Source organism: Lagenorhynchus albirostris, chromosome 14, assembly GCF_949774975.1.
Source record: "Lagenorhynchus albirostris chromosome 14, mLagAlb1.1, whole genome shotgun sequence".
Classification (NCBI taxonomy): domain Eukaryota; kingdom Metazoa; phylum Chordata; class Mammalia; order Artiodactyla; family Delphinidae; genus Lagenorhynchus; species Lagenorhynchus albirostris.
The window spans coordinates 10,151,601-10,295,779 of record NC_083108.1 but is presented as its reverse complement, the minus strand read 5'-3'; the positions used below and the strand labels follow the sequence as shown (position 1 = coordinate 10,295,779).

The following is a 144,179-nucleotide window of genomic DNA, read 5'->3' as shown; positions in this document are numbered from 1 at the left end:
CCCAGTACTGTCATTTTAGGGGGATTCTCTGAGACAAGGGAGGTAAATCCATATACTTAGTTCAGTGATTCTATATGAAAAGAACATGTTTATAGTATTATCTATCTTTCTGCCTACATCCTTGAGGTGTTCAACACTAAAAGAGAAAAACATAAAAGGGAAATCATGAAAGTGGATAGAAAAGCAGAAAACTGCTAGAAAATATAGGGTGACATTTCAAACACAACCTGGATGATACTACCTGCCTGAAGAAGAGGTTTCTTTCAAAACTATTTGTTTCTCCAGTCATATTCTATTACTCACACATACAAATGTCATAATGTAAATTTTAGCTCAATCCAAACACATTATCAAAGCAAAAAAAATAGCAGAGCAAAACAAAGCCTAAAATATTTATGCTACACTAATCACCTGCTACTCCCAATATTGTCAATTTTCTCTGCACCATATGCAGACTGTTCAAAGAAACATTGGTATGGTGTTCTGGACATATACTAAATAAATAAACCTAATGTAATTGCCTGGCAGTTCTCAAATACATTGAAAATGACTTGCCTTGTTTTAAGATAATATTTTAAAGGGTTTTTTTCCAGTCATTTTATGAGAAGAGGTGTAAAAGCTGAATCTTCAAGAGGCAAAATATGCTTTTTCCGTAATTAATATTATAATTTGAGGGAATGTAAAACTGTGTAAGTCAATGTAGATCATATCATTTGAAGCAGTTATTCTGCTGAATAATGTTAAACTTTGCTTCCAAACAATAAACTCCGTGACTAAAAATTATACAATTTTTTATTAATATATAAACATTTCTTCAGCTTTCCATTTGTTTAGTGTGTGGGATGCAAGCAAGTAGGTGTCCTGAGGAACTTGTATTAGTAATTGTCTGGTAATTTTCTTGCAATTAGCCAAAGATTTTTGCTAATTTGGAGGAGAGAAGATAATATGAGAGAAAACAGAGGGATATATATATTGAACTAAGAGTCAGAGAAACTGGCATTAGAATTTTGGGTGAAAGAAATTAACCAAGCGTACATAAAGTACTGTTATTTCACCTTTGTATACCATAAGCTAATACATTGAAATGTCTGTTTCATGACCTGTAGAAATCAGGAAGCCTTTTTGTCACTACCAAAGGCAAACATAGACTTTGTTTAGGCTATTGGAATGCAATCACCCTGCTTGAGAAGAAAAGTAAAACTTCATAAATGTTTTCCCTTATATAGATGATCAGAAAATAGCAACACACACACACACAAAAACAAAACACAGAATGAGCTTAATTCTGAGGAAGATAAAAAGTTGAAGTACGAAGTCAGGAAGATGAAGAATGAAGAAATATGAAACAGAGAGAGAAAAGGAAAACTCAAATTTCCTCAGTGTACACTGCATATCAATGAAACTAAAGGGATATCAAAACATGGAGAAAAATGTGGTCCTTATGCAGATTTTAAAAATTGGAAGTACATTTACTGTGGCAAGCCCAAATCAAGTGTGATCCACACGTACACAGTTTCATTTATACTATTTTACCAAGTTAGATGGTGTTCAGGAACCCAAGGGACCGACTTATTGAACCAAAATCCCAAGATATCAATTTATTTCAAAGAAGATTAATTTATTAATTTAGAATGAGAGATTTTTCTGGTTTAAACTCCTTGTACTATTTCCTGGAAGCAAGTCCATCATGGAGATGAAAGTATAGACAAGAATTATGTTTAATGAGAAAAAAACTTAGAACAAAAAAAATGAGACCCCCCCAAAGGATATTTTCACGTGACAGTGATATTACGGATTGTCTTTCTAAACTAAGGCTTAATTATGCATTTAGAATACAAGCAACGACAACAACAAACATGAAGGAACTATTTCCTTTTATTATTTCCTAATAATTTTTGGACGCTACCCAAAATGACACCAACCTTTTTAAAAACATCATAATTTCTGAAAGGTTATGATTTAAAGGAATTATTATGTTCATTTAAATGCTCATTTATAATCAATTTTAGCCATAAACATAATTGGAATATTGATAACTGTCCCTCCAAATGCTAAATTCTGCAGATGGCTAATCCCATTTCTCACGTGATGATCTCTATTTGTAACATTTCAGAGGAAAAAGATGTTCTATTTGGAGTATGTCACCACCTACTCCCTGGCTATCAGTATACAGTGCACTTCCTTAGTACTGTTTAAGAAGATTTTTCTTTAAAGGCTTTAACAATATGAATGAACCACAGACAAACACAAATCATGGTGTTACTCTTCCAGGAGGAAGAGTAACATTTTTTTCAAAGAGAGAGAAAGTTGTATACAATATTAGGAAGGAAGGATAAAGGAAGGAAGGGAGGGAGGGAGGGAGGAAGGAGGGAGGGAGAGAGGAGGGAGGAGGGAGAAGGGAAGGAGGAGGGAAGAAAGGAAGGAAACACCATGTCAAATTGAAAATATATTCTCTTCTTAGATTATGTAATAATATGAGATCAAGCCTTTCAAGATTTACCAAACATACTAATACCTAAAAATTCATCATCGTCATCAAGTCAAGAAATAATGGACCATGAAGGCACAAAACAACAGTTGATGCAATAAACTTGTCTTCAAAGTATAGAATTCCAAATTCTATTGATGTTTTTTAAAAATTTTGGTAGCCACACATTTTTATATCCCTAGCTTGTATCAAAATTAAAATTAATTAAAATTTTATTTTATTAATATATTTATATTGTATTTTATTAGTAAATAATGGAAAGATAATTTGGCTCCTGGATACAAGATCGAAAACATGGTATACATTGCCAGTTGATATCGACTAAATGTTTGTGTCCCCCCAGAATTCATGCATTGAAATTCTAATCCCCAGTGCAGAAGTACATGGAAGTGGGGCCTTTGAGGGGTGATGAGGTCATGAGGGTGGAGCCCTCATGACTGGAGTTATTGCTTATATAAAAGTGGCCCCAGGAAGCTAGTCTCAGTAAGAAGATGGCTATCTAAGAAAGGTGGCTTTCACCAGACATCGAATCTGCTGGCCCCTTTATCTTGGGCTTCCTAGCCTCCAGGAAATGTGAAAAATACTGTGAAAAATACATCTCTGTCCTTTGTAAGCCACACAATGTATAGCATTTTGTTACAGAAGCCTGAACAGATCAAGATACCATTGTATATCTAATTTTAATTGTTCTATACATGACAATATTATTGATCTTTTGACCCATTAACAAGGTATATCTCTTTAAATTATACAGGTCATCTTTAATTTTTCTCAGCACTATTTGTACTTTTCAGTGTGCAAGTGTTCACTCTTGTCAGAATTCTTCCTGTTTTATGTTTTTTATAATATTATACATCACTTTATTTTAATATCAATTTCTGTTTTTTATTCCTATATATATATAGAATATAGTTGATTTTTGCATATTGATCTCATATTCAGTCTTTATCAAACTTATTAGTTCCAGTAGCTTTTTTGTAGATTTCATGGAATTTTCTACATAAACTATTATGCTATTTGCAAATAAAGACAGTTTTACACTGACTGTCCTCCATTTTAACTTTAATGTAAAATCTACTTGAAAAAAGGAAACTGTACATTTCCAGAGGATAAGATATCTGGAGGGATTAAAAAATATATTGATCAAAATGATAAGAAAAGTTTATGTTTAATAAATTAAGAACATTAATAGGAATGGCTCAAACACCCTCTAATTATCCCCCTGTGTGGCATGTTTCTTAGGTGTGCTGCCAATAATAATAGAATATAGTGTTTTTACTTGATGTAATGCTCAAAGGAAATTGATAATAAGATCTCACTCACAGAAACTAAAATAATCTTTGTCTTCATTCACATCTTTGTATTGGAACGAAGCTGTTGCTAATTTTCTTTCCACACATGTGAGATTACACATGTGTTATATGTTTAGCTTTGTACAATACACCTTAGAAAAAGAGGACTGTAGTTCATTTATGGAGAGTCAGAGAGGGCTACCTAACACCAGTTTGTGAAAAATTATTGGAGAGTGAGAATTGCTTATTTTGCAGAAGAGAAAGCTTGATATGAGAAAACTTACACATGCTAGCTGATAATGGCTCCTAATATCTGAAGGGCCTACACATGAAAAAATTGTATTTCCATCCCACCTACTTGGCTTTATGTTCCTTTCAGCAAATCATGTGGTATTGGGTTTTATAAATTCACTTGCCTTCAAAGTTTTAACATGATGGTATTTGGCCCATTACTACCCCACTACTGAAAAATTCTAAATTCAAACTTCACACATTGGTTCTGGTGACAATGTTTTGGCTCTGTTTTTCACAGTTAGAAGAGAGATGATTATTAATATTGTTGTTTCTTGAATTTATTTTTGGTACAGTTAAAACTTTTCAAAATTTCAGCATCTTGGTAAATAAATTTGAGAAAAAGAACAATTATTACAAGTTGGCAGTGTTTGTACCATGAATTATTTACTAGTTTTCATTAGAAATACTTGAATAACACTACCAAAATTTATCACAATCAGAGGAATGGGATTTGTGCTTATCTAGACATTATTTTCATTTCAACTTTTTTAAAAAAGTTGATCTTTGTTGTCTTTATTTGATGACTTTTCTGTAAGCCTAAGTTCTTAAGAAAGTTTTACATTGCATATTCTATATAACTGAAAGAAATACCTTTAGGATCTAAAAAATGAAATACTAATATTTTATCTCCTGTTTATTTGCACATCTCTCACTCAATATTATTTTAAGTAGAAAAGTGACCATTAGTTTTAGTGGGGGGTTTACGTATTTTGGTAAGTATTACAGATGATTAAAACTGAGTATTCTTTCAATGAAATTCTGCCATTCGCAGCAATGTGGATGTACCTAGAGAATATTATGCTTAGTAAGATAAATCGAAGAAAGACAGACACTGTATGATATCACTTCTTTGTGGAATCTAAAAAATAAAACAAACAAATGTATATAGCAAAATGGAAACACACTCACAGAGAGATAAAACAAACTAGTGGCTAAGAGTGGGGAGAGGGAAGCAGGAGGGGGCAAGTTAGGGGTATGGGATTAAGAGATACAAACTACTATGTATAAAATAGGTAAGCAACAAGGATAAATTGTTAGCACAGGGAACTATAGCCATTATCTTGCAATAACTTTGAATGCCGTATAATCTGTAAAAATACTGAATTACTATGCTATACAACTGAAACTAATATGATATAGTAAATCAACTATATTTCAAATAAAAAAATTAAAAATAAAAAGGGGAAAACAGTGTGCTTTCAAGTTCTTACTCTCCATTTTTATTTAGACTAAATTAATCTGATCAGGTTTATGAAATAAACACCACCATTGAATAAATCTGTGGTGTATAGTTTCTTACGCACAGCAATCAAATAACATATACAGATAAGGTAATAATATAGGTGCATTTAAGCATAATTCATTTTCAAAACTACATCAAATAACTAATGCTCATAAAACACTATTTTTCCCAGGAACTGTTTGAATTGCTTAACATACGTTAAGTCACTAAATGGTTGTAGGTTTATTATTAGCTCCATTCTACCTATGAGAAAACAAGCCACAGAGAGGCTCAGACCTGCTGAAGCTGGAAACAGCTCAGCTGGTTTCATACTCAGCCTATGAGGCGCGAGAGTGTTCCCTAGAAAGTAATTTTAATTTCCATCGTGTTATAATGCTTCTTATTGGAATTAAGAAATATGTTTGTTCACTTTGTATTTTACGGAATTCATTTTATATGATTAAAATTGCGATTCGCATGCATAAAGGGTCTGAATGTGAGACATTTTAAACATCAACTCCATGTTTTAACTGCGGCATTTTTCCATTTCGCTGCAAGCGTGAGCAACTATTTGCTATTGTAAATCATTTGAGTATCCACACTATATCAGGGTATGAAGGATCCTTGAACCCTGCTAAATAATTCAGGAAATTTTCATTAATCTTCCTTTCATGCTTGTGATAAAATTCGAACTTCAAATTGAAATCCCAATTTAAATATGAATATCCAATATTGCTGCTGTACGAACTGGGTACCACTTTTAGAGGGTTTCCAGAGTCAGAGTGTTTCCAAATGCTTTCAGTTATGTGTACAACAGTAATGCTTAATAAAATATAGAAGGAATTTTCAAGTATCATTGAGACCACTTCATGAAATTTTAGATTAAAAGGAATAAATCTAAATTATTAGAGTAAAAGAGATAAATGTGTGGAATAAGTTCATGCGTTTATTCATTTACCCAACATTTATTCAGAGCCAATTTCAAAATTCACATCCATGTTATCCATGATGATGACCCAAGATGTGGAATATTTGAAACATCAATAGAGTCCACAGTCTCCTTTTAATCTCTGTTTCATAGAAGAATCAACTGTGTTATCAAAGTGTTAAGAAATGCTTTCCTCTCCCTTCCTATCTGACTTCTGCCTAAGTGTCTCCTATAAAGTAGGCTACTTATTATCTCTCACGTTGCCCTTACACCAGGTTCATTGGTAGAGTAGAAATTTGCTTTATGTACCTCTCACTCTTTCTGTCAGTGTTGTATACCAATTTTCTGTTCATTATCCCCTATTTATCCATCTTTCTCTCTACCCAAATCTTATCTTCATTATTGATATCTAAAATCTTAATACAGATGATTCATCCTCTCCCCTTTACCTACCCACTCAGGATCATACCCTGAATCCTATCACCATAAATACTTGTTTCTTAAGTAAAAAAAAAGGGTATTTAGACATCTTGTTTTCTGAAACCACCATACAGCCTTCCTGTGATGAACACCATCAACTTTTTCCTAAGAGATTCTCAAACTAACTCATTTCCAGATATCTACCTATAAAAAGGCAGCACCTTTTCTATATTACAGTTGAAATGATAGTTCTAAAAGCTAAATATAATGATGAAAATTCTTTCATCGTACCTTACTGCAACTGTAGAGAAACTGCCCCAAAGTTTTCAATATAACATAAATCTTTCATGAGCTAGCTCTGCTTTTATTCCATAATTTTTCATCATGCCCCACCTCAAGGAACTAAGAAGTACATTTGAAATTACAAAGAACATTGTATTAGTCAAGGTTCACCAGAGAAATAGAACCAATAGAAGATGATAGTTAGAATGATAGATAGATAGATAGATAGATAGATAGATAGATAGATAGACAGACAGACAAATATATACTTTAAGGAACTTGGGTTTTGACAAGTCCAAAATCTGTAGGACAGTCTGGCAGGCTAGAAATTCAGGTCACAGTTGATGTTACAAACTTGAGTCCAGATCCCTTCTCTGGGTAACCTCAATTTTTGTCCTTAAGACCTTCAACTGATTGGATGAGTTTGACCCATGTCACTGAAGGTAATCTGCTTTACTCAGACTCTACTGATTTAAATGTTAATCACATCTGGAAAATATCTTCACAGCAACATCTTAGTCTAGTCTTTGACAAAACTATTGATCAACATAGCACAGTCAAGGTCATACACAAAATTAATCATCAGGGACAGCAAGGAAAAACAAAAGATATAAGATGTAATGTTGAATAAAAAATTGCACATCCATACTGTGCATATTTTAATGAGTATGTATTGACTGTGATGAATGTGTGTAGTGGAAAAAATAATGACAAGTTACACAGTCGTACAGTGTCATACCACATAGGTAGAATGGAGAATATAGCAATGCATAAAATCTGGAAATAATCTCAACATATATCCTTTATATACATTCATATCTTTTTATACTGTACATTTACCTCTTTCAGATAAAGCCCCAGAAATGTGCTTCTAGTGCGAACGAGTAAATACATTTTTATTTTTAAAATTTAGAAAAAAATATTTATCTAAAAATTACCAAGAAATAGAAAGGTAGTAGTTACAAAATCTGGTTTAAAAGAATAATAATAATTAAAATATATGTTCTGAGTGCAGAACATATATTTATATCCCTTATTGACATGGAATGAATATAATACACTTTGACATCAAGTTATTTTTGACCGTGAGACTTTAGTTGATTGGAGGTAGTTAACCTTTGATGTGAAAACATACCAACACACTCTCTAGAAAAATTAAATTAAAAAAAAAGAAAAGAAAAACTAGTTTTTGAGTCCCTCTACAGACTCCTTAGAATCACAGGTTAGACTGGGCTGTGGACCACTGGGAAAACCACCTCCAGCAAATGTCTGAACTTAGGAGAATTGAATGCAAAGCAAGAACCTAACTGAACTAACATTTCTGGGGACACGTTGGTCCAGCACTTGCCAGTAGAAGTACATTGCAAGTAAGAAATGAAGGGTAAACATGTAAACTTAATTTTCTAGTAGCTACATTTTAAAAAGTAAAAATAAGGTTGTTATGTTGATTTTAATACCATATTTCACTTAAACCAACACATTCACTATAGTATTTCAACATGAAATCAATATAATATTATTAATGATATTATATATTCTTTGTGTTCACATTGCCTTTGAAAAGCTATGTGTATTTTACACTTATATGACATCTCAGTCCAAACTAGCCTTATTTCTCATGCTCAAAAATACATCTGGGGCTTCCCTGGTGGTGCAGTGGTTAAGAATCCACCTGCCAATTCAGGGGACACGGATTCGAGCCCTGGTCCGGGAAGATCCCACACACCGTGGAGCAACTAAGCCCGTGCACCACAACTACTGAGGCTGCGCTCTAGAGCCTGCACACCACAACTACAGAAGCCCGCGTGCCTAGAGCCCCGGCTCCTCAGCAAGAGAAGCCACCGCAATGAGAAGCCCGCGCACCCCAACGAAGAATAACCCCAGCTCTCCCCAACTAGAGAAAGCCTGCGTGCAGCAAGGAAGACCTAATGCAGCCAAAAATTAAATAAATAAATTTATTTTTAAAAATTGTTAAAAAAACCAATACATCTGTCTTGTCACTATCACATAGCAAATATGGCATGTGGTAAATATATAACAAATGTTAGTTATTATTACTGGCACTATTTTAAGGAGTTTGATTTTATTTTATATGCAAAGTAAGACATGAACTAGTTTAAGTAGTGGTGTGACATAATGCAATGAACATTTTAGAACAATGACTCTGCCAGCTGAGCACATTTGAGGTAGATGAATTCTTATTAGAAGTATTTACAGACCAGTTAAGAACTGTTGCAATAGTCCAGGTGAGAAAGAATGATGGCATGTAACAGGAGGATAAGAATAAACATGGAGATAAGTGAATACATTTGAGATCTGTATAACAAGTATTCAATAGAATCAACAGAACTTGATGAGGGTTTGGATATGGGTGAGTAAGAAATGGGGAAATCAACATATTTCAACTAACAATCATCCCCATCATCTTCTGGTCCTTGCTGAATTATGGACAGGAAACATTGCGAGCAAATTTCTGGTTGAGGTTACCAATGAGAAACTTTGAAAAGAAAAAAATCAAAGCCAGTTTGGAAGGCAGAAAAGAAGCAGAAACCACTGTTTCTCCTGCAGTGGTTTCAGGCATAAGCCTGTGTTTTGGCAGACATGAACTTATGTGGCTCTGCGGGTGCTCCCCTGAAAATTTCCCTGTCTGCTGTTATAGGCAGTTCCTATTATTGTCTAAAGTTTCCTTGTATTTCTGCAAAACTGATTTTCTAAAATCTAAGACTGAAATTAAGAGTTAGTAATAACTCTCCAGGCCCTGACTTCTCCAGTATTCTAACAGAATTTTAAGGATATCATTTATTGTATTAAATACCTATCTGCGGGAAAGAGAGGTTTCTATTTTTCTGTCTGATTCTGGCCAAACTGTGCCTGATGTGAGAAATGGGCTGAACCTCTCTCCCAGTCTGCTTTATTTTGGTTTTAACTCTACTGATAAGATGTAGTTTGTGAGATCTGGAAAGTGAAAGAGAAAACTAAAGGCAATTATTCCAGGCGTGGTGGGCAGGAGGGCAGGACACATGGGCTTCTGAGGGAGTAATATATTGCAACTCCTCAGGCTTTAATATTTTTTTCCTACAAATTTCCTGTCCTGTGCTATAGGCATCTGTGATCATTGGCATTTTCCTGCTAGTTTGATTACTCTTTGATTTCCTAAAACCTTTCCTAGGAAAGGTTCTCCTAGACTTTTGTAAATCAAATCTTCCAATAATTCTTATGCATTTAATTCCTTCAATTACTTTTTGACTTACCTAGAGTGATAATAATCAAGCTTCAATAGGTACATACTCAGTCCTATAAATTATGCTTTGCAATTACAAGATTAGGATATAGAGTCAGAAAATAATGCATCTGTATTTTAACAACAAACTTGAAAGTGTTTCTTATGATATTTTACTGATACCTCTGAATAATGCAAAATCTGTAATAGTGTTTTTAGAAGACATACACATGTTAGTGAGAGTATCTCACCAGAATTGATACCTTAAGGTACAATACTAATAATCTTTTGTAGATCGACGCTGAAATTTAAGCTTTCAAAATGTTTGTCCAAGACTTCAATTAAAAAATAGAAGACATTTTATCATATTATCAGATTCAGTAAAGCTGAGAGATTAAAAGAATAAATTGTATACTGTTGAAAATTCTCCTTCCTTTGTGATTTTAGCCAGTCTACTACCTAAGTTTATTTTGACATTTATCAAATCCAAATATTTAACTTTTAAGAAGTCACAGGAGATCTTTCACCTGCTTGGTACTTTTTCCCATGTTTGACATAAGAATATAGAGAAATAAAGTTGGTGTAAATTCATGCAATATAGATGCACAGCAGCATGCAGGCTGTGGCATTTCATTTAATTCTTATTAACTTGAAATAGGAAGCACCTGTGACCCCAAAAAGCCATCATCTCTCCCAGCCCAGCTTTAACTATTTGCCTTTCTGGATAAGTCAATTTTGTAAGGAAGGATAATTTATACCTTTCTTAAGAGCCTAATTTATTATTTCATTGATGACCTATTAAGCCATCAGTTCTGTACTATGCCCTGTGATTATTAAAGAGATCACTTTTTGGCATGATAAATTAGGATCAATTCAGAAAGAAGTATCAGACAAGAATTTTTAAATCTAAGCTAACTAGAGATAAAAAGATAAGTGATCACTCCATCTTCCTATGTCCTATAAAGTGTCACTCTGGGACTTTGCAAATAAAGTGACTTGCATTTAATTCCTCTTCTAAATGTACTTCTCTATGCATTTACAAGTTTCTCAAAAAGTGAATGTGGATGGAGAGAGTGCTTTAAAACTATTTCAGAATATGCTCCACTTATATTAATTTTGAAATCAAGAAGGCTGATCCACATTGGACTATATTTCAGAATAAAATGCCCATAAAGATACTGTAGTTCCATTCTGATACATTCATGTTTTAGAGGAGTTTCCATAATTCTTAAGTAAAACATTAAACCCACTTCTCTGTTAAATTATATAAGAAAAAAATAATCTACAGGCTTTTGCTTTAAAGAAATGACAGGGATGGCCACTACTTAAACAAGATCTGTATCTTATAAGAAGTACTGTATACGATAATCACCTTGGGAAAAGTGTCCATTCAAAGAAATGGCTGCACTGGGAGAAGTTATGGATGAATTGTAGAGTCATATGCTGAAAATCTAGGTTATTTCAAAGTCATACAATCTTCTTTGAACCATGCAGGTTAAAGCAGAGCCAAACGAAAAAACCTGTGCTACAGAAGCATATCCTTTAAGGGGTCAAAGAACCAGATAAAAAAGTAATTGCTGTTCAATTGGTTCATTGATTGGATAGTGTATCAATCACTGGAATATGTCCAATTAGAAGCTTAGATAATATTTACCTGGCTATAAAGAACAGAATATGTTTACTATTCGTAATTACAATAACCTTTAAGTATCAAGTATCATATCATTTACTATAGATTTTCAAATACATTTTCTAATTTGACCTTCAAAAACAGGCCAGGTAAATAAAGCAGGTGTGTTTAGTGAATTCCTACAAAGAACTGTAATAGGCATAGGGAAGTTATGACCATTTAATTTGTTTCCCTCAATTCTAGCCTCCTCTCTCATAGAGATATTACTATATTTGACTTTTCACATGAATAAACTGAAGTAGGAAATTTTAACTGCTTGCTGACATCTGACAGAATCTACATAAAGCCTGTTTTTCATAATCCAGGCAAATTCCACACCAGGTTGTTTAACTTTTAGGACATTGAAAAAACAATCATTATTTAAAGCACTGAAGTACTAACATACAGCTATAAGTGTATTGGATTTCCAAAGAATACCTTAAAACAAGGGTTAGAAAACTATGGCCTGTGAGCCTGCTGCCTGATATTACAAATAATGTTTTATTGGAACTTAGCCGTGCCATTAATTTATGTATCGTCTGTGGCTGCTTTATACTATAAAATCAAACACTGAAAAGTTGCAATAAAGACTATATGCACGGCAAGGCTAAATTATTTACTACCTGAGCTTTTAAAGAAAGACTTGCTGACCACTACCTGGGATTCACAAGGGCCACAAACAATTTCAAATTACAACAAAACAGTAGGAAGAACGCAACCCACAACAAAGAGAGAATTCAAAACCGTAGCTTCTCCCAGAGAAGCGAATGGTTCTAACTCCACACTGAGCACCCGACCTGCTCATCTGGCTGGGCACCCACTGAGACACCTGAAAGATGAACCCCCAAAACATCCAACTTTGAAAAGCAACATGGCTCGAGGCTCGCGACCACAATACCCGGCAGCGAACTGAGAAACCGCTCCTAAAAGGCTTACCCCAAGGCCCAGCACAGAAGCAGCACTTTGAAAAGCACCAAAACTTTATATGAAGGAAGCCAGTTTGCTAACCTTAAGGCGTTGGTCTGAGCGTCAGCGGCTGCTGAGATAAACTCCAGGGACAGAGACTGGTGGGCGTAGTCTTTTTTTAATGTTTGTTTTGTTTGTTTTGCGGTACGCGGTCCTCTCACTGTTGCGGCCTCTCCCATTGCGCAGCACAGGCTCCGGACGCGCATGCTCCCATTGCGGAGCAAGGCTCCGGAAGCGCATGCTCCGGACGCGCATGCTCACGGGCCCAGCCACTCCGCGGCACGTGGGATCTTCCCGGACTGAGGTACGAACCCGCGTCCCCTGCATCGGCAGGCGGACTGTCAACCACTGCGCCACCAGGGAAGCCCGGCGTAGTCTTTTTTTTTTTCTTCTTTCCAGATAGTGTCACCTTTGTGCTCCCCTCTGCGTTGCCCCAGCTGGTGGGCTCCATCTTCATGTTTTCCTTCTGCCTTGCTTAAATTTTGACGAGAGATTTCTGGCACAAGCAACGACAGATAAAGAGCTTGGAAGACGTCACCCCCATTCTTACAATAATAACAGCAAAAGCTGAACAAACTGAAATTCACTGACTTTTCTTAAACCCGTCAGATAACTGATATTGCAGCTTATTATTGGAAGACTGCCAGGCTGAACTTTGGAAAGACAGGTGAATCCAGTCAGTCTCAGCTCCTGGACCCATTAACTGGTAGTTTGAACAAATTGCTGGGGACTGAGTGTGGTCTAGCGTGAGTGTGAGAAACTCCTAAAAGCTGCAGTCTTTGGTGGATTTCCCCTCTGGAATTCCAGCAGCTTTTATGAAAAAGAGCCCCAGGTCCCCCAAAACAAACAGGAAAGAAAATGGAGAAGGGAGAAAGGAGAGAAGAAGAAAAGAAAGAAGGAAGGAAAGAGAAGGTAACAAAGAAAGTTTCCTTGTGTTTCTGGCAGCGGGGAAAGAAAAATAATCTTTGTGAAAATACGCCCCGAATATTCTTGGTAGACCTGTAGAACAGGGTTATTGCCGTGGCCTACCCTCCAGGGAAACAGACCTTTCCAGAGACAAACCCACCTAGGGACAAGGGCATTTATCTAAGTCTAGCTCCCACTACCGTTCTGCCTTACGTAAGCGGTGGGGGGGAAGAAAGAAATACTTGTGAAGATCACAGCATTGGGACAGAGGGCCACTAAGAGAACTAATCATAAGCTGAGATTTAATCATAATGTTATAGAATGCTTCCCCTCCCCCCCACATTATTACCGCCTCATCAGAGCTCCAGTAAATAAGAATGGATTATAAATGAAATAACCGCAACCCAAGGACTCCATGTAAGGAGACAAACAGAAGGACGAATTTGAAGATATATACATGTAATCACTTTAAATATGAATGGTATAATCATTAAAAAAAAGAGATTGTAAGAGTGGATATAAAAATAACCCACTATGAGCTGGGTATATGAAATGTACTTTAAATGTAAAAAGTCAAATAAAAGTAAAGGGATGAGAAAAATGTACCATGTAAATATTAATTTTTAAAAAACCTCGAATCTGTATATAAATTTCAGAAAAAGTAGACTTCAGGACAGAGAAAAGTATCAGGTATAAAGAGGGATATTATATAGATTATAGACATAGACATAGGAATAGATATAGTCAATTGTCCGTGGAAATATAACAGATAACGGTCCTTAATGTGTATGCATCTAACAAAAGAGCACGAACATGAGGCAAAAACTTAAAGAACTAAAGGATACATAAACAAATCCATTCTTTGACACTTCAACACCCTCTTTTAGTAACTGACAGTTCAAGCACGCAGAAAATCAGTAATAATATAATTACCTGACCAACATTGTCATTCAATCGAATTGACATTTATAGAATACTCCATCTAAACACAGCTGAATAAACACATACAAAGTTTCATCCCAAAGGGGTACTTGTTAACAATTCTGATACTGCTAAAGATGTATATTAGAATTGAATAATTAAGTAAATGGATGGCAGATATTAGAAACCACGTTTCTCACTGTTGGAGCATAGTCTAGATAATAGCAAGTGTAGAAGGCTAGAATGACCCATTAGCTAATGGATTAGTGTTGGAAACATAAGTATAAGCTCAGGTTTTGCTTAATACAGATGCAGATGGTTGCATATGGAAATATTTATGATATGATTAAGATATGTGTATCTACACATGACAGTAAACACATGTATATTTCCCTGCTCTTACGGCTGAGAGCCTAAAAGGAGGAAGAATAAAAAAAAAAGAAAAACCAGTACCCGAGTAGCAGTAAACACTCTTATTGCCCAAATCTTGGTTTCTAACATCATTCACCAGTAGAAGGTCCCAGAGCTCATTGGAGAAATGGCTGCTTCTGGGAGTGAAGCAGGAAATATACAAAATAAACCTAGAACATCTTATTGTGTCAGAAAGTAAGAAAGTGCTACGCACAGACATATACACATACACAGAGTCGGGGGGGGTCAAAATGACACAAAATCCAAGTATAAGGATTCCTAATGGCCAAAGCTGGAACAATCTGAGCAACAAAATAAAGTAATATTGGATAATAACCCAAAATATAAAGTAAATATCCATGAGTATATACTGATATAAATAACTGAGTGAATACATAATCAGGAGACCTGTCTCCCATGCATAAGAATCTCTAAAAGTATGCACTTACTCTGCCCTCAATGAGGGGAAGCATAATTCCCCATGTCCTAGATGTGGGCTGTACATAGGCACTTGCTTCCAAAAATATAGTTTGAAAAGGGAGAAAAAAAGAGTAACTTAACTGTGGAGAAAAGTGACAGATGCTACCCCAACCAGGCAAAGCCAACAACGGCAACAACAAATCATGTGGAAAGTGTGTCCTTGATCTGGTACGATTAAAATGGCACCTCAGTGATCTGCCCCCCAAAACACACAACCCCAGTTGAAACACTAGGAAGTCATTAGTCAAATTAAATTAGAGGGACGTTCAACAAAATTCCTGACCAGAGATATTCAAAACAGTCAGGTTCATCAGAAACAGTGAAAGCCTGAGAAACTGTCACAGCCAAGAGGGGCCTAAGGAGCAGTGAAAACAAAGTGTGTTGTATCCTGAATAGGACCCTGGAACAAAGGAGACATTAGTTAATAGCTAAGGAAATTTTAATAAATTGTGGACTTTATTTAATAATAATATATCATTCTTGGTTCATTAATTGTAATAAGTGTACTATACTCATGTAGAGTGTTGATACTGGGGAGACTGGGTATGTGGTATACAAGTAGTCTGTACTATCAACACAAATGTAAATGTAAAATGCAACATAACAAACGTAAATCTAGAATTGTTTGAAAAATAAAGTATATTCACAATTTTCTTGGGAGAGAGACATTTGTGGCCAGAGTTGCCTCATGAGTCAAATCCTATTGCAACACTGATTGTAAATGAATGGTGCCCCTAAGAGTTTCTCTATGCATGGTTATGCCCTCTACCTAGCTGTCTGCATTTGCACAAAAACTGGCATTCACTACTTGTATATTTGGGGCAAGCCTAGCTTTGAGGTAATTCTTATGTACCTGCAAGCTAAACGGTGTCACCGGAAGGTTCTGTCTAACATCTAAAGAAATTCCACTGTGTGGTAGGTAAATGTGTATGAGGTACAGTATTGTATCCACAAAAATCACGTGAACAACCATCTCCTTATCAAACTTCTTCAAACCCAGCTCAAATATCACCAGCTTATGGAGTGTTTTCTCACCACACCTCTCTGCCCTATCCCCTACTGGGCACTGCTAGCTTTGGGATTATGAGAAATGTATCGTTGCACACCTGTCTCTCATTTAGAGTATATTTTGGGTATTAAGAGACCTTGTAGTATTCTCTTTGATTTTCTCAGCATCTACTAAAGTGCTTGCCATGTAATCGGTGCTCAGTAAGTATTTATTGATTGGGGTTTTAAAGGGAAAATTGAATAAATAGTAAATATGCTACATGTCCTTAGAAAGAACCAGGGATGAGAACATAGCAGAATAGATTCTCACTATCTTATGATGTGACTTCTGCCTCTTACGATATATGTTACTATGAGTTGTTATATATACATAATGGTATTTTTCATTGCACACCTCTATAGGTACTTAGTATAACTAGAACCAAATCATCTTAAAAAATGCAACAATATAGGATCACATAGCTATCACATTTTAAAGATATTTAATAGTATTATTCAAATGGATCTTTTGAAGAAAATAATTGCTTAAGTAACAAAATATCGTCTAAAATTTGCATTTTCAACTTTTCTTGCTACTTTTAGTAGGTGAAGGACACTTTAAGGACATTGTGTCTTACAAGTAGTTTAACAGTGGTTTAACTGTATGAAATTTAACTTTTGAAAAGATTAACAATGTTTACTCACATTATATTTCCTCAAAGAATATCTACTAAATACTTGAGTGTTCCAAACCAAATTGCTTGACTCTTTTATTACCAATGCGAAGCAGTATGGGTATGATATTTAAAAATTCATTGTTATTCTGATCCTCTCTCATCTGGGGCAATGTGTTAAGTCAAAAGCTAGTTGTAAAAGCCACATCTCAGATAATTTCTGCTTGAATAAAGGAACTGTCTGGAAGAAGAGAGGCATCTTGAATTGCTTTATAAAGGTGTGATGTTGTTGAGATTCCCAGTCTCTCAGTGGGAAAGTTGCCATGTTTAACATATTTAATACATTTAACTATCCTACCTTTCAGAAAAGCAATTAGAGGTCATAATGGAATACTCTGATTAACTTAATGTTATATACAGTATGAAAATCAATGGAAGTGATTAGGGAAGGGAAAATACGGGCTGAAACCTTCCTCAAAGATTAGCTAACATGCCACAAAAAAGTAGCATTTGGCTTTTGGAAGTGTAAGCCGTGTGGCAAAGCAAGAGTCAGCTTGGAAATGAATAGCTCTGACCCCACAAGGCATTTGAGTTCAAATCCCAAGGTTCCATAAGCTTTGTGCAACCAATTTAATTAGAAAAAAGAATACGTTATAAGGTAGCAAATGATTTACAAGGGCAGAAACCCTTCTGCAATCTGGAATGTTAAATACAATACGATGACGCATTCCTAAAAGCTTCAGCTATGACTTTCAGTTCTAGTTATCTATACATTTTAATAAATCTAGTAGTTTTTATTAATGTTGCAAACCAAAATTTTTTTAAATGATGAAAACCATAAGAAATTCAGGATTTTAATGTAATATAAAATTCTGTGTGGGTTGGTGCTACTTCCTCATACATATTCAGTTATATTCTCTTACTCTGAGCTGATAATGGTAATGTTTGCTTTGACACAAAATACAGAAGGGCCCATAGTCTTCTCTCTAAGTAAAAATGGGTAGAATGCACCCCCTGCAGGGGCAGATTATATGGGTGTCTTGTCTACCTTGCCTTTCCCAGATCAGAGTCAAGCTTCATTTCATCAGTAGTAACAAGGCATTTTAATTACTTGTTTAGGAACACAGTAATGATTCAATGCTAATAACTGCCCACCATGTTTTAATATTCACTCTACAAATATTAAGAGGAAGGATTTTAGGTTACATTCTTTCCACATGGAGAGTAGAAAGAGAGCATGGAGAATAGTCACTTGAATATATTTCCTTTGCAAATGGCTCTAGGTATGTGGCTCCTGAGTTATTCTCTTTCTTGTTTTCATCCTTTCCAGGTTTATTATATTAAAGATTTGCATGGTTTTTGGCCCGAAAGTTTAATTTTAAACAAAGAATTTCAAGTTAAAAACTTGAAATTTTTAAAGTCAAATTAAATTGACTTGTATCATTCTATGTTGACCACCTTAAAAATTAAGACCAGAGGGCTTCCCTGGTGGCGCAGTGGTTAAGAATCTGCCTGCTAATCCAGGGGACACGGGTTTGAGCCCTGGTCTGGGAAGATCCCACATGCCGCAGAGCAACTAAGCCCGCGAGCCAAAACTACTGAGCCCACGTGCCACAATTACTGAGCCCATGTGCCACAACTACTGAAGCCCGCACACCTAGAGCCCGTGCTCCACAACAACAGAAGCCACTGCAATGAGAAGCCCGTGCACCACAACGAAGAGTAGACCCCGCTCGCCACGACTAGAGAAAGCCTGCGCACAGCAACAAAGACCCAGCGCAGCCAAAAATAAATAGATAGATAGATAAATAGATAAATGAATAAAGACCATATTTGAGTATGTATGTAGAAAGATCAAAAATAAAAACAATTACAATTCAGATGTGCAAAAAATCAGTTGATTGATATGCTTCCCAGTGTGTTAATTTTATATGATGACCATATATCCCAATATACAATCACACATTACTGTGGACGAAATAGAAACTTCTATTTTGTTTTCATCCTGAGTGAAGAAGATGTGTGCTGGCGAAACCAATAGATGACCTGGTGCTCAGTAGTGATGGTGGCTATTATCTTGGTATTTCAGGTGGTTTCTTGGTCAATTGCTGTCTCCCTTATTCAAAGAGTACTACATTCTTTAATATGATTCAGACCATGAACTCTGATATCAGTAGAGGAAAGCTAAAGGAACATGTCAGGCTTATTATCATGCTTTTATTCCTAAGGCACAGATCATTGCTGAAAAATACATCATGGAATCATCTGTGTTTATTTACGAAAGCTTACTTTGTGCTACCCAACCACATCAGAATAATTCAACAATCCTGCGAGTCTTGATGTTCAGTTCTCTGTTTCTATGAATCTCAAAAGTCATTGCTTTAAAATAGCTAATCCTTGTCTCTGATTGAGGATTAAATTATGAAAAATAAATCAAGCGCATTCTAAGATACAGAAAATGCTCAAATAGAAAAAAAAAACCAGCAAAGAAAGAAGCAGAGGGACGTGACAAAAGCAATGTAAATGAATGGTAGTTGCTCTGAATTCCCAATGTGAATTTAGTATTTTTTTCATATTCTTGCCTAATCTTCTTTCTTTCTTTTGCTCATTATTTATTTGCTATTCATGACAACATATACACCAATATTTATTTTATTCCCTTTATGGGGGGATTATTACTAAGGAGAGGGAAAAATATAAGTCATATTAAGTAAATTAATATACTGGATTTTTATGCCATTATCTAATATAACAATAATTTGAGTATCCTTAAATAATCAATCTTTCTGTTCTCAAATATGTTTTGAGGGTGTCATTTCTATGGTTGATTAGTAGCAATAAGGAATGGTATGTAATAATAATGGGAAAAGTAAAATGTTCAGCACTTCATTTTGATAGAAACAGTTTCAGTAATAATAATATAAAAATAGCTCAGTATGTTTTGAAAAAAGAATACTAATCAACTCTTTATCCTATCTATATGTATATATAATTTATATGCTACCATAACAACTAAAGTAACAAAAAAAATCACTGGTAACCAAATGAATAAAGCCCCTACATTAATAACATAAGGAGGTGATGCAAATTAGAAGCCGGTATGGTATGATGGGTGAAAGCCTGGAATCTAGAACTAACTTGCCTGGGTTTACATTATCATCACGTATTACATGTATGACTTCAGGCAAATTGCTCAGTCCTTCTTTGTCCCAGTTTCCTTATTAGTATGCTAGGAGTAACATCAGATTTAAATAACACTTAGAACAACACTTAGAATAACACCTGGAAATGCAACTGCATTAAAAAAAAAAAGAAAAAATAAGTGAGAGAGATTTAAAGGAACAGCTTTATTTATTTTCTTTTTTCACATCTTTATTGGAGTATAATTGCTTTACAATGGTGTGTTAGTTTCTGCTTTCTAACAAAGTGAATCAGCTATACATATACATATATCCCCATATCTCCTCCCTCTTGCGTCTCCCTCCCTCCCACCCTCCCTATCCCACCCCTCTAGGTGGTCACAAAGCACCCAGCTGATCTCCCTGTGCTATGCGGCTGCTTCCCACTAGCTATCTATTTTACGTTTGGTAGTGCATATATGTCCATGCCACTCTCTCACTTCATCCCAGCTTACCCTTGCCCTCCCTGTGTCCTCAAGTCCATTCTCTATGTCTGTGTAAAGGAACAGCTTTGACATATTCAGAAACATCTGAAAGAATACAAATCTCATCATTAATACTTTCCTGTTTGGGGCCAGTAGCGTAATTGAATGAAGAGCAGTAAGAGGCAGTGACTCCTTTGCAAAGCACAGAGGGGAGCTGAACTCAACACCAAATCTCACCTTAGCGCCAGCTGTCACCCTGGTCACAGTCTCTCACTCCACCTCCACTTGTTCCTCACCATAATTTTTCCAGCGAGAATGCAGATATAGCATTTGTTAGGATTCCAATCAGGGTTCATTATGCAGTACTCAACTTAGAGATGCTCAGTAGATGATTCTAGTGGATAAAATCTTTGATGTTTGTTATTTACTTATGGCGAATGGGTGAACACAAGTGTGAGAAATACGTAGGATTTTCACAGTTCACACTTTTTGCTAGTATGTCCTTTGGTACAGATTTCATTTTCAAGCATTTATGTAAAAAAATAAAGTAACATGACTGTAGACTATTTTATAAAGTGGGAGAAATTTTTGCTCTTAAAAACTATGTTATTGGGACAAATTATTTTAATAATGTGTGATAATGGTAAGGTAGTATGAATAAATATACCATATGATTTATCAACTTCTAATTTTATTTATATAATCGCTAAAACTTAAAACATTTTCAATTGATCAGATGAAATTCTATGTAATTGAACTTGTCATGTGCAGGTATGTTTTAAGTTTTAAAGAGAGTTAAAATTAGTTAATTAGCTCCATAGAGGAATAATACGGAGGTCATCTGGGATAAGAAAGGAGTTTCTGAAAATTGAGGTGGCAGTAGGAGCTGGATAATTGCCTAGAAGTTGCCTGAGTCCTAAGATTGGATAGAAGAAAAGGAGATGATAAAAATGTACTCATCAGAGAACATATGGCAACAGGTCCTTAATTTTTTGTTTTTAAAATGAGAAAGGACAGGGGAATGTAGATAGAAGCCAAAGTGCAGCTTTTCATTTTGTATCTTCAGAGTTGCTGAGAACAATCTGCTTTGTAATTTAATTTTAAATTCTTAACATAAAATTAGAACTGTGGGTATCAGACCTTAGATATTACAACTGGTATGAAAGCTTTCTCTTGGAGCCATTAGCATGTGAACTTCACGTTTTCCATGTAGTTCTAATAAAGCATAGAAATAACTTCATTTCTCCATTAGTTACAAAAGTGAGCAAAACCAACCCTTTCTTTTTTGATAGTTTTTGTTTGTTTCTAAAATATTTATACCTAGAAAAAGTTGCCAGCAAATGTTGTTACTACTTAACTTAGCAGGTCTTTTTCCAAATAAATGTCACAGAGGAGTGACTTTCAATCAGAACATCTCATACATAATGTATAACTTGAGCAATTAATTTTTTCCTTTGGTAATAATGGCACATTACCCTGGAAGGGTGAAGGTGTGCAGGCAGGAAGTAACAGCAAGTTAATTATTGTCCTGAATTAATTCATTTTCTTCTCTCCATTTTTTTTTGTATTATTAACCACAGTCAGCACGCTGTACATTACATCCCCAGGATTTATTTATTTTATAACTGGAAGTTTGTACCTTTTAGCCATCTTTGCCCATTTCCACTTCATTTTCTTTCTGGCCATAATATTTCAAGAGTAAGGAGATAAGTCTATGAGCATTCCTAAAGTTAAACTTAATATAATTATAATAATTATTATTTTAAGAATCACAACAGGTAAAAATGTCATGTTTGCTATACATTAAGCCCAGTTAATTATTTATATGTATTATTTCAGTTAATTCCTCCAATGATATGATGAGTTATATATCCTTAATATCCCTATTGTACAGATGAATCCCATATATTATCTCTATTCCCTTTCCTAGGACAAAATATTCTATAGATTTGTACCTCTATGTAATCATGAATATATGGTCATTTCCATGTCCAGCCTTATTTCTAGCTGAGATAAACCACTTAGCACTGCAGAAGCCAAAAGAACATATCACATTTTAACTATTAAAATGAATAAGCACAAAGAAATAGCATGAAATAAAGTTGTATAAACTATTGTAACAGGCTTTCAAATGTCCTAAGAACACTATAAATTATATTTACTTTTTTTGTATTTTGCTAATGTTTTCTACTAGTAAGGTGAAATTTAAATTATTCAAACTATATGAAATGCCAAATTGATTTGATATGTTAATGTATCCACTTTATCGATTAGTTTGTAACTTGGAAGAAACATCATGAAAATGTTTCATTTTATTCCGTTTTTAAGAAACACTTGCCTTGATCTTTCTTATGCCCACTTTGGCCAAGGTGGTTGTCTCTCTCCCTGTTCCACTTACTCTGCTGCATCTGGACCTCTGGTTTCTGGGTGGGGATGGAGAGATGAGAGATAAAGGGCATGTAAACAAGGCTGGCTCTATCATAATTTCACAGCCAATGTTCTGTGTGATGACAGGCATCTGACTGCTGGCACTCTATTCTGGAGCTCGTGCATTGGGTATTTGGAGACATTTTAAGGACCAGAGGTCCCTGTTTTTCCTTAGCCTGTGTGACACAGTCTTTGGATGACTGATTTAAGCTCCCTTTCAGCTTCTACATTCTGTGCAAAATTTCTACACCTGGAACCACTTAACCTATGGGAAATGCATGCAGTTTTGCCTTGCCAAAGGCCAGGAACTGCATTTTTCCCAGTTTTAGCCCTCTCTGTTTCCCTGCCATTTCATATCAGGCAGCTTCCCATCCTTGGAGCTCTCTAGGAAAAAAAGACAGCAAGAAATACTAACGTGTCTCAAGGATCTAATCTGTGATTGAGATGCTAGTCTCTAATGTAATTGTGAAATTATAGTTTCCTGGAAGAGGGGATAGATAGTAGAAAGGAGATAGTTGATAGATGGATATGTGGATGGGAGGATGGTTGGAGGGGTACATAGATATATAAGACAGAAGTAATTGGATATGTAAAAGCCACATAATCCTTTTCTACATTTATTTCCAGCTTTTAATGTACTTGATGTCTAATGCCTATTTATATCATATAAAAGAACATGAAGCTACCTTGTAGGTTTTGTGTAGCCCTGTGAGCTTAACAATGCATTTGTTACCAAATTGTATTCTAAAACATGAAGCATAGAATTCTCATGCATCGCAAATGTTTTCCTATTCATCACACTTCATGGGAACTTATTCATATGAGAACTTCTACAGCAATCATCAAAGGATGTGTTTTGACTAAACAGTATAACATTATTACCTTTCCTCACAGCAGGAAATGATATCAGTAAGTACAAACAAGTTAAAATACCAAATTCATATAATTTCTAGAAAGATTTTGAAAAATCTTATTGTAACCCAGAACTACCCAGTGCTAACCTGGTTAGAAAAATACATTAATTTCACATTAATATTCAACAATGTCAATACGGCTTCTATACAGGACCAAGTAAAATAGATTGGGATTCATTATTACATTCATTTAAGAAATATTTATTGGTCACATACCATGTGCTAGAAACAATTTTAGACAAGAACAAATGAAAAAGTCCGACAACCCCTTGCCCAATTAGAGTTTACATTCTAATAAAGGATAAAGGCAATAACAAGTAACATATATATAATGTACTTGCTACAAAGTAGCTGAGTGATTTGATGCAAAGAAAGGCAGAGCAAGGGACACAGTGGGAGAGAGTGGTCCGGTAGGCCTTTCTGAGGAAGTTGCAATTGATCACGGACTTGAATGAAGTGAGGGAATGAAAAATAGAAATGTTTGGAGGAAGATTGCTTCAGGCCTAGAGCATGGCATTAGAAGAGGTCAGATCACACAGAGATAAGCAGACACAGGATAATATATGACCTTGTATGTCAGGTCAGAAAACTGATTTATATTTCAAATGCGCTGTGAAGCCCTTGAGATCACTCAGTGCTAGAAAAGAAAGGGATCTGTGCATTCCAGCAGAATAAGGTCAGCTGTTACGATGCTGGGCTGATATTTATTGAACTCTTGTGCTTTGTCTGGTACTACGTGTGCTTCCTGTTTTACTTATTCTTCACAACAATCGTGTGAAATACATACATTGGACCTCGTTTTACCGATCACAACCTCAGATACGGAAAGATTAGACAGTTCGATAAAGTTCACGCAATTATTTAAATAAAAGTGAACTAATTCAAACTCAGATCTGATAGGCTCAAGCTATGTGCTTAGTGAACAACTATTATTGCTAACATTTTCTGATCCCTATAAAGGATTTTAATATTTTCCTGCTTCAACCACTAGTAACTTAAGACTTACACATAAACCTGTAAGTTAATGAAGGGTGCTGTTTAAGTAGTGCAGGTATTAATGCAAAGCTGTGCTATTTCATAAATATCCTCGCATTGATTTACCTTTATTAAAATTTACAAAAATGAGACCTTAATGTCATGTCTTTAGCTTAGGATACAGCTGTGTTCTTGCAACAGCTGTGTGACTAGAAGAAAAGGTTAAAATAGTTATTGAAATATTACCAAGTATAACTTCTAGAAAATTGCAACTTCTCTACTAGAATCAGAGAGTATTTTCTTGATATAGTTTAAAAGGACACTTTCTAGACTAGCAAATAGGTATCCAGCCCTGAATCTCTTTTCCTATGTACCCTATGATTGACAATCCTATCATTAACTAAACCAGAATTTATTTTAACACATCTTCTTAGTGCCACTGGACTCAAACACTAAACTTAGTGATGCAGATACTGCATTTTTATAAGGTGTTCATCCAAGTTGATAAGTTGTTTATAAGGCTTTCATTCATGACTGAACTAACTGCAAGCCTCCGAAGACCCTATTTCTTTTTTTCTAATCTATTTTCCATGGATTGCTTCATCTGCTGTTTATCATACATTCCAGTTCAACCAAGATTATATAGCACTATTTTCTAAATACAGGGTACAGCCATTCATGGAATAATTCATGAAAATTGCCCTAACTATACTCTTTCAATTTTTATGTCCATATGATAGGAATATAAATGTTCTCTCAACCCATACATTTTTTTACCTGCAAGTTTTTACTTTATTTTTGAATTTTCTTTTGTTTACTGTTCTTACTTTTCCCTAAGTAAATAACGATGTGAATATACCAGGAGTTACTACAGCTTATGTCCTCTCTACTACATTTAATATCTTCCTAAATTGTTGTATTTCAAGTCTGATTTTCTCAGGCTTTTGTAAAATGGTGATATCTGTGTTGCTGACATAATGGTACCTGATTGATACTGATGAAAAAATTCTCTTCTATTACATGGTATGGATGGTATTGTCTTAAAGTACAGAGAAAAAATATATTGTAGCTATTGAACTACTCCAACTTTAGCTCAAAATTATTTGAAGTACTTGATTAGAACATATATGATCAATTTGGTTCAGCTCAGTTTCACATGCTATTAATAAAAAATGAACACATAAAGCTATTTTGAGGACACAGTATTCACTACTTTCTTTCTGTTCAACCTGTGAATTTTGAATTCCACTTTGATTTGGATAGAATAATTGAGAATTATTCTTACAAGGTTGATTAAAATTAAAGTGTTTTATTATCTTACTATCTAATGTTACCTTAAAGCTTTATGTCCAGCAGCTTAGCATACTTCCTTCATAGTTACCATAAAAGTAACTATTGTACCTAATTTTATATTCCATAATAAAAAAAATGACACAGAAGAATCAGTTATAGTCTAATCTCTTAATAAAAAAGGAAATGCTGAGAATTTTATCATGTTTTATTTTATGCATGGTAAGAGCAGGGCAGCTGATCGTAACATTTAGGATGAATAATAACTCCAGTTTGAATCCAGTACTCCTTTCATTTATATTATTTTTAGTAGCAATAAAATTAGAAATCAAAAACTAAAATTAAAAAAATTTCACACTTTCTACCATTTTCTTAAAGTTCAAATTTAATGTTCAGTAAATGTTGATATGTTTTTTATCATAGTATTGTGACATGATAAAGATGTATTTTGGATACATAAGAAAATAACATATGAAAATCTCCTAAACAAAGTCTATGTCCCTTTTTTTATATAAAGCTGTAATATCAAAGAGAATACAAATTTACACTATATCTTTGAGTAATTAACAGATACAAAGCATCTGTCTAAATTTGAAATCAGTTTTAAAATGTGGTCTTGATGACATTTTTAAAATATCAAACTAGAATGAATCATAGACTCTCAGTCAGAAGCTTGCTTATTCATAGAAAAGAAACAGTTTTTAAAAGATGTATATAACCACTGAGATTCTCCTAGGTGTTTATCTCTGTAGAGTATCGGGAGCTTAACACACATAAACTCTTCACTCTTACTTTATAAGATTTTAAAAATGGATAAATGAAATAATATTAAGACAATCTAGATCAGGGCCCTTTTCACATTAAACTTTCAAAAATTTTGAGAATTTGTATTGGATGGTATTGGAAAAATGTCAGAGGAGTATTTCAGGGGCACACTAGAGGTGGCCTGCCTTGGCACCCGAGAGCTGACTGTTAGCTTCACTTCCCCATACCTGCAGTCAGTGACAATGGATGGGTAGCTTGAAATAACCATGGGATACTTACCCCAAGAATATCAGAAAACATTATAAATTGGGTCTTTTCCTTTTTCCCAAGAACCGGAGTATACAACTCTTTACCAAGAGACTACCAGTTTGCCCAAATACACATTAGCATTTAAAAAAATTTATTAATAAAAAAGCCCTAATTATTTGGCTGCATAGCCGAACCAAACATGCATGCTAATCTTTTAAAGCGAGGTCCCAATTCATTAAGGTAATCATAGTTTTCATCCTGATCACAGACTGCTGACCCTAAAGAGCTCAGGGATCCAGCTAAGGACCCTGTCCCCTCAAAAGCATAGGTCTGGAGGGAGTCAAAAGGAGGGGCACAGGGATCAGTGTTAGCCTCTTCGAGCTTTTCTAGAATGAATTTCCTAAATACGGCACTATCTGGGCCAACCTGCAAAGACTGCCTGTACAGGCTCCGAATCTCTACCCTGCTGGCTCTCCGAGTCTTGCGTTCCCGCATGACTGTGCCACCCTGCAGCTCCACTATGTCAAATGCCTCTGTATCCTCCTCTCCGCCACCTTCATCATCATATCTGAATATATTCTCTCTGAAATCTTCACCTTTCTCAGGAAATAGAGTCTGTTTCCTTCGTTGTTTCAGACCTAGGTTCAAAAAAATAAACCCTGTCAAAGAGAGCATACAAGAACATTAATTAACACAAATATAATACAATATTATATATTATAAATACATATGCTTCATATTACCCATAATATTACTATTATATTATAAATATATAAATATCATATATTAGTACGTTATCATATATTTATACTAAACACATTATTAAATATTTTATGTTACAATATTTTATATTATATATTATACATAAATATATAATGTACTATTTAATAAATATTATGTCATAATATATTATATAAGATATTGTTAAATATTGTTATTTATAATAAACTATATAATTCTTGCTTCTGTTACAAGCTCAAGACATAAGCTCCGATTTTCTGATTATAAGACAAAAAGATATATTTGCTATTGAAAATTTACTGAAGGGACTTGCAGAATGACAAGGAAGTGTAACAATCTTTCTGGCTGATGGTTTAAAGTAGAAAAACATCATAAAAATATAGTGAGTTGGGTTTCCCTGGTGGCGCAGTGGTTGAGAGTCCACCTGACGGTGCAGGGGGTGCGGGTTCGTGCCCCGGTCCGGGAGGATCCCGCGTGCCGCGGAGCCGCTGGGCCCGTGAGCCGTGGCCGCTGGGCCTGCGCGTCCAGAGCCTGTGCTCCGCGACGGGAGAGGCCGCGGCGGTGAGAGGCCCGTGTACCGCAAAAAAAAAAAAATATATATATATATATATATATATATAGTGAATTGTTTATGATGATCAATTTAAGATTAAAAATTTTATATTTTTCTTATATATTGAAAATGGAACAAAGTAGAATCTATATGCATCTGCCAATCTCAGTAACCAATGATCCATGTTAGTGGAAGTTAAGCACACAGAACTGATTTGTTTTTTGCCATTGAGACAAATTCTGTGGCATAATTATTTTCTAAGTTAATATTTATTGACTACAAAGTATGTACCAGTCATTTTTCTGAAAGCTTTACATTTATTTATTGATTAGTTATGATACCCGTATTTTATTATAATTCTCTATTAAAGATAAGGAAACTGAAGTGCAGAGAGATTAAGTCACATACCCAGAGTCACACAGCTAGGAAACAAAAAGCTGGCATTCAAAACCAGAAAGTTGGTTCAGAATCCGTGCTTTGTTATACCATATTAATTTCAGAAATTCCAAACCTATCAGGTTTCTGAATCATAACACTGGTATGTCCACATCGATCAATTATATAAGATAATTTTAGCATTGTGTAGAAATAGAACAATTTCAGAATGCTTTTTTAAATTTTAAGGAAAAGTGCGTGTGTATATGTGTGTGTTTGTGTGTGTTTCATGGATAGCCAATCCTTACACAATCTTGGATCTTATGTAGCTGTTCAGCATTTCATCTATAAGAATTGAAACAGGAAGTAATGTTATTAATATTATCACAAAGAGAAATACATTAGGCCATATTTTATATAAATTTTACATTTAAAGAAATTGAAATAGTGTTCTTGAAATAAGGCCATCGTGTTTGAATCCTGGCACTGTACTTTAATACAGCAGAGGTATATGGTTGAAATAGAAAGGGATCTAATAAATAATTTTTCAATCTATGAAAATTGAAGAGCGTATTCTTGAAACTTTCACAGTAAACTGCTGACTACTGGTTTACCCTGATTTCCTACCTTCTCAGTATTACTCGTGCCCTTGACTGTGAGGCTGCCCTTGGTATTTACTTGCAGGGTTTCGGAACTGGGTTTAGTTCTGTACCAGTGAGCAACTTAGTACTTGCATCCTGCAAACGTTATACTGCTTTTACTTCTTCTTGCTTCTGATATCTAGCTATGTAGCTCTAAATTCAGTTTTATGATCAAAGATCATGAAAAATAATTTTGAAAAACTGAAGCTAGGTAGAAATGAAGGGTAACTTTGAATGGTAAAAGAGGAAAGCTTTGAGACAGACGAGAAGAGTGAAGGCAAAGCAAATCCTGAAACATTTTGTATGTCCCTTTGAGCAGTGAGTTTGGGATTCCAGAACCCATGGCTGATACCATTGCTGTCAACACTCTGTAAAGTTGTGTTGGCTTTTATATGAAGCTATGAGGGAAAGCAAGAGAAGGGTTTAGATTATATACACTGGTATGTTAAAGAAAGGGAAAATGTTTTGCTAGATGCATGTAGTTTTGAAAGCCTGGCTAAAACATTTGGGGCCTCATTTGCCTCATCCGTAAAATGAGAATAACTTATCTCCTTGTGAAAACAACAGCAGCAACAAAAACAAACAAAAACAGGTGGAGCTATTTTACTATTTCTTTTGTGTTTAGCACTTTAAGTAAGACCCTCTCTTTTACATTTTTTCATCTTAACATTTACTTCCTCAATGCTCCTAGGCTTCAGTGAGCTGCAGTATCAGGTTGGATAGAGGTGTGTTATGGAATATTAGCACTTCATTTACTAGCTGCATGACCCTTTGTAAACCATATAACTCTTGGAATTTCACTTTCTTCATCTACACAATGAAGGTGATAATAGTCGCCACTTCTTAAGGTTATCTTGAGGATCAAACTGCATAATTTCTGTAAAGCACTTAGGACAGTCTCCTGGAGTATAATAAGCACTCAATGGAATCTCACCATTATTATTACTAATTTTTATATTGCTACATATGTTACAATGTGTGTGTCCAAAACACTCTTAAAAGGATGGGCACAGGTATACTCATATACTCATAGAATTCAAGGACCAACTATTTTCAACCTGAAGTGCATATTCACTCTATTTTTCATTCACTCCACTTGATTTTAGAATTGTAACACATTAAGAAGGGCAATTAAATGCAGACACACACACAAGCCCACACATACCATTATAATGGAATTAATTCTTTTCTATATTTATCATGTTACTGTCAATAAATGAAGATATGCTCCGTTCACACAACTTACCACATATTATCATAATGCATATCAGAATAGCAATTATGACTTCTGTCCTGAATCCCATGGAAAGCATAAGATCCTTATTACTGCAGGTCTGCGTGCTACCAGTGTCATCACAGGCACAGACGTGTATGGTAAGGGTGTTTGTGCTTGTAAGTGATGGGATTCCATTGTCAGCAATTAGGATGGATATGTAGAAGACAGGCTCTTCTTGAAGGCTGAAACCAGTTCTATTAGTCAAAATTACAGCTGTGTTATCTAAAACAAAAATCCATGTGCATGATTTTTTCAATAATACAAAAGAAATTCATACCAGTTAAATGTACTAGAGGCAGCAGTGTAGAGCTCAAATAAGTTCAAATAGGGAAGAGCAAATTTCTGATAAAAAAGACAAGAGATCAACTCAAAAAGTCATTATTGATTTTGACATTGCCTAAATCCCAATTTAAAAATTAGATAAAGTATATGAATCAGTTCCAAAATGTTTTTTGATAAATATATGAAATGTACATGTGGAACACAGAAAAGAAAACAGCATTTTAATTAGATATCAATTAAATTTATAATGACAGTATCAGTTTCATTTGGGTTAAATACTCATGACAGTGCTTTTTCTAGTAGAAACTCATTATTTTCACAAATACTATAAATACACAAGATTTTCAAGTCAACTCCCTATCACAGCAAGTGATCTCAAATAATGTATTTACTAATAAGACAAAAGAATTCATTTTACTTGGTGTAAAAGATTCTATTAGAATGTTTCATTTCACTTTGACATTATTAACCCATTTTCTACTTAAATTTCAGAGAATCGTTAAACCTTGGTAGTACTGATTAATTCACCTAGACAGGAGATTCAAAAAATTAACAAAAATAAACAATATATACTTCAACACATTTGAAATTGCTTTTCCCTCAATCCCAAATTATTCTAAATAGTCTTTTCCAGGGCAGTTTATTGTGTCTCAGTACTAGTGTTTCCCCCCGACTTGACTTTGATTTTTTTTTTTTTTTTTTTTTTCCGGTACGTGGGCCTCTCACTGTTCTGGCCTCTCCCGTTGCGGAGCACAGGCTCCGGACGCGCAGGCTCAGTGGCCACGGCTCACGGGCCCAGCTGCTCCGCGGCATGTGGGATCTTCCCGGACCGGGGCACGAACCCGTGTCCCCTGCATCGGCAGGCGGACTCTCAACCACTGCGCCACCAGGGAAGCCCTTGACTTTGATTTTTGGTATTGGCATTCCCTGAAATATTTTCTGTGGCAATCAAACAAATTTTAGAAGACACAAACAAATAAATGGAAATATATAAATGGAAGAATTTGAAATAGGCAAATGCAAATAAATGGAAGTCTTTTGAAATGTATGCCTACTTATGACTTTTCCCAAATCACCTTTTAAAAACTAATTCTCCATCATGCTCTTGAAGTCTATAAAACTCTTGTGATTTTATTCACTACGCAGATTGAAGAGGTGAGAGAGTTTATATATTTTTGGTATGTATTTCATTAAATTCCTTGTAATCGCAAACATTAAACCAAATCAATTATTCTCTTTATGTTTCAATATATTTATTTTGTCCCACTAACTTATTTTATATTTACATAAACAAAACTAACCCACAGCTTATTTCTTATATTGATATTTGCATTTTTTTAAATCCTACATCTATTTGAGTTTCCTTCACTGGGGAATTTGACAAAGGCAAAAGGAAAAGAACGTGTCTGCATTTATTCTCCCATAACAGATCTCCCCTCATATGGAGCTTAAACTCAGTTGTAAGGAAGGACAGCTGCAGGTGTTTGGTTATAGATGCTTGAGTAATGAATCCTACGGTGTTTCATATCTTTGAGATATGAAGCAAAATTAGAATAGAAATCCATGTAGTGACAAAAAAATATTTTACTGAAGTGAAGGAAAAAAGAACAGAGTGGCTTTGTAAAAAGTTATTTCCCTTCTATATGGAAGGAAAAGGAATTCTGTCCCTCTGTACAAAATCCTTTAGAACATTTTGTTCTCAGGCTGATATAATCACTTCGTTTTGAAGGAAAAAGCATAGTCTTAAGCCAATTCCAAATACTTATAGCTCCTAATTAATGACTCCAAATATCTTTCAATCAATCAAGCTAACATGATTATATATCATTTTCTTCCCCAGACATGGGTTGTAGTTTGAGTTATGTGAAGGCGTGAAAGGAACCATGGTGTCAGAACTGCAATTATATTTGCAAGGTCATTCAGACTTTACAGGGGCCTATAGCCAATAATGACTTGAAAAAGTGCTTCTAATTTAAAGAAATCCAGTGGGAAATGGGGAAATGATATTCCTAGGACACTACTTTGAGTTTTGTTTCCAATTTCCATTGCCACTCCTTGCTTTATTTCTCAACATTATCATATTTCAGGTATAGTATAAAAAGTAATGTTACAAATTTCCTTAAAATTAAACAAGATTCTTGAAGAAGAATGGATAGAAAGTTATTATGAGTGAATGGCATTACCTTGATTATCTATGATTGTAAAACTTGAATTATTTTCTACCACAGATACATTAAAGTAAAAGTGGTGATCTTCTATGGATTCATCTCTATCCACTGCACTGATCGTCTGAATCACCTAGAAAAAAACAGGGATGAGTTTTTTATATTATTATTCAGAAAAATGATCATTATCATTATTATATTCTTCTTATTATTAGCTTTTATTAAAATTGCTTTACCAAAATCTTTATGGATATTGCAGAGGATATCTCAAACTGGTGGAGAATATGAAAATATTTTTTCAGGTTAAAAATATGTTTACTTGGGGCTTCCCTGGTGGCGCAGTGATTGAGAGTCCGCCTGCCGATGCAGGGGACACGGGTTCGTGCCCCGGTCCGGGAAGACCCCACATGCCGCGGAGCGGCTAGGCCCGTAAGCCATGGCGGCTGAGCCTGTGCGTCAACGTGAGAGGCCACAGCAGTGAGAGGCCCGCGTACAGAAAAAAAAAAAAAAATATATATATATATATATATATATGTTTACTTGCTCCTTTCAAAAGAACATTTTAATATTACATAATAAATAAACTCTTGTTAACAGAGGAGAAGATTTCCATAAGCTAAGTTCGTTAGAAAACATCCTCCCATCCTTCCTGCCTGGATTTCTCCCTTCCTTCTTTTTTTCCTTCTCCCTTTCTTATCTGAATACCAACCATTATGATTTGCTGAAGTTATATATTTCCTGCTTATATTGACAGCATAGCTGTGGTAAGCTTATTGTCTTACTAGAGTATTTGCTAAAGTAATGAGCTTTTAAATTGATTTGAGGAAGTAACGCATTTAAAGCTTAGGGGCAATGTACATGATTTCCTTGACCCACAAAGATTATAGGAAAAGTGTTCCACGTCAAATAAATCCCTCTCTCTATCTCAGATCATAAAAAAGTGAAATAATGCAACTATGAACAAACGACAATTAGTTCTTTGCTTTCAAGACATGAAAGTGTCAGTCAAGTAGTTAATTATTGTCAAAAAAGAGATGTGCTGTCAAGATCAAATAATGAGATTGTGATTAATTCTGGAAATTAAAGTAAATTGACTATAGAAGTTATTGTTTTGAATTTTCTAGAATGAAAGTGCTTTTAACAATGTGTCAAACAAAAATATCCTTAGTTACAAGATGACAGACCCATAATTTATAATGTTACACTTCAAAGGGTATCTCCCCACATGCGTAAAGAACCTTGTGAAACTAATGCAATTTGTACATTATTTCTCTACATTGATTTATCTTTTCCCTCATAACACGTTCTTAATTAAATCATAATCATGTAATGTTAATTAAATAATCTAATAAAAGAAAACATTTTTATTCAATTCATGCCTACAATAATAAATGTTCATCGTATGAGGATAATTATTTTATTCTGGGTTATTATAAGATTTTGTATAGCCAGGGCAAAGGGCAAGGACTTGGAAGTCTGATACTCTGAATTCTACCTTTACAACTTAATTTTCTAAGCTTAAAAACTGGAGATACTTTTTTTTTTTTAACTTTTTAATTTTTTTGTCCGCATTGCACGGCTTGCATGTGGGATCTTAGATCGCTAACCAGGGATCGAACCTGTGCCCCCTCCACTGGAAGCAGAAATTCTTAACCACTGGACCGCCAGACAATTCACTTTGCTGTACACCTGAAACTAACACAACATTGTAAATCAACTATGCTCCAATAACATTTTTTTTTAAATGGAGATACTAATACTTAACTTTTAGGATTCATTTTTAGGATTCAATGTCTTAGCTTGTCAAAGTGCTTGTCATATAAGCAGTACACATTTTTATGTGTTTTCTTCGGGAAAACATTGTCTTGGGATTTGCATAGGATGGTGTCCTGAATACTGTGAGTAATCTTGTTATATATATATTTGCTCAATTAAGATGGATAGCAAATTGTAAAAAAAATCATGTTTATCTTGTTGGCATATGCAGCCTTGATGTTTAGACAAGGAATAATTTATCTTACTACCTGACTTTCTGTTTTAGCCACATGCCTCTGACTAAATGTTGAAAATGTTTTCCTTTCCTGTATGAAGGTAGATAGCTAGTGGGAAGCAGCCGCATAGCACAAGGAGATCAGCTTGGTGCTTTGTGACCGCCTGGAGGGGTAGGATAGGGAGGGTGGGAGGGAGGGAGACGCAAGAGGGAAGAGATATGGGAACATATGTATATGTATAACTGATTCACTTTCTTATAAAGCAGAAACTAACACACCATTGTAAAGCAATTATACTCCAATAAAGATGTTAAAAAAAAAACCAAACTACCCTATACATATGTATAAGTAAATGGAATATGTACAGGCTTCTCCTGCCTTTTTCAATGAACATACCTCCACTTATAAATTGCTTTGTAAACTGGGTTTCCATATGTTTTATTGGGTTCCACCACTTTACAAAAATAGGAACCCACTAACATAATAGAATCAGTCACATAGTGGGTATCATTAATTCTATTGAACCAACCTCGAACATGTATATTTTTCTTGAAAAAGCAAATCTCTAAAAAGGGGTCAACATTAATATACCTTCAAGGCCTTTTTTTTTTTTTTTTTTTGTGGTACATGGGCCTCTCACTGCTGTGGCCTCTCCCGTTGTGGAGCACAGGCTCCGGATGCACAGGCTTAGCAGCCATGGCTCACGGGCCCAGCCACTCCGTGGCATGTGGGATCTTCCCGGACCGGGGCATGAACCCATGTCCCCTGCATCGGCAGGCAGACTCTCAACCACTGCGCCATCAGGGAAGCCCTACCTTCAAGCCTTGAGTGAGGATATTGATTTTTTATTTTAATATAACAATGGAAAGTTTTTCATTTTAATTTTCAAATAAAATTCTAAGAAAAATCCCTATTTGTTGCATTGGTTAGATTTCTAAACTATATACTTATATCTACTTACCTGGAGCCTATCTCTGGCCTTATACATTTATGAGAGAAGCAAAGAAATCAAAATGCAAAGCTCATACAAAGAACAGCTGCGTTTGACAAATTCTGAAACTGTAGCTTTTTCATTTCTCTTTGCTCTCTGGGCAGAATTTTGTCCAATTTCCCTCTGACACAGTACATGTGATTTCCTGTCTATACTACTTTGAAGTCTACAATGGAAATATATTTTGTAAGCGAGAACCTAACAATAACCACCTTTCACTGAGAACTTACCTATTGGCCGGGGTTTGTTCTATATATTACCATAGCTGATCTTTGCAACAATCTTGTGGAATAAACCTTATCATTGTCCCAACTTTATATTTTCTTATATTAAGCTTCAAGTCAGTTATATATCTTAGGTAGGTAAAATTGCAGCATCAGAATTTGAATGTAAGCTGATGCAACAGCTGGTGTGAAATATGAGTAGTATATGTGCCCCCCAGAGCCTTTTTTCAACTTTATTTAGATATAATTGACAAATAAAATTGTAAGATATTTAAAGATAATCAAGGAAGACATATAATTATTTTCCTTCTATTAATTACCTTTCATTATGGCTTTTTTTTTTTAAAGAGGCACCCATGGACCAGCTTACTAAAATGTCATTCCCAGATTAAATAGCCTGATTTTAAATCAGTCCAATACTCATTTCTCCACAAACTATAGGTATAGCCTTTGTTAAACATGCAATTTTTTGAAAGCTAGTCAATAAGCAAGTGTTATATACTGTGATTTGGAGCAAACAACTCAGTTGAGTCTGTTTCCTTACCTCTAATGGCAGATATCAGTGAAATCTACTTCCAAGGTTAGTTGAGGAACACATTTTTGAATTATTATGAACTATAAATTGAATTATAAACTATAAATCAATACACAGGTACTGAGTATCAATTGATGTAAATTATTAATTCCCTGAAATGTGCTTAATAAATAATTTCTCTCAATGCAAGCTATATTAATTAACCAAAAAGTAGGAGTTGCAGTAAACGAATATGTGGAAGGATTTTTAAAAATCTTATCAAAATTGCTTATCTAGTTAAGACCGTCACTTCTTATAGTACTTCCAAATCAGATTCCAAATCAGATCTGTTTGACAAAATAAATCTATGGAATTCAAAAAGGTTGTTGAACACCTGTTCAAAAGGTCAAAGTGCTAATTAATAAAATAATAGAGCCACAAGATAACTGAGTCTGTAGTCTGTTTTCTTTCTTTGTTTAGAATGTTTTTAGGGGAAAAATGTTGAGATGCTCATGATATTCTAATATTTTGGTCCTAGACAGAGGCAGAGCTACTCTGTTTTAAAAAAATAAGTTTTCACAAAATTTTATTAGATGTATTTAAAAGCCATAGATATTGCAATGTTTTGCCATTAACTTGTAGAAATCTACCCATATTCTGTTACAAATTATACATTATTAGATTTTTATCTCAATATATTTATTTTTTATTTTCCTTTGACAAATTAAATTTTAATCATTCTTTATAAGTTCACATAACATCATATATAAATTTAAAATTAAATTATGAAAATATCTAATTAATATCCCAAATGTATCCATTTAACAAATATTTCATTGACACTTGGAACATGCCATGTCATCTCAGGTCTGGGTGTCCCATGGTGGCTGGGGTCAAGAGTGTCTCTCTCACCACTGTTTACATTCTAGTGGAATAGAGGTAGAAGCAGGACTGCAAACTTAGAGTGTTGAGTAAGGACCTAATACCTAAAGTACAGAATAAAAGCATATAATAAAACACCTAAAGTACATATTACTTAAACTTTTGGGGTCAGAGGACCTGGCATCTAAACTGAAATTAGATTTTACTTCAGAGTTGATTGGTGGCCACACAAACATTTATTTAAGGAGGGCATTTTACAGAGTTTGGACTTCACACCAATGGCCACTCACAAGTTTTAAACTGGGAAAGACAAAAGTATTTTTATTTAGAATCCCAAATTATTGGGGGAAGTTTTGCATTTTAAAAGGCTCATTCTATGGACATCCTTAGTGTGGGTATGAAAATAGAAGACCTAGTTAGCAAGCTTGGGAGCAACCGGTTGGTAAACAAAACTCCTGGATGTGCTATACAAAAAGACAGCAACAATCAGTGATAGGATGTAAGTTATTTTAAATGAGAAAGTACATATAAATTACTGAAGTGTTTGCATAAACTGAAGATGGTACAACATGCTTCCAGATGGAGATACAGTTTCCCAGGTCCCCAATTTTCTCTAAGGGTAGGTCGATATCACCAAAGTAAGGTCTTTTTATCATTTCTAAGAAGGCACACAATATATTCTTCTGACCATTGCCGCAAAACTTAAAACTGACTGTCATAGAAGCGGTTTACGTGCCTACAGGCTTACCTAACGATAACTAATGAACAACCGTAGTATATCTCTGCATGTCGGCTGTGAGATCGGGTAATTCAACATTTGATTTTACAGGAACGTCCCTCAGCAGAACTAAGGTTCACTGCGCAAGTGTTGCTGGCCCTTGTGAGCTTAGTAAGAGTGGGGATAGGGTACGATGACAGATGACAGAAAAATTTAGGAGATGGAATCAACTGAACTTAATGATTGATTGGATATAAAGAATAAAAGCCTAGAAAGAATTAACGATAATATCCATTTGTCTTTCTTGCACGACTTGGTGAACTGTAGTAATTTTGCTGGGGACACTGTAAAAAAAAGGCGGGCTTGGGAACAAATCTGGTGTGACCATAGGACACCCGAGTAAGTATTTTATCTAATTAGTTGGACCTATAGCTTAAAATACAAGAGAAAGAACTGGCATAAAGATCTAGAAGTCACTTGAATATGAACTGTATTTAAGACATATTTGTGGAGGATAGCAGGAAGAGTGAGTCTGAAAAAAAATGAAAAGTATAGGACACAAGAGAGAAAGGAAGATGAAGAGAAACCAGGGATCACACTGTGAGATCACAGAAATTTAGTCAAAAGAATACTTTTACATGGAGACAATGTAAATGTCTTTACATTAGACAGTGTATTGGTATGAAAGAATCTAAAAATCACTGCTATTACACTTTACTTCTGGAAAAGAGATTTGGTATAAGTCAAGATAATGGGAATCATTAATTTGAAAAATAACTATTTACACTAAACAGAAAAGACAAATTGCCCTAACGTCAGCTCATTTATTATATTCACATTTTGCAAACCAATGAAAAATTTTCTCCTTCCTCTCCTCCCCATTCTGGCCATTTACACACTAAGAAGAGAAATAAAACTTCTGTTTACCCACATAGGTCGTTAAGGAAATGTCTGATTTCCTCCAGAATACAGTGCAGCTATTCTGGTATTTTGATTTTCTATAATGAATGTTATTATCTACCCAAAGCAGATAGATAAGGAGACCTTTTAACTTGTCATCTTGTCCAGCTGTTTGAGCCCGTGGGAAATGGGATGGGAGTGATTTTCATAGTATGAGAAAACATATAAAATATATCCCTTTTGATTTTTAATTCATTACATGTGAAAATCACAATATTCTGTATATATTGTGTCAAATAAATATTAAAATTAATTTCATCAGTTTCTCTTTGACATACTAAAAACTTTAATTGTGATAAGAGCACTTGACATGAGATCGACCCTCTTAACACATTTTTAAGTATCGTTAACTATAGAGACAATGTCGCATGCAGATTTCTAGAGCTTATTCACCCAGCTTAATGGAAACCTTATGCCTGTTGGATAGCAACTTCTCCTCTTTTAAAAATATTTTTAAATGTGCCTTTAAGAAAATTTAAAATTCTGTCATATTTATTTGTCAGTATTTTACTAGATAATCTTATCTTCTCAAATAAATTTTCTTTTTTCCAGTAACTCTGTTTTGTATGTATTTTATATATTATTGTATGGACCTAAGCTTCAGAACACTATGCATTGATAGTGTGGAAAGCAGGGATTCCTTTCTCATTACTGTTTTAAATTATGCTACCATATGTGTTTCAGTATTAAGTGAGATTTTGATTATTGATTTGAGTACACTATTTCCTTCTTACTATTTATATTATGGGTGCATTTTGACTCATTTTATTTGTAATCCAAAATTTAAGTTTTTCTCAAAGGACTTCTTAGCATCAAATGAAAAGTTTACACATATTTTTACATTATATGTATACTATATCACTATATCTAAGGAAAATATTAATAGGTTTTAAAATATTGTTTTGTTATTCTCCTAAAAATACTGAATATGTTTTCTCTTATGGATTGGGCTTTTGGTGACATATTTAAGAACTCTTTGCCTAGCCATAGAAGAGAATTTCTTCTCCTCTGCTTCTAAAAGTTTTGTTGCTTTAGGTTGACATTTAAATATATGACAAATAATCTTTGTATAAGGTGTGAGGTTAAGGTAGAGTTTTCCATTTCCTCCCTATGAATACCCATTTGCAACAGTAAAATTTGTTGAAAAGACTTGAGAATTTAAATGTATTTGTGTATCTTCTCCCCAGTACTGCTGATATCATCCAGATTTTCAAATTATTAGAACACACAAATATCATATTATAAAACAGGGATTTAATTTTTACTCCTGTTTATCTAATTATTCTTTCTTTTTCTTGATTTGCATTCTCAAAGGTATCATTTCATTGTCCTTCAAACAATAGTTTTGAAATAAAATAATTTGGTAAACAAATATTAACTTAAAGAAAGAAAATGATAAATGCAATTTATTGAATTATTACTCCAGAGATTTAAAAAAAGCTTAATGTTTCAAACCAATCAAAATAAATCAAGAATCTGACCAAAAAAACTCCAAAAAAAAACACACCCAACATCAATAATATGTTTATATTGGTTTTTGTAACTTTCAATTTTTATTTTATAAGTAATGGTTTCCTTTAAGCATTGAATGAGAGACATTAACCTGCTTCCACCCTCATCTGCATACACAGTGACAGTGTTGTTTCTATGCACTATCCAGTGTACACAGACGACTCATAGCTCATCAGAATCTCTTTAGAAGGGTATGGGCCCCATGTTAAGAACTTGTAATGTATGACACTACTCTTAAATGGTTGCTGCTGTTATTATTTACAAAATTACTTTGAATAAAGTTCAATTCTACCAATTTTCTCATTTAATAGTATTTTTAAAGTATTTTATCTTTACTAACCCTTTTGTAGAGCAAAAGTTGTATCATTCTTTTTCATATGAGGAGACCAGTATTCAGCATGGTTAGATTATCACTGAATTCAGTTAGTGTGGATGAGTTTAGTCAAGTTCTCTTGCTATTATGCCAGGCAATCTTTCTATTATTGCTGCTTAACTGTCCTTATTGATGTTTCATTCCCACAGGAGGGGAAACATATTTGAATTACACAACTGATTTTTAGACAATAAAAAATACCAATCAGTCCATACCATGCCCCAAATTAACACTAGAAAACAAACGTTCATTGCAATCCTCTCTAAAGGACCACTTTGTCTCTCAAAAACATGAAACAAAACAAGACACAACAAATAAAAAACAAATAAAAAACAAGACAACAGGTAGAGAATAAAGGGAAGAAAAATTAGTTTGCTATCCTTTTCATTTTTTCTCAAATGCTAAGAGAAGCAAATCCATCAAACTTACACAAATACACACAGTTATCATTGGAAAGCTGTGTACATGTATTGCTTAAGACTAAATTAAAAGTGTAGTAGAGGGCTTCCCTGGTGGTGCAGTGGTTGGGAGTCCGCCAGCCGGTGCGGGGAATGTGGGTTTGTGCCCCGGTCCGGGAGGATCCCACATGCCGCGGAGCGGCTGGGCCCGTGGGCCATGGCCTCTGGGCCTGCGTGTCCGGAGCCTGTGCTCTGCAACAGGAGAGGCCGCAGCGGTGGGAGGCCCGTGTACCGAAAAAAAAAAAAAAGTGTAGTAGACAATGCCACTCAAAAAAGAGAAAAAAAACCTAGAGAAGTCTGAGTTAGTAAATACTTCTTTTTTTGACTCTGTGGTCACTTTGATGCCAAGAATGATAATTAGCTGGAAAGAAAATGGCTTGTTGTTTAGTTTTCTGAAGTTCTAGCACAGTTAAGCAATCTTCAGTATCTCAAAATAAATTCATTAACAAATTACCAATGTTTGTAAAACAATCAAATCCCGATTTGAGATAATCAAGAAAATATTGTATATATAATAGAACATGGTTTTAAGATATAGATATATTTGTTGAAATTTGTTTGGAAAATTTTTAATAATTTTAAAATGCGATACTTTTGCCCTTCCTACTTATTCATAGATCTGCACTATAAAAAACGAACCAGCAAAGCTCATGGAAAAATCTCATGAATTCTTATACACATAGTCACATTATAAGCTTTAAAAAACAAGTTTCACAATTCAAAGCATTTTTCCCTAATTGTTTTTGAACCCAAGTTTTAAAAATTTGATAATCTTGATATCAAAATAAAGATAAGGGAAAATGTTGCTTTTACAGGATGACACTGATTGTTCTGGAATCTAATTGTTTCAAATTGTGCTACTTCAAGACTCATTAGTCTGGTTGTTCTAATAATCTAGGAGCTAATTAGAAAGAATGCTTTTCTTTTATTGGTTTTAAGGTGATTTATTAGGTAATTGGTATTCCAAAACATCTTTCATTTTGTTTGTTTTTCCTAAATTAAGTAAAATTATCTATATGCTTAAATTATATTTTATACTCATTTTTATATACTCACTTGGTATTTCTATAGTCATAAGTAATTTACAAATATGTTTTCTATAAATCAATTTATTAAAAATGTTCACTTCCTATGAATATTAGTAGTAGATTCTATTATAAAAGACTATACAGTAAAATGTGGTTTTGATAAAAATGAAAAATAGATTAATTTATAGTAATACATATTATAGAAAATGATTTGGATAAACTTCAATAGGACCACTATATTCTAGAGAAAACATTCACATTGACAAATCATTAACATGTCATCTGTAATGGATACAAAGTACCTGGATATTTATTTATTGACAAATTTATTCATAGTATTTCCAAAAGACAGTTACTACATCAGTATCAAGGAACCAGCTTTTAATAAGATGATTTCTTATCAATCAGCATGCTCTCTTATATGTTAATAACAGAAGCACTTTTTTTTTCAGTTTTTGCAAATAATTATTTTCCCTCTATTTTTTGCCTTTATTTTTAATTAAAATTTATTGATATACCAAAAATGTATAGGATTTGTGAATATATTTACTTGTAATGGAAAACATTTACTAAATTTGACACTGTTTTCAATCATTTTATTTTTTAAATAGAATTTGCTTCTTCATCCTTTGTCTTTTAAGTTTCTGAGAGTGTGTGATATGTAAAATTGATTTTTTTATCTTTTGGATATCATCACCTTATAATATTTTTCATATTAATTCTATTACATTTAAGAATAGAGAGTCTTGTACTAGTCCTAGGATTCAAGTCTCTATTAGACATTTAGATGAAGTATTTTGGTCAAAAAGCCCACGTTATTTGCCATAGCTGTATACGAATATATTGTACACACATTTATGGCAGAACTATCCTAACTAGTGCTGAAATATAAGTGGGATTATCTTTTGCAATTTGAGAAAAAATTATTTACCTCTAAATATTTATAAGTGTTCTAATTAAAGAGGACCTCTGAAAATTATCATAACTATCTTTCTCTAAAATATATTAATTGTACATAACTGAAGAAAATAAAGAAACTTGCAAAGAAATAACAAAATGAGATGGAGTTTTCCTTACAGTGGTCTTCAATACTATTAAAAATATGAGAGAGAGAGAAGAAGAGAGCTAAGATAGTAGGGTAAGAGAAAGAGAGAGCAGGGTTTTCCTTGGTTTACATGGACAGATATCCCAATTTTATTTAGATATTGCATCTACATTTTCTATAATTCTCCACTAAAAATATCACAGAATCTTGGAAAAATAACTGATTTGAGATCTTGAACAGGAAATATAAAATGATCCTAGGTATCAGTCTATTTCCAATTGAGAGAGACAGTAATTTAAATGAAGGAAGTTTACTATAAAGAATTATTAAGCTATAATAGGGGAGTAACTATAAAGATGTAATGAGAACTCCAAAGGGTACTCTGGGGTTCAGTGAGATCATCTAAGGACAGACAAATGTGGAAGGGAGACAAGCTTCAGATGTCCTTGGAGGAGGTGTGGTTGCGGCATCTTGCACGCAGCGCAAAGGAATTTACTGGGCTAGAACCAGTCCACATTCTCCAGGCAAAGATGGATAATCCTCCAGGGTACAAGTGGGCTGGTGTTTGGAAATGTGGAGGGAATTGGGAGACCACTGCAGGTGCAAGGCCTGGAGCACACAGTGACAACACTGGCAGGGCTGTAAGACCTCCTCTGGCCTGGGCTGGAGTCCTACGGTTGCCAAGGGAATGTACATTTGGGACTTTGGGAACTGTGCTTGTGGCTAGGCAAAGCAATACATATATTTCCACACATCCAGTTAGCTGGTCAACCGTTCAGCATGAGAAAGGGAAAAGCAAAAATGCTACACACATAGAACCAGGAAGAGGAGCCCTTTTCCTCCTGCAATGTGCATTCAGTGCCCTTTATTGACAAGACTCAACCTTGCACTCACAATAAAAGATGCTCTAATGGGCCAATCCATTATCATAGTTTCACAGTGCCAGTTCTTTTTAAGCAGGTAGTGAAGGATGAATGTGCAGCTAGGAAGCAATAAATTGGTAAGTGGCAGAGCCTAGAACATATTGCTGTACCAAAAACGATGAAAGCAATCAAAGACTAATAGGTCATGTCTAAAGTACACAGAAACGGATACAAATTCTGAAGATATATTTTTCTTAACATTGCCCATTTATAAATCTGTGATGTAGATTGGTTACATTCTTTTCTTTTGTTTTCACTTGAGTGTATGTATGTGTACCCATGCAAACGCACATGTATTTATTTTTTAAACTAGCATGGCTCTGGGTTTTTTGAACATCAAAGAGGACTTTTCTTTGTGTGTGTGGTGTGGGGAAGGAGAGTGTGTGGGAGAAAAAAGAGTGAACTTCACTTTGGGATTCTTAGTATAAACAAATTCACACCAAGTCTATTTTGTCCTTGGCACAAAGTCTCCCCTCAGATTTTACTGTTAAGAAGTTTTATGTTTCTTACTCCAATATTTTCTAAATTACATATTCTCTATATTTTATTCTTAGCAATTAACTTTGGGGAACCTCAGGCTGAGAGGTGTATTGCAAAAGGTTCCTCTTTCTCATTACATTCCCTTTCTCAACTGCAATCAAAAGGTGAGATTCTTTCCTCTCTGCTTTCACCACCCAAATTTCCTGTTTGCCATCTGGGCAAGTATATGCTGTTTCTTCATCTTCTCTCGGCTTAAGCCAGAATTTACACTATGTGACATGTATAGTTCTCATTTTATGTTTTGATGGTGTAGCCACTTCCTTATTTTATTGATTATTTATTCTTTATTTTTAATAAAAAAAAATTCCCTCTGAAAAATTTTAAACAGAATGCTCTTAACAGTATTTCACTTATCAGCACCATTTGGTTTTGTTGTCAAGATTATGATAAACAAGTAACTTTTACTACCCTTTGTAATATTTTTATGAAACTTATTTATATAGATATAAAACTTAAACTAATTATGGTTTCTACATAAAAACAATTCAGTTACACAAGATATGCTTTACTATCTTTTAAAGCAAATATTTTCTGAGAGCTTAATCCATTAAGTTTTAACGTTCACACATTACTATCAAACTTTTAGGAATGAGTAAGAAATTAACAGCACTTTTGAAAGTTTGTATTGGTACACTGGGAGGTATGTATTAATATTTGGTGCTTTGTTTTAGTTGTACTTGAAGGAAGCCTACCCAGTAAATTTCAGACCAGAAATATGAGTGTAAGTTAGTCTGATTCCACATGTAACATCTAAGAAAACATGGGGGAAACCGTGACAATCCAGGAGCCATGATAGCCCTAATGCCCATATTATTTTTTCTTTTTCCATGTTATTAAAATAAGGTCATTGCCATGTGCTAGGAAGAAAGTACGTATGGTAATGTTGCACATATTGGCAGAACTCAAATTGTCCGTCCATTGAACTGATTTCAATTCATAAATCATAGTGTATGTAGCAGTGCCAGTGGGAATTTTTGGAGTCCATTTGAATTTGAGTGGAAGAACATTATAGGTACCCATGCTATGTACCATTCTTTCAGGTACATATAGACCTGGGAAAAACTCCTAGGTTTGACAGTGACATCTATGAGCCCTCTAAGAACTATTAGATGATTTCTGGCCTTCCTCCTTAAAGGAAACTGATTGTAATATAGGGCTGATCAATGTGACTTATTCTGAATTTGAGCAGTACACATTCCGGGAAGGAGGTGAGGATCAGCTGTATTGACCTTATTTTAATTTTTGTCCTTAAACTTGTAAATGTAATTACTTATGAGTACAGAAAGAGAAAAACGTTTTTCCTATTTCTCTTTGGATTGAGCAAGTAATCTAAGGATAGCTAGTCTTTATGATTAGAAGGGCATAGTTAAAATGAGCATCATTCTTGGAGATTGACACAAATAATTCCTGCTTAACCACTTATAAGCTATATGATGCTGAAAGAGTTACCTAAATTTTTGAAGCATAATATACACATCTCTAAAATTATAAAAATATAGAATTTCATAGATCTTCAATGTTGGTTTACATGTAAACTCTTAGCAAGTCACAAGAGAACTCTATGCCACTGCATCCAATGGACATTTTTCTTCCACAGCAGAGTTTAACTCTCAGTATAGTTTTAGAGTTCATTGAACCAAAAATTAGTATTTGTGTTACTTTTTGAGCAGTTTTACTTATTTCTAAACATTGGTATTTCATTTTTTTAATTCTTAGAAGTGTCCAAATAATAAAGAAATATCAATTTATCTTTAAATAAATAAATTAACCCTATCTTCAATTACTGAATGGTCACACTGGATACTTTTATAGATCTAGGATACATTATAAGAACTTAGTGATATGATTCTTTTTATGCCTATTTCATCATCCTACAAATTTCACCATTACTCATAAAGTTTTCCCAATGTGCTTTTCAAAACTTATATAAAACTTGTATGATGAATGGTCTAGAAGGTTGATGCAACAATAAAATAAATTTTCCCATTGCACCATTCTCTTCTTTGTAAATGTATTGCTCAAAGTATTGCATCATCTTTCAAAAAAGATATAAAAGCAATGATACACTAACTTTTTAGTCTGATATTGTTCTTCATTAAAAACAGTAGAAAATTCAAATTTAAAATTTTACATCCATAATGACAAAGAAAATAAAATTGCCAGAGGAAGATATTTCACAGTTCTTAGGTGAATTAGAAGATGAATACCAAAAGCAGAAGCCAGCACTATAGACTCAAGAAGATGGTGAAACTGATCATGTAAACAAAGCTTTAGACTGTGAGTCCTCAGATGAAGACAGAACACATGAATATTTTCAAAATCAAGAATCAATGAGTGAACAATATGATTCTAAGGATAAAGTAATCATCCTTTTAGTCATTCAATAGGAAGGACTTCCTTACAGAATATTTTTTAATGAGAATCTGGGCTGTTCTGTTTTGCTAAAATTAAATGTGACAGTGATTTTTCATCTATATAAAAATTTTGCAGCAAAATCTATTTGATTTATCCTGAAAATTGGTGAAGACAGAATGTATCCAAATGTAACTGGAAGGAAAACGATGCAATAGAATATTTCTTTTTAAGTAGATTGATTATGCTATTTGCTTTCTATAAATCTAAAGATTAAATGCTCTGCAATCATGGAACAAAGAAGATAGCCATTCTCCAGCAAAAATATGAGCTGTAAAAGATTTTGTAAAACTTCTCAAAGTATTATATATTGACAAATATGTATTTGCCACGTTTGCATTTTATTAACATTTGATCAGGAGGGTCATAACATTCCCCTCAGCTTGACTCAGTTTCAGACAAATTTCTTCCTGACTAGAGACTCCTGATGTACATTTTCTTAGAACAATTACACTAGAAAACTTCTAATCACAAAATCTTTCTCTGTCCCTTTGGAATAGAGATAAATCTTCTCCCAGCCTTTTCTCACTTTATAATGCCAGATGGTCTTTCTCAAGGACCTGGAAACCATTCCTCTGAAATGTAATCATCAAGAAAGACAGGGCCCCTATCTCCCGGTCTCTATGGGAGATCGGGAGCCTAACTTCTGCAAGAGTCAATCAGCAAACGTAGATGGTCTAATCACATTGACCAACCTCTCTGCTGACGTGCCCTCCAGGACGTTTTCACTAGCTCACACCAGTGTTTAAAAACTCTCCTGCTTTTGGTTTCAATAGATTTAAGTTCTCTCTCCCCTACTGCAATAGTCTCAACCTTTTGTAATAATCTTGAATAACATCTTCCTTGGCATCCTTAACAAGCGTCCGGTGCAATTTTGGTTTGCCACATTTTAATAAAGTTGTTTGGCACTGTCTCTTTATATAGCTGTGAATTGTTTATAAAATACATTTTTTTAAGTAAATGACCAAATGGTGAACTGTGAGAGCTGTTTTTTCCCCTGAAATAGTGGGAATGGAGGCTATTGATACTTATTCCTTCAAAAACTATCACCTCTATGCATGTCCACATCAAAAATCTTTTTGTTTCCTTTTTACCTCACTGGTCACACCTACTTAGTATCTTTTGCAGGCTTCTCTTCCTTTAGCAAATCCTTAAATATTGCTGTTCCCAAAGGCTCTGCCCTATGTTCTTTCATATTCTCACTTTATATTTTCTTCCTGGGTGACATCATATACTTTCTTACCTACAAATATTCTAGTAAGTCCCAAATTGTTGAATTCGAATGGACCTTTTCTTTTCTGCTTTTACCTGACTGTAAGCAGTAAATAAAAAAGGTAATAACTCCCTCCCCCTTGGAACACTTTCTTTATTTGGTTTCTAGGCTCCCATACTCTCCTGGTTTGCTCCTTACAACTCCCAGTACTTACTACGGAGTATCTGGGTCTCAGTCTTTAGACTTAGTCTTTTCTCTGTCTACCCTCTCTCCTTAAGGGATCTTAACACACTAAAAGTTTTAAATATCACATATAGGCTAATAAATTCAAATGTATATCTACAGAGAATTGTAGAGAAAAATACCGTATCATTGTTTCAAGAAACATAGTCTTCATGCTCTGTTCATATATTCAGCTAATTATTATTATCAAGAATATCAAAATAAACTTGCTCATTTATCACAAATATCTTATAATCTAGAAAACATGCAAAACTAGAGACAACTTGTTTGACAAATGTATAAGATCTATTCAAACTAGGTATAGATAAGGAGCAAAAACATGATGGTGAAATGCATGGATTCTGATGCCAGCACTTGTTATAAAATATCTCTCTGTTTTTTCTTAGGAAGTAACTTCTCTGGGCCTCAGTTTCTTCACCTGGAAAATGAGGCATGTAATATATTTTCCTCATATATTTCTTGAGAATTAAATGGGTTAATGCTATAGTGTTTGCTAGAATCATGTGTGGGACATTGTCAACATTATTTATTTGTTTAAAATTGGTTAGATTACTTATGGTAAATTTGAGTTCAGTTTGCAATATAGTTAAAATTTAAACAGAATTAGATAAAGACATTTCAGAAAGGAGAGTTGATATGAACAAAACTACAAATTAGAAAGTGTTATCTATGCTTTAAAAAACAAGCAGTTCAGAGTATGAACAAGATTTTTTTTTTAAATCAAGGTAGATCAAATTGTGACCAAATCAAAGACAGTGATAAATATGAGGCCAGGGAGTTTTGCACTTTTATGTGCTAGTTTTTTTTAACACTGAAGTCAGAAAACTGTGCTGTAGGAAATTTCAACTGCTCTGCCTTCTGCTATTATTTCCTCTGTACCTAATGTCCAAAGATTCTTATGATCATGCTTTCACTGTCAGTGAGCAATGAGTAGAAAAAACAAACACTCATTTCTCAAAAAAGGTGATTATTCTGCTATATTATAAATGTACTGACTTCTGAGTTCTTGCCTAAGAGTCAGGGTCTGTGAAAAGAATGAAAGGTCCACTGAGTCAGTAAATACATGAATGGATTCTAATGCAATAGTGAAGGGAGCTAGCTCCTACTAGGAATGTATATCTCCATCTTGCCACATGATGCAAAAGTTGCAAAAGGTTTTTATAAACATTTTAAATTATGATTGTTATTATAAATGACAATTGAGGAGTTAGGATAAAAGTTCCAGTGTAGTCATTGGACATAGGTAGCATTATTCTAGAAGCATTTATCACCATGAGCTAGAGCTCTGGTCTAAGTCTTTTACTGTGTAAATCATGTTGCATTCCCAAATCTTCTGCCCAACTCAGCCTGGTCAAGACCGCTGAACATGCAATTTTGTTGGGTAAGTGGACTTACCACCAAGGACATTTACAGAAAGAAATGTATAGCGTATGAAGTAAATTAAGCCTATTTTTTTTTAAGTTTGAGTCTACATTGTCCCATCAATGGGATACTCTGAATATATTCATATTTACGTAAAGTATGTAAAACAACAAACCACACTAGTTTTATACTTTAAATTTGACATATATAACTATAAAATATAGTACTACTTATAATAATTGTAAAAATATAATTTACCTGACATATGTAAATATGTATAGGTTAGAAAATTGTAAGATAAATTGATTATTCCCCAAATTATGTGACTTTTAAGGCAACTGAGTTACTACATTTAAAGTATCATTTATTAGATTTACATGAATTATTTACGTGATTTTTTAAAAAGTTGCCTATTTGTTGATGTGTCCAGGTAACCAGGTATGTTTGAAATGCTTGAGAAATTTAGATATATCAAATTTTTAAGCATAGATCTATTTGTAACACCAAGTTTAAAGAGATGTCTAAGCCCAGTGTCTATAGAAGCGATGGGTCCCAGTTCACTTGCATTCTGTTTTTGAATCTTTCTATCCTATGTTGTATGTTCACAGGTTTCTAAATCAGTTTGCTTTTGGATCTAGAGGACAGTGTGCTGCATTGTGGAGAGTCTCTGAAAGTTTTATGTTAACCTTTCACTTTATCAAAAACTTTATCAAAAACCCTGGGTACAAATCCATTTAAAATAGATATTTTAAGTTTAAATTCATTTGTATATTTATAATCATTTTTTATTATTTTTAAAAATATTTAGGAAATACTTATAGGCAAGATTTGAAAATTTGAATAAAACGTATTCTAGCATAAACTTAGCTGAATAAATTTCACAAGACATTTTAAGACCCATGTAAAATCCAAATTGTCTTCAGCTAGCTTTATTGATAAATTCAAGCCTACTTAGAATAATTGATTTTATAGTATATATACTTATTCGGTATTTTGAAAAGTAGTTTATAAGTTTTTAAAATGTTTTATGACATTTAATAGGATACCTAAAAAAATGTAAAGTTATTGTGTACTGGAACTGAGACACTCAAAGAAGAATCTAATTTAAACTCTACATTTTACAAATGAAAAAAGGTAAGCTCCACATGAGACAATGTGTGAAAAAAATTGTGAAGTAATGATAATTTATTTCAAAATGAGTATGCTTTCATAAGTCTTTACATACTTAGTAATTCATTTGAAATTGAGCTTCATTTGTGTTGATGTCTGATATATTTTATATATCATTTTATCTTTATCTTCATGATGAATGGAAAAATAAAAGTTAATTAAAATTATTTATTCTATGGAATCACAAAAAATAATTTTTCTTTATTGAACTGACAAAGTACAAAGGATTTACTCTTGAATCCTGACTGTTAGCAGATTTTTCAAACATTTGAGGAATTTGGAAGTAGAAAATGTGAAGTTTATATATTTTTTTAAAAGAAAGAAATTTAAATTATACAGAATTTACAGCATTAAAGCATGAAATTAATATAGCTAAATAACGCTTATTTTTATCATTTCAAAGTGGGAGGAATACATAGCAAAAGTTATTCTATATAACACAAGGCAATGTTTCGACGTCGGCAATTTATTATGGATTCTTACCTGACCAGAGACTGCATTTTCACAAACGTAAGTCTCATAGTATTCGGAGAACTCAGGAGCATGATCATTGATATCGAGAACTTGCACATACACAGGGACTGCAGAACTCTGTTCTATACTGTCTGCAAATTGAATAAATGGAATGAAAATAAAGAATGCTAATGCTGTCTTTAGGGGAAAAATGGTCATGAAAACTGCATTAGAGGCTACGTGGTATATTTTTATTTTACTTGAATAAAAGCTGAGGACAGGATAGGTATATAATTCATCTATTTATCAACAATACAGCCTAGAAAAAATGTTCTCAACACATTCAGCTCAACCAGTGTTAATCCAGTGCCTTGTATCTGCCATGGACTGTAGGAGCTGTTGAGGAAAAGTAGTAAAAGTAAAGGAGATAGTCAGGTACATGAGCACCGTCCACTCTAGTTGTGATGATCTAAATTGTCTTCAGACATGGTCAAATGTACTAGGAGGTAAAAGTGCCTGCAGTTGAGATGTGTTGCTCTATCATAACTTTCACAAAGGCGCTTGCTCACCAGAAATGAGGAGAATGATAATTTAGTCCTTGTGTTAAATATGAAACACAGAGCCAGTGATGGTGGAAGGATTAAAAATAGTGGGATGTTAGTCCTTTCTAGAACCTAATCTGGCAATGGATAGTAAAAGTTAAACTACACATATCTTTGACCCAGTCATTAGTTTGGGAAACCTATGCTACAGTCCAAGGCACCAATATATAAGCGTCTGTAATCCAATTTATTTATTCCAGAATTGTTTGCATCCCAACCAAACAACTGGAAGTAACCCAAAAGGGATTGGGGAAATAAATTACCACCAAACTATGAAATTGTGTATGCTTATTAAAAATGAATGCATCAATGTAACACATGTAGTAATATCATGAACTTTAAAAATGTATTTTAATCTTGGTTCTCAATTTGAGAAAAATGCTTACCACTGTTTGTCTCAGTTGGTTTTCTGTAAAATGGAAATGATACTAGTAACAAGCTTATAGAGCTGTTATAAAGATTAAATGAATTAATACATATGAAACATTTAGAAGATCACTTATATAAATAAGCAATAAACACTAAATACTATTATTTTATTTATCTACTAACTAGAAGTAATATACATGATGTTTTGTGAAGTGCTAAAAAACAATTTGCAGCATAAGGTATTGTATATTTGTATATCATTATTTTAAATCTTTCTTTTTTATTTTAAAAAGCCATGGGAAGGTACATACATTGAAGAGTGGGGAGAGGGAGTTTCTTTTGTTGGTCTCAGTGTTTTTATTTATAATCTTACATGCTCTTTCTTTTAAAATCACAAAGCATTATATTTGCAATTGTAATTCATAAGGGCAAATACAAACTTAAAAAAAAAAAGAGGCTTAACTCTACCTGTTGAAAATTAGGGAAAAGTCTTTCCTTCCTTCCTCTTAGAGAAGAGGACACAATATTTATGTCTAACAATACAAATAACACATTTTAAAGACTCTGCTTTTTAATAACTTAAATTGTAGTACTTCTCATTTAACAGAAGTTAATGATATAGTCTTACAAAAAATTCCCCTTATATATAAAATAAGATTACAGTGGCTAATTATTTACATAAATTCATTAAAACATGCTCTTTCAATAGTTGAAGGCTACTTTACATAGAAACACATTTTTCAAAGATGTCCAGTCCTCCTTTGAACTGATTTGAATTCTTTTCTCAGCAGTCTTGTAAGTAATGATATAAATAATTTGTTCTCAGAAATATGCAATGAATAAAAGTTTCTTGCTTTTAGACAAACATCTTTGTGTTTTCTGACACCAAAAGCCTTGGCGTTTCTTCTGTGCAGCAGGCATTTACTCCCCTGCAACATTTGCTCCCCATCATTTATCGTTTAGTTAAACAGAAAATTCAAAACCCAGACCCAGTCTTTCTGCAGTTTCCAAAGAGCTATTCAATGTATGACAAAAAGTATGCAAGAGATGCTTTGTACTCCACCGTCTCATCAGCCTACTGCTCAATAAGGTGAGTAGTAAGATATATGTTCAAAGACTTTCAAAGAACAAGCCAAGAAAGTAAACACGATTACTAAAATTCTATGCAAAATCAGTTTTGAAAGGATGCAATCTAAAATATTGAAAACTCACAAATTGAATCCTTTACTGTACTATATTAAAACCATTGACTAAGTAATAGGGAAGATTTTGATAATCCTTTCCATTGTGTTCTATCTATTCTTTTGAGCCTGAATGAATATGGTTGATCTAATTCTGATTGAGAATTCTGAAGACACAATCTAAGTGTTAAACTGGGATGATTTTATCTATGTTTTGCAACCTGAAAATGGAATCATCTGCTTCTCTGTGGAAAAAAACTGGTCACTACTGATTATTAAAGATGTGACTGTCAGCACTGCTGACACAATGAGTTTAATTTGAACACATTTTACTGGGCAATATTTTATATATCCAGTTTGAAAAAACTTACAAAATTTATATTCAATTTTTAAAAATTGATTTAAAAATGCATTCATGAAAAATATGGTAAGAACATATAATTATATAATTAAAAGTTCTTAGAATTTCAAGGGATTTTTTGTTTATTTCTTGTGTTTTTCTGAATTTTCCATGATTTATTTCTTGCATTAAACATTATTTATTGCCATAATAAAAATGAAGATATTTAGTGGTAAGTATATAAATAAGATGTAGTAAGAATGTGCAGACATTTTGAATTTAAAATAATAAATTAAATACACATGTATGAATTGACATATAAAATACCATTTAATTCTAATTTCAGCAACACTTTAGCTTTTGTCTCTATGTTTAGAGATTACTGAATGGTTTAAAAAATATGGGGAACCAATATATGGTTCCCAAATGAGTACTTACATTTTTCTGTGGCTGTAACACTTAGGTTATACCAAGCACTAATCTCTCGATCAAGAGGGTTAGTTGTGAAGACTGTACCATTGTCATCAATACTGAACACTTTGCTTCTGGTAATAGAATACCTGCACACAGAAAAATAACTCCTTAATTTAATTATTTTCCCCATATAATACTCTTTAAAGAGTGTATAACACTCTTTTTAAGCAATAAAATATTATCAGGTCCACACTCTACACAGCTAATGCAATGCTGAACAATTTTCAGAAAGGTGCATTCTACATTTAAGATTCAACTCAATGGAGACAGAAACAAAAAACACCAAAAACCTAAAACAGTTCTAGATTTCAATTGACATGTGTGAAATCTAGACACATGTCACTCATTCTTATTCCCAGAAGAGAATTTTCATAAGTGAATGACTTGGTTAAAAAGAAATGGCAAATGTCTTTTGCAAAATGAAGAGAAGTACAAATAAACGGGGGTAAAAATGAAAGCTTGTGAACCTATTTTTTCCTTTGAAGCAATGTAAAACAAATTCTCAGTTTAGGCTGCTGAGTCTCCTTGTTACACCACATAGTTACTTTCTAAATCTGTGCATCATATTATATTTACTTGATTGCTGACATATGAGAAATGTTTGTTTTTATTTAAGGAAATAATTAGATAATATCTAATAAAAATAAAGTATGTATTTATTACATATATTTATATACATATATGTGTGTGTATACACATATAAACATATCTATATATATACATATATAAACATATATACATATATAAACATATCTCCTGAAAGTGAGGAAGTAAGGATAGTAGGTGTGATGTGCTATTATTAGATCATGCATGGAAAGAAGCCAGATAATAGAATTCTCTCATGCAAAAGCCCGGAAAATAATCTCAAATTCCACAATGAAAGAAGACTTTGAAGTACTCAACATGTCTTATCTGCTTGCAAATGATCAATAATTAAAATTAAAGAAGAGTAATAACTAGGGTTCAGTGATGCCTTCTCATTGCATATATATTCCTAAAGATTTTGATAAGACATCAATGAGATTTACCATAATTATGTGGCAAAAGATGAGAATATTTTAATCTTGAATTGACAGTTCTCTAAAAATATCACACTAATTTGTAGGTTGGTGTTGAGGGGAAAATTAAAACAGAAACTACAAAGAATTAAGCTTTAAAAGAATTCGGTTTTAGCTCTACTCATTTTTAAACCTTTATAAGCAATTTGCTTACATATCCACAAGTGGTCACATTTCCTACTTAGATTTGTTGACAAAACGAAACAGTAGTTTAATATTTTGTAGTAAGGGTACAGAGTATCCTGTTTCTATAATACACCATTCCAAATAAAACCAACCAAAAGTTTGAGATTATTTCCTTATAAAAGTTTTAAAAAATTATGACCCTGAGTCATCAGTAACATTTAAAATAATAGTGAATACACACCATTTAAGAAAGGAAAGAAGTGTGTAATACATATTAGAAAGAGCTTGAACTAAAAGCTTAAAAAATAAAGTTTTAATCTTTGGTTTGCTTCACAGTTCCTTTTTTAAAGACTCTTCATTCCTCTAAAAATGCTGAGTGAATAGAATGTGGCTATGTAATGTTTTCTCATTGCTAAGAGCTCTTGACAGAATGATAGAAACAAAAGATTCTTCCATACATATAAGGATGTCTTTATATCAGGTTCTTAATCTTTGTACGCCTCTACTATTCCCACTTCCCAGAAGAAAAACTGAGGCACATAATAGCCAAGCCCATATACAAAGCCTAGAGATTCCCAAGTAGGTGCAACTCCACCAGATCTTTCAAGAATTTTAAAGTACTTTTATAATGCACAGGTGAAAGATGTTTAAAGACAGCCTCTTCCACTTGTGAAAGATGCCATGATACTATACATAGAGAATCCTAAAGATGTCACCAGAAAACTACTAGAGCTAGTCAATGAATTTGGTAAAGTTGCAGGATACAAAATTATTTGGTAAAGTTGCAGGATACAAAATTGGCATTCCTATACACTAATGATGAAAATTCTGAGAGAGAAATTAAGGAAACACTCCCATTTACTATTGTAACAAAAAGAATCAAATACCTAGGAATAAACCTACCTAGGGAGACAAAAGACCTGTATGCAGAAAACTATAAGACACTGATGAAAGAAATTAAAGAGGATACCAACAGATGGAGAGCTATATCATGTTCTTGGATTGGAAGAATCAATATTGTGAAAATGACTATACTACCCAGAGCAATCTACAGATTCAATGCTATCCCTATCAAATTATCAATGGCATTTTTTACAGAACTAGAACAAAAAATCTTAAAATCTGTATGTAGACACAAAAGACCCTGTATAGCCAAAGCAATCTTGAGAACGAAAAATGGAGCCGGAGGAATCAGGCTCCCTGACTTCAGACTATACTACAAAGCTACAGTAATCAAGACAATATGGTACTGGCACAAAAACAGAAACATAGATCAATGGAACAAGATAGAAAGCCAAGAGGTAAACCCACGCACCTATGGTCAACTAATCTATGACAAAGGAGGCAAGGATATACAGTGGAGAAAAGACAGTCTGTTCAGTAAGTGGTGCTGGGAAAACTGGACAGCTACATGTAAAAGAATGAAATTGGAACAGTCACTAACACCATATATAAAAATAAACTCAAAATGGATTAGAGACCTAAATGTGAGATCAGGCACTATAAAACTCTTAGAGGAAAACATAGGAAGAACACTCTGACATAAATCACAGCAAGATCTTTTTTGATCCACCTCCTAGAGTAATGGAAATAAAAACAAAAATAAACAAATGGGACCTAAAGAAACTTCAAAGCTTTTGCACAGCAAAGGAAACCGTAAATAAAACAAAAAGACAACCCTCAGAATTGGAGAAAATATTTGCAAATGAATCAACAGACAAAGGATTAATCTCCAAAATATATAAATAACTCATGCTGTTCAATATTAAAAAAACAAACAACCCATTCCATAAATGGGCAGAAGACCTAAATAGAAATTTCTCCAAAGAAGACATACAGATGGCCAAGAAGCACATGAAAAGCTGCTCAACATCACTAATTATTAGAGAAATGCAAATCAAAACTACAATGAGGTATCACCTCACACCAGTTAGAATGGGCATCATCAGAAAATCTACAAACAACAAATGCTGGAGAGGGTGTGGAGAAAAGGGAACCCTCTTGCACTGTTGGTGGGAATGTAAATTGATATAGCCAGTATGGAGAACAGTAAGGAGGTTCCTTAAAAAACTGAAAATAGAATTACCGTATGACCCAGCAATCCCACTACTGGGCATATACCCAGAGAAAACCATAATTTAAAAAGACACATGCACCCCAATGTTCATTGCAGCACTATTTACAATAGCCAGGTCATGGAAGCAACCTAAATGCCCATCAACAGACGAATGGATAAAGAATATGTGGTACATGTATACAATGGAATATTACTCAGCCATAAAAAGGAATGAAACTGGGTCATTTGTAGAGACGCGGATGGACCTAGAGACTGTCATACAGAGTGAAGTAAGTCAGAAAGAGAAAAACAAATATCGTATATTAACGCATGTATGTGGAACCTAGAAAAATGGTACAGATGAACCAGTTTGTAGGGCAGAAATTGAGACACAGATGTAGAGAACAAACATATGGACACCAAGGAGGGAAAGTGGCGGGCAGGTGGGTGTGGTGGTGTGATGAATTGGGAGATTGGGATTGACATGTATACACTGATGTGTATAAAATTGATGATTAATAAGAACCTGCTGTATAAAAAATAAATTAAATTAAATTAAAAAAACAAAACCAAAAAAACACAACCTCTGTTAATATTTGGGTGTGCTCACTTATTTTTCTCATTTATTTTACATAATATTTTACTTGTAGTAAACATACGACTCTAATGATTTTTTATTATTATTATTATTTTTGATTTTGTATTATTTTTAAAGAATCATGCCATGTCTTTATGTTCATAAGCATCATTAGAAAGCATTCATCATTCATTGCCTTATTTACACCACTGAGATTAGATATTTAAATTGTTTCTACAATTTTATTATTATAAAGAATAATATAATGAAAGATTCAATCATGAAAGCATTTTTTAAAATTATGTATTCTTTAGTATTGTCAGAAAAACAAACAGGTTAATATACTCTTTAAAATCTAAACAATTAATTTACTGACTTGTATATACACACACATATATACTTATATTCATTATTAAAGTTCCTGCTAATAAATAGGAACTGTATCTACATATTAGAAGGCAGCATTTTATGATTAGGAATTACAGTGGAAAAGTGGGAGCATCGTCTCTCTCAGAAATTTAAAGAAGCTCTTCTTTGTGTCAGTAGCTCTTCCAAAGAGCAAAGCAGTACCCAGCACCTTAATAAATATATGGAAGTTTGTGTAAGTCCCTGGACTGTAAAGTATGGAAAATGGATGAGCAAGGGAAGGTGGTGGAAGGAAACATGTAAAGGTTTTGCTTTTATTTTTAACCAGAACTATGATGCAAATACAAAAAAAAACAGAAAGAAAATATACTACCTGAATATAACAGACTAATTTAATAGATGGTAAATATTGTTTAATTGCAACACAGAAATTTATTTCTAATTGATTGGACTTACTTCACTTTTACTCCTTTAGCAGTACCCTATAAAAGCTTAGTTTATTTTTGAATATCATTTTAATTAAACAGTGTTTAGATGAACCACATTGTGATCAGCTTTGTTTCTGCTCTGATTTGGCATAATCAAGGGTTTCTTTTCCCTCACCTTCTTACCCCAATTAATAGAGAGTTGACTGTATCTAATTTTAGTTGGTGATTGCCTCTTTTTTGCACGTTTTCAAGTTCTTATTTCACTGCATCTTAACCAATAGTGAGGCTTCCTGTTTCAACTTGTTTAAACTGTTGCAAATTTTATAAGTACCTTAGAGAGAAATACAGATCTAGATATATCCTTGTTACATTAATATGAAATTTTATTTTCAAGCTAATCTGTGTTCCCTCATTTACTAATGCAAAGCTGGCCTTCCAGACATACCTGATAGGAGATTTCCTCTGATCTGGATCTGTGGCAGAGACGGTGCCTACAAATGATCCGTACGGGCTTCCTTCAAAGATTTCAAATAAGTAATACGGGAGGAGGAAAACAGGAGGTTCATCAACATCTTCCACCTGGATCTTGATGAAAGTGGTGGAAGCTTCAGTATGGTATTTCCTGAGCTGCTCATCAACTCGGCGGTTTTTAACTTTTGCTCTAATACGATAGTGGTTCTGGTGCTCAAAGTCTACTCTCTGCAAAGAAATGCAGTGTACACAGAAAACTGGTATCAGTGACCCGAGGAATTACTTAAGAAAAAAAAGTTTTTGTTGTTAAATTAAGTCTCAGTTGCTTTCCAGTTAGGTTTTACTATTTATGTTCTTGGATCCCTCTGATATTTTCATTAAGTAGTTGTGTAGCAAATCCCTATGTGTATTTTGTTATTTATGTCTATTATAAAATGTTTTGGGTTAATAATTATATTTTTTATCTAGGATTAAAAGTATACTTTTCTGAGTATAAATATGGAGTTGAGAATTAATTTCCTGTTATTTAAGATAATTTCAAAAAGTTTCCCCTGTGTATTAAAATCTTTTAAAAAAAACTACTCTACAATATAATTCAAAAGATCTCGGTAACAATTAACTCTCTCATCAATTATATTTGAAATATATAGATATAAAATATAAATAACTGAGCTTTTTTCTTTATGTTTTCAGAAGTATCTTGCATAAAACTGATAATTAGCTATTTGTATATTATTATTTGTAATTAATACTAAGATGTAGGTAATAATCATATATGTTAATATTCTAAAAAATGAAATATCTTAGAATTTTTTATAAAAGCACATATAATATATCTTTTCTTTTGCTCCCTAAACTAAATCACAGGGTCTTATTTTAATTACGTAACAAAGCAAAAACTGGTTACACAAAATATATATGCATTTCTGATTTGATTTTGCATTATTATGCAAAACAAATAATTTTAATGCATCTACCTTTTTTAATATAATTATTCCTTCTTGGGTCTCATTATTAGTAATGACATCGAACGTTTTTGAATCATCTTCTATGCTGTAATCCATTTCTGCATTCTCTCCTATGTCATTATCATATGCCATGATTTTTCCAATCGACATCCCAACAGATGCAGATTCAGAGACAGTCAAGCGAAATAAACCTTTAAAAACAAAATTCAGGATATTTTGCACAGATAATTAACATAAAAAACTCCTAAATATAACACCCTCCCTTTATTATGGACTGTCAGGAAAATCATACCCACCCTTTTCACCAATTACTTGTTCTAAATACCTCTCTCTGTTGCTCTCTCTCTCCCTTTATTATTTTGCAATCTGAACATTTCCCTCATATCTTTTTGAGTATCTATTATTTTCTCTTAAATATATCTTAGGAAGTCCCTTCACCAGTACATATAATTTCCAAATTTCTATTCATATGTATACCTTCTCAATATTCTTAGGTTTATTTTTATTGTATCCTTCCACCATGCCAAATTAAATTTAATTAAAAGAGTTTTTCAATTTCACTCAAGAATTCTCTGATACCTAAAATAACCAATAAATATTGAGTTGGCCAAAAGGTTCGTTTGGGTTTTTCCATAAGATGTTACAAAAAAGCCTGAACGAACTTTTTGGCCAACCCAATATAAGTATGAATTAAAGACGGTAGAGTCCAAAAACAAATAGTTGAGTTCTAAGGGTAACAGTTTGACTTTGAGAATCTGAGCCTGGATTGCATTAATTCCATTCCATTAGTGGAAATGGAAAAGAAAGATATGGAATATTATGCAACCATAAAAAAGAATGAAATAATGCCATTTGCAGCAACATGGATGAACCTAGAGATTATCATACTAACTGAAGTAACTCAGAAAGAGAAAGACAAATACCATAAGATATCAGTTATATGTGGAATTTAAAATGTGACACAAATGAACTTACCTATGAAACAGAAACAGATTCAGAGACATAGAGAACAGACTTGTGGTTGTCAGGAGGATGGGGGTGGGGGAGGGATGGATTGGGAGTTTGAGGCTAGCTGATGCAAACTATTGTATATAGAATGGATAAACAACAATGTCCTACTGAATAGTACAGGGAACTATATTCAATATCCTCTGATAAACCATAAAGGAAAAGAATATCAAAAAGAATTATATATATGTATAACTCAATCACTTTTCTGTACAGTAGAAATTAACACAACATTGTAAATCGACTATGTCTCAATAAAATAAATTTTAAAAAGAGAGAGAAAGATGAAGTCAGATGACCCCATTGTTTTGGTCACAAGAAAATACTGGCAGTTATATTTGAAATACATAGATATAAATATAAATAAGGTTTTTTCTCTTTACTTTTCAAAAGTAACTTGCATAAAACTTACAAAGAACTAGTCATTCATATATCATTTGTAATTTATGCTAAAATGTACAAAATAATCACAGGTGTTAATATCCTAAAGAATAAATCTTTTTAGAATTAAAAAAAGGAGCATGTTCAGTATAATTTTTCTTTAAAGGGATTCTTGACTTCCTTAGTAGCATATAGCAGGTCATTCCACAGACTGCTTTGTGAGATTTTCCTTTTTTAAGTGGGAGAAATGTTACTTTAAAGTTGGTAATATTTTGCTGTTTTCAGGAAGTAATAGTGTAACTGTGCTACTGTGTCTCTTTCATTGTGGGAAAATTAAAAGAACCGTTCATTTGATTGTACAAATTAAAAATTGCCAACAAGTTAATCTGGAGGAAAGAGTGACACTACCCTAAATCTGAAAGCAGATGCTTTAAACACTTTGCTAAATCAAGACTTAGTTTGTGCTATTTCCCATACTTTCAAAAATTATTTATTAGAATCCTTTTTACTTACTGTCTTTAAATATAGGCTTATTGTCATTAACATCAGAAAGTTTGATTAATACACTTGTTGTTCCCGACAGTGCTCCAGGCAGACCAATCATGTCTTTGGCTTGAATAATCACCCAATACTCATCTTGCAGTTCTCTATCCATTTTAGAAGATATTCTTATGACTCCTTTAAAGACATAATAAACTATAATTATTATTTCATTATTAACCATGGCATCTTCCTAGTTAATTTCTTAAGAATTCAAACATAAAATCATTCTTTTGACACATTTTGAACGACTACAATGTGCTAGATGCTGCCCTGGAGAAAAAAATACAACAATAATAAGTCAATCACCACCTCTGCCTGAAGTTTAGAGTGGCCATCACAATACTAATAGTAGTGGAATCTTAATAAAATACTGTGTTAGGATAAACCACAGGGAGAGAAGAAGAATGTCTTATCTTTACCTCAACTTATTTTCTGCTTTCTTCTCTAACATAATATTAGGGCTCTACAATTAACTTTTCCCCTAAACTTAGAAGAAGTTAGTTTATTATGGATACATGTAAAACTATAATACCAAATTTATGCAAAAATATTGTGCACCTGTGATGTTAAGTTTATTTTGAGTCACAATATATGAAGAAGAGCTGATTTTTGACTCACAGTTATTCATAATCCACCAATAGAGATATTCATATACATATTGGACCATGGAAATGTGGTAATAAGTGTCCACTTTCTATAAAATTATTTAGTAAAAAGTTAATCATCACTGAAAACAACCTAGGAAAAATTTAAGGTGGTGAATAGAATGGTTGTAATCCTAAAGATTTGGGGAACACATAATACAAATATAAGAAAGAGAATGGCTAATCTTCAAATATGTCTGGGGAAAAAGTGTTAATTAAAAAATTGTGATACCTGTAAAAAAATAAAAGAAGGACAAATTGGACCACATTATGATGAGATTTTAATTGTGGACTGAAGTGTTTCACAACTATATTATATGAATCAGTATGGAAACCATGGAATATATGAAACACATGCTCCTAATATCTCCCTGTGTGTGACTCAACAGAGGATTGTGTTTCCTATTAGCAAAGGAGAATAGTATTAGAGTATTAGGTGTAGAGATTAGTCAGCGAGTGAGACGAACACAGAGGCCTTCACTTCCCATGTATGGAGGCTTCAATTAACTTTGCTGACTTTATTTTCAACCTGTCTTCTTACCTTCAGAATGGATAAAGGACATATATTCCTAGATCCTCTTACACACTCGAAAACTTACCACTTCTGTGCTTTGGCTTCCAATTGTCTTGCTGTCTTGCTGTCGGCTCTACTGCTCCTCCATTAATACAATTAATTGCTTTAGCTAATTTGCTCAATATGTTTAGCTAATTTGCTCAGCCCTCCAGTGAGGGCTGGAGGAACAGACAGTGATCAAAATGGTTGTGAAGATCCAGTGTCACCCAGCACACATCTACTACACAGATAGCCCATTTTCTAGTCTCCTCCTCGGTGCTTTTTCACATTGGTGTCTAGTTAGTCTAAGAGCTTAAACACTCTCCTTTCTCAGGAATTTCCTATGCATTCTTCCCATAACCTAGAATGCCTTCCATGCTCTCCTCACGTTGGTCACGTCACAGCTCAGCATTCTGGTTTCAGTGTATTCTGCCTTGGCCACACAATATGAAGGAGTTCTTACTTTCTTCTATTGAACCTTGTTTATTTCACTTCATAATATTCACAAACTTAGTGCATGTATTTATTAATACACAAATGTTTAATATTTATTTGTAAGTTCCAAGAGAAAAGAGTCCCTGTTGCTTTCCTTTTATTATTATTATTATTTGTTTTTGTTTTTTGCGGTACGCGGGCCTCTCACTGTTGTGGCCTCTCCCATTGCGGAGCACAGGCTCTGGACGCGCAGGCTCAGCGGCCATGGCCCACGGGCCCAGCCGCTCCGTGGCATGTGGGATCTTCTCGGACCGGAGCACGAACCCGTGTCCCCTGCATCGGCAGGCGGACTCTCAACCACTGCGCCACCAGGGAAGCCCTATTATTATTTTTTTAATGTTGCAATGGTGTCCTGCTGTAAACCTAGTATACTGTACAATGCTTGTTGCATATTCAACCCTTCTCAACCAAAATTGTGTAAGGGAATGTCTTAAGGCATCCATTGCATGTATTAAAATAACTTTAATCTGTACTTTCAGAATAATAGAAACTAGGTATTATCCTGGGGAGAATTAAGAATATAGTCACTCAAATCATATTTTTCAGAATCTGATTCTCAAAAGAAACTTGACTGATAAAGGCTGACCTATTTAATACTTGCTAAATGAATGAATCAATAACAAATGCTTAAAGACCCAACACATGCTTTAATTTTTTAAAGCTTTTCATGTCATCAAGATGGAAATAATATTTGTCTCATTAACAATCACAGAATTTTATTGCTTTTGGAACTTGCCACATTCTTTGTTGGTTAGTCAGGTATTTTTTTTTTCTCATCTTTAGAGACTATAAATAAGCTCATTTATATGGGTTTAATCTTTGTAGTGACCAAAGCAATCAATATTTGTCCATCAATCAATGGCACATAATTCTTAACTGTTTAATAGATGTAAATAAATAAGAGCAATTTTTAAATTTATTTTATAAAGTATTCTATTGATTAACAGAAATTGGAGAAGGACAGAAAAAGCAAATGTTGTATTCATGTGAATCAAAAAGACATACAATACAGAACTTTTTTTTTAAGTTCCTACACCCAGCCATAAACTCAGCTTAATCTCATTCTGGCTGGGTGTACAGGTGGAACTCTGTGATTTTAATTTGCATTTCCATGATGACTAATGAGGTTGAGCAATTTTAATATGCTTGCAGGCTTTTTGTTTGTCGATTTTTTGCCAATTGTTTGTAAATGTCTTTTCCCCATATATTTAAATTGGGTTGTCTGTAGTTCTGTAATTAATTTGTAATAATCCTTAAGTATGTTTTATATCCCATACACAAATCATTTGTGGTATGGGTGAGAAAAATCCAATCTCCCAACCTTAGAAAAACCAGCTAAAAGATTAAAAATAATTAAATGCTTAACATTACAACCCATTTATTTATTGAAACATCACGTCTACTTTACAACATGTTTGTAGGCAGAGAACTTTTGCTCTGACTTTGCCTTAGAATCATGTTGAATTGCACTTCGTTTCTTCCAGGAATACCTGTTGTTGGTTCAATGGAGAAATATGGTTGGCCTTGTCGTAAGCTGTACAGGAGACGAGCATTATTGCCACTTGAAGGATCATCAGCATCACTTGCTGTCACCTGGATGACAAATGTTCCTGAAGAGAAAATACATAGTTACAAGAAATTAAGTCTATGGTCTTTTTGAAAAATGGATTCCAGTTCTGTAAGGTATTCTTTCTTTAGCAAGGAGGATGATGATATGCAATAAAAGACTAGTCCTCCCTGTTCTGAATTATAAAACAAGTATCTTTCTGTATAGACAAGAAAATAAAACCTTATACAAAATAACCCTAATTTCCATACACCATATAGAGTTTTAAATATGTGAATCCATGATCTAATGAAATATAACTATTAACCCGTTACAATACGTAATTAAGGATCATTTAAAGATGTGTTATTAGCAGAGGAATCAAAGGGAAATTAGAAACAGTTTTCTTCAAAAAACTATGTTGTGACCTGTACCTCAAAAAATTACAGAATATTAGTAAAATATTAATAAAGATTATTGAAATGATCTCGACATAGTGTGAAGATAAGCATAATTATTTGGCTTGCTTCATCCCCTTCTGTAAAATGCCTACTTTCTTTAAAGATTTTTTTTTAAGTGCAAAACAAAATCTACCAGATTGATAAGGTAAGTATTCTCATTAAAATTCAGTAACAATCAATAAAACTCATGGGAAATAAGTATTTGTATGTTTAAAATTAATGGTCAAATTAAAAATATTTCTTTAATGAGCTTTTAAATTATTTTTATGTAAACATGGAATCTAGCATTATGGGTCTTGCTGGAAATCCACATCTTTTGAAACACTATGTTCTATGTCAATAAGAATGGCAACACAAATGGCACTAAATCAAATAGGCTTGTGATTTTATATGAAATTAGCATTATGAAGTTTTTCATTACAATCTAATTTTATAAACTGACACATTCTAACATGAAGCCATTCTATGCTTCAGTAATAAAAATGTTGAAACTTTTACTGTGGTCCTCAATTGCATGTATTGATAGTATTTGCTGTTTTGTTTTAGAATTGTTATGTTAGTTATTTAACGCTTGTTTTATACTGTCCTCCACTCAACATGTAGACACTCATTAGTTTCAGGTGTTTTAAATACATTCCTGCCATTTGAGACAACATGGTTGGACCTTGAGGGCATTATGCTAAGTCAAAGGCAGAGTATGCAATGAATTATATGAGGAATCTTAAAAAAAAAAAAAAAAAAAGCAGAACTTACAGAGACAGTGGATTACTGGTTACCAGGGTCTTGGTTGTAGGGGAATTGGGATGTTTGTCAAAGGGTACAAACTTACAGTTAGAATATGAATAAGCTCTGGGGAGATTATGTACCTTATAGTGATTATAGTCAGCAATACTGTATTATATACTTCAAAGTTGCTAAGAGACTAGATCTGAAATGTTTTCACCACGGAAATGATAATCATGTGACATGATGGAAATGATAGCTAAGGCTATAGTGGTAACCACATTGCAATATATAAATGTATGAAATCAGCACATTGTATGCCTTAAACTTACACAATATTATCAATTATATCACAATAATACAAATACTAAATAAATTAATAGATAGATATATCCCTGTAGGAATCGTAAAGAATTATTTCAACAAAAGGCTTCTTAGAGACCATTTCTATCAGTTTGTAATAGGGAAGTCTTGTTCTTTTAACTATGCTTCTATGCACTCATCCATTTCCTTCCCCTACATTTCCTCATGATGTCTCCATTTCATTAATTTCTATCAGGGTTTCCTGTCTCTAGTTTGCAGAACTAGACCGCCTGTATTTGGCTTCAGTAACAATAGTCAAAATCATTGTACTGTTAGCTGTTGACCAAGAGAAATTCTTAATTAAGACTTTAGATTTCTTAGTACCGTACAAATAAGAATCAGGAAGACCAAGAAAATGCACTGACTCATAGACCACCCATACTTCATTTCTAGAGACAAGAGCTATGGAGTTAGGTTGTTCTTCCCAGTTCAGTTTATTTTAAAGCCCATTTTAATCAACGCTTCATTTACTTCTAACCAAAACATACCTCTTCAATGTCCTAATATGTCATGACCTTTTTCTCTACTAAATGGAAAACTTAATGTAATATATTAATGTCACAAAAAATAATTTCTTTGCGTGTGGGGTAAGTCCAAAAAAGTCAAACTCAGAAAATTTAGTGGATAAAAATATGATATTATAAATATTCAGAATAACTCTCTCATGTGAATTTGTTAGGGAGTTCAATTTCTAGGAAAATAATTATTGTTCTCCCATATAAGACTCACTGCACTTTTAAATTAAAAGTAGCAATCCTACAGAACTGGCATAATTCTACAATGTTTCAATGTTTCAAACAGTGCTTGATAATGAACCATTGATGACTAACCAGTGATTCACTTTTTATGTTTGTGAGTGAGTGTGTGTGTGCGTGCGTGTGTGTGTGAAATCATGTGTCTGTGAATCTTACTATAAACTTACCATGGAAAAAAGAAATGTAAAATAAATTAAGATGATACAAATATGCAGCAGAATTTCCAAAAGTTCATTGCATAAAGTCTTGCTTTATTTTTACGCATAATTTGTAAATGTCGCCTATTAAGTTCAGAAGGACTTTAGCAATGTTCAACTCTTACATCACTCTGATGATCTGATTTTATTTTCTTCAGTTGTTTCAGTCTTTCCTTTTTTCCTGTTTCAGTTTTATTGACATTACAATTCATTAAATACAGATTAAGCAACTTTAAACCCTCTAAATATTTTCTAAATGTTTTTTCTAAAAAAGTCAATAGAGAGAAGTAAGCCTGTATACTTTCTTAATCAGTAATTTAAATACTGTAGAAATCTTCAAAAAATAGTCAAACGTAAATAAATAGTAATAATAAATAAACATCAAAGCAATTAAGAAATACAAAAATATTTGATAATATTTTGTATATTTATGTTTTCCATGAGGACTTGTCATGTGTAAGAGGAATTGTGCATTCACTCGCAGTTAGGTATGCTATACTATAGTGCATACAAAGTTGAAAAAATCACTATGAGGCCAATAATGTGTCTTTCATGGAAATAATCAATAATTGTTTCACAGTACCCCCTTCCTTGTGTCACCAGTTAAATATAGGCAACAGACACTTAGTTGTTGCGTATCATCTTTAATGTGCATTACTGACTCAATCAATGTATGAAGCATGGTACATGTCACATATATAATCTCACCTGTTTAGTCTCTCTTTATTCATTTTACTGTGCTCTCACTAAAAGTGACAAAGTTGGGTTTATTACATTAATGGATCAAAAATTAAATTCTCTCTAAATTATATTAGAAATAAATGTATTTCTAAAGGATAAATGGTCTATATGTACATTAATGAAAGATATCTTATGCAGACTATTTTAACCTGAAATATATCATCAGAAGGATATTCTTCATACATATTTACATTATTTAATAGGTTTCTTAGCTTAACTGTGTTTTATCATATAGTGTACTGGGTTATAACTAGCCCTCTTTCAGATTTAACCATGTCTTAAAACAACTTTATTCACTGCCCACATGTCTCACACACTTTTTCTCACACACCATGAAAGAAACTGCAAGTAAAAAAAGTAGATGTCTACCAAATTAACTCTGGCTTGTTGTAATGCAGATACTAATAAAATTTTAAAAAAATTAAAAATCAGGGACAAATGCTTCTAGGACAAGATGCCAGAAAAAAGAAAAATAGGGTTTAGTAGGGCTGTCATAGGTAGAACTGGAAATCTGATCGCCCTACTTTAGAACACCGGTGACAATGCAAAATGATCACAATGATTATGTGTAAAGGGAAGGGCCAATAACCCAGAACGAATATGTGTATACTGAATCCTCTCACCCTTAACTCCTATTATTCCACCTTAAGACACCATCCTGTAATTAGAATTGAATAACTAACGGCAACTCCTAAAAATTTAAATTGACTAGATTCATGAAATTGAATTAGCAAGGAATGTAGACCAGAGAGTGGGAAAAGCCTTCTCTTGGTGACTGAAGGATCCAAAGGTCATTGTGAGCCTCTGAGTTGAGTCAGCATAGCTTGATCACAGATGGCCTAACTATTTGGAAATGCAAAGAGCCAATGATGGACTCTTGCAGCCTGAAGATCTCTTAAATCAGTTGGTATGTACCCTGTTAAGTGAACAAAAGTTTAATTCTAAAAAATTATTGTCTCAGAATCAGATTTTAATAAAAGTAGTTTCTCAGTTTACTTGTTCCTATAATAAACTTCAACATAATATGTTGTAATATATCAATTCTGCATTCTATCCATTACATTGATAGTTGATATTGTTTGCCTATATTACCCTTGAGAGATTTTCTTCAAACATGCAAAATTTAAATCAGTTGTGTCTTTATAGATAGCTTTCTAGAATCTTAAATCTAGTTTTTGCAAAGGACTTTATAAAAATAAATTTAAGACGATATTTGACTATGCCCACTTTATCAGACATATCATATTGCAAAAACTTATTTTACATAGGTGATGCAGCATGTAAACTTGTACCAAGTGCTTGAGAAATAATAACGTTGATTTTATTCAACCTCAAAGCAGCTTCCACAGAGTTGGAGGATCTCTTCTTGTGCAACGTCTCTCCTCGTGTCTTTCTTTTCTTACATGACTGACCAATCTCATTGATTCTAATTCAGCATTCAACTAAGTTCTAACAGTTCGGTCACCCTGTATGTTTGCCTTTTCTCTACCTAAATTCTCTACTAAGGGGATCTCATCCTTTGTCATGCCCTCCATGCCAGCAATATGCCAATAACTCCAATGCTGATATATGCAATTCTCCTCACCCTGCAATGGAATTTTTTTTTTCCCAGAACATGGCATGGCTGGCCCCTTTGTATCATTTCCTTCAAATGTCACCTCCTAAATGTCCCCATTTCCTCCAGTCAATTAATCATCATCATACTTTACCCATACTTAACACTTTAATAACATACAATGTCAAATATTACCTGGCTTATTTAAAAGAGTTATTTACTGTTCGTGTGCTATAACTAAAATATAAGTTCCATACTAGCCGTTACTTCATATATTTCCTTTACAACTGAATCCTCAGTCTTACAAAAAGTTCCTAGAACATGTGAGGCCCATAACATATGCTAGTTGAAGAAGAAGGAGGCAGAGGAGGAGAGAAAGGAGGAGGAGGAGAAGAATGGAAAGGGGAAAAAGAAATATCACTGCAGGACTTCCCTGTGGCTCAGTGGTTAAGAACCCGCCTGCCAATGCATGGGACACGGGTTCAAGCCCTGGTCCGGGAAGATCCCACATGCCGCGGAGCAACTAAGCACGTGTGCCACAACTACTGAGCCTGTGCTCTAGAAACCGCAAGCCACAACTACTGAGGCTGCGTGCCACAACTACTGAAGCCCATGCACCTAGAGCCTGTGCTCCGCAACAAGAGAAGCCACCGCAATGAGAAACCTGCACACCCCAATGAAGAACGGTCCCCGCTTGCCACAGCTAGAGAAATCCTGCGCACAGCAAAGAAGACCCAGTGCAGCCAAAAATAAATAAATAAATAAATAAATAAATTTATTTTTAAAAAGAAGAACTATATCACTGCCTAGCTATCAAATAGGACAATATTAATGTGTCAATTATATCTAAGGACAGTTTGTCTTGATACATGCTACACAGCTAAATTTGTTTAGGCTGTTGTTAAAAACCTATGTTCTGAATACATGTAGAAATAGGTCTTTAAATTGTTACCTGGAATGTTAAAAAAAATGAAGAATCAGGAAAATATATAATGGAATATACATTTTTAGACTTCCTGGCTAATGAATCAAATGTTTAGGTGAGGCAGTTTTAAAGCACATTAGCATAATTTAAAAATGACAATTATTAAATCACATTGAAGTTTATCATACTTAAGTAAATTTTGTGAATTAAATTTTACTATCTGTTGTATTATTAAACTTTTCTGACAAAGAATGAGTGGACAAATTTTGTATAACCATACCATGATTTTCCCCCTATTGGAAAGACATGTCTGATTTACATCTCATGGAAAGCATTGTCTTCTACAAGCATTATATTTAAAATATTGATTAAAGTGACATTGGGTTTGAAAAAGAACTTAAAAATGGATATGGCTAAACAGAGGTCTTCAACCATTTTGTTTTGTTTTTAGTTTTCATGTTCCGTTGTTTGGATGCATCTAGGATTCTAGTCTTATAAATTGGTTTCTCCTGTTTTTATGTGTGACTCTTTCAGGATGATCTTATGTATTTTTTGAGATACAAAAGAATAGTTTGTTTTGGAAAGTAAATTATTTTATTGAAGAAACCAATAAGTGAACAAGCTAAAGAATTTTATGTATACTCAAATAAACGTTTCTTTCTATTGAAGACTGAAATTATATTTTAACAAGACAAATTACTTATTAATATATAGTATGATTATTTACAAGATTTTAATCATTAGTCTAATTTTTCAAATATTTTACTTAACACATTTGCAGAAGGAAGTATCCGTGTAGAACGGTAAATAATTCACTTCCAAAACATATGCTCGAAATTTTAAATCTGCTTTCATTGTTAATAGGTACATCTTTGACGTAAATTAATATGCAATACCTTCTGGAGACATCTCTGGTACAATGGCCTCATAAGGTTCATCTAGGAATTTTGGTTCATTGTCATTGATATCCGACACTCTGATGACAAACTCAGACTCAGGTTCCATAGCCCTTCCAGTAGTGGTGTCTATTACCTGGGCTCTTAGAGTGTAGAGGGACCGTTCCTCTCTATCAAGCTTCTGTACAGCATATATGTCACCTGTTCTTTCATCAATGACAAAAATACTTCCAGCTCCAGCTCCCAAAAGCTTGTACTGGAAAGAGTTGTTTCCATTGTCTAAATCAGATCTTAGCTGCAAGTGCAAAGAGAGATAATTTACTTTCCAAACATGTTAAGACAAATTTTAATCATTGCATCTTCATGTCTGTTAATTATTCCCTAAGTTAAAAATTCCATATAATTCCCATATTATATTAAGTGAGGTAAAATGTTAAGTTTAAGATTAAAATCTATCACCAGGCAGAGAAGTCTTTGAATTTTCAACGTAAAGTGCTATACAAATTTCATTACTCTAAACAGATGATTCTAATTAGAAACTATAATGATTGAAAAACAAAGCCCATTTATACATTATGCACAAAAAAGTTGGTTCGTGTTTACTCTATATGATTACATTTTTAGTCACTAAAACCATACTCTCAAATATTTATATTAGATGGGGGCCTAGAGACAGAGAGATAATGATCTAAAATAGATTTAAACAGTGATGTTCTATCTCTAGGCTAAAAACACATAGAAAACATGGAAATACTAGAAACAAAATTAGGGAGCATGTTGAGAAGATGATAATAATCTCAATCATCCATAAAATCTACAAATTGCTTTATATTTTTAGCTTTCTCAATTAATCCTCATGCATTCATTGTAAAATACACATAATTGAGATAATAAATTCTTTCAATAGAGAAGGAAAATGAGACTGAAAATTTAAAAAACTTTCACAGCCTCATGTGGTTTTGGGGTAGAATTATGGTTTACACCAAAAAGCCTGTTTGATCTCAGATCCTCCCCTGCAAACCAGTACCTAACATGGTCTTTTAGTCCTTGAGTTTTAGCCAAATTAATTCTAACTCTTCATTTCCAACATAGGTCACTCAGTTCTCAAATGTACTTCTTTTGTCCTCACTATTTTATTTATTTAAGAGCAAAGTAAATTTGTTCATTATTCAGTGTGAATGGAATTTTGAATTTTATATATAAAAAAGATGTTATGATATAGGTAACATTGTATGATTTTTCATATCCAACTTATTTTTACATAAAGAAAGGAAGCATTAGAGAATAATCTCTTAATTATTGTGAATCCATGGTTTTCTTGATTCACCATTTATGAATGGTGAATCTTCTGCAAAGTAAGAGCTTCTCTGAAAATTTACAAAGTTAGCCAAAAAATACAACTTTAATTTCATAATTTTTCTGATAGCTTGAAGTACAATATATTATTCTGGACTAATTAATAATTTTTTCTATGTGATTGTGGAGAATATCTAAAGATATCTAAAACAACTAATTTTAATAATGTGTTGAACATCACTGCTCTACAATGAAAGAACCAAATTGGAGATAATAAAAAGATAATAAAAAAGAGTTACAGCTTTTAAAATTTGAAAGTCCTTCATTACTCACAAAAGTGAAATCCCCATGCCCCAGTGATAAGAAATTGTGGAAAACAAATGTATTCTCCAATAAGTATACCAAATGAAAGCAATGCATAGCCCCTGGTTTCCAAATATTATTTCAATGTAGTTTGAAAATTTGAATGTTAGAATGAAGACAAGTCAAATTCAGTCATGAATAAATGTATTTCAAGTACATTCATGTTAATTTTCATAGATCAGTGAGCTTGATCTTTTTAAGGACCCATATTTAATTAAAAAAAAATTGAACATCTTCCTCTTGTTGTCACAAAATGCATAAGTTAAACACATTTCAATTTTGTGGACTCTAGTATTATAAAATTTTCTGTATTTCCATTCAAAAATATTTTTTTCAATTACATAGTTACTATCAATTTGGCAAATCAATATGACTAAATTTTTACCTAATTGTGCTTTCCAAATTTAATCTCTTTTAACAAACAGATCAAAAAGAAAGTTATTTTGGACACATCAACTACATTTTATTTTTACCAGCTCTATTATTATAAGCATGTACGAATTCATTATTACTCTATTTTAAACCAGTTACCTGCATGTGGTTTAAGCTTAATGAGGCTGTTTAGAGGAAAAGATATCTGTTAGAATATTTTCATAAATATTTTTACAGAATGAAAAAGAAGAAAAATAAACCGCTATATGAAAGGAGGTAATGGGAGATATGTGTAGGGAGCAGAAAAACAAAACCCAGAAAATGTGAGTTATTCAGTGACTAGTCCCTGTTCTGACTGCATTGATGCACTTCCCTGTAGAGCCTTACCACTAACATTCGCCTGCCAATAGTAGCATGTCTCCTTATTCAGTGGTGGGAGAGCCTATGGGGGTCTGTGGAGTCCACTGTAAATATGGCTAGAGACTCAGGTAACTAGCAGACACTTAACAACGGACCTCACACTGTTCTGCCTGTGCTTTACCTGGAGTTATCTTAGAAAATAAAAAGGGATGAGAAATATTACTTATAGCAGGCAGGCACACGTGCATGCGGGTGCATACGCGCGCGCGCGCAATTGAAATTTGTTTGCCTAAAACCCTAATCTAGGCCTTTGGATGAATGTACTCATATATTTGGCTGATGGGACAGATGAACCCATATGGAATCCAGACAACACACTAACACTGCAGCTCTCCTAAAAGGGCTAGAAAAAGAGAGTTAATAAATTTTGAGTGTTTCACACTTTGGGCCCAATTAAATTTTAGTGTCAGTTAATTAGTGGTTAAACTTATTTCAGTACATTCATCCAGAGAAAGAGCCTTACAGAGAAGGACATGATATTACAACTACCTCTGTTTGAAGAAAATCAAATAATAGTAAAACCCAAAAACATAAATAGGAAATGTTTTGTCTCATTAAGGAAATTTTCTTAAAATGTATTCTTATAAGAAAATGAAATAATTATTTGTTTTACTTCAACTTCACTAATCAAATGAAGTGTGTAGGCTCTTGAAGCTACATAACTGTAAAAGGACTTGGTATTAATCTGCTTCATTAAAAATTAATGAGGGGTAAATCAACACCTACTTAGCATAATGGAAAATCAGGCTAAATACCGTTGATAAACATTACTGTTCTCCGTGTGGTGGATTTGATCCATTACCAAAAATAACACCATCACATTTCCAGATGTTGATAAATGCTGCAATTTTGTATGAGGTTAAAGTGAAATTTAAAAACCAGAGCTTTCCCTCTTCTTCAAGTTTTTGCGATTATTTTAGGTGCTTGCAAATATAACAATCAATTATGCTGGTGTCTGAAGCTTTCTAATGGTTCCACTAAGAAAAACGGAGAATTCATCAAATACCAAAGCCTCCTCCACTCTTTCGATCAGATTTACAAGGTTATTTCCTGTAGCACTTTCAGAAAATCAGTACCTGGCCAATGTGATGTCTAGTCTTATTCATTTCTTCTGGTACAAAAAACTGGTTCCACATCCAGCCCCGCCTCACTCTCAAATGAGATCCCACTGGGTGCTTAACTTCCTCTGTTTTAGAGTTTTCTGTTGCTATAAGGCAAGGCAATAGGAGAGGAATTCCCAACATAAAAGGCAGCAATAAGCAGCAATTCATTCTGATCTTGATTCCAACTGGTACTCTTCAGAGAAACAGTATGTTGCAAACAAAAATCTTATGTTCCCTTGTAATATTTTTAACTCTTAGGTATCTTTCATATTCCTAGAGAACAAAAAACAAAACAAAATTCTCGACATTTAAAAAATAACATTTTCTCCCATAATTGTTAAAGACATGATACAACTTTTGCATCTGTAAAAATGGAACAGAAATACACACTCATCTTCCAGTTAAGCTACTTAATTATGTTTTGTAACTCAGCAATAATTTGAATGGTACAATTACAAATTTCTGCTCAGTCATTGTAGTCATAAATTTGCCTGAAGGTTGAAAAGTTGCTCTAGCAATCTCCTTGATTGATAACTGACACTGAGATATTTTTAAAAATTTAACCTGCTTACTTCTTCCTTTCTATCTCAGTAAAATTCAAACTGTCCAATTAAATCAACCATCAAGCCAGGGAAAAATGTGACATTTTTCCTCTTTTTCAATAGATACGCTTTGGCATCCAGTTTCCCATGTTATGGTATTTTACATAGCTAATTAAATAGACAAAATGGCAATTCAACTTAAAACCTGGGGGATTTAAACATTTACACGGATTTATACTGATGTTATAAAACATCATGTGAATAGAAATCCTGTTAAGATATTTTTATATTGCAAAAGATATGAAAGAAATGTTTTTCATCTTAACAAAGAAATAAAGCCATTTTTAAAAAAATAAATGAAAAATTACAGTGCTTGGGTAAAATGGCTGAATGTTTATAATACATAAAATGGAGATGAAAGGTATCTTTTAGTATGTAAATATCAAGACAAAAACTCAAGCTACTGACTTTTCCATTTAAAATTTTCCATTAACCTGAGACTGATCATACCAGCTCTCCATGATATGATTGGTAATTCTCACCCTTATATGAAACTGAATAACTTTGCAATTTCCACATCTATATAGAGCCTCCGTATAACCAAATTGGATTTGTTTGTTTGGGATTAATGAAGAAAAATAATTTTGTCCAATCTACAATGCCATAATCAGCAGAAAAGTCATAGAATCTCTTTCTGCTAGTTTTTCGTATGACCTTGTTTTGAATTTTCTCCACATATTTTTGATTGTCCCTGACAGGTTTTTTAGGTCTTTGGCTCATTAGGAAGAGTTGTTAAAAACACCTAATTAAGAAAGAACACATTGTCATAAATGGGGATCCTGTGGTCCCGCTGTAATTCTTTCAAGCAGATGTATTCTTTGTTATAAGTTTACTTAATGAAAGTCATGAAGAAATTCAGCTGAGGTGAAAATTAAAGATGAATTTCACCCTGTTAAATATTTGAAATTCTTATGTCTGTTGCTTAGAAATAGCTAAAATATATATTTTGATAGCTAGTGAATAATGAAGACATTTGGAACAAGTACAGTTTTCTTTATGAGAAGATATTTTGTATACATTTGTAAAACTATCACTAACAGTGATATGAATTATGCTTAAAATGTTGGGTAAATAACATCTATGTTAACTTTATATTATGGTATCTTCATACATCTAAACAGAGTATAATGAACACCTATATACCATTACTTAGGTTCAAAATTATCAAAACACGGTCAGTCTTGTTTAATCTATATACATATCCACTTCCTGATATTAAAACAAATTTTAAATGTCGTTATCATTTTAACCATTCATTACACACACACACAAACACACTTGGGCACAAATGCTATATGACCTTTTTAAAGATCAAAATTGAATACTAAAAATTGAGTAAGTCTTCAATATAATCAAATATCCAACCAATACTCAAATTAAAATTCTTTAGACATCTTTGAGTCAGGATTCAGCTATGTCCACACAATGCAGTTTGTTGAGACATTCGTTAAGTCTCAGTTAATCCACAAGATTCATGACTCTAAATTTAATTTTTCTTTCCATTTATGTCTTGAACAAACAAGGTCATTGATCCTATAGAGTTTCCCACATTATGGACTTTTCTGACTGCATGCCCATAGTGTGGTTTAATATAGTTCTTTATTCCCTTTAAATTAGTAGAGTCTTGATTAGATGCAATTTTAAATATTTGTCAACAATACTCATAGCTGATGCTGTATATTTCATATTCCATGATATCTGGAGGCACAAAATACTTAGTTTTGTCACATTTTGTTTCCTGTCCTGAAGTTGTTGTTCTTGTTCGTAAGATTCATTAGGAATTCATTCATTCATCACTGTCATTTGAATCATTTATTATGAATTTCTTAGTCACCCTTTCTTTTAAAGTTTTACCAGTTATTGATGACAATTGTCTAAATCAAATATTTCAGTGACCATGTGATGAAACACAGCAAAAAAAGAAAAACTCAAAAAATGAAACTCCTAGAACTGAATGATATAATATCTGAAATCCAAAATTGTTTTATCAAAAGATTGAACATTACAGAAGAAAATGTCATTGGCTTAAAGATTGCTTTATGGAAATGATTCAAATTAAAGTAGAAAGATAACATCGACAGTAGAAAAAATAATTTTTTAAAATAGAGAGAATTTCAATAATTATGGGACAATCTCAAATAGTATAACATATATATATAACTGGAACCCCAAAAAGAAAGAAGAGAAAATAATAGTGGCCAATGGTTTTTCAAACGTGCAGAACAATATCCCACCCAAAAAGACACTCAACAAACACTAAGCAAGAATAAAACAAAACAAACAAAAATCATGTTATTGTAAAATTACTAAAAATAAAATATAAAGAGAAAATATTAAACACTAACCAGAGGAAAAAGGGAAATAATAAGAATATCCATTAAATGTTCATCAGAAATAATGTAAGACTGATGGCAATAGAATGACATGCATAAAGTTCTGAGACAAAAACTTTTAACATGTAATTACATATCCTTCAAAACAAGAGTAATATAAAGCAAATTAGAAGAATTAATCAATAGCACAATTGCACTATAAAAATATTAAGTAGAAACTCTTCAGAATGAAGGACATATGAACCAACATAAAGTAATGAAATTAGAAGGCAATATTAAATATATAGATAAATATAAAAGGCTTTTTATTAATATTTTAAAAATACTTTACTATTTTTAAATTAATAACAATATTATGGGATATATAACATGCAGAATATAATGGCACAAATAATGGGATGTGGGAAATTAAACTATCTGGTGGTCAGCTTCTTACATTATAGATAAAGTGATATAGCAATTATTCAAGTAGACTGCTGTGAGAAGTGAAGGATGCACATCAAAATCACTAGAGCACTCACTGAAAACAAACAAAAGGCCATATTAAGTGACTAAGAAAGGGAAAAAAGATTCCAAAAGTTACCTTCTATTAGTACAATAATAAACAGGAGAATAAGGGGAAAGAAGTAAACTCAAGAGTGTATAGCAAATTTAACCAAATGAATCATTGCATTAAAAAGAGATTACTAAAACACAACAACTAATATGCACTGTTTGTCAGTTTGGGATTTAAAAACTTAACCCAACTATGTACTAAAGAAATCATTTAATTATAAATACACAGATAGGTTGTAAGGACAAGGATGAGAAAATATATACCATAAAATAATAATCATAAGTTAGCTGAAATGCTGTATTAATATCTCAGAAACAAGACCTCAAGACAAGAAGTATTACCTGCCATAACAAGTACATTTATAAAGATAAAAAAGTAAATTGATCAAAAAGGCCTAACAGTCCTATGTGACTGAAGTTAATATCAGAGCTTTAGAATACATGAAATAAATATCAACAGCGCTAAGGAGAAGTAGACAGTTATAATCGTGGAGTGGGTAACACTGGTCTCCTCTATTGAAATGCCAATAGGACAAAAAAAAAATCACTGACGTATAAAAAATGTTAAAAGTACCATCAATCAACATAAAATAATTAAGACTATAGATTGCTGCACCAAATGGAATATAGTTTCTTTTCATGCACTGCTGGTGGGAATGGAACCCGGCACAACCATTGTAGAAAACAGATGTGGAGTTTGTTAAAAACTTAAACATACGCTGACCATATGATCCAGCCATTCTGTTCTCGGATATTTGCCCCAGAGAAATAAAATTATTTGCCCATACAAAGACATTTACAAGAATGTTTAAAGCAACTTTATTTATAATAGTCCAAACTGGATACAAATCAAATACCCACCAACAAGTTAATGTATTAACAAAGTGTGGTATGTCCATGTGGTGTAATAATGCTCAGTAGTAAAAAGAAATGAACTATTGATGCACAAAGTGACATCTCCAATAGTTATGCTGAGTGAAAGAAGCTTGACAAAAAGTAGTTCAGATTGCATGTTTCCATTTATATATAATTCTAGAAAATTCAAAGCTATTACAGTGACAGAAAACAGATAAGTTCTTGAGAAAGAATAGAGATGGAGAGGAATAGGAAGAAGGTATTACCAAGGGTCACACGAGAAAATTTGGGGGTGATGGCTATGTTCATTATCTTGATTGTGATGATGGTCTTACAGAAGTATAAATATGTCCAAAAAATGAAACCAAAATAACCAAAGAAGTCCAAATTGTTAATCTTTCTATGGATTTTCTACCCACCTTGTGATCTGTGGAACAGCAGCATCTTATTAAAAATGCTGAATCTTGAGCTACTCCAGATATACTGACACTGAGTCTGCATTTATCACACTATGTGTGAGATCGTATACACAATGAATTTTAAATAGCATTTGTCTATCAAAAAACTGATATAGTTTCTTCATGTCAGTAGTTTGAGAAAAAAAGTGAGGAGTTTTAAAGAAGATAATATACTAGATTAAAAGATGTTTAAGACACAAAACAAGTGTAAAATGGAGATATTATCTAGATCTTGATATGTATAAGCCTATTTTTATCTTTACATTTTTATGAATCTGTAATATTTAATATAAGTTGATTATTAGATGATAAAGAGAAAATATTGTTAATTTTGTTAGTTATAAAAGTTTCTTTGTGGTCATACTGGTAATTAATATCCATGAAATTGGTTAATAAGTATTTGCAGAGCTATTTTTTTATTCTTCACTTGTGTTTAAAACATATATATTCAACAACAACAAAAATACAAATGATTTATTTTTCATTTTTAAAATCACTATGATGGACCAAAATTATTAAATATTTTAGTACCAGCCATTGATGAAAATATACAGAAAATAGAACTCCTATACAATGTTAATGAAGCTGAAAATTTGGACAATCATTGTGGCGATAACTTGTCCAAATTTAGTATATTTAAAAGTGAGCTTAATCTATAAACTAAGAGCTTCTTTTTTACTGCTCTACACCTAGAAAAATTTATCCACTTAGAGGCAAATGTCAATTGGATTAACTAGAAAAAATGTATATAAAAAAAGTTCAAATTAGGGTACCACGTGATACCAGATAAAAATGTTTTAAAGTTGTAAGATGATGCCATATGAGACTATTCTCATAAGTTGATTTTGTAAAATAAGCTTAAGAAAAGAAAAACAAAACACAAAATTTATTATGGTAATTAACATGATAGGAGAAAGAGAAACTGGTTTAAAGTTTGAAGTTTAGAAGTATCTGTCACATTTTCCTCCCTCTAAAATAATCTAAAGGTCTCAAATCATAATATTCATTAAACCTGGGTAATTTTTCTACCATATGTTATTTTTTTTCAGTTTAAGTATATGATTGAAATATTTAAAAATTAAACTATCAGTATTTCATATTCCTATATCATAACAAAACAGATATGAATACCCTTTCATTTGAACCTCAATATAAAAATAGAGGAATGAAACGGTGGCAGTAAGCATGCCCAAATGATGATCTATTGTGACTTCGTTTACACTCTTGCATATTCCAAATATTCTATAATGGTCATACATTTCAGGGGAAGGGAAAAACGTTTCAAATAATAGTCCACTTCTGACTGAAGAGTGTTGACAGCTGTCAGCAGTGCCAGACTGAGAAATATTCAGGGCTGAGTTCAGGCTAATAAGGAAAACTGTTATCAGTTAGTATGTCTGAAATGGGCCCTAGAGAAACTATTCAGAAATTTTAAGTGACCTGCATAGTACCAAATAGAGGTAGGACTGGAAATCTAATTTTAAGGGCATGGAGTGTACAATATATATTGTGCTTTACTGAATGGAAGAAAGAAAATGCATATATATCTAACACTGTGTATGACATCTTTTGCTGATAGTTCATGTTATTGAAGTTGAATGAAGATCTATAAATTGCATTTTAACATTTGGACCAGTCTTGAACTAGATATAATAAAATGTTTTCTATTATCTCCTTTTGGACCGTCATTTTCTCTCTTACTCTAAAGATTCTTGGGGTCACAAAAAAAACAAAGGGAAAGAATAAGTCAGAATGATGGATTTGGTGGCTGTGTGTGGGGAGATAAAAGTTGGAGCTGGAGAAATGTGGATGGGATAAATATAGAAACTTAATCCTATTTGTGATCTCAAAAATCAAGGGAAACTTGGCAGTCTCTTAGAGTGACATTATAAATAAAGGCTTTTACATGGCTTTCTTAGAACTACTAATAAGAATATAACAAGAAATGAGTGGATATAGCTTGCAGATATAAGTGAGAAGGAAGAAAGACAATTTTTGAACCAAAAATTATAATTAACCATGTGCTAGTTCTTTATTAATAAATCTAGAATGTTAAAGACCTTTTCTTTGTCCCATTTATAAACTCTCGTTAGACTTACATTTTGAGTATTTACTGTGGAATTAAAAGTGTATGCCACACATGAAGCAATATAGTGTCAGAACACCTGTATGAGAATCTCCTAAGCCCTCTTTGAACTTACAGCCTTCCCCATTCACTATGTGTGTAGTGTCCTAAAATATGGAGTCGTTCCATTCCTGGTCTGGCTGTTGTGAACTCTGTTCTGGAGTAGTGGGGAGGGCTGTGGATTAATGAGCCCCATATTTGGAGTGCTATGTGTTGACAAGATTGAACCTGACCATGCAAAATATTCTAGAATGAGAAGAGACAGATTCCAGTTGATGAAATACACACTGGCAAAATCTCATTTTTAAAAGTCTCATATTCTACCTTTTATTCCCCTTCCACAAGCTACCAAAATATGATTTATTCTTATAATTTCAAGGCTAAATCTTGGTATGCTTCTGAGCTGAAGATTGTCCTAAACTACTTTTGGACTATATTCCTCACTACATGTTGCCAATGCAATTAATATGTAAAGAACTTAATTATGTCTTTACTATTTTTGTAATCTAATTTTAATTTAGCCATTGCATGTCCATAGGCTATTTCTCACACTTATTTTCTTGTGTGACTGCTGTGAAAATACTTTCTTTTTTTGAAATCTTTTAATGTTCTTGTGAAAGTATATAACATGGACAAATAAAACAGTGCTTTATTTCTAACACCTAAAAAGGTATTCTAATATATTATTTCTGGAGGTAAACCCATATGTATTTGTCTACATTTTTCTATCATTGTATAATTTTAAAACACTGGAAAATCACTGAGTACCCTATATATCATTTGGAGAAGATATACAAAATTGCTCTCAGAGTTGACAAAGAAACAACTGAATAAAAACAAATTTCAAAATTCATGTTAACATAATGTTATTCAGTTATTATGTTGCTGTAAATGTTGTGCTGTAAAGTCATTTAATGAAACAGAAATATGCTGCTTCACTTTTTTAGGTGAAAGAAATAAATTAAATACACAGAAAATGATTCCATTAATTTGACAATAAATGTAGACAAATTCAGAGAAGAAAGCCTGGAAGACTATGCCCTGAAATGCAGATAGAAATTATCTGTGAATTGAGGAATTATAAATGGAGTAAAATTAATATGTATTTCTATTTTTTAGTTTTAATATTTATTTCATTAATACATATATACACAGAGCTTTATAATGAATTATATAACTATTTTACATAGATTAAGGTTATATAGCACCATAATGAAGATCAAGAGTTTACTATTTACTGACTGAAGTTATTCTGTTCTAAAGGCTGCTTGATGGAGTGAAGAGTGCCACCTGTGGGGCCCTACCAACCAATAGCTGTGTGACTTTGGGCAACTGGCTTAACCTCTGGGTGCCTCAGTTTTGTCACATGAAAAATGAGGATGATAATAGGGCCTATCCCTTTAGGTTGTTATCTTGATTATATGAGTTGATGTACCCAGAATATTATCTGACACATTGTATGTGCTATGTATTTTATTTATTTTTAAAAAATTTTTCCATGACATTAAAATTTTATTTTTTTAACTTTTTATTTTATATTGGAGTATAGTTGATTAACAATGTTGTGATAATTTCAGGTGTACAGTAAAGTGATTCAGTTATACATATATATATATATTTCAAATTATTTTCCCATTTAGGTTGTTACATAATATTGAGCAGAGTTCCCTATGCTATATGTGTTATGTAAGTATTTTAAACTAGCTCTATAAGAATAGCTACCTATACATGGGTAATAAAGATCTAATGATTTCTTTATTTCTAAACTTTGAAGTAGTCAGCTAGTGTGATTTCTGCAAACTTCATGCACATATAAAAATTTTATATATGACTATTGCAAACATAGTGTAGGATACATTGTCCCTAATGTATATGTTCTGCATGTATTTTCAAAGGATTTGAATGTCATTATATTTTTTCCAAGCATGCTAAGTGACTATGACAAATAAACATTGTCATGCTTGAAGAAATATGTGATATAGCATGGACATATATAGGCTGAAAATGATCCCAGTGTGACTCAAAACAATTATGTTTTCAAAGAAGACTAATTATGACTTAAGGGATGAAAAATATTATAATCTATGCACTTACACAGTTTGTAACTGAATCTAATTAGAAATTGTCTTTTCTATGACCTCTTCTTGGTTACATAAAGATAATTATTCCATCTGTGAAAACTTATAAAAATACAATGTATTCTGAAAGGCTTGTGGAAGGCTGAAACTAAGCTCAACTAAGCCAGCTTCTCATAGAGAAAAGCAGATGGCAATTAATATAATGTCTCTGTCTTCAGAAAACCATTGAGTAGGCTTGGCAAAATAATATATCAAAAGACACATTTTGCAATGATCAGGAAGTTCCAAAGCTCAAAAAAATCTGAAAATCATGGTTTCTAAAATACTACTTCAAAAATAAGATAAAATGTTTCTCTTTATCAGTTTAAGGAAGCATGTCTAACTTCTTATACTGGGATCTAAATGTTTGAAGAAAGTAAATTTTATAAAACCTCAGTGTGAAACTAATAGCAAAATGAGGCTCTTGGGGCTGTGAGTGGTAATATTACCAGAGAAGAAGTAGTTAGAGATTATTTTCCTTTTTCTATTTTAATTTGACTGATTATTTGTGAAAGAAAAGAAAATGAATGCCTCTTCACAGTCCCCCTTATTCCATAAGCATCTTTATAATTCTTTATAGAGTAGTAACATAGGTGGTTGGGGGAAGGTTATGGACTGCATCTTGAAGTTTACTTTTTTTATGTTGTATACACTGCCTCAACATTCATTTCAAAAAAGATACTCTATATTTGTGTGAATCTATTTAAAACCTTATCTACTTACTTAAATGCAGAAGCAAGGATATTAATAATAGAAAAATGTTAAGTTCTTGAACAGTTCTAGCTGAAATATCTTGGGGCCTCTGTATCATTACATTTCCCATCTCAATGTCTACCTTCATATTTCATTTATATTTATTTTTATTTTAAACATTAGTTAATATGATGTTAGTTTTCAATGAAATAATTTGAATTTTCTAATCAGTGCTAAAAAAGCATCTGCAATTCCAGGACTTTGAAATGGTTGTTCTGTTTCTCCCATCTATTGTAACAGTTTATTGCCCACTTGAAGGTTCCAGTGCATCCCAGCTCTCAGATTAATCACGGTGCCCAGAAAGGGATAATATGAGTAACAGCAGCAATGTATAATATGGAAACAGAATTGACAAAACTTGATGGCTAATTGGATTTCAAGAGAGATTTCCTGTGTAGGGGATGTCAAAGGTAGGTTTGGAAATACTGAGGTTGAGATACCTGCAAAAATTACAGGCGAAGATTCCAAGTGGGCACTTGGTGATTCCAGACGCAGCAAAACCTGTAATTGTTATCATGGTATCTTCCCTTCCACCCAACTGCTCTAAGAAAAGCCTAGCTTTAATTCTGTAGGATTTCATTAACTATCTCTAACTTCTGGATAATTAGTAAGCTGAAATGACTGTGACTGGGATATGACATAAGAGAGTAAAAAAGGAACTAAAATCTTTTGACCACTGTGGTAGACATATCATGGTTTACCAATAACCCTACTACAACTGGGAAGGGTTATGACATTAATTTTTTTAATGAAATATAAGTAAAAGTTATATGCCTATTTTTTCAGACCAGAAGCAGTAAAAGACCTGTGAATAATTCTTTTATCTTTCTTTTTTTAGGCAACTAGATGCTGTAGTTATGAGATGGTGGAGTCTCAATCAAGCTTGAGTCACTGAGGGACTGCATCCCCACTGACTCTTAAGTATTTGTGGTATGAGATTGCTGAGAACTTGGTTCATAGATTAGCACCCTGATAAAATCACCAAATTTATTCTTGACACTATAGTAGGTCGTCCATGTATTTTCCTGTTAATCTTCCTTGTAATTCAAGGAGATACTAATTATTAACTTCCATTTAAAAAAAGAAGAAAGATCAAAGTGAGCTTATATAAACTAATGAGAGAAAGGGGATCACAAAGCCCAGCTATAGATAATAGCTGAAATAAAGACTTGTCAGAGTAATAGAAGAGATAAAAATGCCTAACCTGAAAGAATACAAGAAGTCGAATAGGGTCAGAGTTGGGGAGAAATATGATGTGCCCAAGGACAAGTACATTTGCATATTAATTTCAAAAACATTGTTTCAAACAGCTGCCCAAGTTAAGTATTTTCAAGTTAAGATATGAAGCATGGTTTAATAGGCTACAAATCTCTGTAGCTTGTATAATTCAGTTAACTTTTTCTTGTGTATATGTCAAGTCTTGGTTTCTCTAGTTCAATTCAGTCCTGATTTTTCTGGGATATTTTCTCCACAATATTAGGTACTGAATTATTTCTTCTGCCATTTCTGCAGTATTTTTAAAGCAAATGGTTAAAATCTTTTATCTTGAGTTTTATTTTTCTTTGTGATTTCCCCATTTGTTGGGTACATTCAATTTTGGGTACATTTCTCAAGCATTTAATACCAGGATATTTTACATGCATGTCAACAATCTATGAAATACAAAAATCAGTTTTGGATACGACACTAAAAATAAAAACTTGAAAGAAATCTTCATTTCATCAGAGTTATAATGAATAACTTTTATTTATTTTTAAAACTATAATAGAGATCTATTTAAAGTAATACATTTACAGCCCAGATAGTTCTACATTGTACATTTCAGGTTTAACCAACTTCATAAAAATACTTTACGATAGCTGCATCCAGATTTAGACTACATGATTTTTTTTTGCCCATTCTTCTCTCTCTTTTCTTTCCCGAATAACCTCCTTCAGATGTGGTTCAAGGTAGAATTTATCCTCCTCATATTTTGTCCACTGCTCTTGAGGCAAGATCTGCTGCCTCACGGTCAGGTCCAGGGCTCTCTTAATGCGAAACACCCTGTCATTATAAAGGTTCTCAGGAAGCCTTCTTACGGCTTCTTTTACATCGTCATTCTCATATATTGTATCATCTCGCATTAAGCCCAGTTTATTGAACCCGGCAGCATTGTAATACCATTTTCGAATACCCTGCAGCCATTTGCTTGATGCTGCAACGGCAGGCCTACCCGCCATTTTAACCCGAGACAGAAGCGTTGCCTGCTGGGTAAGTCCTAGAGGTCACGCAAGGCACAGTGCGCAGGCGTGTTAAGTCAACGTCGCGAGGAGGGGCGGGGGTTGGAGAGAGAGAGAGAGAGAGAGAGAGAGAGAGAGCGAGAGAGCAGGCGCAATTCTGGCGGCCGGCATGAACAACTTTTAAAATTAAGGTTAGTTGGGATAATGAATTTCCTGGAAAATAACCGATTTTAATCCTTCCCCCCCCCCCCGCCCCAAGGTGTATAACCTATTTCTTTTCTTTCTCAGGTAATTAGTTAAGGTATTAATTTTTTTGTTTGGAGTTATGCTTCAACATAGATAGATAGACCTTCAATCTGGTAGCATTCCCATGACTTGAGGTGGCAAGCATAAAATATTTTTATGTTAGCTGTTTTTAGTCTGTGGTGTTATTTAAAATTTAAAACAACAGCACTTAATAGTTCGAAAAAAGAAAAGTAGATGTTAAATTTTTACTGTAAATAAAGAAATGCTTTACTATTCTTTTATACAAATTATTTATTTTTTTAACATCTTTATTGGAGTATAACAGCTTTACAATGGTGTGTTGGTTTCTGCTTTATAACAAAGTGAATCAGTTATACATATACATATGTTACCATATCTCTTCCCTCTTGCGTCTCCCTCCCTCCCACCCTCCCTATACCACCCCTCTAGGTGGTCACAAATCACCGAGCTGATCTCTGTGTGCTATGCGGCTGCTTCCCACTAGCTATCTATTTTACGTTTGGTAGTGTATATATGTCCAAGCCACCCTCTCACTTTGTCACAGCTTACCCTTTACCCTCCCCATATCCTCAAGTCCATTCTGTAGTAGGTCTGTGTCTTTATTCCCGTCTTACCCCTAGGTTCTTCATGACATTTTATTTTGCTTAGATTCCATATATATGTGTTAGCATACGGTATTTGTCTTTCTCATTCTGACTTACTTCACTCTGTATGACATACTCTAGATCCATCCACCTCACTACAAATAACTCAATTTCGTTTCTTTATATGGCTGAGTAATATTCCATTGTATATATGTGCCACATCTTCTTTATCCATTCTTCCGATGATGGGCACTTAGGTTGTTTCCATTTTCGGGCTATTATAAATAGAGCTGCAATGAACATTTTGGTACATGACTCTTTTTGAATTATGGTTTGCTCAGGGTATATGCCCAGTAGTGGGATTGCTGGGTCATATGGTAGTTCCATTTGTAGTTTTTTAAGGAACCTTCATACTGTTCTCCACAGTGTCTGTATCAATTTACATTCCCACCAACAGTGCAAGAGGGTTCCCTTTTCTCCACACCCTCTCCAGCATTTATTATTTCTAGCTTTTTTGATGATGGCCATTCTGACTGGTAGATGATATCTCATTGTAGTTTTGATTTGCATTTCTCTAATGATTAATGATGTTGAGCATCCTTTCATGTGTTTGTTGGCAATCTGTATTTCTTCTTTGGAGAAATGTCTATTTAGGTCTTCTGCCCATTTTTGGATTGGGTTGTTTGATTTTTTGTTATTGAGCTGCATGAGCAGCACGTAAATTTTGGAGATTAACCTTTGTCAGTTGCTTCATTTACAAATATTTTCTCCCATTCTGAGGGTTGTCTTTTGGTCTTGTTTATGGTTTCCTTCGCTGTGCAAAAGCTTTGAAGCTTCATTAAGTCCCATTTGTTTATTTTTGTTTTTATTTCCATTTCTCTAGGAGGTGGGTCAAAAAGGATCTTGCTGTGATTTATGTCATAGAGTGTTCTGCCTATGTTTTCCTCTAAGAGTTTGATAGTTTCTGGACTTACATTTAGGTTTTAATCCATTTTGAGCTTATTTTTGTGTATGGTGTTAGGGAATGTTCTAATCTCATACTTTTACATGTACTTGTCCAGTTTTCCCAGTACCACTTATTGAAGAGGCTGTCTTTTCTCCACTGTGTATTCTTGCCTCCTTTATCAAAGATTAGGTGACCATATGTGCGTGAGTTTACCTCTGGGCTTTCTATCCTGTTCCATTGATCTATCTTTCTGTTTTTGTGCCAGTACCATACTGTCTTGATTACTGTAGCTTTCTAGTATAGTCTGAAGTCAGGGAGCCTGAGTCCTCCAGCTCCGTTTTTCGTTCTCAAGATTGCTTTGACTCTTCGGGGTCTTTTGTGTTTCCATACAAATTGTGAAATTTTTTGTTCTAGTCCTGTGAAAAATGCCAGTGGTAGTTTGATAGGAATTGCATTGAATCTGTAGATTGCTTTTGGTAGTAGAGTCATTTTCACAATGTTGATTCTTCCAATCCAAGAACATGGTATATCTCTCCATCTATTTGTATCATTTTGAATTTCTTTCATCAGTGTCTTATAATTTTCTGCATACAGGTCTTTTGTATCCTTAGGTAGATTTATTCCTAGATATTTTATTCTTTTTGTTGCAATGGTAAATGGGAGTGTTTTCTTGATTTCACTTTCAGATTTTTCATCATTAGAGTATAGGAATGCCAGAGATTTCTGTGCATTGGTTTTGTATCCTGCTACTTTACCAACTTCATTGATTAGCTCTAGTAGTTTTCTGGTAGCATCCTTAGGATTCTCTATGTATAGTATCATGTCATCTGCAAACAGTGACAGCTTTACTTCTCCTTTTCTGATTTGGATTCCTTTAATTTCCTTTTCTTCTCTCATTGCTGTGGCTAAAATTTCCAAAACTATGTTGAATAAGAGTGGTGAGAGTGGGCAACCTTGTCTTGTTCCTGACCTTAGTGGAAATGGTTTCAGTTTTTCACCGGACGATGTTGGCTGTGGGTTTGTCATATATGGCCTTTATTATGTTGAGGAAAGTTCCCTCTATACCTACTTTCTGAAGGGTTTTTATCATAAATGGGTGTTGAATTTTGTCAAAAGTTTCTCTGCATCTACTGAGATGATCATATGGTTTTTCTCCTTCAATTTGTTAATATGGTTTATCACGTTGATTGATTTTCGTATGTTGAAGAATCCTTGGATTCCTGGAATAAACCTCACTTGATCATGGTGTATGATTCTTTTAATGTGCTGTTGGATTCTGTTTGCTAGTATTTTGTTGAGGATTTCTGCATCTATGTTCATCAGTGATACTGGCCTATAGTTTTCTTTCTTTGTGACACCTTTGTCTGGTTTTGGTATCAGGGTGGCAGTGGCCTCGCAGAATGAATTTGGGAATGTTCCTTCCCTGCTATATTTTGGAAGAGTTTGAAAAGGATATCTGTTAGCCCTTCTCTAAATGTTTGATAGAATTTGCCTGTGAAGCCATCTAGTCCTGGGCTTTTGTTTGTTGGAAGAATTTTAATCACACTTTCAATTTCAGTGCTGGTGATTGCTCTGTTCATATTTTCTATTTCTTCCTGATTCAGTCTTGGCAGGTTGTGCCTTTCTAAGAATTTGTCCATTTCTTCCAGGTTGTCCATTATATTGGCATAGAGTTGCTTATAGTAATCCCTCATGATCGTTTGTATTTCTCCAGCGTCAGTTGTTACTTCTCCTTTTTCATTTCTAATTCTATTGATTTGAGTCTTCTTCCTTTTTTTCTTGATGTGTCTGGCTAATGGTTTATCAATTTTGCTTATCTTCTCAAAGAATCAGCTTTTAGTTTTATTGATCTTTGCTATCCTTTCCTTCATTTCTTTTTCATTTATTTCTGATCTGATCTTTATGATTTCTTTCCTTCTGCTAACTTTGGGATTTTTTTGTTCTTCTTTCTCTAATTTCTTGAGGTGCAAGTTTAGGTTGTTTATTCGAGATGTTTCCTGTTTCTTAAGGTAGGATTGTATTGCTATAAACTTCCCTCTTAGAACTGCTTTTGCTGCATCCCATAGGTTTTGGGTCATCGTGTCTCCATTGTCATTTGTTTCTAGGTATTTTTTGATTTCCTCTTTGATTTCTTCAGTGATCACTTCATTATTAAGTAGTGTATTGTTTAGCCTCCATGTGTTTGTATTTTTTACAGATCTTTTCCTGTAATTGATATCTAGTCTCATGGTGTTGTAGTCAGAAAAGATACTTGATACAATTTCAATTTTCTTAAATTTACCAAGGGTTGATTTGTGACCCAAGGTATGATCTATCCTGGAGAATGTTCCATGAGCACTTGAGAAAAATGTGTGTTCTGTTGTTTTTGGATGGAATGTCTTATAAATATCAATTAAGTCCATCTTGTTTAGTGTATCATTTAAAGCTTGTGTTTCCTTATTTATTTTCATTTCGGATGATCTGTCCATTGGTGAAAGTGGGATGTTAAAATCCCTTACTATGAATGTGTTACTTTTTTTGCTTTACGCGGGCCACTCACACCTGTGGCCTCTCCCGTTGTGGAGCACAGGCTCTGGACGCACAGGATCAGGGGCCATGGCTCACGGGCCCAGCCACTCTGCGGCATGTGGGATCTTCCCAGACTGGGGCACGAACCCGTGTCCCCTGCATCGGCAGGTGGACTCTCAACCACTGCGCCACCAGGGAAGTCCTGTGTTACACTTTTTTGGTCTATTTCCCCTTTTATGGCTGTTATTTCCCTTTTTATGGCTGTTAGTATTTGCTATATATATATATACATATATATATATATATATATATATACACACATATATATATATATATATTTTTTTTTTTTTTTTTGCGGTACGCAGGCCTCTCACTGTTGTGGCCTCTCCCATTGCAGAGCACAGGCTCTGGACGCGCAGGCTCAGCGGCCATGGCTCACAGGCCCAGCTGCTTCGTGGCATGTGGGATCCTCCCGGACCGGGGCACAAACCCGTGTCCCCGGCATCGGCAGGCGTACTCTCAACCACTGCACCACCAGGGAAGCCCCTGCCTTATATATTGAGGTGTTCCTATGTTGGGTGCATAAATATTTACAATTATTATATCTTCTTCTTGGATCGATCCCTTGATCATTATGTAGTGTCCTTCTTTGTCTCTTGTAATAGTCTATTTTAAAGTCTATTTCATCTGATATAAGAATTACTATTCCAGCTTCCTTTTGATTTCCATTTGCATGGAATATCTTTTTCCATCCCGTCACTTCAGTCTGTATGTGTCCCTAGGTCTGAAGTGGGTGTCTTGTGCACAGCATATATATGGGTCTTGTTTTTGTATCCATTCAGACAGTCTGTGTCTTTTATGGGAGCATTTAATCCATTTACATTTAAGGTAGTTTTTGATATGTATGTTCCTATTCCCATTTTCTTAATTGTTTTGGTTCGTTATTGTAGGTCTTTTCCTTCTCTTGTGTTTCTTGCCTTGAGAAGTTCCTTTAGCAGTTGTTGTAAAGCTGGTTTGGTGGTGCTGAACTCTCTCAGCTTTTGCTTGTCTGTAAAGCTTTTAATTTATCCATCAAATCTGAATGAGATCCTGCTGGGTAGAATAATCTTGGTTGTAGGTTTTCTCCTTCATCACTTTAAATATGTCCTGTCAGTCCCTTCTAGCTTGCAGAGTTTCTGCTGAAAGATCAGCTGTTAACCTTATGGGGATTCCCTTGTGTGTTATTTGTTGTCTTTCCCTTGCTGCTTTTAATATGTTTTCTTTGTATTTATCTTTTGATAGTTGGATTAATATGTGTCTTGGCGTATTTCTCCTTGGATTTATCCTGTATGGGACTCTCTGTGCTTCCTGGACTTGATTAACTATTTCCTTTCCCATATTAGGAAAGTTTTCAACTATAATGTCTTCAAATATTTTCTCAGTCCCATTCTTTTTCTCTTCTTCTTCTTCTTCTGGGACCCCTATAATTCTAATGTTGGTGTGTTTAATGTTGTCTCAGAGGTCTCTGAGACTGTCCTCAGTTCTTTTCATTCTTTTTTCTTTATTCTGCCCTACAGTAGTTATTTCCACTATTTTATCTTCCAGGTAACTTATCTGTTCTTCTGCCTTAGTTATTCTGCTATTGATCCCTTCTAGAGTATTTTTAATTTCATTTATTGTGTTGCTCATAGTTGCTTGTTTCCTCTTTAGTTCTTCTAGGTCCTTGTTAAATGTTTCTTGCATTTTGTCTATTCTATTTCCAAGATTTTGGATCATCTTTACTATCATTCTTCTGAATTCTTTGTGGCTCTCAGGCTGTAGAGCGCAGGCTCAGTAGTTGTGGCGCAAGGGCTTAGTTGCTCTGCAGCATGTAGGATCTTCCCAGACCAGGCCTTGAGCCTGTGTTCCCTGCTTTGGCAGGTGGATTCTTAACCACTGCACAAGCAGGGAAGTCCCAACCTCATTTATTTTTGCTAAATTTTAATTGCTTGTCTTTTTCTAACTGATTTTTAAGCATTATTTACAGAAGCTAAAAAAAATTTAAAAATTGCTGGTTAGGCACATACATTTAAAATTTCTTCCAATTTAGGGATGTTTTTCACTTTCTTTATGGTGCTTTTTCTCATGCAGAAAATTTTTGAATTTTTACAAGAGTCGAAATTGTCAGGTTTTTCCTTATCAGTTGCCATTTCTATGTTATTTTAAAGAAATCCTTTCCTACTCAAACATTTTAAACATTTTCTACTCTATGTTTCTGAAAAAATTTCCTGTTTTGTGTCTCACACTTAGTACTTTTCATTAATTCACATGGAAATTTTTATTTTTGTTTTATTTGAGTTAAGGAATCAGCTTTAACTTTGATCATATAAATGGTAATTCTCAGAACATTATTTTTGTTTACCCATAATTGCCTAATAAATTTATAATGTCACATTTGTTATGGACTAAGTTAAAGGCTCTCTTTTCTTTGTAGACTAATGACACTTTTAAATATTATATTTATATGTATTACTATATTGTATCTATCTAGATCTACTGGTACTAATATTTTTTTTTCTTCAAATGGTTCTTTAGCATTTTGTATACACTTTAAAATTAGCTTCTAAAGTTATATGAAAAAATCTGAATATGTGGTTGAAATTTTCTTGATTTTATAGATTCATTAAGGAAAAGTTTGTCTCTATCTTTAATATTTTCTCCATTTTTAAGCATCTCATCATTTATTCAGGTTTTAAAAAAATATTTCAATACGGTTTTTCTTTTATAATTTTCCATTAAGACTTTGACCATTTATATGATAGTCATTCCTTAATACTTTAGAGTTTCTTTTGCCATTTAGGTTACACCAATTTAACAATTAACCTTTTTGGCCTGATGATAATATTTTTCTTCTTTTGAATCTAGCATATTTTTTGAACTCTCCTATTAGTTTTAATTGTTCTTTTATTCTGTATGAGTAATAGTAATTCTATTTCTTCCTTTCTAACCACACTTCCTCTGAGCACTAACCCAACTCCTAAATCATAACCTCCTAATGATTACCTTACTGATGGATTCAATTCAGCTTATTTGGTTCAAACAGAATGAGTAGAATTATTATGAATGGACACTTGTATGTTCAGTCCTATAGATTTCCACTTCCAATTTCAATCCCAGAGCCTGTAACCACATGCTTAAGTTGAGTGCAGGAGAGGAAAATTTAAAAAATTAGGGCCACACAGGATGTAGTGGGCAGCAAAGGCTCACCTATTTCAACAATGCCAAATAACAAATAATTTAAAAGTATGTAACATGGATGCATACACACAGACACAAAATTATCACTTTTTTCCCTGTGTTCACATGGGAAAGCTGTTAGTGTTTAAACATTAAGTGGTTATATATTGTCGAGTTTGTTGTATATATCTTAGTAGGCTAAATAAGTTACTTTCCATTTCTACTTTTCAAATAAATTTTGTTATGAATATGCATCTTTTTAAAATTGAGATTATGAATTGAGATTAACACATGGTTTCTTTCTTTTAGTCTGATCTGATAATTCACAGAATAAATAGATTCAGTAACATTGAGGCACTCTTGTATCGCTAATATATACAAACAACTTTGTATATATATGTGTATATTTACAATATATATAGAAAGCAATATGTAATGTAACTTTGTATTGTATAAAATATTATACATGACAATATGATGTAGTGTAGCTAGTATAAATATTTTATATAGAATATACATTAAAAGGTGGATAGGATATATAGCATATGATATTTTCCAGGTAATATCATATGCAAAATTATTCTGTTTCTTCTCTAGACAGTTCTGGTTTGGTATTGGAATATCTTATCTATATAAATTGAGGAACTCTTATGATTTGGATGACTATCTTAGGTTGTTTGAGAGTGGACTTGTTAATTGGTCCCAAGTAGACACTCTCTTTACAATTCATTGGATTTAATTGATTTTTCATTTTTATGACTAGAACTAATCAAAGTTGCATTACGCACACACACACACACAAATTGTATCTAAACAAATAGAACGTTGTGTTTATTGCCAGGCTCCAGCTGTGTGTGTGTGTGTGTGTGTGTGTGTGTGTGTGTCTGCAGGTGTGTATGGAATTTATACAGGGTGAAAACTAAAGTGTAATTCATGCAGATAAACCACTGAAATATTGATTAGAAAATATAACATATATTCCAGGGTTCCTTTATTATCTAATCCTAATGAATTCACAGCTTTCAGATAGTATATAACTAACAAAGAGTGATTTTCAATGCTAAGAAAAACTAAAAGACAAATTTAGAAAAGTAAAAATTTTAAACAACAATTGATGAATAAGGTACACTTTTGAAGATTTCATGAACCAGGAAATAAATCATAGCAGTTTTACAAAACCATCAGCTAACATATATTTTGAGTCAAAAATTCCACAATCTTAGAATGACGCAAAGTTATTGTTTTAGGCATTTTTCACCTAAAACATTGTTTTGCATGATTATAAAACATTATCAGTTAATTATTTTCATCACATAAATAATATCTGTTGAATTGAACATATATGTCACTATAAAGACAAGACAAAGGAAAAAAATATTTTTCTTCTTACGAACAATATATTCTACTCTCCGAAGAATTTGTTACAGTTATTTATTTTGTCCTCAATTTCCATTATAAAGATATTATTTTGGTTTTCACTTGTTGAAAATCTTTTTAGCCACTTCTTATTATAGTATTGTAAATAAAGACACAGTTGTACTCTATTTGACAATTTTTGCTGATGTTGTATTAGTAGTTCAATAAAGCCTAGTCAAATATATCCAAAAAATGTTCCTTTCTCCAATTATCAATTGTTTTCAGTACATCTTTACAACTACAATATCTATAAATTTATTCTACCATCAAAAGCAATACTTCGTAAGCACCACTTCTAAATGGTGTGGAAAATATGATTCTGTTATTGAAAAAGGCATAATATAAACATGATTCTTTTAAAGGCCCAAATCATAGTGAATGAAAAAAAGAGTTTAAAGTCATATACCCTGTATTTTGCTTGGGTGAGTGTGTCTGTGTGTGTCTGTGTGTGTATAGGATCAATGCAAAATTTTGAAATTCATAAAATAGTATCACAGAATCATATAGTATCAGATTCAGAGGAACCAGGTGAAATATTAAAAGCATTTCAGCAAAAACACTTTTTTGACAATAGTAGTAGTAATGATTAGTTTAAACTCTGAACACATGACAATACTGTTATTATTTTATGTTGGAGCTGATTACATTTTTTCTACTTTAAAATTTTTACTATGCATGAAGAGAATCCCTTGATCCTTAAATGTATAAAGTAAACAGTAACTTGGTTAGTTCCATCCCTCTATTTGTGGGAAATGATTTACACATCTTATTCTACTCTGGATAAAATGTAGATTTTCCACTCCATAGCTTCTGATTCACCAGTTAGGTATTTTTAACAAGCACTATAGGTGATTCTAAGGCAAATAGTCTGAGGACACTACCATCATCATTATCATTATCATCATCACCATCATCATCATCATCATCATCTTGTCTAACAAGTATTGAGGACTTACTCCATGATTATAACTATACAAAGAGTATGCCATTCTTTAATTAATTTGTCTTACAACAATTCTATGGTATATTTTCTTTTAATGTTGCTATTTTATAAATGCAGACAATGAACATATGTAGGTTAACTAGCTTTGCTTAGCCATGTAATAATTGGTGGGATTGGAGTTAAATCCAGAGAGCTTGTTTCTTTCTGAGTGGGTACATTTAACCAATGTGGTTGCAGGGTTCTGGAATATGGATGCTATTTTGGAAATGAAATATGTGTGCAGATATTGGCCAAGGTTTATTTTTAGAGCAGTGGTTTCTGAACTTTCATATTTTATACTCCTATCAGAAAAAAATTGCTGAAGGTGGACTCCAATATTTGTTGTATATTTATATACTAATCATTTACTTCTACAACTTTTACCACTATATAAATATCTTATAAATCACACTGAAAATTGAAATGCAAAAGAATGAGATAAAACATCAATACAAATAAAATTTCTTATATTTTCCCACAGCTCAGTTGACGGTCTTGTGTATGCCCTATGTTACATAAACACCTATTTGGAGACTGTTCTGCAAGGTAGAGGAGCACCAAATGGCCATGTTGGATGTTCCAAATCCACATCCCCCACTTTATCCTGCTTCCCTTCTCTTCAAGAGAATAGTCTGCTCTGGTTCTCAGACTGACTTTTACCGTAAAGCCCTGATCATGTAGTAGTAACTTTCTGGTTGCCAAATTATATCAAGAATGGATGGTTATTATAAATAATAAAGGTTGAGAATACATAATAGTAGATAAAGGTATGACATGAAGTAAAGAATTAAATCAAATAAACCATATAATATCCATCTGGTTCTTTTTCTTAATTATATTACTTATTTAAGTCTTCATTTAATATTAAATTAATGCTAACTATTAAGGAAAATCTGTATAAAATGTAAAGATTTGTACATATATAGACACAAGAGTTGCATGGTACTAATCAGGGTGCTTAAACACTCTCAGATTGAGTTTCTCCAATTGTAAAATGAGATAACATACCTGACTTCTATGTATGTTGTGATGTCATTTAAAAAGAACTGGAACTGCACCTGGAACATATTAAATGTGCACTAAAATTAGTTATTATTATGCCATAAACATGACATTTATTTAAATGTTTATAATCACAGATTTCTTCGTAACCCTCTAATTAATCCATCCTTAGGGTGCATAAGAGAATCACTAGTAAGTCCCCATTACCACAGGAATAAAAAATCAAAGGAGTAACTGTCAACATTAATGTTGTTTAAATCATAGAGGAAAGAACTCCTTTCAAGACAGGGCAACAAAAAATAGGAAATATTTGCTGCAGACTGTATACAAATGATTTCAGGTTTATACACCCAAAGCTAACGTATGCAGTTTCTATTATGTGAAAAGTCAGGTTTTGAAGTAGAAACTTACTATAAATAGTGACAAGACCTAACACACTTTAGAGATAGAATCAGAAGGCTAAAACCATCACCTTATAGTGCCATTGTCACATCTAAATATAGATTTAGAAAAGTTGATTCCATGAACTCGTAAACTGAAATCTATCTACTTGCCTATCAACTTTCTTTAATAAAGAAACATATATCCTCAAGTACAAAGCTGTAATGATAGTTGGGGATATCTAAATCAATCACCTGAGTCATTGCCCAAAAAATCTAGTGAAATCTAATTTCATGACTAGTTTTTTAAAAGGTGGAGGGTGGTTAAAAGATAAATTTGAGAAAATCTCTTAGGAAGTAGAATAACAAGGCATAGATCTAGAAACTTGGATAGAAAAGATCAGGAAATTAGAGGGTTAATTCAAAAGGCACAGCATCCACAAGTAAATCTCAAAGAAAATGGAGGGGAAATACTATTACAGGATAAATGTCCATTTACTGTCTTCATGGTCTCTCATTCAGTCTACAGAAAAATGCAGTCTGTTTTTTTCCGCCAATCCTACTGTACAATGCAACCAATCCATTGAGGTCAAAAGGGATCCCCTTTATTTCTTTCTATAAATTTAATAAATACTTTTATTTATTTATTTTTAATTAACTTCACAGTGGCATGGTACATTGTTGCCTGCACCATAACCACACATCCTTTTCAAAAATCTCCCGTTTTTGGTTTGCAAAACTCCATACACGTTTGTGGTTCTCTTTTGTCTGAGGAATCTCTATTTCATTTTACTGTCCTATTTCTTAAATTATGGAGTTGCATTCTTAAGGAATTTTTTGTTCATTCGATTCATGTTTATCTCCTGGTTTTACAGCTTCAATTAATATTTATGTCCTGAAGCATCACAAAGCAATCTCAATAGTCCATATATATCACTTTCCTGATCTACAAACCTATTTTCCAAGAGGCATTTCAATGTCCATGTCTCACACAGAAGTAATTATCTTTTATCCCCCATTCCACATCATCACTATGTTGTTTCTTTCACTGAATGAAACCAGGTTCCACTCAGAAACTCTCAGTTGAATAAAAATTCCCCTTTAATATTTTCCTCACTTTACCTCTCATATATATTCAGGCTTCATCTATGGTCAATTCTACCTCTTAAGTCTTTCAAAGATATGCACTAATCTCCTACAACCTCTAAATTCCTAAACCACAATTTCTTGTTATTAGTTGCTTCTCATACCAGCAAAATAAATTGGAATGATATTTTGAAATTAGAAAATATCTTTCAGGAGTGTTAAAGATTTCAGACCATTTAATCTACTAAACTCAGGTCTGAAACTCTATCCTACAGAAAGAAACTGACATTTAGAAAATTCTGGTGCAATGCATTTGTTTATTGTGTGAAGAATTTGGAAACTTAATTGTTGAAGCTAGTTGAGTAATTTTTGACATCTACACTCAGTCAAATGTTTAAAGAGGTTGGACAGAATTATGACAATGACAGTGCATAGTTTTGTAGTAGAAAAACTATATGCTATCAGGAAAGTAGAGTTTGATAGTGAGTTGTATTTAATTAGAAAAATCAGTATTAACAAATGAGCATGAAAAATAGATATCTTTCCTAAAGTGCCACTAAAAGAGACCATTACAATATCAGCAAAAATTTACCTATTACCAGCATTAATATGCACCCTAAGTGTCCAGATTTTGTTTCTTATACCATTCATTAATTAAAAACAAAAACTGGTGCATCTTGATGAATAGCTCAAGAGAAGTTTTACAAGTGATTCTCAACAGTTAGAAAAGAGTGGATTGAAGAGTGACTAAAGGTCAAGAATTGAGTCCCAAGAGTAGATGTGTCTCTCAGAGTAGTTGCAAATAGATGGAAAACAGAGATATGTCTCTGCCCTAGGGGGCTTAGAGTTAATGAAGAATTTTTTAAGATAGAAATTACAGTGTTTGAGACCCCATTTGTAGGACAATTAAATGAGCAATAATAAGCAAAGATGCTGCAAAGAAAAAAATAAACCAAGCACCAAAGTAACCACTCAATAAATTCTGTTTATTATTAAGAATGATAATATATAAGTAAATAATAATAATGAATTACCACTGTTTATGCTTCGCTATGACTTTAGAGTTAAACAATAAATTCAGGAACTTCAAATAATCTCTCAGAATATTCCATGTGTTAAGATAACACTTACTCAAATCAACTTCAAAACTGAAATAAAAAAGTTTATAAAGAGTTTACTATTACGATATTTACTCACAAAAAGTTGGATTAAAATTATTAGAAATTCTGGGTCCTAATATGGAATGTACATTTCAAAGGACATGTTTTTAAAGGAAGTGAGAATATATCTCTATTTTAGTACAAAATATTTTTAAACAAACACTCCTTCGAGATAAGTAATAGATGTTTTAAAATATATAAAACAGTAAATGTACCTCCAAGAGATGGGATGGGTTAAAAATACATAGACTTAAGGAAGGAAAATCATCATGAATATAGTTCATTTGAGACGTAGAATTGATTTAAAAAGTAAAATAGGATATCTTACTTAAATTTTTTATTCCTTTGTAATTGATACCAGGGAAGATAAAGATGCTTTTTTTTAGTGCTTAATGTAGAAGCATTCAGTATAACTTTTTTTTTACGATTTTTTTATGTGGACGATTTTTAAAGTCTTTATTGAATTTGTTACAATATTGCTTCTGTTTTGGTTTCTTGGCTGCAAGACATGTGGGATCTTAGCTCCCCAGCCAGGGATTGAACCCACAACCCCTGCATTGGAAGGCAAAGTCTTAACCACTGGACTGCCAGGGAATTCCCTCATTCAGTATAATATTAATGTAGAAGCTGAATGACTGAATTATTGAGGGAATAAGTGTCTCTGTTTTTCGTAAAAATTTAAGTTATGGGCACTATGAGACACTCCAACCTGTCAACGGGTAGGGAGAGTTCATATATTCTGTGGAAAGGGATGATGTTCTTACATGAAATAATTCCTTACCTAATTTTTTAAAAACTTTGGCAACCCTTATAATTGTTTTGTAATATGTAGAAAGGAGCTAATTAATATCTTACTAAGATTTGTAATATTTAACTCATATACATATAGCCTTAAACATGTATTGCTTGTCCTTTTTTCCCTACAAAACAAAAGCTTAGTGGTATCATTATAATACAATGTCACATACCTCATGAAAATTATTCTTATGAGTTAAGAACTGTGTGTTTTAGACGTTGGTTTAAAAAAATCCTATGTATATATGGAATATACATATATGCACACGTGTATACACACACAATGACAGCACTGTTTCACACCTTTAAAATAATTTAAATTTGCAGCAACATGGATGGACTTGGAGGACATTATGCTAAGTGAAATAAGTCAGGCAGAGAAAGACAATTACTCTATGATATCATTTATATGTGAAATCTAAAAATTATACACAACTAGTGAAATTAACAAAAAAGAAGCAGACTCACAGATATAGAGAACAAACTAGTAGTTACCACTGGGGAGAGGGAAGGGGGGAGGGAAAATATAGGGGCAGGAGATTAAATGGTACAAACTATTAGGCATAAAATAAGCTCTAAGGATATATTGTACAAAATGGGGAATATAGCCAATATTTTATAATAACTATAAATGGAGTATAACCTTTAAAAGTTGTGAATCGCTATATTGTACACCTGTAACTTATGTAATATTGCACAGAAACTATACTTTAATTTAAAAAGCCAGTTTAAATTTCATATAAGTGACTTTATTAAATCTGCACTCTAACATGGCACAGTATTTTAACAAATAATTTGTGTGGGCTTAAAATTATTAAATGAGTATATATGTAAATTTGAAATTTGACCATAGCTAAATATATATGTGTATGCATGTATAGAAACACATATGCTTATTTATTATTAACCAATAAATTTGGAGTCAAATTTTGATATGCCTGTAGAATTGGCATAGTTAGTAGACATTGGTTAAGGACAGAAAATGACCAAAGAGCAACCAATGTTTTAAAAAGCCCCAAGATAAAAGTCCAAATTAGAAGAAGGGGACTTACATCCAATTAAAAAATTACAGCGTGGCCCTTTTATTTTTCATCTAACACTTTGGGGAAAGAGTTATATTTTGCTTCACTAATTCAAGAGCAACTCCAAGAACTGTCAAGAAGTATTTGCTTAATGACAAAAAATACCATTAAAATTTCAAACAGAAGATTCATCCCTATCTTTTTCTTTTCTATCTTTTTTAGTGTTCTAGTTATAGTTTATATCTATGTCTGAATTTGGTGGTATTATCTCTTTATCAAAGGAGGTCATACAAATACCATATGATATCACTTACATGTGGCATCTAAAATATGACACAAATGAACTTATCTACAAAACAGAAACAGACTCAAAGATACAGAGAGCAGACTTGTTGCCAAGGGGGAGGATTGGTCCGGGAGGGATGGTTTGGCAATTTGGGATTAGCAGATGCAAACTATTATATAGAGAATAGCTAAACAACAAGGTCCTACTGTATAGCACAGAGAACTATATTCAATATCCTGTGATAAACCATAAAGGAAAATAATATGAAAAAGAGTGAATCACTTTGCTGTACAGTACTTCAATAAAAAAATTTTTTTTATAAAAGGAGGTCATAGATACTCCACTTGAGATTTTTAAAAATAAAATAGATGGCAAACTCTCGAAAACAATTTAGCTTTAATCCAACTTAAAGGCAGAAAAATGGTGGCATTTTCCGTTCCCATGGTTTATGCATAATTTTCTCATTTCCACAGGAACATTTCTAAATTTTGCACTTAGAGAAAATTACCTAGGTTATTTTTAGCCATAACTAATGTGTCAAAATTACTCCCACTTTAATATATTGCCCTGCTAATTTACAAAATTCATTTATCATGTAAGTTCTTAGAAGGAAGGAACAGATAAAATGTAAATGTACTGATCTTGTATGTTGATAAGTCACTGTTCTATAATAACATCTCAAACTTGACTTCATATGCCAAAGCAGAGTCCCTGAAAAATTATGTTTTGCTTTAAGACATTTTTTGATGATTCTGAATGTCTTTTATTGAGTACTAATTAATGTGACAAATTTCTGACAAAAACATTTCTACTTTACTAATTCTAGAGGCGTTTTTAATGTGAGACAAGAGTTGTCTTACTGAATCACATCAGAATATTCAAGAGGACATGCAACATTTCAAAAAGAAATTGATTTGCTATAAGTTGTGAAAAGGTGGGTTTTAGAGCATTTTAGCTGAATTCTTTTAATTGAGTGGTGGCAACAAAACTCTCTAGTGGTATAGGTCTTTAAAAAAAGGGTCAAACATGTTTCTTGTCACTATGGAAAAAGTAACTCATTCATTTGTCAAATTTGCGAGCTGTCACCAGCACGGCAAGAAAGAAAGGATTCATATGCTTTATTAAGTTCCATATTTGTTTATGTTTCATCCTTCATCTGTTATGCCAAAGCAAAGATACAGGCATTCGAAGATCATGGTTATTAAAGAAAGTCATCATGACAACAAATTATAAAAGTTCCATTTTCCCATGTTCATCAGCATGGTTCTCAAATATTAGGTCAGTAGCAATAAATCCCAATCTAAATAAAGATATATGAAAAGCTCAATATGTTCTTTTAAACTGTGTAATACATTTATTCCTATTGCATTAGTATTCAATAACATGTTAAATACTATACTATAAGACTTTAAATATAACATACTATTTAAAGGGTACATGTTAAGAGCATGACTGGCAAAAAATTTACTACCAATTTATATTTAGCTACTGATTATTATTTATCAAATTATATGTACTACATTATGACAAATTTCTGAAAGATGGGTCAGGTTTCTTAAGAATGCATGGGAGGAATTTGTGCACATCATTTTAAAACATCTTCAACTTATGATAATTTAATTGAATTATTTTTTAAAATTTCCTGGAGATAAGTACCTTAGAAATATTTCAAAGGGGGAAACAAAATAAAACAAAAAATATACTTACGTAATATATGCTTTAAGACTTCTACAAATTGTGTGAAAGTGTGTGTGTGGGTTTAAGCATAAAAGGGCACAAGTAAAGAAAATACTAAAATTGAAACCATAGTACTTCCCTGGAGGTCCAGTAGTTAAGACTCTGTGCTTCCACTGCAGGGGATATGGGTTCAGTCCCTGGTGGGGGAACTAAGATCCCACAGGCCATGCAGTGCAGCCAAAAAAAAAAAAAAAAAAATTGAAAACGTAGAAGGAAGATATAATTTACAGAATAATCTGATTCATTTCAGTCATTGTTAAACACTTTGGTAAAGTAGAAAACACATATAAAAAATAAGAGGTCAAATGATTTCTAGATTTCACAAACTGGCTATTTTAAAAGATTAAATAATTCTAGACTTCTAATTTTGTAATGTTTATTCCTTTTGGGAAATATTTTTACTGGTTACAAAATTTGGTAAACAGAAATGTTCAGATTATATTGAAATTTAAATATTTTCACATTAAAAATTTTAAGTATATATATTTGCATGCTAGTGATATTTAGACATTTAAAGTATTTAGAATTTGAAATAAACAATATTATATAAATGTATATTATTTTATTACATTACTTCATATTGCAAATACATCCAAAATATAAATATATATTAATACATAAATTTTTATATATTATATATTATAATTATATAAAGTTGCAAATATTTTAAATAAATAATGTTTTCTCTCTGGGTATATTAATTAAAAAATAAACTTATAGAGCTAAACTATAAATTTATATAATCTAAAGAAAAGTTTGCCATTCTATTTATGCATCTTTGTTGTTAATCTCTTCAGGTGTTATTTCATATGCTAGTTACTGATTTACTAAACCCCTTTGGCAAATTTACATTGAAATATTTTATTAAAATTAGTAACCCGATTAAAATTATTTGTAATGAACTAGAATTGAAACAATAATAAATGCCTTTCACAGTTTGCATTGCTTAATTTATAGTTTTGTGTAATTTCATATTTGATGAATTAGCCTTCTTATTTCATGTAATAGATATAATAGATTACAAATTAATATGTGTACATGTAATAGATATAATAGATCACAAATTAATATGTGTTTGTATTCATAATATGCTCAATAGTTTAATTTTTTTAGTAGTATTTTTGTAACATTCTTAATTACTTAAGCTTTTTCACTCTAAGAAATTTTGAAAGTCAATAGAAAGTTTGATAGCCAAAAAAACCTGGCAAAGAGGAAGAAAATAAAATAATTATGTCAACTTTAATAATAGATTGTCCTTCAAAGAAACATATAGTTTTATTGACATATGTGAAAAGCTCCATACAGAATATCATTTACTAAGAAATAAATAATTTATTATTTTAAAAATATTTACTCTATAAATAAATATTTTTCTCATATCTTTAAGGTTGATAACTTTACTGCTCACAGCATCTGATAGTAGAGAGGAAAATACAAAAAAAACTTAAGAAACAAAAATCCTGGAGAAAGAAAAAAAAGCAGTAATGCTACATTCCTCCCAAGAAACTTGTTTTAAATTTTCTAGATATAAGCAACTTTTATTTTCCTCAATCTGAACTGTAGAGATGGCAAACTGATTTTTGTTTTAGAGAATGTTCAATGCACATGTCAAGTTTTAAAATTTTTAGAAAATTTTCCTTATGAAGTGCAAATTAGGAGAGTTTTTCAAGTACTTTTTGGCCCTATTTTCATTGAGTTAATTTATATAATCAATACATGCCTGATTATCACATTCTTACCTGTGTATCTTCAAGTTCAATAAGCTCTGCAGAAACAAATTCAAAATTCACATGAAACACATGAGGAATAGTAGGAGAGTTTGTCCCGATTTTGTTTCACAGGCTTCTCATCAAACCTTATATGTGCCGCATTGCTCTGAGTTACAGACGCTTGTGCTTTTAGTACCAAGACCTTCAGTATGTCAGTGCTTACTGAATGCTATTTTGGGTTCTCTGAGTAGAGCCATGAACACTGAGCCTTTGTGCAAAATATCATAAGGGCATTCTGATGTCCGTTCATAGTCTGGGATTAATATGCAGACAGCTCCAGCAAGTAGCATGAGCTGATTTTTTTCACCCTTTTTTGCTAACAACAACCAAAAAGAAAATAAAGTACTTATTGGCTTGAGGTGATAAGGAGGGAATTCAACTTATGTAAGAGAATTCTGCAAATGGAAAGGACATGCCCTCTACTTGGGGATTAGCTGATGAAACAAATGATCAATTTAAACCGGGCACAGAAGTTACTACAAAGAGAAAAGCTTTTTAACTGTGAGTCTATGCCTTCTGGCTGCTCCTTAATTCAGTCTTTCTATTCAGGAATAAAGTAAAATACAGAAAGAGAGGGCAATGTCTAAATTATAATCCTCTTCTTTTCCTTGGTTTATGCATTACCTAAATATAGTTATTGTATTAAATTTATAATTAGAATTTGTTATAGTTATTTATTATGAAATATATAATATTATACTCCATACTGTTTACTCAAGTTGTTTTTAGTTAAAAGTCATCTTTTAACCAAATCAGAGAGAGGTTAAAAAAATGTGAACAGTGTCTAATACTATGATTGATGTATATAAAATTTAATATTTTTATGGTTTACATATGCAATTATTGTGAGGAGACAGCTTCAAATTTCAGAAATATACTTGAGTCCTACAATATCGGGAGTATATACATGTTCATTGTATTTTTTATCATAACAGTGGAAGGAAAGTAGGAAAAAGATTACAACCAACGTTAGTGAGAACTAAATAGATTACGTGACGTCTGATTCATGCTTACTCCGTTTTTCAATTCATAAAAACCAAATTTCATTTGTTACCATTTGCTAAATAAATAGATGTTAGATACCTCTGTACCATGTGGCAAAACCAACAAGAATAAGTGAAATAAGTTTTTTCCCAAGAGCTATTTTTTAAATTTTAATTGTGGTAAGAACACTTAACATGAGAGTTACCCTCTTGACAAATTGTAAAGTGCACAGTACAGTCTTGTAAACTAGCAGCACAACATTGTACAGCAGATCTCTAGAACTTTCTCATCTTGTATAACGGAAACTTTATACCTATTGAACAACGGCTCCCCATTTCCACCTGCCCCCAGGCCCCATCAACTGCCATTCTACCCTCTGCTTCTGAGTTTGACAAATTAAGACACCTCATATAAGTGGACTCATGCAATATAGCCTTCTGTGAATGCCTCATTTCACTTGCATAATGTCCTCTAGATTCATCCATGTTCTAGTGTTTGGGTAAGGATCTAACATCTTATGGAGTATTGTTTCCTGCCTTGATACAGTATCCAGATCCACTCTGAACTGCAATTACACTTTTTCAACCTGACAGCCTGGTGCCACAAGATGTCCTGAGGGCTTATCTTAAGGCAAAAGAGAACAAGTGTGGATCAGCATTTTCTACACCGATTGTTATAATACCACTAAAAGGACAATCAGGACTGTAGAAAATCCACCGAGACAGTATTAAACTTTCTAAAGAAGGTACAGTTTGAAACTATATATTTTATGTAGAATACCATTAACAGCAAGTTTTGATTTCATTAAGGGAAGAGCTGTCATAAAACACATGTAAAGTGACCAACTAGATTTGATTTTAATATAGCACAAAGTACTATAAATTACTAAAAAATGCTTGTCCTCCCTGGGGGACAGATAGGCTGGAATCCAGCAAGTCTCTACAGGTATGCCAAAATCAAGAATGTAGACTTGGCTGTACTGATGGGACTCAAATAAGCTTAAATAAGCTTAGTCATCAAATAAGCTTAGGGATTACTTCTAGTGCGTTTTCCTCATATCAGGAGAAAAGTCTTTTTCAGGAGTGGGAGGGAAAAGAAGTAGTGCATGGAACATGACTGTATAAGAATGGAGAGTCTCAGAATTAAGTACAGCACTATCCATAGGAGAGCCAAAGCCATTACACTACGGGTTATTGGAGGTCTCCACACCATAGAACAAACGTGAGGCAGGGTGGACAGTTCCTGTGACACAGACGCTGTTTCATAACTACACAGAAACATTCTAGTAAACAACTGTCAGCTTTCACATGCAATCTGGGGGAATTCTACAAATGTCATCTGCCAGCAGGCTGATGAAAAGAGCATGAACTTTTAGAAGCATTCAAGCCAGGATTGAATTGAGTCAATCTAAATAAAGATTTAAATTAAAATAGTACAATTCATCAATGCTCTGATGAGCCATCAGTTTCTTTTTTAAAAGAAGATAATTAAGGAATGTAAATCCATTGACTAGCCGCAGACTGGACCAGCTAATGAAGTTCAGATCTAACAGCAGGCAGAGGACAAAAGCCAAATGTTATTCAAGTTCTGACCCATCCCTTGAGATAAAACTTCATTCATAAAGTTTAGGTCTACCTACATCACAGCATAGATGATCAAGGTGACTTTAATTAGATATAAAGGCTCTAATCAGCTGTGGTCTGGATGGTAGAATTTAAGGTCTACATCCTGATCATCACAGTCTTGGAGCATACTATTATTTATTATAATAATATATTAGTATTATAATAAAATTATATTCATGAACGGTTTTGGAAAGACTCATAATGTATTAAGATAGAAATAATTGAGAAATGTATTAACTGTATGTCACAGTATCAATTAGGATTCTATTGGCTGCCGTAGAAACAACAATACAAATTAAAGTTTAAATAATGGATTAAACCTTGGAGAAATGTGGAACATACATAGAAAAATGAAATAGGCTTAGGTTTAGTTGGATCCAGTGGTTTCACACTGCAATCAGTTTTCCAGGTCTGTTTGCTCTCCTCTGGTGCTTAAGAGTAAGTAAGTGTTTCCCCAAGAGTGTCCCAAACACTCCACTTTTACCTTATTGACTAATATAATCATTTGTCCATATCTGAACAAATTATGCCAAAGAGAAAAGCTTAGAACCATTAAGCCATTCCTGCACCTGGGAGTAAGAACTACCTGGTAAATAGATTAAACCCATATCTGAACAAATTATGCCAAAGAGAAAAGCTTAGAACCATTAAGCCATTCCTGCACCTGGGAGTAAGAACTACCTGGTAAATAGATTAATGTCAGCTAATCAAGGTTAGATTGTTGAATCTAGTTGGCAATCAACAGTATTCACTATAGACATGTATGTAAAATAGCTTTTTAAAAAGCTGAAAATAAAAATTTTTTTTCTGTGAATGACTTTTAGATGGTATTCTTTTCTAATTGTCCAATTTAATGTATTTTCTTTTCTTTTTTTTGAAATTGTGAGCATATATCACAATGATAAATAGAAGATAAAATAAAATGAATAACAATAAAAATGACAGTAAAACACTAGTTAATCCATATATTTCAAACAATGGCAAAATCCTTTTTCGTTAAACTCAGAAAACTTGGCTCCTAGTAAAGAAACATTCTATTGAATACGGCAACATTTTGTATGGTCTTAGAAGATTTACCTTTTGAAGTCTAGTTGCAGTAGCCATTGATTTGCTCTAATTAAAATGTTTCTGTTCATATATCTATATTTTCTTCTTTTATTTTCCGTTTTGTTTTGTTATTTTTTTTTTATTTCCTGTGGGCAGAACTTACTCTGTAGCTCTGCATCTAAGAAATAATTTTGTTTGGTTAAACTACACAAACCCCATGATAGAGGAAATTGACATTGAATAATACATAAATAACAAAAGTCCCATTCTATAAAAAAAGTATTTTAGTAATTGGTAATACATAAAAACTTTATAATAATGGAATTCAGAAGTACAACCCCAGAAAGGTAAAATTATCCCTCTTGACCCCTGGCTCTTCAGCTATCTATCTATCCATCTATCTACCTATCAGTCATCTATCATTTTTCCTTTTGCAAGACATTGTGTTCAAGGTTATAGTTACATAAAGACAAATAAGACTCTGACCAACCATCTCTTGAAAATGTAAAGCACACATCATTTTTAAGCATGAAACAAGATGCTTAACAAAATGAAATTAAAAAAAAAAAAGAAAATCCAATAAAATCACTTTGAAAGAGAGGAATGTTAACCTCCACTGACTATGTGATGAGATGTGAAATACGTGTTATTTAATCAAGAGAGAATTTAATCATGAGAGAATTTTAGAACATAACAGCTGTTTGCAGACTGAGCTGTACTGTACGAGATGTCCTGACTATTGTTTAAGTTCCCTGAAATATAATGGTACCTCTAAGACATTTCTGCATTTTATGAAAGATTTTGCATATATCTATATAAAGAAAAATCCTGTTTAAGTGGCATATATTTAAATTAATGAAAATTAGTCACTGGAAACTAGTAGTGTTTTAATATTAATTAAAGGACAATCTTTCTCCACATCAGGATCTGCAAACTAAGATGCCAATTGCCAAATACACCCAGCTTTCTGTTTTTATAAACAAAAATAGTTTTATTGAAACACAATCATTCTCCTTTGTTTACGTATTGTCTAAATTGTCTGTGGCTGTTTTCATACTCTAAGGGCAGAGTTGAGTAGTTGCAGCAGAGATTCTTGACCTACAAAATCTAAACTATTTACCCTGGGACTTCCCTGGTGGTGCAGTGGTTGCGAATCCGCCTGCCAATGCAGGGAACACGGGTTCGATCCCTGGTCCAGGAAGATCCCACATGCTGGAGCAACTAAGTTCGTAGTCCACAGCTACTGAGCCTACATGCCACAACTACTGAAGCCCGTGTACCTACAGCCCGTGCTCTGCAATGAGAGGCGACCACAATGAGAAACCTGCGCACTGCAATGAAGAGTAGCGCCCACTCGGTGCAACTAGAGAAAGCCTGTGCGTAGCAATGAAGACCCAATGCAGCCAAAAATAAATAAATTTCAAAAATATAAAATTAAATAAAATAAAATATTTACCCTGGCCATTTACAGGAAAAGTTTACCACCTTCTGATTTATATTCATGTGATGTAGTGATTTTAAGTTCATATTTATAGCATAGTTTACTTAAAAATTAAATTACATGCATTTGATCAATAGATAAATAAGCACACATAAATAAACAAAAATCTACACAGCAGCAATCATCTTGCCTGTCGGTGGGTCAATGAATTAATATGGTTGAATAAAATGTTAGCTTTTATAAATATAGCTTAAATATTTTATATTTACCTAAAATATATACATTCAGGTTAATTTTATACATATATTTTGCCCTAGGGTGTCAAGGCATTTTCTTTGAGATATTATCCTCGGAATGAGTCTCTGCATATTTTTCTATAAAACACATTCATCATATGTCTATGTTTTCCAGTTTGTTTAAGAATAAAGAAGGAGAAGCCTTCTGGGAAGATGGCGGAAGAGTAAGACGCGGAGATCACCTTCCTCCCCACAGATACACCAGTAATACATCTACACGTGGAACAACTCCTACAGAACACCTACTGAATGCTGGCAGAAGACCTCAGACCTCCCAAAAGGCAAGAAACCCCCCACGTACCTGGGTAGGGCAAAAGAAAAAAGAATAAACAGAGACAAAAGGATAGGGATGGGACCTGCACCAGTGGGAGGGAGCCGTGAAGGAGGAAAGGTTTCCACACACTAGGAAGCCCCTTCGCGGGCGGAGACTGCGGGTGGCAGAGGTGGAAGCTTCGGAGCCGCGGAGGAGAGCACAGCAACAGGGATGCGGAGGAAAAAGCGGAGAGATTCCCGCAGAGGGTCGCTGCCGACCGACACTCACCAGCCCGAGAGGTTTGTCTGCTCACCCGCCGGGGCGGGCAGGGCTGGGAGCTGAGGCTTGGGCTTCAGTCGGAGCGCAGGGAGAGGACTGGGGTTGGCGGCATGAACACAGCCTGAAGGGGTTAGTGTGCCACGGCTAGCCGGGAGGGAGTCCAGGAAAAAGTCTGGACCTGCCGAAGAGGCAAGAGACTTTTTCTTCCCTCTTTGTTTCCTGGTGCGCGAGGAGAGGGGATTAAGAGTGCTGCTTAAAGGAGCTCCAGAGACGGGCGCGAGCCGCAGCTAAAAGCGCAGACCACAGAGACGGGCATGAGATGCTAAGGCTGCTGCTGCCGCCACCAAGAAGCCTGTGTGCGAACACACGTCACTATCCACACCACCCGTCCCGGGAGCCTGTGCAGCCCGCCACTGCCAGGGTCCCGGGATCCAGGGACAACTCCCCTGGGAGAACGCACGACGCACCTCAGGCTGGTGCAACGTCACGCCGGCCTCTGCCGCCGCAGGCTCGCCCCACACTCCGTGACCCTCCCTCCCCCCGGCCTGAGTGAACCAGAGACCCCGAAACAGCAGCTCCTTTAACCCTGTTCTCTCTGAGCGAAGAACAGATGCCCTACGGCAACCTACATGCACAGGCGGGTCCAAATCCAAAGCTGAGCACCTGTGAGCTGTGAGAACAAAGAAGAGAAAGGGAAATCTCTCCCAGCAGGCTCAGAAGCAGCAGATTAAAGCTCCACAATCAACTTGATGTACCTGCATCTGTGGAATACATGAATGGACAACGAATCATCCCAAATTAAGGAGGTGGACTATGAGAGCAAGATTTATGATTTTTTCCTCTTTTTGTGTGTATGTGTGTGCTTCTGTGTGAGATTTTGTCTGTATAGCTTTGCTTCCACCATTTGTCCTAGGGTTCTATCCATCCGTTTTTTTAAAAATTTTTTTTCTTAATAATAATTTTTTAATTTTAATAACTTTATTATATTTTATCTTACTTTATTTTATTTTACTTTATCTTCTTTCTTTTTTTCCTTCCTTTCCTCCTTCCTTCCTCCCTCCCTACTTTCTTTCTTTCTTTCTACTTCTACTAATTCTTTCTTTCTACTTTTTTTCCCTTTTATGCTGAGCCATGTGGATGAAAGCCTCTTGGTGCTGCAGCCAGGAGTCAGTGCTGTGCCTCTGAGGTGGGAGAGCCAACGTCAGGACACTGGTCCACAAGAGACCTCCCAACTCCAGCTCCATATAATATCAAATGGCGAAAAACTCCCAGACATCTCGTCTCAACACCAGCACCCAGCTTCACTCAATGACCAGCAAGCTACAGTGCTGGACATCCTATGCCAAACACCTAACAAGACAGGAACACAACCCCACCCATTAGCAGAGAGGCTGCTTAAAATCATAATAAGTCCACAGACACCCCAAAACACACCACCATATGTGGACCTGCCCACCAGAAAGACAAGATCCAGCCTCATCCACCAGAACACAGGCACTAGTCCCCTCCACCAGGAAGCCTACACAAACGAATGAACCAACTTTAGCCACTGGGGACAGACACCAAAAATAAAGGGAACTACGAACCTGCAGCCTGCAAAAAGGAGACCCCAAACACAGTAAGATAAGCAAAATGAGAAGACAGAAAAATGCACAGCAGATGAAGGTGCAAGATAAAAACCCACCAGACCTAACAAATGAAGAGGAAATAGGCAGTCTACCTGAAAAAGAATTCAGAATAACGATAGTAAAGATGATCCAAAATCTTGGAAATAGAATAGACAAAATGCAAGAAACATTTAACAAGGACCTAGAAGAACTAAAGATGAAACAAACAATGATGAACACAATAAATGAAATTAAAAATACTATAGATGGGATCAATAGCAGAATAACTGAGGCAGAAGAGCGGATAAGTGACCTGGAAGATAAAATAGTGGAAATAACTACTGCACAGCAGAATAAAGAAAAGAGAATGAAAAGAACTGAGGACAGTCCCAGAGACCTCTGGGACAACATTAAATGCACCAACATTCGAATTATAGGGGTTCCAGAAGAAGAGAAATAGAAAGGGACTGAGAAAATATTTGAAGAGATTATAGTTGAAAACTTCCCTAATATGGGAAAGGAAATAGTTAATCAAGTCCAGGAAGCACAGAGAGTCCGATACAGGATAAATCCAAGGAGAAATACGCCAAGACACATATTAATCAAACTGTCAAAAATTAAATACAAAGAAAACATATTAAAAGCAGCAAGGGAAAAACAACAAATAACACACAAGGGAATCCCCATAAGGTTAACAGCTGATCTTTCAGCAGAAACTCTGCAAGCTAGAAGGGACTGGCAGGACATATTTAAAGTGGTGAAGGAGAAAAACTTGCAACCAAGATTACTCTACCCAGCAAGGATCTCATTCAGATTTGATGGAGAAATTAAAACCTTTACAGACAAGCAAAAGCTGAGAGAGTTCAGCACCACCAAACCAGCTTTAAAACAACTGCTAAAGGAACTTCTCGAGGCAAGAAACACAAGAGAATGAAAAGACCTACAATAACGAACCCAAAACAATTAAGAAAATGGGAATAGGAACATACATATCGATAATTACCTTAAATGTAAATGGACTAAATGCTCCCACCAAAAGACAGAGATTGGCTGAATGGATACAAAAACAAGACCCATATATTTGCTGTCCACAAGAGACCTACTTCAGGCCTAGAGACACATACAGACTGAAAGTGAGGGGATGGAAAAATATATTTCATGCAAATGGAAACCAAAAGAAACCTGGAGTAGCAATTCTCATATCAGACAAAATGGACTTTAAAATAAAGACTATTAGAAAAGGCAAAGAAGGACACTATATAATGATCAAGGGATTGATCCAAGAAGAAGATATAACAATTGTAAATATTTATGCACCCAACATAGGAGCACCTCAATACATAAGGCAAATACTAACAGCCATAAAAGGGGAAATTGACAGTAACACATTCATAGTAGGGGACTTTAACACCCCACTTTCACCAATGGACAGATCATCCAAAATGAAAATAAATAAGGAAACACAAACTTTAAATGATACATTAAACAAGATGGACTTCATTGATATTTATAGGACATTCCATCAAAAAACAACAGAATACACATTTTTCTCAAGTGCTCATGGAACATTCTCCAGGATAGATCATATCTTGGGTCACAAATCAACCCTTGGTAAATTTAAGAAAATTGAAATTGTATCAAGTATCTTTTCTGACCACAATGCCATGAGACTAAATATCAATTACAGGAAAAGATCTGAAAAAAATACAAACACATGGAGGCTAAACAATACACTACTTAATAACGAAGTGATCGCTGAGGAAATCAAAGAGGAAATAAAAATATACCTAGAAACAAATGACAATGGAGACACAACAACCCAAAATCTATGGGATGCAGCAAAAGCAGTTCTAAGAGGGAAGTTTATACCAATATAATCCTACCTTAAGAAACAGGAAATATCTTGAATAAACAACCTAACCTTGCACCTAAAGCAATTCGAGAAAGAAGAACAAAAAAATCCCAAAGTTAGCAGAAGGAAAGAAATCATAAAAATCAGATCAGAAATAAATGAAAAAGAAATGAAGGAAAGGATAGCAGAGATCAATAAAACTAAAACTGGTTCTTTGAGAAGATAAACACAATGGATAAACCATTAGTCAGACACATCAAGAAAAAAAGGGAGAAGACTCAAATCAATAGAATTAGAAATGAAAAAGAAGTAACAACTGACACTGCAGAAATACAAAAGATCATGAGAGATTACTACAAGCAACTCTATGCCAATAAAATGGAAAACCTGGATGAAATGGACAAATTCTTGGAAATGCACAATGTGCCAAGACTGAATCAGGAAGAAATAGAAAATATGAACAGAGCAATCACCAGCACTGAAATTGAAAGTGTGATTAAAAATCTTCCAACAAACAAAAGCCCATGACCAGATGGCTTCACAGGCTAATTCTATCAAACATTTGGAGAAGAGCTAACACCTATCCTTCTCAAACTCTTCCAAAATATGGCAGAGGGAGGAACACTCCCAAACTCATTCTACAAGGCCACCGTTACCCTGATACCAAAACCAGACAAGGATGTCACAAAGAAAGAAAACTACAGGCCAATATCACAGATGAACATAGATGCAAAAATCCTCAACAAAATACTAGCAAACAGAATCCAACAGCACATTAAATGGATCATACACCATGACCAACTGGGATTTATTCAGGGATGCAAGGATTCTTCAATATATGCAAATCAATCAATGTGATATACCATATTAACAAATTGAAGGAGAAAACCATATGATCATCTCAATAGATGCAGAGAAAGCTTTTGACAAAATTCATCACCCATTTATGATAAAAACCCTACAGAAAGTAGGCATAGAGGGAATTTTCCTCAACATAATAAAGGCCATATATGACAAACCCACAGCCAACATCATCCTCAATGGTGAAAAACTGAAACCATTTCCACTAAGGTCAGGAACAAGACAAGGTTGCCCACTCTCACCACTCTTATTCAACATAGTTTTGGAAATTTTAGCCACAGCAATCAGAGAAGAAAAGGAAATAAAAGGAATCCAAATCAGAAAAGAAGAAGTAAAGCTGTCACTGTTTGCAGATGACATGATACTATATATAGAGAATCCTAAAGATGCTACCAGAAAACTACTAGAGCTAATCAATGAAGTTGGTAAAGTAGCAGGATACAAAATTAATGCACAGAAATCTCTGGCATTCCTACACACTAATGATGAAAAATCTGAAAGTGAAATCAAGAAAACACTCCCATTTACCATTGCAACAAAAAGAATAAAATATCTAGGAATAAACCTACCTAAGGAGACAAAAGACCTGTATGCAGAAAATTATAAGACACTGATGAAAGAAACTAAAGATGTTACAAATAGATGGAGAGATATACCATGTTCTTGGATTGGAAGAATCAACATTGTGAAAATGACTCTACTACCAAAAGCAATCTACAGATTCAATGCAATCTCTATCAAACTGCCACTGGCATTTTTCACAGAACTAGAACAAAAAATTTCACAATTTGTGTGGAAACACAAAAGACCCCGAATAGCCAAAGCAATCTTGAGAACGAAAAACGGAGCTGGAGGAATCAGACTCCCTGACTTCAGACTATACTACAAAGCTACAGTAATCAAGACAGTATGGTACTGGCACAAAAACAGAAAGATAGATCAATGGAACAGGATAGAAAGCCCAGAGATAAACCCATGCAATATGGTCACCTTATCTTTGATAAAGGAGGCAGGAATGTACAGTGGAGAAAGGACAGCCTCTTCAATAAGTGGTGCTGGGAAAACTGGACAGGTACATGTAAAAGTATGAGATTATATCACTCCCTAACACCATACACAAAAATATGCTCAAAATGGGTTAAAGACCTAAATGTAAGGCCAGAAGCTATCAAACTCTTAGAGGAAAACATAGGCAGAACACTATGACATAAATCACAGCAAGATCCTTTTTGACCCACCTCCTAGAGAAATGGAAATAAAAACACAAATAAACAAATGGGACCTAATGAAGCTTCAAAGCTTTTGCACAGCGAAGGAAACCATAAACAAGACCAAAAGACAACCCTCAGAATGGGAGAAAATATTTGCAAATGAAGCAACTGATAAAGGATTAATCTCCAAAAGTTTTAACCAGCTCATGCAGCTCAATAACAAACAAACAAAAAAAAACGCAATCCAAAAATGGGCAGAAGACCTAAATAGACATTTCTCCAAAGAAGATATGCAGACTGCCAACAAACACATGAAAGAATGCTCAACATCATTAATCATTAGAGAAATGCAAATCAAAACTACAATGAGATATTATCTCACACCAGTCAGAGTGGCCGTCATCAAAAAATCTAGAAACAACAAATGCTGGAGAGGGTGTGGAGCAAAGGGAACCCTATTGCACTGTTGGTGGGAATGTAAATTGATACAGCCACTGTGGAGAACAGTATGGAGGTTCCTTTAAAAACTACAAATGGAACTACCATATGACCCAGCAATCCCACTACTGGGCATATACCCTGAGCAAACCATAATTCAAAGAGTCATGTACCAAAATGTTCATTGCAGCTCTATTTACAATAGTCCGAAGATGGAAACAACCTAAGTGTCCATGATCGGATGAATGGATAAAGAAGATGTGGCACATATATACAATGGAATATTACTCAGCCATAAAAAGAAACGAAATTGAGCTATTTGTAATGATGTGGATGGACCTAGAGTCTGTCATACAGAGTGAAGTAAGTCAGAAAGAGAAAGACAAATACCGTATGCTAACACATATATGGAATTTAAGAAAAAAAAATATCATGAAGAACCTAGGGGTAAGACAGGAATAAAGACACAGACCTACTAGAGAATGGACTTGAGGATATGGGGAGGGGGAAGGGTAAGCTGTGACAAAGCGAGAGAGAGGCATGGACATATATACACTACCAAACGTAAGGTAGATAGCTAGTGGGATGCAGCCGCATAGCACAGGGAGATCAGCTCGGTGCTTTGTGACCGCCTGGAGGGGTGGGAAGGGAGGGTGGCAGGGACGGATACACAACAGGGAAGAGATATGGGAACATATGTATATGTATAACTGATTCTCTTTGTTATAAAGCAGAAACTAACACACACACACACACACACACACACACAAAAGAATAAAGAAGGAATTTAAAGAAAGATGTGAAGGCATACAGTTTAATAAACTATTTTTAAGGGATGTGTTAGGTTATCAATGAATCATGGTAGAAGGTACACATAGTTCCCATATTCCCCCTGCCCCACACATGCAGAGCCTCTTCTACTGTCAACATCCCCCATCAAAGTGGAGCATTTTTTACACTTGATGAACCTACAGGGATACATAATTATCACCCAAAGTCCATAGTTTACATTAAGATTTACTATGGTGCTGTACATTCTATGAATCTGGAGAAATGTTTGGACATGTATCCACCGTTACAGATACAGAGTAATTTCATGGCCCTAAAAATCCTCTGTATTCTGCCTATTCATTCTACCCTCCCAGTTAACTCCTGGCAACTACTGATCTTTTTATTTTCTCTACAGTTTTACCTAAAGTTTTACAAAATGTCAAATATTTGGTATCATACAGTATGTAGCCTTTTCAGATTGGCTTCTTTTCCTTACAATAGGGGTTTAAGTTTCCTCTATGTTTTCTTCATGGCTTGATAACTCACTTGTTTAATCCCTGAATAATATTCTACAGTTTATCCTTTCACCTACTGAAGGACATCTTGATTGCTTCCAAGTGTTAGCAATTATGAATAAAGCTGTCATAAACATCCGTGTACAGGCTTTTGTGTGGATATAAATGTTTCCTCTTTGGTTTCAATGATTTTTTTCATATCTATTTTTTAAAATGCTTTTATTCATACCCTTCAATAGCTTTTTAACACCTTGCTTTTAATAAGCATTTCTAGAACATATATCTCAGATTTAATAGAAAAATAATGGCTTCTACTTTTCAGACATATTTCATTTGTTATATTTTATAAATCTATGTTTTCAATAATTAGAAAACCTCATATAAATATTTTGCAAACTAACATAGCTGGCTTTTTGGAAGAATATATTTGCATGGTTGGGAGAAAAAGTGTGCTCATATATCAGAGAGTATTACGGCAGGTTCAGAGTGTTCTGTTTTGCAGAAGAAATGGAAAGCTTCAGTTACTTCATTTTATGGTACATATGGAACGGCTGTGCTATGATAGAAACTATTTAATACTCACTGCATTTCTACGATGTAGTTGTTGGCCCCCTTTACATTTGAGTAAATGTGAGACAAATAGCAAAGCAAGGTCTTGAAGAGTCAAAGGATATTTTATGCCAAAGCCTATATTACACTCACTATAACACAATCCCTCTTTACTGAAGAAAACAAACAACTTTTAAAAGAAACACTTCTCTTAAAAACATGATGGGCAATCTAATTTAGTAGTATTATAGTAGGCACCACTTGTAAAGCAATAAAACTAAGCATATAAGCACTTAAACTAATGTCCTTTCTTCCTTAATTGATTCCTTTTTTGTCCTTCCCAAGAAATTTTTGACCATCTACTATTTCTCAGGCCCCTGTCTTAGTGTTGGAGGTACACTCAGGAATGTTCCCGAAAAAAAAGTCTCTATCTAGATGAAGTTCATGTCCTAGTTTAGAGCATAGTGAATAGACATGGTAAATTAGTAAAATATATAGTATATTAGATAAACAAAAGTGTTAAGTAGAAAAATAGAGGAGGTAAGGGGGGTAGTTAGTATTGTCACGGGGTAGGAAGCACAAAATTTTATACAGAAGATTCAGAAAAGGTCCAACTGAGGAGATAGCGGGTAAATACATGACTAAGATGAGGGAGTGAGCCCTGAAGTTATCAAGCTGAAGAACAGCTTAGGTCACACAAAACAATTATCCAAAAATGCTCAAGAAACATCAAGGCATCCTTCATGGCTGGAGTGCAGAGAGGTAGAAAGCAGAAGGTGATGATGATGTGTGTATGTGTGTGTGTGTGTGTGTGTGTGTGTGTGTGTGTGAGACTTGTGCACATGGGGGCAGATTTTATAAGGTCTTTCTGACAACTTTAGGTTATTTGGCTTTTACAAGGAGTGAGTTGGGAAGCATTGGACAGTTTTAAATGAAAGACGATGTCATTTTATTTACATTTTAAAGAACCAATCTAGTTTATGGGTTGAGATTACAATGTCAGGGGTCATGATGGAAAAAAGGGTAAGACATGTTAAGAGCTGTTGTAAAAATCAGATCTGTTTTCTGGATTATAGCAAACTTATGAAGCAGGTAATAATTGATCAGGCAAATCTGGTTGTAAGGAAAAGAGATTTATCTCCAGAAATGACTTGGCTACTTTCTCTCTCTGTGTTCCTTTTCCAATTAATATCAAATTACGTTATTAATCTCCTCTCTCTGTGTACGGCTTTCTTTCACTCAGAGTTTCTGTTTATTTATAATTTATCTTATTTATGGCTGATTGTCAACACAAATTCTTAGTGACAGATTTTCAACTTCTACTAGTAAAAGCCTATTCTCTTCCTGTTGAAACTTCTAAGGGGACAATAGCCAGGTCACGGAAGCAACCTAAATGTTCATTGACAGACAAAAGGATAAAGAAGATGTGGTACATACATATAATGGAATATTACTCAGCCGTAAAGAGGAATGAAACTGGGTCATTTGTAGAGACGTGGATGGACCTAGAGACTGTCATACAGAATGAAATAAGTCAGAAAGAGAAAAACGAATATCACATATTAACGCATATATGTGGAATCTAGAAAAATGGTACAGATGAACTGGTTTGCAAGGCAGAAAAAGAGACACAGCTGTAGAGAACAAACGTATGGACACCAAGGGGGGAAAGTGGCAGGGGTGGTGGTGGGATAAATTGGGAGATTGGAATTGACATATATACACTAATATGTATAAAATAAATAACTAATAAGAACTTGCTGTATAAAAATAAATAAAGTTAAATTTAAAAAAAAACTTCTAAGGGGACAAAGTAGTTTATGTACATCAGCAATGATCCTATACTCCCTTACTTTTTGGATTCACAACCTCTGTCAGTTTCAATGGCAAAGGAAGTAGATGATGTTGTACGCAACAAATGGCAATTCTCCAGGGCATCCCTTCCAGCAGCAGTAGGATAAAGGATGCTGTGACTCTTTGGGGTGATATGGAGTTGTCAGGCATCATAATATATGCTGGTTGCTATTATTTTCATCCTCATATAAGGAGTGAGGAAACTAAAGTTCAGAGAATGCCATGCAGTTAGAATGTTTTGCAGCCATATCTCAAGCTTCTGTCATCTGATGCCAGAAATGACACAGTTTCCAGTCTATCACATTGTCTATATTTAGGAATGCAAGCGAATATACAGCATTCATTCTTTCACAGAATGTTTACTGAGTGTTACTATGTGCAATGTACTGGGCTAGAAATAGACAAAAACAAGCAAATCAAAATTCCCACTACTGCCTTTCCCTACAGGAATCATGGCATCTATTAAAGAGCTCTGCATTGTACCAAATGTCCTAATGAATTTTAAACCTTTAACACATACACACCCACATGCTTTAAGTAGCTTATGTACAAACAATAACAAAATTGGACACACACATATATTATAGTTTTATATTCTATATATATTCCAATTTTAGAATTTATAATTGTTATTTGCAGGAGACTTTGCCCAACCATTAATTCTTGGGTTAAGTTACTGGAAGCCTAACACTTGAAACCTCCCTATATTTATATACTACATAATATAAGCCTATAGATATGGAAGATATAGACTAATATTTATTTTACCTCAACTACTCTTATACGTTCCTTCCATACAATTATTTTAATTAATCCTCATAACAGCCTCAGTAGGTAGATGGTTTTCCCATGTCAGGGTTGAACAGATTATAGACCAGAGAGGTCAAGTAATTTCTTCAAATTGTACAGAGAGTAAATGATAGAATCAGAATTCAAGCTTATGAAGTACAATACCAGTCCCTGTAATCTTGACTAGTACGTTTGGGGATTTTGTAGAGGGTGATTAAGGAGTGAGAAATGTGCTTGAGTTGACAAGAGTGAGTGGAAGACACAGGTGGTTTGCTTTCAAATGATCCTCTTACTAAATTATCAGATAGAAGATAAATCTGTATACAGATACTAGTAATATATGTGAATTGTGGAATAATAACAAAATGATAATAAATAGGCACTTTTTAAAACATCTTTATTAGAGTATAATTGCTTTACAATGGTGTGTTAGTTTCTGCTTTATAACAAAGTGAATCAGCTATATATGTTCTATATTTTTTTATCTGCATTCTATCATGACACTATCAAAGAATGAGAGTGTAAGATTGAGACAGAAATGAAAGATGTCATGACAAACAAACAAACAAAAAATATTTTAAGTATATTTTGAATTAAAATGTACAAAGAAGGGACCATATGCTAATGTAAGACTTTTCAATATGGCAATAGCAAATATTAATATTTATAATGTTTTTCTCTGCCCAAAGCATGCTTCCTGTAAACTGATTTTATTCGTTTAACAATTTATATGATCTATCTTATATTTGTTTTTATGATTGAATGAGGACATATGGAGGAAATGTATGTTTATTTTACCTTAAGTTATATTTTTTAAGTTCTTGCATTATTCACACAATACAATTTGGCAAGACTAATATAGAAAAAACAAATGAATTAAATGTTTTCTTGTGAAGCCCCAAAGAAATTCTTACAGATATGTATGTTAACCTCTCAATACTTTGTTTTCTTAGTGATGGTGGATTCTGTCTGTTAGGATGATTAGCCCCACAGATTCATCCTTATTGGGATAATAATGGACGCTTTTATCCAAGATACCAAAGGATTATCTAACATACATTACATTTAGGTCTAACATACATTTAGGTCACACTGTGTATACCGAAGCATTTTATGGTGAATAAAGCAATCATTTTGATCTATGTTAGCATTGTTTGGAATCAACAATAGCTAATGAGAAGTCAAGAAAAGAGTCACCTATCATATGTTTGCTGATGATATGCATAATGTATTGGTTTTCATCTTCCAAGGGGCAGATGGCAAGATGGGATTAGATGTGCAATATTGGGGGAAGTGCCTGGGAATGATGAACATGAAGAATCAGAAGTAACTAAGGAAAACAGTCAGACCACAATGCAAGCCTGATGCCTGTGAGAAGGAAGTGGAAAGGAAGGAGGATGGAATAGGAGAGATTTAAGATTACAGCATTATTCTGATAAATTGTTGGTTGAGCTCATGGGCAGTCTTTGACTCAAAGCATCCTTTGAAATAGAGTTTCATAGAAATAGGCCTGTACTAGTAGCTCTGTCATGGTCAATCATTGGCTGGGAGCAGCCTCAGGGAGTCATGAATGTGGCGCCAACATGGTGGTGGATCCAGAGTCCAGAGGGATATTAGCGGGGGCTGTCACTCAACCATGCTCCTCACAGCAGAAGATCACATAGAAATGTTCATGGCTATCACAATTACCATACTGAAGTGGTTTGCAGAAAGACTCTTTTTCTCCCCCTATTACAAATGTATAGAGACTCACAAACTCAATATCAAATGCCAAATATTATTTTTGGTAGATATTTGTAAAATCAAGTCACCTACCATCTGACTAACTATATGGATAGCATGGACTAAAATAGGGTAACCAGAAAGTGTTCCCATCATTTTCTATTTTACATGTATCTTTATCTGAAAGCTCCTCCAGGAGAGTGGACGCCCCCACCATTATTGTCTTTATTCTGCTGCTACTGAGCATCACTTTCCATCCAAAACTCTATTGTGTCAACTGGGTTGACACTCCTTTTCTGCTGAAGCATGAGAGAAATAGGCAGTAAAGGCTATTTCCTCATAAGCCTGCTTTAAGACTAAGATAAAAGATGCATATGCTATGAATATGTCTTTACTTAAAGGAAAATTTTACTATGGAATTAAAATTTTGACATGATAAAGAATCTAAAAATCTTGAAATTTTCCTTGAATCTTAGAAAGACAAACACTTAGACTTTCCTAAATAGGCCGTCACATGCTTCTTTCACTTCTGATGCAGCTCTGTTATTTCCAAGTTTTTGCCTGTGCTGCAATTTATTTATTGTCATTTTGTTTGATAGTGAGAATTGTCAAAAGCATTTCTCTATAGTCAATGGTAGTTTTATCAACTTAACTTACACTTCATATTAAAATGATTACAGTGAACTTCAGAAAGGTATACAAACCAAAGTTTCTGCATATAAGAATGAACGTCTTAAATCATTAGTTTAGATGTTTGCACCTGAACTGTGCAAGTAAATAAGAAGCACTTGACTTAGTTGGAATGAAATTGCTCTAGTGGCATTAAGGATATCCAATAAACAATGAAAAGTGTGAAAGCTCATAAGACATGATAAAGGCAGTTCTGTGTAACAAGTTATGACACTGCTCTTTATAAGGCTGGCATCGGACCTTGTGTGCATTCCCAGTGGGAAACATTATAGGATAATCCAACATAATGCACTGTCAGGCTAACATTATGGGCTTGTTTTCCTGTATTTCCATATTAACATTACGGGGAATGTGAATATCCAAAATCAAATATAAAATCATTCTCCAGAACATTACTTCAAAGGTATGGAGAAGAAAATAAATAACTGTAGCACATTTTTCATTAATGTTCAAATAAAACTGATGGTTAGTTTATACAAACACTGAAATTTGAGATATAATTACATATATATGAGTGAATTTATGTAATGTTACTGGATCTCAACTTCATTCACACATAACCATTACAAAAATATACTAAATCCAAGGGCATCTGAAGAGTTTTTAATGTTAAATATCTGGTCAATTCAAATATCATTTGGCATAGGATCTTACTGGAGAAACATATAAAATCATTTGAATTAAAAGGCTGGTAGTCTCTGATAAACTAAATTTAACTTCATTGCTCATAACTGTTTTGATCTGTCTTAGTAAGTTTTTGCTTTCACTATATATTATAAAGAATAAATTCAGTTCCGAGGAAGCAACTGACTTGTAGAGACTGATTTATGTTCGAACACCTTCTTTTTTCCATTTCAATACATCTTTTAGAAATCCCAAGAAGAACGTTTAGATGTTAAGGAAATCTGTAGCAAAAGTATTTCTAACCTAAACCAATGAATAGTAGTTGTTTTCTTCACCGATAAAATTGATAGCTGATGCAAGCTGTATTTTTTTCTTCTGTACTCTCTTTGTAGGTATTTTTGCAACAAGATAACAATGGCTTCACTGATTGCTTCTCACTGGGAAACACACTTAAGTGGGAAATGCACTATCTAGGTAGTTTCTGTGAGGAAAAACAACTTTGTCACTGGGTGAAAGAAGTATGTAAAATGCATTACTTCAACCTTTTTTTCAAAGTTGCACTGGCATGCAGAGGATCAGGAACGCTTGTTTGTATTTGAGTCCACAGTGCACTATGGTTTGCCTCTTTTCATAACAAAAATTTCCCCTCACTATGACTATATTTTCCTTAACATGGACTACAAAAATGGGTCCTAGGTTAACAGTTTATTCTACATGTAATTATAATTAAAGAGGTATGTTTTGGATAAAAAATCATTATTAGACTATGACTAATGCCTAAATTAATTAACATGGTTATGTTGGATAAAAATATGCACTGTTTTCCTGTGTTAAGTGGATAATTTTCTGTGAATGGTTGTATCTGTCAGGATAGACTAACTCAGGCTGTGGTTTAAAAGAAACTGTAAAATCTGGGCTTCCCTGGTGGCGCAGTGGTTGAGAGTCCGCCTGCCGATGCAGGGGACGCGTGTTCGTGCCCTGGTCCGGGAAGATCCCACATGCCGCGGAGCAGCTGGGCCCGTGAGCCGTGGCTGCTGGGCCTGCGCGTCCGGAGCCTGCGCGTCCGGAGCCTGTGCTACGCAACGGGAGAGGCGACTGCAATGAGAGGCCCGCGTACCGAAAAAACTGTAAGATTTTAGCAGCTTAAAAAAATAAATGATTCTTTCTCTGAAACCTACATTTTATAGAAGGTAGCTGGGACTCCACTTTGTGTATATTCTCTCCAGAACTCAAGTTATCAGGGCAGACACTATATTGAATTGATGCATGTTGTCAGGGTCTGATAATGAAAGACTGATGGTTCTTTAAATTTCCACCTGGACCTGACAAATGTCACTTCTGCTCATGTTTTATGGGCCTTCGATGGAGTGGGGCAGTGAAATCATAATAGGCTCCTAGAAGGAGAGCCAGCAGTATTAGAGGGACTACCACAGGGCAACTATTTGTCCAAATATTGGGTTCCTCTCCTTACCACATGCAGACACACTCAGTCCTCTGGGGAACAATGCAAAAGTCCCATCCAGTTATTATGTTCCAGCCCATCTTCCAAAAATTCTGAGTGATATCTGTTTTTTTTTTTTATCATGTCCAAATGTGATTCCTCTTGGTCTAGAGACCTACGTATTAGAAAGCCAAGTTTTCTCAAAACTCAAACAATGTGCAATGATAGAATAGGTACAGAGCCCACAATATGCTCTTGAATTTGGAAAGAATACAGAACACACAGAGCAGTGACCATATAGGTAGCAGTTTTGAACTCTCCCAGGAAAGCATGGCAAGAGCCCTTACCCCAGCATGGGAAACACTTCAGGGTTAGGTCTTAACTCTGCTCCCTAGGAAGAAATAGCCAATTAATTTTTCTCTGTAAATTTTGACATCACATTCTGGCAGTTTCTTTTTATCCTTTATTCTCCCTGACCATGTCTAAATTAGATTGGAGAATATATCCTTACCAGGGCTAAGCAACTTTCTCAGCCCATTTCCTGACTCTAGACACCTGGAGACCAAAGGGACCCTTTAAGGGACTCTCAATGAATTGGATGGTGCCCACCCTTATTGGGGAGGGCCATCTACTTTACTGAATCCACAGATTCAAATGTTAAGCTCATCCAGAAACACCCCCACTGAACATACCTAGAAATAATATTTAATCTAGGCACTCCATGGCACAGTCAAGTTGACACATAGAATTAACCTATCAACAACTTTTTGTTGCTGTTGTTAGAATTTAAAACAACTTCTTAAACAACAAGGTCTTACTGTATAGCACAGAGAACTATATTCAAGATCCTATGACAAACCATAGTGGGAAAGAATATTAAAAAAGAATATAACTATATGTATAACTGAATCTCTTTGCTGTACAGCAGAAATTAACATAACATTGTAAATCAACTATACTCCAATAAAACATAAATTAAAAAAACTTCTTAATTTCTTAATTGTGGGGTTACTTAACTTCCTATACTCAAATGTTTTCATGCCATTGCTTATTTTTTAGTATGCTATCTAATTAATCTATGACTTAAAAAATAATCTATGTATGATATTAAATGATAAATTTGCATGCTGAGGGTATGAAGGAGGAAAAAAAAATTCCTTTGAAGGGGTTCAGAACAAGCCTCCCCAGAATGTGCCACTTTGGCATGTGGATTATTTTAAGCTGAAGACAATCAAGGCCCAAAAGACTCAGAAAGAGATTTTTATTTCCCCCTTAACTTCCTAAAATAATTTAGAAGGGGTGCCTGGCTCAGAGAGAGAGCTATTACTAGAGATAACTTTTTATCTGAATGACCCATCTGTCTGACAGGGCAAACATCTAATAATCAAACATTTGCTCTTCTTATTGCCTTGTAAATTATCCTCCACCCCTTTGAAGCCCCAGGCCCCTATCCCAATCCTTAGCTCAGAATACAAGATTCACCTGCACAACTTGCCCTTTGGGACTCCCATGCATTCATAATTAAATTTGTTTTTCTCCTATTGATCTGTCTTAGGTCAATTTAATTATTAGACCAGCCAAAGAATCCAGAAGGGTAGAGGAGAAGTTTTTCTTCCTCTACACCCTCTAAACTTGTAGGTTTTTGGCTGAGACACCCCTGTAAAAAAAAGACAGATTAACAGAAAAACAAACAAAAGTTTTATAACATGTGTACCTTCTATATACGTGAGAGATAGACAGGAAAATTGAGTAACTCTCTGAGAGGGTCCACACCATCACCTTAAACATCATCTTCCTCTAAAGACAAAAGAAAGATATTGGAGGTCTGGGAGCCGCTTATGGGAGGTTAACAGGAAAGCACAGTAAATAGGATATGGTTGTTATGAAGACTTAAGACACTATCATCTCCATTGATAACAGTTTCTAGAGATTTGGTCATCCCTCTCTGGTTATGGTAAGGGAAACACCTGTACAAATGGAGATTTCCCTTGCACGCGTAAATATCTCTTACAAAAGGGTAACTTCTACTCAGTTTTCAGAGCTTCTCCTGTGTCTGCTGTCTTTTAAAAACAGCCAGCTTAAGATAATCGTCATGCCAAGCATGCTTATTTTGGGGTGAAAAATTCTGCTCCCCTTCACGTGTGAGATGCACTGAAATTTCATTTGTATCAGAAATTCATTACAAGAGAATATGTAGCAAAATACTTACTGCATATAAGTAAGGAAAATATTTGTTACGTTTCAGTAACTATGGCAACATTGTGTATATTTTGTCAAAGAAGGGAGAAAGCTGCTCTCTGTTTCCAATCTTGTTTTTTTATACCACTTTCCTGATATCTAAATTTAGCAAGAAATGTTTACCTTGATGTAATTATATTTCCAATACCTCACAAATTAAAAAAATACTAAAAGTTTACTCAAACTGAAGGCTGTTTAAATAAATGAAATTTAAAAATCTCATACTAGAGGTTTATGTTCTTACTAATTTAGTGAAAAAAAATTGCATGATAAAAATTTTAAAAAAATAAAACTTTAAAATGAGACTAGTCAAGTGTAGGGGAGCAAAATTTGTCACCCCAAAATGTGTCTCTTTGGCATGAGAATTACTTTATATGAATTATTTTTAAGAAAGAGCAGACACAGGAAGTCTTTCTTTTCACCTTCCCTTTAACTACCTAAAAGAATTTAGATAAAGGGCCAGTTCAGGAAGGGTATTATCATTAGAGATATCTGCAAAGAATGTGGGCTGGATGGAATGGAAGGAACTCAGAAGGGCTTGGAGACCAGTGTACACTAGGTGTCCCATTGTCTCTGCATAGTTCAGCAAACATTTGTTTACCAAACATTTGTTTTCCCATCTCCATGTGAATTGCCTCCCTTCCCTTTGAAGTCCCGAACTCCTACCCCTTCTCTTTCTTTCCATTGGCACGTAAGCCTCAATTGGCTAACCTGTCCTGGAGCTCATATTCCTATGGAGCCCTGTACATATGTATTAAACTGTTTTTTTTCTCCTGTTAATCCGTCTCACATCAATTTAATTCTTAGATCAGACAGAAGAACCCAGAAGGGTAGAGAAAAAATGTTTTTCCTTTCCCACCACAAGTTATTATGGCATGTTAATATTTTTGACATGACTAGGTGATTTGTAAACTATTTTTGTAAATTGTAATGGTTCTGTTTTTGTTTTTAATAAATGCAATGGGATGCTTCTCACTGCTATTTAAGTAAATTATTGCTGTTGGTTGCATAAAAATATGGATCAAACTTATGCAACTACATAAGAAACGGTAAGTAGATGGAAATTTAAATTTGCATGTAATTTTCCAAAACTTTATTCTTTTCTAAATCATCAGGCTCATATCTAAATTAAAAATATGCTTGTCATGGAGTTTATCCACACTCACAGAGATACATTTAACAAACCCAAGTAACACTTTCTTCAAGTTATAGTTCATACTACATTCAGTATCTTGTAATAACCTATAATGGAAAAGAATCTGAAAAAGAATATATATATATATATCTGAATCACTTTGTTGTACAATGAAATGTATTGATAAATCAACTATACTTCATCAAAAAAAAAAAGAGGGAAAAAAATGATATAGTTCATATACTTCAACTTTTCTCCAGCACTACTAGTTTCTTTGCTCAGAGGCAAATTAATATGGGAAGGAGACATGGAGAAACATGATGATCCATTCTTCAAGGGATATTAAAACATAACCATAACAGACAAAAATACATTCCAGTCTCCTCAGATTTCTATAGGCAGATGATTCTTAACTGGCAAAATATTAATTGATTTCAATTCTGCTAAAGTTAACGGCAATATCAAGAAAAACTAAAGATAAATTTATCATCAGACCTGACCTAGTTCTCCAGAGTACTTTTTTCAAGTTAGATTTTAAAGTAAAACTACATAATGTGACCCAAACCCTGACACCAGTTATCTGGGTTTTTTTTTTAAGTGTTATGTTTTCGTTTTTAATATTCTCTATAGGATGATAACCTATGCCCATGTCAGTAAAATTACCTGCACTTCCAAAACAGAATAATGCCAGGTGAAGTGACATAAACCAGTAAATGGTAATTTATTTTATTACCTAAATTTTAAATACTTTAAACTTCTTCTGAAGAGTTTGTCTGGTTTAGAACATTTCAAATCAAACTGGAAAATACCTACAAAATTATGGGCCCTATTTTTGTGACCTGATGGCCAGATGAAAGAATTTTATACATATTTAAGCAATATTTATAATAATATTTATCTAAGTCAGTGTGGTTTTGGTGAGTTGAATGACTAACATTATTTATGAGTGACGGGAAAGTATAAAATAAAAGAAAAATTCTAAGTATTTGAAAACTTTATGTTGGGTTCAGTATCAGAAAGAATCTCCTATTTTGAATATAAAGAATAATATAATTTGATTAGCAGAAAATGTTGTTTCATTTTAACCCACAATAATTCATGTTGAACAAACGTTTCATGGTATTGTTTTTGACGGGCATGGATTTAATAGTTTGCCTACCATACCTCCATCACTCACCTTGACTCTTATGCAACTCACTCTCATTTCATGTAAAAACTATTAATAGTTGCCAAACCTATCCTCTGATTCCTCCTTTATTTCTTTCTCACACAGCCATCATTTACTTTATGACAGGGGTCCCCAACCCCCGGGCTGCAGACCAGTGTTAGGAACCAGGCCACGCAGCAGGAGGTCAGTGGCAAGTGAGCGAGCAAAGCTTCATCTGCAGCTCCCCATCGCGCCCCATCACTCGCATTACCGCCTGAACCCTCCCTTCCCTTTCCAACCTTCCGTGGAAAAATTGTCTTCCACGAAACTGGTCCCTGGTGCCAAAAATGTTGGGGACCGCTGCTTTACGAGATTTAACATCTTCCGGTTTTACCTAGAACTAAAAGCAAAACTAGCATCTCTTCCACAGCCCTATGCTTTCTGACCACATCCACTTCATTGGAGGCCAGTCTGCAAGGTGTCCCTCATGTTTTCATCCTGCCCTTCATAAGTTTCTCTAATAAGTTAGCTCTTTTCATTTCAGAGTAGTTTTATGTTCAATTACGTTAACCTAGAATGTTTGTTTCTTACACCTGAACCTTTCTTATCCTTTCCTAGTCTTCAAACATGCACATTCTTCAGACTGATTCTTACTGTGAAAAGAAAATCAAAATGGAATCAGTATTGCTAAGAAAATTCTCTAAGTGGAGTCCGGAGGCCATTGAGGAAGTATGACCTTACACAGGTCTCAGCCCAGATGGAGTCCGAACTTTGATCCCTGATTGTCTTAACTCAGGCATCCAGAACACCTGCCCAATGTTCCAGAAACTCAAGATACATATCAGACCCTTACCTAAAATAACTCCTGGCAGTCTGTCTCTTAAGGATAAATATTTTCTTTCTTGTATCAGAGTCAAAATAATAATTTGGGCCAGGGAATTTAACAACCTCGTGGCTTTTGCCTTTATGAGTCCCTGACTCTTCCTTTTCCCTGGAACACTCTTTCAGTGTTACCCAAATCTGTGTCTCCCGAATTGCCGTTCCTAAGACCCCAAATAAAGCTCTTTGTCCTTTGCAGGCTCAATACTGACTATTCAACATTACCTACCCTGAGATTTCAGCTAAAATGTTACTGTCATACAGAAGCTTCTGTCGACCTCTCCTGTGTAAAGCTAAATATTTTCTCTTGCCCTGATTTACAGAGCCAGGTTCAATTCCTTTACTGCACTTGAGATAATGTTAAACAGATATGTTTACGAAAAACTTTTGTTTTCTCATTAGATTGTGAATGACCTAACATTAGATATGAAGTCTTTTAATTTCACCGCTAATTCAAATGCCTATCATCGAGTTTGGGACTGAGAAAACATGTACAGTACATAAAAGTCACTTTGAGTAGATCATTTCCCCTGAAATTTTGGTTTTGACAGTGTAAAACGCTCAGTAGGTAATACCTTTGATCTGTTATTGATTGGGACAGAGATGTGTTACAATGTCGTGTAAACTGAAATAATTTTTTATAAATTTTGCTTTTCTTCTTCCTACTTTATTACCCCAATTTCTTTTATTTCACTAGCGCTTTCTTTACCAGGCATGAGGAGTAAAGAGAGCATGTGAGCATGGGAACATGACATAATACTAAGGAATACTGAACCCTGGAAAATACCAAGGCTAATAATTAAAGCATCCTTACTTAAGCCTCAGTTTTATGTTTTGAAAAATAAAGCTGGTAGACTAGCTAAAGTTTAAGCACCTATGAGGCTGTAAAGTCCAATTTTTCCTTTAAAAGTATGCCACATGAACTATAAAAATCACATTTATATATATGTGTTCATAGGTAGATGTATTTATATTTTGTTTAGGAGTGGAACATAGATTTCTAGTCCTTTGTGAATGATTGAAAATTAATCTCTTACAACTTTTTTAGGCTTTTTCTAAGTAAACCATTCTTTAGCAACCATTCATTTGCCCATTGGTTTATTATGATGGCATGTATTGTACAACAACTATAAGTAAATATTTCTGTTTTATGATGTGACAGAAATAGGATAAAAATGAAAAAGCCATAGAACCATTCCCCCAGTGAGTATAATGATTAACTTAAAATTTCTATCCTTAAGAAAATAATTTTATTATTCTCTCCAAGGCAAAGTGCTCATGTGAGCAGTTTCTCACAATTAAGAGAAATTTGACATTAAAGAGAGAAATCTACTTTTATAAAATGGTGATCAAACGAAAGGATATCATCAAGTAAAACTGTATCTTTTAGTTGACTTTTTATGAAACTATTCAGAATCACTAGTATGTACAACATGAAATTATAAATTGGGTTGAGATTTAAATTGTCTTTAAGAATCAGAAAAAAAAGTGTGATTTTTGAAAAATGTGAGATTTTTCTCTTTGTGATACTGTCATTATTCTTATGCACCAAAAAAAGTGGTTTCATTTTGAAAAAGACCTTGAAAATCATTGAGGTGAGTTTCCCTGTGAAACTTCTGAAATGATATTCTTCCATTTTTTGGCAGTGATAATGTTTTTACACATTCTGAAAGACAACTCTATTCAGTTGTAAAGAGTTGGGGAGTGGAGACTGTATTCCACTCCACAGAGAGCTAAAATAAATTTTTTAGCACTCCACAGAGAGCTAAAATAAATTTACTTGTTTATAAAGAGAAATTTTAAAACTAAGATTTAGAAAAGGTCAGGTTACCTGTAGGTCAAGAAGCATATTAATATTCAGAAGCCATCATTACACTGGATCTTGTAGGGACCCAACTCACAACTTGAAGAGGAATCATTTAAATGCAGACAACAGCAGGTCTCTAAATTGTATTTCAAAGGCAATTTGAAATACAATTTGAAATACAATTCAATTGTATTTCAAAGGCAAAAATTAAAGAGTACTAAATGCCAAAATAAAAGAGATTTGAAATGTCTTGGAGCTTAATCTTTTTCTACTTATTCCTGAGGTTTCCATCATATCACTATTGAGTATCTACGAATTACTGTGTTTTTTAAATTATAATTTTTCATACCTAAAGGTATGCTATCCACAATCAAACACACAGTATAAAGAAAGCGTTGGTGATAGCTTATAAGAAAATTAAGTTTTACAAACATTTCTTTCTGGATGTAATTAAAGATTGCTGGGTTCTGAATGTCCTGTTCTGCCCTCTGCCTAGCACACTCTAGAATTCTTCTATTTCCTCCTTAAATGAAAATTGTCTTCTTCTGTGTAGGACAGGTTAACTGTGGTCATACAGGATGTTTTCCAATGCCAAGAACCAAATTTAACATTAGAACCAAAGAAGACCACAACGAGAATACAGTCTCCACTCCCCAACTCTTTACTCAGAGCCTTAAAAACCACCTTCTGATTTGAGACAATTTGAACCCCAACTTACTCTTTAATTTCTGTTCATGTAACACTAAGAGGACTCAGGTTTTATATTTCTTCTCTTGTACTCTTAGTGCCATTCTATCTCTGTACATTCACGACCTTATCCCTTTGCTTGTCAATCCCCATTTCCTCTATCCCTTCTATACCCTATTAATAAAGCTGTTCAGCATCAGAAAAATGCCTTCTATCCAAACTCACCTGCCAAACTCCCACTTGGTTTAAGTCTAATTCGATGCCAAGTTTCTATAAGTGTCCGAACAAATTGGGAGAAAACATCTTCAAAGATGCTGATTGATCTCATTACATTTTCATGATTATAATCCCAAGGAGGCTCTTCTTGATACCCACTAATCACCCTATTTCTAGGTATATACTCTCTCACTCTCTTTTCTCTTCAAATATTCAAAACCTCTTCTCCTTGGATGTTGTTGATCTCAGTTTTATTGCTCTAAGTACTGCATATGATGAAGATTCCAGCATTTTTATGTCTAGATGGAACTTCTCCCTTGATATCCGAATATTATATACAACCAGCTAATTGACCTTTCTAGGTGGATGTCAAAAAGGCATGTCAAATATCACACTTCAGTAACTGAGCCTTTGATCACACCCAACTGTTCTTCCCACAGTCTTCCGTATCTCAATTAATGGCAACTTCTTTCTCCAATTGTTTAGACCAAAATGTTCAAGTCATCCATGTTTCCTCTCAGTTTCTTAAACACCTAATTCATTGTGTCAGTGAGTCTGTTTCTGTTACCTTCAATATACAGCTTGAATCTGATCATTTTTCTTTATACTATAAGCCAATGTATATACTCCAGAAAACCCCTACATATGTAACAAGACACAGACATGCCCAAAATCATCAGATCTTAATAGAAACTCTGTAAGTAATATTCCTGCAATATATATGGATATTAATATACATACATCAAAATAAATGCAACTCTTCTGAATAGAAGATTAATACATTTGTTAATAATGTATTAATAGAAGATTAATACATTTGAAGATTAAGTAACATTTGTTAATTCATTCAAAATATACTTACTGAGCTCAAACTCTGTATCAGGCAAAATTCTAGATATCTCAAATACATCATTAAATAAAACAAAAATGCTTGCGTTAGTGGAACATATTCTGGTAAGAAGGCACAGAAACTTTTAAAAATAAACATAATTAATATATTACTGATGTGGTATGTTAGTTATAAAAGCAATGAAAAATGGAAAAGAAATGGTAAATAAGAAGTGGGGAGAGAAACAATGGAATATTTTTTAGCAGGGAACAAAAGCTACCTTTCACGTATTAATGTTGCTGAATCTTAGATATTTAATAGTAAGCTGAAAAAGCAAGATGCAGTAAGTTCAATATGTTATAATAAAAAGTATATTTATCATGGATAAACTATTTATCGTAAAGCTATTAGGAAAACATGGAATGAAAATAATTGTGGTAAGCAAGAGAATTAGAAGGAACTCCCAGTGAATATCAGTAATATACTTTCTTAATTTGTGTGGTAAACTAATGAATTTTCATTTTATTATTGGTTTCAGAAATTTTTAAAAAAGATACGAATTCTGCTGCAAGTATCAAATATTCTCTTTTAAAAAATAAAAATGTTTGTAATAGTTTGCACAGTTTTATGTCAGCTCCTAGTGCATTATTGCACACATTCTTAAAAGGAAAAAAAAGAACAAAAATCTGAAAATATATAACTAAGTTATCGGGAGTCCTTACATTTTCTGGGTGAATGGTAGGTTACCTCGAGTTGACAAAAATTTTTGTCAAGATGTATTTGTTTTTAATAAGAAATTAAGAAATTTTGCAAATACAAAGAAACAATATGAATTTGAAAAGAAAGATATATAACTTCATAATTAGAAGAAAATTCTGAAGAGACTCTTGATGGCTTTAGAAAAAAATATTGAGTGGTACTAGATTCTTAGACGTATGATGATTATTCAAGTGGAACCTCAAGTCTCCACTGGGTTCCTATTACCTATTACTCCAAATTCCTTTTCAAACCCTGCAAAGACAGTAGAGATTCGGTGCTTGCCTCATTCACAGCCTCTGCTCCCACCGTACTCCCTCTCACCTCACTGGTCAGTCTAGCCCCATTCCTTGCCTCCTTGCTGCTATTCAAACACCAAGCATGTTTCTACCTCAGAGCCTTTGCATTTGGAATGTTCTTTTTCTGTGTATTCGCATGGCTTAATCTCTCCATTGTCCCCAGTCTTTTCTCAGAGTTAACTTCCTGATTGTCATGGTTGCTACAAAAGCAGAAAATATAAAAAAAAAAAAAAACACTATAAAAGCTGTCCTCTAAATATAAAGTGTTTGATTCTGGAAGTGTAAATTGGTACCATTTTATGGGAATGATTTGACAATATCTGTCACATTCAGAGAGCAATTTTTGCAACAAGCAAATATGTGTTCACGATTTTCCTTGCAGCATTGTTTGTGTTAGCAAAAAAAACCTGGAACAAAGTACCTGCAAATAAGGCTATGGATGGAATAGGGAATAACTGAATATTTGGGTAGGCCTATGGATATTCCATGTCTGCATTGCACAAAATGAAGAATTTTCTACTGCCCTGCACAAAATGTATAATGTCTTACAGGACATATATGATGATAATTTTTTGAGTTTTGAACTTTACTCCATTTTGTATACAAAGACAAATTTTTTGGCATGATTTTAACCACATTGAATATATATTTTTCAGAAATACAAATCCTGTGTAAACTGCAAGATGATAATTTATTCTATTTAGAATATTTTCAGAAAATTTAAAACATTTTGCAGAGATGTGTCACAATGACAACGCTGCAGGTTTTATTATTGCAAAAACAGCATGCTTATTTTTATCTATATTTGTACTGATCTTTACACTGAGTTTAAGTACTGGTGCAAAGTGATTATATGTTTTCTAGTATGGTCATAGTTGAATACTTTCATATTGAAAGCCATATTATTTTATTATAATTAACTTTTATTTCTCCTTTTTGTAATTACTATTAGGACACCTTATTGACCCCTTTAAATTTTTGCACATGTTTTGAAAGATTATTTTATCAGTGAATTCTGTTGCAGGATACAAAATATTGTTGCAAAAATTTTGTTTAAATAGTTGAACATCATAGAGAGGAGAAGTATTTCTCTTATCCTTTGCTGTTCAAATATCAATGTTTATTAGTTGGACCAACAACATTGGCATTCACTTGGAATCTTGTTAGAAATGCATAATCCAGGGGCAGATCCACCCAATCAGTACAGATGTTAAATCTGTATTTAACATCTGCTGTGCATTCATATTCACACTGGTATTTGAGAAGCACTGCTTTAATCCATCTATTCCCTCTACTTTTCCACTGCTAATAGTTTAGTCCTTTATATTTTTTTAAGGGTTCTGCAAGAGTTTAAGTGCTTTCTACTGATGTTTCCCTCTATCCACTCTTGAAAGAGTAGAAATGATTCTTTTGTTAAAAGAAAAGCTCTACTTTGTCCGATCCATTCAATGGCACCTGGGTATTCTTAGGAAAACACTGACAGCCTGACCATACATGACCCTTCCTCTTACCAAGAAGCCATGTGAGACCTAGTCTCAGCACACCTCAGCCAACTCATTGTGGACAAATTTGAATTGCTGTGAATACAAGTCTGAGGCTTTTCTGTTTATCCACGTTCTATGCTCTTTCTTATTTCACAGTCTGTGCAAGCACTATTCACTTCATTTCAGAAGTTCTTTTCCATCCCCTGACCCAGTTCCCTCAATTTTGCTAGTCCTTACTTTTCCTTCCAATATGAACTCAGATACATCTTCCTCAAGAAAAGCTTTCTTTAAACATTAATATTCATTGTTTGGTATTTTGTTTCAAAAGTTGATATGTTCTAAATTATATTATTTTTTACTGAAAGATCAAACATACCAATAGATAATGATCAGACCATATATGTGATAAAACTTCAGCCCACAATCTCTGCAGCAATCAGTCAGGAAGCCGAACATCATCGGCAGTGATCTACCCAGAAGGTTAGAACTTGATCAGTGACAGATAGCTTGCCTGATGTTTACCTCTGCTTCCAACTCAGGACCAACCAGAGAAAGCCAGATATGCTCCCTCAGCCAATTACAGAGAATGCCTCTAATTAGCCCGCCTACAGTTCCCCACATCTTCCAATCAGAGCATACCTGGAGGCTTCCCTCGATTTTACTATAAAGTTTATTCACTTCCCTGCCTACCTTTGATTCTCTACCAAAGGCAAGGGACGGTGGCTGACTTTCTGGCTATAGCAAGCTCAGAATGAATAGCCTTTATTTTTTCTCATTTGGATCAGCTTTGTTTACTTCCACATTACTAACTTAATGATTTCAAAAATTTGTCTTTATCTTGGGTGAAATTCATATAGTGTGGTAGAAATAATAAAAGGAGTAAAAGGAGATTCTATTATTCTCCATGTTTTTCTCTCAAAACTAAGCACTCTCAGTCCAGAATTAGATTACCTCTCTTTAAGTACCAAATAAATTTTTGGTGTATGTGGCCAGAGCACAGACACATTGACATAATACTATATAAGAGCATTTAAGAATTAAGGAAAGTATCTTTTGTTCTCACCCTTCCAGCATTTTAAAAATCTGTCCGTTTTTAAAAATATTTTGCTTTATTGTATATAGCTGGTTTGCTGAATACCAATAAACACAAGACTATTTCTAACCTGCGGGGCAATCATTTCTAGGAAATTAATTTCAGAATAGTATGCTACTGCATTGTATTTGTGTGCAAGCCGTTTTCATAGAAAACTGTATCCCCATACATTTGACAGAGTTAAATAATGCAATTATGGAATGCAATAACAGAAGTAGAAAGAAAAAGCTATGGTTTTAGATGGAATTTGAAATGGCAGCTCTGATGATGCAGAAAGATAGAGAAAGCCTGTTCCAGATGTTAGTCACTGCTACAGAGAGGACGGGGAGGGATATTTTGCGTGAAGTGACACGCGAGAGATAAATGGACTCCATGTATTTTGGACATCAATTTTGATTATGCAATTTCAAGCTATGAACCTAAAACTGGGAGAAAAAGCAACTTCTTTTATCTGAAAATATAGTTTGATTTGGAGCTAGATTCAATTGATATTTATTGAGAACCTGCTAAGTGCTAGATAACATTCTGGAGTTTTAGATATATTGTTATTATGAGATGCTGGAGAATCCCTACTCAAAAATTCATGGAAAAAAATAGCTATGGATGGGGCTTCCCTGGTGGCGCAGTGGTTGGGAGTCCGCCTGCCGATGCAGGGGACACGGGTTCGTGCCCCGGTCCGGGAGGATCTCACATGCCGCAGAGCGGCTGGGACCGTGAGCCATGGCCGCTGAGCCTGAGTGTCCGGAGCCTGTGCTCCGCAATGGGAGAGGCCACAACAGTGAGAGGCCCGCGTACCGCAAAAAAAAAAAAAAAAAAGCTATGGATGAATGCAAACTCAAGATGCCCAAGAGCATAGCATTAATTATAATTACGTTTATCAAGTAATAATTTTCTTTCTAGATTTGAGAAAAGAATATATTTTTTATATTTACTGTAAACATTTACCTTATACAGGAAAGTATAACCCCAAATCCCACCACTCATAAATAACTACTATAAATATTTATATAAAGACCTCCAGATTTTGTCTATGCATTTATACACCAATTATATGTGTGTATATCATGTTGATAAGTACACATGAATGTATTCCCAAATGGGAATGTAATATGAGAAATTTTAATATTTTCAAATGTTATCAGTGTACCTCTTTGAGATAACACAAAATTCAGAATCTCCCATTTGAAATCAGGGATATGAGTTTAAATGATTTGTTGGTACTCAACAATTCTGTGGAGTAACCATAAGTAACCAGAAGAACTAATCTCATTCAAGAGTCCCACTCCCATAGCTGGAGCCCCACGTGCCTGGTTCCACCTCCAAGGAACCTTGATGGTCAATACCCTCCGAGAAGATAATCCTCTTTTCCCTTTCTCTCAGGATTAAAGCGAATACCCACAGCTCCCTGGCTGTGCTGGGAGCCTCAGGAGTCCACAGAGGCTAGTGGTTTCGAAGGAGGGGTCCTGTGACCTCAAATTTGTATAAGAACTTTTTTTTTTTTTTCCCAACAGACTTGCTTTACAGCCGATGCCAGGGCTGTCATGGCTTCCCTGTGCGATGTACCTAATCCTTCTCTACCCTTATTAGAATATATTCCTAGTGTCATGACTTCAAGAATAAGATATAACTCTCCCCTTTTAACCCAATCTTAATATTGCCCTCATCTCAGCTTAAATCAAATCCCACGTCTTCCATGGAGGCTCCGCAACATTTTCTCTAATTCCTCTGAACCACTGTGAAATTATCCCCTTTACCTCTCACACCAGGGCATGTACACAAATATTTTTGTAAAACAATGGCTCTAATTAGCACCTAACACCTAGAAGTCAGGCCTTATATATGTTTGTTTATCTAAGCACCCAGCGTTTCTTGAATAGAACTGTACCATTCAGGATTTCCTTTGCTAGTGATTGAGAGCCAACTAGGACTAGATTAAGGAATTTGGTTTTTCATAAGAGAAGGACAGAGGTGAAGTTAGCCTTATTTGGGGTATCAAAGTTAGAACTCTCTAATGTCTGTTTCCGTGGACATTGGCCCATTTTCTTTTGTGCAGGTAGGTTTATGTGTATTTTTGTGTAAATGAGTGTATGAGAGGGTTAGCGAATATTATCACAAACAACTCCCATGCTAACCTTACATGCTCATTGCAAGAAAGTTAAAAATGACTTTTTTAAACAGGAGAGCCAAGCCAGAAAATTCTAGAAAAGGAATGCAACTCTTGACTGAGTGGTGATGGATTTACTTCAGCGGTGATGGGTAGGGAGAGGTGTTATTATTAGCCTGTCCAGTGTCATGTGCCTACTTTGTAATCATAACAATAGGTCTATGATTCACATCTTCCAACAAAACCACGCATTTGTTTAGAGTAAAAATGGTTGCCAAAATGCAGTATTGAATTATGTTCTGATTGTAGATTAATGCCTTATCCATGTTGATTATAAAACTATATTAGTAAATATTAATAGATGATTCTAACTTTTCATAACAATAAAAGTACATTACAACAAAGCCTTCTGAGATGGGAGTGAAAAGCCTTTATACATTGGTGGTAATTTCCTTCATCATTGTTCTGCAATGGGAGAGATTTCCGCATGTGTGTTTGTTTAGAGAAAGTCCACAAATCATAAAAATACTTCTGCCTTCAGGAAAGAAAAGAAAAGATGGCAGTAAAACATTCAAGGGCAACGAGAAACAAGTTGTTTTTTTTTTTAATTAGGTAAAGTAAAACATGGTAATTGTTAAGTGTAGATTAGCTGGGGAATATTTTTCCTACTAAAAATAGAGAAAAACATTTTCATTATTTACTGATTATCTGACAGAAGT

At 33.9% G+C, this 144,179-nt stretch overlaps 2 protein-coding genes across 6 annotated transcripts; both read right to left on the bottom strand.

The window, feature by feature from the left end:
• Positions 1 to 26,490: 26,490 nt before the first annotated feature.
• On the bottom strand, positions 26,491 to 108,038 carry CDH19 (cadherin 19). Of its 5 annotated transcripts, XM_060170686.1 has the most exons (14): positions 107,908 to 108,038; positions 99,709 to 99,758; positions 76,759 to 77,058; positions 73,232 to 73,526; positions 66,560 to 66,679; positions 63,348 to 63,512; positions 61,455 to 61,636; positions 60,452 to 60,705; positions 55,360 to 55,481; positions 52,460 to 52,581; positions 33,436 to 33,550; positions 30,941 to 31,192; positions 29,362 to 29,398; positions 27,834 to 28,043 (listed from the first exon to the last, which is right to left on the bottom strand). In XM_060170686.1, exons 3-14 carry the CDS (start codon positions 76,951 to 76,953, stop codon positions 27,986 to 27,988), a joined length of 1,917 nt encoding a protein of 638 aa, XP_060026669.1. In that variant the 5' UTR covers positions 76,954 to 77,058; positions 99,709 to 99,758; positions 107,908 to 108,038; the 3' UTR covers positions 27,834 to 27,985. The 5 variants fall into 5 exon arrangements, with proteins under 5 accessions (XP_060026667.1, XP_060026668.1, XP_060026669.1 ...); XM_060170684.1 differs by lacking the exon at positions 29,362 to 29,398 and having other exon boundaries at positions 26,491 to 28,043; XM_060170685.1 differs by lacking the exon at positions 29,362 to 29,398 and having other exon boundaries at positions 26,491 to 28,022.
• On the bottom strand, positions 88,454 to 88,856 carry LOC132504040 (cytochrome b-c1 complex subunit 7). The gene has a single exon (XM_060121016.1). It carries the CDS (start codon positions 88,800 to 88,802, stop codon positions 88,455 to 88,457), a length of 348 nt encoding a protein of 115 aa, XP_059976999.1. The 5' UTR covers positions 88,803 to 88,856; the 3' UTR covers position 88,454.
• Positions 108,039 to 144,179: the final 36,141 nt, after the last annotated feature.

Bases quoted from the DNA above. Each gene is read 5' to 3' on its own strand.
- CDH19 (XM_060170684.1), bottom strand. From the start codon at position 76,953: ATGAATTGCTGCTTATTGCTGCCTTTTATGTTGGGAATTCCTCTCCTA. The intron at 66,680-73,231 runs GTATTGCATATT...TTTTCTCTTCAG, and splicing joins ACCAGAGATGTCTCCAGAAG to GAACATTTGTCATCCAGGTG. The intron at 31,193-33,435 runs GTAATGCCATTC...TTTTTGTTTTAG, and splicing joins TACAATCATAGATAATCAAG to ATAACACAGCTGTAATTTTG.
- LOC132504040 (XM_060121016.1), bottom strand. From the start codon at position 88,802: ATGGCGGGTAGGCCTGCCGTTGCAGCATCAAGCAAATGGCTGCAGGGT.